Source organism: Macaca mulatta, chromosome 13, assembly GCF_049350105.2.
Source record: "Macaca mulatta isolate MMU2019108-1 chromosome 13, T2T-MMU8v2.0, whole genome shotgun sequence".
Classification (NCBI taxonomy): Eukaryota; Metazoa; Chordata; class Mammalia; order Primates; family Cercopithecidae; genus Macaca; species Macaca mulatta.
Window position 1 is genome coordinate 13,360,519 of NC_133418.1, and position 144,179 is coordinate 13,504,697.

Sequence of the window (144,179 nt, forward strand, 5' to 3'; positions counted from 1 at the left end):
AAGGGTTTTTTTTTTTCTTCTCTTCTATTTTTCACCATTTAAAAGCTGCTATAATGAGCATCCTTGACATAACTTTTTCTGCCTAGCTGCTGATTATTTTCCTAAAATAAACTTCTAAAAGTGGAAACGGTGGTTTCTGGTGCCATAATAAAATTGCTTTTCAGAACGTTAGTGTCAAGTTATTCTCTCACCAGCTGAGCTGGAGAATTCCCAGAACCGTGGGAAAGTCTGGGGGAGGTCACGAAGTTCTTCCCATCAGCCACCACCCAGCCCTCGCAGGCAGGCTGTGTCAGGCTCCTTTGGGCCACAGGTTGGATTATGAATCAGATTAAGAAGGTACTGGGGAGAGCAAACACAGCCTTTCTGACTTAGGAGGCATTATTCAAGAGCAGTTTTACAAAGGCTAAGACCAATTAATATTTATTCACTAATTATATATAGGAGAGTGTAAGAGAAACAACCATTAAAAGTCTTTTGCACCTCCCAGAAACCAATTTGGGCTGGAAGAATTGTTCCACTTCAGGCCCCTTTGAGTCACCTAGACTCAAGAAACCCTTTGAACAAGCAGAAGTAACTATGTTTTCCACCTGCCAGGCTGGCCTGGGAAGGGTTTCCAGACTCACGTCCTGTTTCTGGCCCTTTCCTACTACTATGGCATGAATTGTGTCTCCCTTGCCAAATTCATATGTTGAAATCCTCACCCACAATGTGATGGCCTTAGGAGCTGATGCCTTTGGAAGTGATTAGGCCATGAGGGTGGGGCCCCCATGACGAATTAGGAAAAGAGGTAGAGACCCCAGAGCTTCCTCTCTCTGCCATGTGAGGACGCAGCACGAAAGTGGCCATCTGAAGCCAGGAAGAGAGCCCTCTCCAGGAACTGAATCTGCCGGCACCTTGGTCTTGGACTTCCAGCCTCCAGAACTGTGAGAAGTAAGTTTCTGCTGTCTAAGTCCGCAGTCTGTGGTGTTTTGTTACAGCAGACCAAGCTGACTAAGACAGATACTTGGAGGCAAACTTTCCTGCCTTGCTGTGAGAAGTATATGAAAATGTTAATGTTCTATTCTCTGTCCTGAGAAACAGAAGAGAATATAATTTCAGCTGTCCCAGTGGCCTAATCAAAAAGATATAGTAACCATATTTTTTATTTTCTGTCACTGATGCTTTGATAACTGGGCCCTTGCTCACCCTAGAGGACAGACTGCCCCTCCCAGCGTCAGCCAATTCCTAGAGACAGTAAACAGCTAGCCCACGAGCATGCCTTCCTTCCTTCCTCCCTTCCCCGTTCCCACCTTCCTTTCAGCCTTTCTTTTTTCTTTCTTTTTCTTTCTTTCTTTTCTCTCTCTTTCCCTTTCCTTTCTCTCTTTTTCTCTTTCTTTCTTTCTCTTTTTCTCTTTCTCTCCTGTCTTTCTTTCTTTCTCTCTTTCTCTCTCCTCTCCTTCTCTTTCTCTCTTTCTCTCTTTCTTTCTTTCTTTCTTTCTTTTCTTTCTCACTCACTGCTGGGCTCAAGTGATCCTCCTGCCTCAGCCTCCTGAGTACCTGGGATTACAGGTACATGCCACCACACCTAATTTTTTATTTTTTGTAAAGACGAGGTCTCACCATGTTGTCCACGCTGGTTTCAAACTCCTGGCCTCAAGCGGTCCTCCTCCCTTGGCCTCCCAAAATGGTGAGATTACAGACATGAGCCACCCCACTGAAGAATGTTTTTCAAATGCAAAACAACCAATCCAGGGCTTACACCCCAACCACCTCCTTTATGGAGCTCTCACTCATGGGGTCACCATCCACCTGTGCCAATCACCCCAGAGCCAGGTGCCAAACAATTAGGGAAGCCCCTGCACCCCAGAGCCCACTGAAATCAAACCAGCCCATCCTAAGCCTGCTCACCCTGTCTCTCCCATCCCTTCCCGTGGAAGCCACAGCAAAGGCTCCTGTCCACATTCTCCACCTGTCCCTCTGCCTCCTGACCAACCCGGCGCGTCTCCATGTGGCCCTGCGTGGGATGCTGTGCCCCTTCTCGTGCGAGCTGTGGTAACAACCAACCTTTTCAGTGGCAGTCATCTCCTGATCTGCTGGCCTCACCATACCTCACATTTTCTATTAATACTCTCTATTTTAAGGCAAAGTATTCTACGATGAGCTGATTGGCTAAAACAGTTTGGATTCTGCACCCCCTCCCTTTCTTACGTTTTAAAAAACTTTGACTATGCAAAGCTCAAAATGAACAGGCAGAATACCGGAAGGAAATGTTGCCAGTGGCTCCCTCAGGTGGTAGAACTGCTGCTCTTTCCATAGCTCAAATACTTGTGTTACTTTGCTTAGAACCAGGATAGAGCTTCCCCTCCAGCCTTCTCTATCACCATTCCCCTGTTACTCCCTGGACTCCTGGTTACTCAAACTGCCCCCTTTCTCTCATTTCCAAGGGGCCATCACCTTGCTCACTTCTAGGGCTGGTCCTGCTGTTCCTTCTGCCTGGGGCACTTTTCCCCGACTTAAGGCTTCCCCACTGGGCTTCTGGCTTACCCGCACTGCCCACTCTAGCATTTGTCCCACTATGTTGCAATTGTCCCTGATTGTTTACAAGACAAAACAATGTACACATCTAAAGAGATTCAATTTCTTTGATTTTAGTCAGTTTACAAGAAGGTATTCCCTTTATATGAGTACACAGTCAAAAATTCAATTTTATGCCCGCCCCGCCCAAAAGACAGGTTATCATATTACTGGCCTGGCTATATTTAAGTGCATTTTCCATGTATGATAGTGTCAGAGGCGTCTGAACCAGAGCACTCCATCTTGAATAGGAGCTGGGTAAAATAAGGCTGAGACCTACTGGGCTGCATTCCCAGACGGTTAGGCATTCTAAGTCACAGGATGAGATAGGAGGTCGGCACAAGATACAGGTCATAAAGACCTTGCTGATAAAACAGGTTGCAGTAAAGAAGCAGCTAAATCTCAAGAAAACCAAGATGGTGATGAGAGTGACCTCTGGTCGTCCTCGCTGCTACACTCCCACCAGTGCCATGACAGTTTACAAATGCCACGGCAACGTCAGGAAGTTATCCTCTATGGTCTAAAAAGAGGACACATGAATAATCCACCCCTCGTTTAGCGTGTCATCAAGAAATAACCATAAAAATGGGCAACCAGCAGCCCTTGGGGCTGCTCTATGGAGTAACCATTCTTTTATTCCTTTACTTTCTTAATAAACTTGCTTTTACTTTATTCTGTGGACTCGCCCTGAATTATTTCTTGTGCGAGATCCAAGAACCATCTCTTGGGGTCTGGATCTAGACCCCTTTCTGGTAACATTAGTATTCTTGCCATTTTCAAACTGTTTTTTTTTTTTATTATGGTAAAATATACATAACATTAAGTTTATCATTCTAACAGTTTCCAAGTGTACAGTTCTGTGGCATAAACACATTTTCATTGTTATGCAATCATCACCACCATCAGAACAGAAACTCTGTCCCCATTCAACACTAATTTCCCCTTTCTCCCTTCCCAGTCCCTGGCACCCACCATTCTACTTTCCATCTCTATGAACTTGACTATTCTAGGTATCTCATAGAAGTGGAATCACACAGTATGTGTCCTTTTGTGACTTGCTTATTTCATTTGGCATAATGTCCTCAAGATTCATCCATATTGTAGTGTGTGTCAGAATTTTCTTCCTTTTTCACACTGAATAATATTCCATTTCATGGGTTTTAAATTGTATATTTAGTTACCAAAAGTGTATGTGCATAGACTCTTTGGATGCATTTTATATAAAATTAGAATTGCTATCTTATATATTCATATCAACATAAAAAATATAACCCTATATCAGACCATCTAAAAGTCATCTGTTTGTTGCCCTAATCCCTTCTATTGGGTCCAAACAGACCAACAAGCAAAGCTCCTGAATGTTCTAAGGTGGGCCCTTGAAAAAGGGTTCAAAATCAGCACAAAGTCTTTGCCAACACCTGTTGGTTTTTTCATCATTTATCCACAGAACTTTGCACAATGCCTGGCACACTGCAGTCTCCCTACACATACTTGTGGAATGAATGCATAATTGAACACATGAATGAATGAATGAACGAATGAATGAACAAGGGAAAAACTGCCCACTTTGCATGAAATACAGTTCTTGGTGAGTCCCTCTGTCCCTGAGCTGCCTCCCTCAATGGCCAGGTCATTGCTAATTCTGCAGTTGCATGAACACAATCATAAACTTGGATTAAGTCATTGCTGCTGAGGCTCTGCCCCAGGAGAAAGCAAGGCGACTCGCCAGCTCAACAGCCCTAGATGGTTCCCAGACAGAGAGATCCTCCCGTCTTCCTGACCCAGGGGATCAATTTCATGTGTCCATGTGACTGGGCCATGGGATGCCCAGATTAAACATTCTTTCTGGGTACCTCTGTGAGGGTGTTTCCAGAGGAGATTAGCTTCAGAGTTGGGGGCCTCAGGAAAGATCTACCCTTCCCAATGTGTGTGCATCATCCAATCTATTGAGGGCTTGAATAGAACAGAAGGCAGAGGAAGGAGGAATTTGTCTTTTTGTTTTTAACTTGCCTCAGTGCTTGAGTTGGACTATCTCCTCTCATCTTCTCCTGCCCTTAGACTGGTATTTAGACCATGAGCTCCCTGCTCTCAGGCCTTCAGACTTGGATTGAATTACATCACAGGCCTTCCTGGGTCTCCAAAAGCTGATGGCAGAATATAAAACTTCTCAGCCTCCAGAATGGCCTGAGTCAATTCCTCATAATAAATCAGTCTCTCAATCACACACTCTTTCTCTCCCCACCCCTACACTCACTCTCTCTCTCTCTCTCTCTCTCTCTCTCTCTCTCTCTCTCTCTCTCTCTTTCTCTCTCTCCTATTGGTTCTTTTTCTCTGGAGAACACTGACTGTTACAATGTACATCCTGGCATGGCCATGGCGGTAGGGAACAGCTGACCTTCCCTGTCGGTTGCTGCTTAAGCAGCAGCTTGTTTTCTAGTATTTGTATAAACACAAGATACCTGAAAATTACACCAGCAGGAGCAAATCGAGCACAGATAGGAAACTGGCACTGCTGCTGCGTGTTTCCATCGTTCAGTTGCATGAAATTACAGTTATGGGAGCAGAGATAATGATGGGTTTACAGGAGGCTCTCAAGTTTGATGTGATGGGACAGCCAACCTTCCTCTATAATTGCATTACCTTTGCTGTGGTCTATTCCACTAGGAATCGCCAAGGACATGGGCCTGCAATGCAGGTGTGGAAATGTGTTAGGAAATCTATAGCATCACGACACCATAGCAGTGGGAGAAGGAGCCTGACCAAGGAAATAGGCTGGTTCTAATTTGCTGAGGCACTGCGCCCCAACTGATACACAGGGAGAAGTGAATACCAGCCCTTCCCCTCCCAAGCCCAGACAAAAACACGCATGCTGTCTATACTGCCTGCAAAGTCATGTCTTGCCCTCCCAGGAAAAGTGAGGATAAATGTCCTCTTCCTGTCCTGTGACCAGCTTCAGCAGCTCTCTGCACTTCCAGATGTCATGCAGTGGTGAGCCTCTCAAAAACAGGAATTGGAGCCCTACTAGCTGGAGCAACCATCCAAGAAGGGGTGTGACTAGAGATCTGGGCACACGGCACACCTCCTTCCTTTCCCAAAAGATGTTGTAGAGGTTCATATGAAGAGGGGTTGGGAAACAAGATGGAAAATGTGCAAACCTTTGTTAGGAGACCTGCTAATGAAACACACAGGGCAGGTGGCCACTCTGTCATCTGCTCTGACCTACAGGGCAGCAGCTGCCCTGGCTCTGGCCACATTTTCCTGTAAGTTAGTCTGGATCTCGTTCTGAATCAGCTTTACACGGACCTTTGCAGATGAACAAGTGTCACATCATGGATGGGGAAACCTTTGTGCCTTTCCTTGTTGGCAAAGACTTTGTGCTGATTTTGAACCCATTTTCAAGGGCCCACCTTAGACCATTCATGAGCTCTGCTTGTTGGTCTGTTTGGACACAATAGAAGGGATTAGGACAATAAGGACTTTTAGATGGGCTGTTATAGGGTTATATTTTTCTATGTTGATATGAATATACAAAACAGCAATTCTAATTTTATGTAAAATAAATGCAAATACTGTATGCACATACACTCTTGGTAACTATATTATCTTAAAATCATGAAATGGAATATTATTCAGTGTTAAAAAGGAAGAAAATTCATGGCCGGGTGTGGTGGCTTATGCCTGTAATCCCAGTACTTTGGGAGGCTGAGGCGGGCAGATCACTTGAGGTCAGGAGTTCGAGATCAGCCTGGCCAATGTAGTGAAATCTTGTCTCTACTACAAATACAAAAAATCAGCTGGGCATGGTGGCATGCGTCTGTAATCCTAGCTACTTGGAGGCTGAGGCAGGAGGATCCCTTGAACCCGGGAGGTGGAGGCTGCAGTGAGCTGAGATCGTGCCACTGCACTCCAACCTGGGTGACAGAGTGAGATTCTCTCTCCATAAAAAACAAAGAAAATTCTGACATATTCGACAATATGGGTGAACCTTGAGGACATTATGCCAAGTGAAATAAGCCAGTCACAAAAGGACACATACTGTGTGATTCCACTTCTATGAGATACCTAGAATAGTCAAGTTCATAGAGACGGAAAGTAGAATGGTGGGTGCCAGGGACTGAGGAGGGAGAAACAGGGAATTAGTGTTTAATGGGGACAGAGTTTCTGTTTGGGATGATGCAAAAAGTTCTGGAGATGGATGGTAATGATGATTGCATAACAATGTAAATGTATTTATGCCACAGAACTATACACTTAAAAATTGTTAGAATGATAAACTTAATGCTATATTTTACCACAATAAAAAATACACTATGAAAATGGAAAGAATATTAACATACATGCAAAATGCACTTAAATATAGCCAGACCAGTAATATGATAACCTGTCTTTGTGGGGGAGGGCATAAAACTGAGTTTCTGACTATGTTTACTCATATAAAGGGAATACGTTCTTGTAAACCGACTGAAGTCAAAGAAACTGAATTTCTTTAGAGGTGTACATCATGATGGCCTATAAACAACTGGGAAATGCTCTCTTGTACTCTAATTCTTAAGAAAGTAAAAGTTTAGGATTTCAGTTATATTTATGAGCTTCAGTCAATAGCCGTCCGTAAGTCAGCAATGTATTAAAAAATAGTTTGGAAATAGTTGGTGGGGTTTTACCATAATGTGCTGGCTGCAGAGGCGGGAGTGAGGGAGGGTGGGCCGACTGACCTCCCCAGTTCTATCAAGCACATTGCTGTGGAGGTAAATCATAAACGTGTGTGGGCGACCAGACAGAGGCAGGGGCTGGGTGAGTCAGCTCAAAGCACATCGCGTCATCTTAGCTCACATTCCTGTTGAGGTCGGGTTGGGGATTGGCCTCCCCAGCTTAGTGGCACACACATGGAATCTGAAAGAGAAAAGGACTTGTGAAAGCTAGAGCACAGGAGAAAAGGCAAGGGGAGCCGGGCACAGTGGCTCAAGCCTGTAATCCCAACACTTTGGGAGACTGAGGTAGGAGGATCACTTGAGGTCAGGAGTTCGAGACCAACCTGGCCAACATAGTGAAACCCTATCTCTACTAAAAATACAAAAATTAGCTGGGCATGATGGCATGCACCTGTCGTCCCAGCTGCTCGGGAGGCTTAGGCAGGAGAATCGCTTGAACCCGGGAAGTGGAGCTTACAGGGAGCCAAGATCACACTGCTGCACTCCAGCCTGGGTGACAGAGCAAGACTCCATCTCAAAAAAGGACAGGACAGGACAGGACAGGACGAGGAAAGGAAAGGATAGGAAAGGCAAGGCAAGGCAAGGCAGAAGCTGGAGGAAAAGGGGAAACTGAAAACCACTTGAAAAAAGGTACGTGTAGACCAACTCCTCTCCTGGCTCCAGCTGGAACCAGGATTGAGGGGTGGAGTGGGCTAGTCACTTTCCGAATCGAGGAACCATGCAATGAGATTCTGGCGTGCTCATACACACCTGTGGGGGCACACCTGTGGGATACTGTGCATGAGTCCCTCTGCTTGGTGCTTTCAAGGACCACCTGAGACCCTGGGTCCTAGAGGACATCTCTTGGTAATGAAGGCTGAGACCACACTGCTACCCTGCCCTGACTTCCATTGCTTGGAATAGAAGGTTAACACGAGAAGAGAACTCAGATACTGCCCAGCTCTACCTCCTGTTTATGAACGATGCTGCTGATATGGTTTGGATGTGTGTCGCCCTCCAAATCTCATGTTGAAATTAACTTCTAGAGTTGGAGGTGGAGCCTAGTGAGAGGTATTGGAACTTGAGGGCGAATCCCTCACGAATTACCTCCCCATAGTAATAAGTGAGTTCTCACCCTGTTAGTTCATGTGAGAGCTGGCTGTTTAAAGGAGGCTGGCACCTCCTCCTTGCTCTCTCTGCCACTCTCGTCATGTGATACATCTGCTCCCCCCTTGGCTTCCCGTCATGGCTGGAAGCTTCCTGAGGCCTCCCCAGAAGCAGATGCCAGCACCACACTTCCTGTACAGCCTGTAGGACAATGAGCCGAATAAACTTCTTCTTTATGAACTATCCAGTCTCGAACATTTCTTTAGAGCAATGCAAAAATGGACTGGTGCAGGCACGGAGGTCTGGATGACCTGACTCACCGAGGCCCACAGCCAGAGGTGTCAGAGCCCCAAGAGGTCCATGCTCCCGACACCTGACTTTTGACTTCTCAAGTCATGCTCGTCCTGTTGAGTTGCGTGCATTGCTTTCCAAGCTTTTCTTGCCACGTGATCTTATTTAACTAATTTACGACTCTGGACGGCAGGCTGAATGATAGCTATTTGTTTCCCTCCCCCAGTTGCAAGCTAAGGAAAAGTAGGCTTCATTAATTCCAGTGCTTATCTCCCAACCACTGTTAACAAGCCTTGGACGGCGCTCCAGCCAGTTAGCTTTTTTGAGAAGGTGAAAGGGCCGCTAGTCCATATGGTCCAGATTCTTGTACATTTTCATTTCAAACGCTAAGGTTGACAGATCTGCTAAGAGCAAATGGGGTGTTAGTTAGTATCTAATTACTCTAACACGAGTCACAGTCCATTTAACTGAGTCAGACACCAGTTTCTGCTTTCACTGATGGACACATTTAGGACATCAATTTACACACACTCTCTCCAACCATTTAGCCTAATCTGCCGTTGTAACATTCTCACAATGCAGTTAGTGTGAATCTACATGTCTTCCTTTCCAGTCGGGTTTACACGTCTAAAGGCCCCCTCTTACTTATTCTCTAATGTGCTAATGGGCCTTCAGATACCAATGAGGTAAAAATGAGAAAAGAATATTGCACCTGCTGCTTTATGATTTTCTAAAAACCGCAATGCGATGGTTGGAATCTAAAAGCCAATGCGAATCCACCCTGGGCTGTGTTCTGGTTATCTGTTCATGGTTGGTGAAGCCCCAGGTGGGACTTCATGGTTGGTGAAGCCCCAGCCTCCCTGTGGGTGGGAACCACGGATCTAGCTTGGCACCTCCTCCAACTCCAAGAAAACTACCTTGACACTCAGCGCCTCAGCTTCTTCAATTTCAAATATGTGTGAGTTCATGACGCCTCACCTCTATTCACACGTATTTGGGATTCACCCCAATCCACTGACATGAAAAAGGGTCAGAATACTCAGGAGATCGGGCGTGGTGGCTCACGTCTGTAATCCCAGCAGTTTAGGAGGCCAAGGCAGGTGGATCACCTGAGGTCAGGAGTTCAAGACCAGCCTGGCCAACATGGTGAAACTCTGTCTCTACTAAAAATATATATATATTTTAAATTAGCTGGGTGTGGTGGATAGGCACCTGTAATCCCAGCTACTCAGGAGGCTGAGGCAGGAGAATCACTTGGACCTGGGAGGTGGAGGTTGCAGTGAGCCGAGATCACACCATTGCACTCCAGCATAGGCAACAAGAGCGTAATTCCATCGCATGAAAAAAAACCCAAAAAACTCAGAGGATTATCATGTGTGTGAACACACCCCTTTCTTCAGGGCTAGAACAGTACCTGGAATTAAAGAACATGAGAAAGTGCTCTGAAATTCACCAGGATGGCTGAAAGACCCGCCATCAGCAACAGCGTAGGGGATGAAGCCAAATTTAAAAGGTAACTTTTGTTAAGAGTTATGTTCTTTGAATATGCTCAGGGTTAGAAATCCAAGAGTAGCAGGCTTATTTAAGAGTATTTGGCTAAAAGGTGAACTAGATAAGAAGTAATCAGAAATCTTTCTGGTTGAATTCCTCAGTGCATGATTAACCTGAAGGCAACCAATGTCAAGGAGCACCCTGAAATATGCATTGGGCAAATTCAGAAGCAGACACGTTAAAATTTGGTAAAACAATAGCAGAATTGAAGGGGTTGGCGATTCAAGTCCTCTGTAGGTGCTGGGAAAAGCAAGAAGGTACAGATTCTAGAACTCTTTAGATGAGGTATGGCGCGAGTGGAAACCGTCACTCCATCAAGGCAATTTTTATTTTAAAAAATTACAGAAAGAACAAAGAACTAAAAGAATTTTAATAAAATGAGCAAGTTTACATTTGTACATTTTGTGTATTTGGGACCCAGTCAGGGGCAAAGGATAAAGTTGCAAGGACAAAGGCTTCTGCGGGAGAGCAAGCAAAAAAGCAAGGGCTGCCCCAGTTGTGTCACGGGCATCCATTCAGAGCTGGGACCCTGCAGACACCTGCCTGCGCTCCGGAGGTGAGAAGCACACGTAAGCACGCATCAGTGGGAGCACCGCAGCTGAACTCAGCCCAGTGCAACGCAGCCCACGTGACATTCCTACATTAATACTTGATAGGGAACAGCAGATAAGCACTTCCAAAAACCAAATGGTATTGCCCATAGAATATGAATGTAAACTGAGTTCAGTTCATGCTGCTTTAACTAGAATGGTTCCACTGAACCTCATGAGGGGAAAAAGGTCTGATGGATCTAATTGCTCTATTCAATGGCACAGTTACAAATCAGCAGGCCTGTGAGAAAGAACCACACATTTCTCTCAAAAATAGGACTTGAGAAAAGGACCTTGTAGGAGTGAGAGGAAGGTTAGAGAAGAGTACAGTTTTAACTTATGAGACAATTCTTCATACTGTAATAGAATGCTGCTTGTGGTTAAGGATTTGGTAGAGATGGAAAACTCCTCAACTTTAATTCCCACTATTCTAAAGGATGACAAACATTTTAGAGTATTGATCAATGTTCAGTGAAAAAATGAAAAAGACGAGTATTGGCCGGGTGCTGTGGCTCACGCCTGTAATCCCAGCACTTTGGGAGGCCGAGGCAGGCAGATCACAAGGTCAGGAGACCGAGACCATCCTGGCCAACATGGTGAAAGCCCGTCTCTACTAAAAATACAAAAATTAGCTGGGCGTGGTGGCGGATGCCTGTAGTCCCAGCTACTCGGGAGGCTGAGGCAGGAGAATCGCTTGAATCCAGGAGGTGGAGGTTGCAGTAAGCTGAGATTGCACCACTGCCCTCCAGCCTGGGTGACAGAGTAAGACTCCGTCTCCGTGTTAGAAATGAGAAATTGCTAAGCTTTTTCAAGATTTTACCCATTTTGTGTACAGAGAAATAGAGCTTTTAATAGTGCAATGTTGCATATACGGGTAACTTGTTCTTTGAGAAATATAAACTCAAACTCACAAGTCATCCCGATAACGTATGCAGTAATATGACCATTCTACAACAGAGTCACCCACAGGTAAAACACACGACTGGGCTTTGAGCTCCCACCAATTTACACAGCATACAGTTGTGCTACAAGGAGAATTTCTTCATCATTTATTCTTTAGTTAATTGAAACATAGTCAGGAAAAAATGGTGCCAATTCCCCCCAAACAACACATGGATGTTTTTGCTTCCTGGCCCACTTAAGAGTCCCAAAAGGACAAAAAATACATGGACCAATATGAGTTCAGGAAACATGTTTTAAAGAACAGAACAGAGAATGAGGCCTTCATCCCACCTCGGTAAGGCTTGGGCTAATGAAGACAGGGTGTATTCGGGGTCCTCTCTCGCCATATGTACAAGCTGACGCTTGTTTCCCAAGCATGATAGTAGTGGGCAGACTGCCTTTATTGTCAGCCCCTAATAGAATCAGTCACCACAATGAAGAAATTCCGAAGAGGGCAGTGAAGTGACAACAGCTTCAGCTCATCGTCGATGTTATACAGAAACACAAAAGGAATCTCCAGCCTGTGATGAATGAGAGGCCGTTGCTGTGTGTTCAGGACACCTCAGAGCAGGCACATAAAGTGCTGGAACGTGACACAGCCTGTCTGGATGTCCTCGGGAGGGTGGGCCATCCAGGAGGCGACACCCCCGTCCAGCACATGGGCCCTTCCACCCGCCGCCGGTCCTGCTAAAGGTGCGAGGCTAAAAACGGCCTCTCCGGAGAAGAACGCTCAGTGTCTGCCGACCACGCTTCCCTTTGAATTTCTCGAGTATTCAACAGGAGGTACATTTTAACAAGAAAAAATATCCCTAACAAACAGGACAGATGACTCTCTCAACAAGAGAGCAACTACGAACATGATACAAATTTAAATAAAAACGTTTAGTTCAACGTGTTCATCATGGAGTTTCAAATGAGCAGATGCCACAACAGGAAAGGAACACACGGCTGGGCCCTTGCCCGCCGTGGGTATCCCGTGTCTGCAGCTTCTTCAAGGTGGGGAGAGCAGCTTCTCTCTTGGAGTGTTCTCAGTTTCTCAATAGATCTTTACTTGCTAGGCAGCCAGAAGCATGAGTTCACCCAAGAGTGAGTGCTTGGGTGCACAAGGCAGAATCTTTTGGGAGCTGAGAGCCGGAGAGGAAGTAACAAGGAACAAAGGTACTTCTCCAGGGTCAGCCGTTTCTTAGGGCAAAGGCAGAGCCCACGAGGTAGCCCTGGGAAACGGGCCCACGAGTGAGTGGCGTGGATGGAAAATGTATCTCTGCAGGAGGGCAAGGCTGACCCCCATGAGGCTCTGTGCCCTCGCCACTCACCCAGGCAAGAGAGGGCTTTGTCTCCAGCCATGCCGAAGCCACGTTTCCAGTGCAAACATGAGTCTAAAGGTTGGAGTGTGGGGGTGGTGGGGGATCCCCCACCTGGGTCTGGACTGTATGAGGAAGACTCCCTTCTTTTTTCAAAGTAGACCTCTGTCTTGGATTACTATGTACCTGGACAGGTGAACTCTTGTATGTCTCTATTTTTGGGATTTGTAGGGGTTTTCCATGTGCATTCATAGAGCCCGGTCAGCAATGAGGAGTCCTTGTTGCGTGTGGACGGAAGGCTCCCTGGCACCCAGATGTCTCCCTTCGTCCTGGCTGACACAGAGCATGGTGGTCGTCTGTTCTTCACGTCCAGCAGGCTCAGAAAGAACTTGGAGTTCCCCTCGCACCCTCGGGCCAAGCTTTTCAAGTCCGAGTGCCAGGGCTGGATGAGCTGGGGTTTGTATGTCTGCTGGCAGCACAGTGGGTGTGCACAAGACCACCATTTGGGTATCTAACAAACACAGGCTCACAAAAGGGGTTTTGGCATATCTGACAAAGCTTTTTGTCTGAGAGTCGGATTGAGCTTCCTTTCAACTTCATCTGCAAAAAGAAACCAAGACTGAGAATGCTGTCATGTGTTAAGTATACTTAAAGTGGCTACGTTCTGGTTTTGCAGAGTTGACATGCATTACTCCATGGGTCATTATTATGATGAGGATTTCTTTAATAATACTATGATGATGAGGATTTCTTTAATATCAACTTCTTGAAACGAAATGCTAAAGGTGTAAATAAAATCATCCTTTGTAACTGGAGAAGTAAGAAAGCTACACAATTGCTTTTCTTATTTCACAAGAGTAATGACTGCTTGTCTGGCTGAGGCATTTCCACCCAAGATCCTCTCTCCAACATTCTCTAGGCTCTGCTCATTTCAAGCAAGGCCTGTTAGAAGGTTGTGAATGTTAATGCTGAATGGGACCATCTAATAGTGTAATTCCAGGGTTCTCTCATTTGCAAATAAGAAAAGTAAAGCACAAACAAATAAGGGATGTAGTCAAAGTCATACAGTGAAAGAGTGGCATATTCCTGGCTGATCCTGGGAGACACCCTTCCATTTCCTTAGAGGTAACTGGTGAAACGGAGTCTTAATGCCATCGGTCCCTCTCTCATGAACAGGACTTGAGTTCTGAAAGTTATAAAGTTTTGCTACATAATTCACTCGTGTCAACCGAGGCAGGCTGGTCTACTGGCAGGATCAAGCAGCAACTTAGCGATTCATCCTACACTCCTTAGTTGCATCAGTCATTCCACAAACATGGATTAGATGCCTCCAACATGCCAGGCTTAGCCCCACAGACACTGAGATAAAGAAATGAGGTTCCTTCTCCTCAAAGAACCCAAACTCTAATAGTACAGGTGACAATTGTGAATGCAAACACGAAGTAAAAGGTGGGTGAAAGAGAAGGTGATCACTCTATTTAAGAGGTATGAGATGGCTTCACCCAGGGAAAAAATTACTTAGGCTAAGTTTTGACTGGACATTTGCTGGGGACAAAGAAAAAGCTAAGAATATCTCAGGCAGTGGGTACAGCATTTGCAAAAGCAGCGAACTATGAAATACCAAGTCACATCTGGAAGGTTGTGTGCTAAAGCCAGGACATGAGCTGGGGAGCAGAGAGAAGTGAGGAGGGACGGGTCGAAGGAGATGGGACTGCATCTTCCAGGCCAGGGGGCGTCAGCAAAGGCTTCTAAGCGGGAGGGGAACACGTCGGATTCCCGCTCTGGAAAGAAGACTCTGCCAGCCGTGTGGAATTTAGGCCCACAAGAAAGAAGTCTCCAGAAGGGGAGTACAGCGTGGGGACCAAGAATGTGGGGTTCTGAACTGGCCTGGGAGGCAGCTACGGGTGCGCCCATTGCCTGAGCATGTGACTGCTCTGTGCCTCAGTTTCCTCTCCTGTGAAATGGAGGTGCTGACAGCAGATACTGCATAAAACTGTCATGATGACAAAATGCTAGCACGACATAAAATGCCTAGGTCAGTGCCTGGCACACAGCATGTGCTGGGTAAATGCCTGATATTCTGATGCTGCTCTCCTCCCCACAGCCTCTCCCACAGACTCTCTTAATCACCAGCGTCCAAAAGGGTAGAAAAATTACACTGATGTTACACCTACCAGCCCAGCCTCCGCCTCTGCTCACACAGACCTCAGTGTCTATGAGTGGGACCAGATATTGATGTGTTGTAGTCAGAGACAGAACGAAAGAAAACCCAGCAAAGACTATTTCCCATCAGTAAAATCTACCTTCAATGCAATGTTGACTGACCAGGAGGCAGCTCGTGAGGGCCGGCACTCACCTTATCGTAGGTGTAGATTAAGTTTTCGGACCTGGCCAGGCCGAGAGCCACCTGCATGGTCCTCCTGGCATGGACGCTGTCCCTCATGGCCCCCATCAGGAATGGGCACAGGAGCTGCACTGACCAGGTGTCAGGCAGCATCTGCAGCACCTGGGCGGCATCAAATTCGGTGGCGTGGTGGTTCAGCAGGTCCACAGCAGCCACGGCCAGCTCGTGGGCGGCAGGGCCAGCACGCAGGTAGATGGCCAGCAGCGTGTGGAAGAGGTGCTGGCGGTGGGGTGGGTCTCGGCCCTCGGAGCACCACAGGCAGTAGTCTTCGGCCGCTGCGAAGTCCCGCAGCTCATGCACCAGGATATGCAGCGCCTTCTCGTGCTCGCCCAGCTTCCCGTGCAGGATGGCGCTCTCCATGGGCAGCCCAGCTCCCCGCAGCCTCTCTGTGAGACAGAACCCACGGCTCAGAAAGAAAGGGGCCCGCCGGCCACCCACCCAGCGACTGGCCTCCTTGCTGCTCTGGGCTTCAAGAGGGGAAAAGTCGACCTGGCTCCCTCACAATGCCAGATGCTGCCCCCCAGATGACTGAGGGAAGCTTTTCCTGCATTTTCACACTGTGAATCCGGGTGTTAGTAAAACAGAAGGCAGACTCTACTCAAAAGTATAGCTGGACCACAGAATAATTCCTTTTTCCAGTGTTCAGAGGATGAACAGAACAAATGAACCACAACCTCAGAAAGGCCCAGTTGCTCAGTGAGTATCAGCCTTCCAGGTCTCCAGTCACTCCATCATCACTCCTATCCTCCCAGGACAGTATCTTTTGACTAAAATAGAAGGACACTATGTCCCTAAACTCCTAACAAACACTACTTCCCCCAAAAGGTGTGCTGAACCCCTTTATTCCCATTTTAAGTAGATTTCATTAAATGGAATATGAACTCATATTATTCAAAATCCATCTCTACATTATTCAACAAAAGATTGCCAATAATAGGATTTTTTGTTTTTTTTCACCTGCAATTAAGCTTCCAGGTCCTAAGGAAAATGACCTAACCCAAAGTGTCATTCCTGACCAAGGCCCTACCCTCACAGGGCTGTGTCTCACTGGCAAAGTCACCTTGCTTCCTACCCCATGAGTAACTTCCCACCCCATCCCGTCTGGAACTGCACCAGCCCTTATCTGCATTGCAATTGAACTCTGAGTCTCTAAGGACCAGAAGTGAGTCTCATCTGTTTTTACATCCTCAGGAGATTATAAGATCTCTTCCTACTGCGAAGAAATATTATGAGGACGACCCTTAGTTCAGGGTCAAGGCTAATAATCAAATTATAGGCATTTGAATCTTGGCTATCCCTCAGGCCTGAAGAACATGGCAGACATTGTTAGCCGTGTAGCAAAGGGCTGGCCCTACAAGGTACATCCCTTATAACACCAGACACAGAAGCCACAATAGGCAACGCCTTCATCCTCACAGTGGAAGGCCAACAAATAATTACTAAGTGGCAGCCATAGTTAAGGCCCCAGGAGAGGTGCAAAGACAGTTTTAAAAAGATCATTGTGGTGACTTACACTTCTACATCTATCATCTCATTTATATTTGACTCCCACAGCCACCCCGAGTGGATAGGTTGGGCTGGAATCGTTTTTACAACTTCCCTAGACTGACATCTCCCCAAGTCACCTAACTAAGAAAGGATACAAAATGACGTATCCTTGGATTCCAGTGCTCCTCCCACAGTGCTGCGGGGGATACCCCCATTGCCTGAAAGCTCCCTGTGCTACCTGCAAGCCCAGACTCACACCTAATGACTGCTCATACAGGGCGTCTTCCGCGAGGCTGCCCCGACCCCTCCACCCCAAGGCATGGCTCGCGGGTTCCTCGGCCCTTCTAGAACTGTACCTGCCCTTATCTGCATTCCCATTTAAACTGAGTCTCTGAGGACCAGGACTAAGTGTCACCCATTTTCATAGCCTCAATGCACAGTGACACAACTCTACACATGTACTCAGAAAAGCTGGCAGAACGCAAACATTGAACCACACACTTGTGGCTGGCCTGAGAGTTTCATAAGGAGATCTGTAAAGGAAAAAGGGTAAGTCAGGAGTGAGTAAAAATATTTAATAGCCGGGACACCCTGGCACTGACCAGTCAGGGACGGTGAGTGAACAGAGGTTGCACGCCGGATCGCCACGGAAGTCCTAATGTAGGTGCGGGTGCAAGCCAGGACCAGTGTGTGCTGGTCACATGAAATACCAACCCACACCTGTGTTCTGGCTCTACCGCTCGTGGGTTGTGTGACCTGTGGCAAGCAGGGTAACCTCTCTGGGCTTCAGTGCACTCTTCCATAAAAATGAAGGAAAAATGGGACTCACTTCACAGGGTTGTTGTGGAAACTGCGTGTCATAAGGCAGCCTCAGTGTTTTGACCTATGCCTGGCACAACTAGTCAATCCTCATTACTTGTGGATTCTGTATGGACAAAGTCATCTACTCGCTGAAATTTATTTGTAACCTCCCAATCAACACTCGCAGCAACTTCAAGGTCATTTGCGACAAGCACAGAGCCTGACGCAGAGCTGAGGCCAAAGAAGGAGCACCCTCCCTCCTTGCTTCAGTTCTCGTACTACCTACACGTTTCCTTTTCACAGGCTATTGATTGCCACACTTTTTTGCATTTTGGTGCTTTTTGTTGGTGATTTCAGCATAGTGCTGAGGTGCTGCCTAGCGCTCCTGAGCTCAGGGAGGTTGTGATGTGCTTTAGGGAGACAACACATGTGTTAGATACGCTTTGTTATCAAAAACGGTATTAAAGGCCATTAAAGAAAAACACATCACTAACCCCAGTGAGTATAAATCCAGAAATTCTATGTCGAATGTGGCAAGAAACTAGTTAATTCTATCAGTTGCAAGCACCATGCTGCGCTGTGGAACTTTACACGATACAGAAACTGTGGTCTCTGTACCCCTGAGGAACGGAAACCCAAATCCCCTCCAAGACACCTGCACAACCTTCTTGCTTAGAGCTCAAGGGACCTGAGCCTTAAGCAGCCTGAGAGTGGGCTGCTGGGGGCCGTGCCTGCTGTAAGCCTCGATCAGAGACTGAAGTCATCAGAGGGAACTATGACTCAGTGCTCTGACATTCAATAAGAGACACACAGACGTCTAAAAGCTACCAGGGCAGCGCCAACATCATCAGTCAAAGGACATTGTCCATCTAGAGGCACAGTCCATCTTAAAGGCACAAGAAGCCTCATTTCTCCCTGCAGGGAGGCTGACTCTGTCAAAAGAGCTGCAAGGGCTGAGTGTGGTGGCTCATGCCTGTAGTCCCAGCACCTTAGGAGACAGAAGCAGGAGGATCACTTGAGGCCACGAGTTTGAGACCAGCCTGGGTGACAAAGCGACACCCTGTCTTCATTAAAAAAAAATATTTTTAAAGAAGAGGCTCAAAGAATCACCCTGTGGAATCAACCAGGAGCTGTGCCAAAGCCCTTCTCTCTGCTTCCTCCCACCCCCTTGATACGAGTTTTTTCCAAAGGGAGACAACACTGAGATCATCCTCACCAAGGAGAAAGTGAACTCGGTATAAATCGGACTTCTGGAGCAGCCGCCGAAGCTTGGCCTGTGTCTCAGAGGCCTCTGCGCCCTTGCCGCTGGTGGAGGCCCTCTGCTGCAGCACCTCTTCCAGGTAGAGCACAGCTAAGTGAGTGTGATACTCTTCCTTCTGCAGGAAACAGGGGGAGCCAAGCAGACAGACAGTGTTTTCAAGTGGGAAAGTCAAAGGTCTCCCCCGTCAGCCAGGGCTTGGAGCCCGGGGCTGCGCTGACATGAGCTGGGCACTCACTCACTGGATCAAAACCCTCTCAGAAACCACGATACTGGGGAATAGAACAAAAAGTCACCTCTTATTTTGAGAAGTAAGGGCCACAGAATGTAGATAACCTACAAAAAGGTATAGCTCCCTTTATTTCCTTTACAGATAATAACAAATAAGGAAAAGAGAGGGAAAATGAAAGCTAAGTGGGGGTGAGATAGAAGGAGAAAAAAATAAAGCTACCTATTGGTCCAGGTCTCTTTCCCCAAGCCTCAAGGCCCCCATCAGACCATCAACAAGTACGGATGGATCACACCCGGGGAACAGACATTACACAGAAACCACACACCAAAAAGTGCTCTAGTTCAATTCCGTCTCTCCAGCCCACACTCTTTAGTCTAAGTTCTGCAGTGCTCACCTGCAGTCTCTTGTCTATCACAAGATGTTCCAGATACTTCACAAGGGCTTTAGGGTATTTTTTAAGGCAATTGATAATGTCATCGGGATTAAAACTGTTCTTCTGCTGTTCATCCAAAGGTCTCTTGGTGAAAACCTGAACTCCGACCTGAAAGAGGAGCGACAATACAGTTGCTGTGCTTCTCAAACCCACCTTTTCTTCATCTTTATTTTGGTCACTGCACATTCAAGTTTGGATAAGATCATCACTTAAAAGATGATGACATAATACATTAAATATGCACAGCTTTTTGTATGTCAATCATATCTCAATACAGTGGTTTAAAAAAGATAATTATGGAGAAAAACAGCCCAGCATGAAGCACTGTCAAAGGCCAGAGGGCAAAAAATCAAGACAGAAAAGCCAGCCTATACTCTGAAGCCCTCCTCACACACCCCGTGCAAATTGGAAACTGAAGAACAAAGCATTTGTTGGTGACAGATTTTGACAATCCATGGAGTAACAATTTTATAACATTAAGATCATCCAAGAACAGGGATAGCCAGTTGCCGAACAGTATGTGAAAAGATATCAAAAGTACTGAAATTTCTGTGCAGTAAACCCACTTCTCTGAACATGGATTATCTACCCTGGGTTATTTATGATAGATGGTTAATCTGAGATCCGAGCCTCCAGTCCCTGAGCGAGTTTCCAGGCTGCCTTCCTGTGTCTATCAAGTGGAGGCACAGGTCCAATCCCCTGGTTCGAGGAAAGGATAGTGAGGCAGGCAGGCAAGCAGCTCTCCACTGCACCCCCCGAGCACTTATATGTGCAGGTTCTATCATGTGCACGCACACACGCACCCCCCCCCAAGGCCAATACAGTCATATATCATGTATGATGGTACGAATTTTGGATTCTATAAGCCTAGATTTGTGTCCCAGCTCTACCAACTGTAGCCTCAGTTTCCTCATGTGTAGCTAATGCCCACTGAGGGGTTGCTGTGATATTTAAGTGATGACCTTTGTCAGGGGATTGTTCACCGTGCAGTATGCTGAATTCCATGTATGTTCTGCTGTTATCATCCATAAGCATTGGGAGAGGCCTAAACCTTGCAACGGCACTGAGATCCATGTTGCAGGCATGTGTGAGCCCGGTCAGGATGTGCTCTGCAGGCGTATGCATAGAGGCAAAGTAAAGATGGAGTAACAAGTATGCAAAGTGTAAGTGCCTGGCTCTGATTTTCCAGGGAAGCCAGCACCACAGAGGATATGAGAATATATTCCAACTCAGGTTTTAGAAAGGCAGATGCAGCACTCAGAAACTCTCCATTCAGGACCAAGGTCCTGTATCAGAAAGCTCATTTTGTCTCTCTGAGGGGAGCCATGGAAGCATACACGTTTTTCACGATGAGAACTGACATGCCTGCTGTCTTCTTCCCAGTCACTGTGGGGCTTTACTAAGGATACTGTCCTGAGCCTGCTACCTCCCCTCTAGCCAGCAGGTGCTTTTTCACTGTCAGCATTTCTCAGCCTCCAAGACGGGCCGAGTCTTGCTCATGGCTCCCCTCCCTCCTCCAGGCCCACCAGCTCCATGTTGGCCATGGTGGGAGCAGGGATGAGGGCAACAGGCTGCCCGGTGTGGCCCAGGTCTGGGCGCTTCCTCCTCCCAAAGATCAAGTCCTGCAGGGCAACCACCTAATCCTGCTCCAGAAAACAGCAGTGTCAGACTTCTGAGGGGTCGAGGAGCGGGGTTCACAGACACAAGTTCTTAAGAAGATGCTAAAAATGCAAGCTGGCTATGTGTCTTGCTTTTCTACACAAGTGACTTGCCCCAGCAAGGGGATTCTCAATGGAATGTCTCAGCAGCAAGATACAAAACTGCCCCAGAGCTAGAATCCAGAGAGCTCAAGGGATGGTATTAAAAGGGGCACAACATCAACAACAAAAAACAGAGGAGGCCGGGCGCGGTGGCTCAAGCCTGTAATCCCAGCACTTTGGGAGGCCGAGACGGGCGGATCACAAGGTCAGGAGATCGAGACCATCCTGGCTAACACGGAGAAACCCCGTCTCTACTAAAAAAATACAAAAAACTAGCCGGGCGAGGTGGCGGGCGCCTGTAGTCCCAGCTACTCGGGAGGCTGAGGCAGGAGAATGGCGCAAACCCGGGAGGCGGAGCTTGCAGTGAGCTGAGATCCAGCCACTGCACTCCAGCCTGGGCGACAGAGCCAGACTCCGTCTCAAAAAAAAAAAAAAAAAAAAAACAGAGGAGGAGGTTGAAATGTAGCTTCCTTTTCCCCTCTAAAATCAAAGTTTCTGGGGCCTGTTTTTACCACCTCCCCCAACCAAAGAGAACGCATTTTTATGAAGCACAAACCTCTTCACTTTTCTGCAGGACCCAATCAGCATAGGCCCACACTAGCTCCTCGTCTAAGCAGTAGGTAAGAAAATCCACGATGTATTCATACAGGTCTGAGCGTGTGGAGTCCTGGACGTCGCCATTCACAATGTTCACCCACAACTGGAAAGGAATCAAAAAGAAAAAAAGAAAAAGAAAAGAAAAAAATCGTAAAGGCACGTATCTTAGAATTAGTTGAGAAATGACATATGTTTACTTATTTGGCTTTTTAATACCTTTTAAAGTGGTTAGAAAAACTGTAAATGCCTAAATTTTAGTTTTTTTGGAGAAATAAACAAATGTAAAAAGACATAAGTCCAAGAAATAAAAAAAAATAAAGCTCCCAGTTCCTCTCTCTTTCTTTCCTTTTATCTTTTCTTTTTTTTTTCTTTTTCTTTTCTTTTCTTTTCTTTCTCAATAACAGTAAACAGAATTTATGCAGGGAGGTGACTATATTAAAAATGTTTCTTCATGAAATAAACAAAACAGTCTCTCATAACGTCTTGACACAGAGAAGATTCACCTATAAGCCAGGCTCTGTTTCCATCTTCTCCGTCACAGATATTCTTGATTTTGAAGTCTCCTTTGGACTGTGATAGGCAGATGTTGTGCTTTTAAAAATGCTTTGGTGACTCTGTCCCCTGAGTTCCCACTGTCTTTTGCACAGGGGGCTCAGGATAGACTCCAGTGATAAAAGCCTTTTGCTTTTTCAGCCAGAAACTTCTCTACCATGTTAAGTGAAGCTTACTTTCAGGACCCTGGAATGAGGCAGCATCACGTGGGCGTGGAAAGGATGATGGTTGCGTGGGTTCCTTCCGCACTACCTGCATGGCGTGCCCCACCTACCCGCACACCACACCACCTCGCCAAGCCACAGCACAAGGAAGGAGCCCAGAAACAGGCATGGCATATGAATTCTGGAATTCTGATGTCAGCATATGAACACTTTTTATGATACTCGTTTCGTCAACACAGAATTCCCCAAACCAAATAATCACACATACCTTGAAATGTGCCATTTTATATACATTTCTACCACATATGGAGATTTATCCCATTTCAAGTTTGCAAATCTATCTCTCTACAGCTCTGCTAAAGTTATTACTATACTTATATAAAGCTGTAATTCTGAGAACACCAGGCTTTTGAAAATGAAAATTTTATCACTGACACCCAAATCTACTCTTGGCCATTGGGTACATGTTAATTCACCCCACCCCATTTTTCGTTGCTGCTGTTGTTCTGCTCTGCAATCAGGTTACCACAATAGTCTCACAAAGCGATCCAACACTAAATACATGTTCAGCCTTGCCAGAGTCATGAGGTTGACTTGAGCTTCGTGAATATGGCTGATGCCCTTGTCTCCTCACAAAATAAAGCAAAAGGGCACATCAGGAAACAACATGGTGCAGTACAAATGCATAACGAATAATGAAGGGGAGAAAGTCTCCTGAGATTGTGAGATAAGGCTTTTCTCAAGATCAGTAGCAAGACGTAAGACACAAAATGTGACAATGCTAATAAATCGATGCCATTTCGATCAGGGTGCAGGACCTCTGCTGGGCCAATGGAGCACGGTTCAGATCTCAGATCTACCATAGATGCATGGCCTTGGGCAAGGGACTGGCATGCAACAGCTGTGGTTTTGTCACAGGTGACCCAAGGATAAGAACTTACCCAGCTCACTGGCAACACTGATCGTCACTAACAGTGGAAATGATAAATCCGACTGTCATTCACTGCGTACATTTTCTGGTAAGGGCAGTGATATACTGTGACTCTGTGAGAAATCATATTTTCATTTCTTAAGTTTTCAAAAACTCAGTCTTGATAATGTTCTTTAAGGAGACGGAAAGACAAAGAGAAGAAAACTCTTGGCCAGCATTCCTCCAGGAATTCACTTTCTAAAACAGAATCATTTTTGTTCTGTATAAAAGGGTGTATATCAGGCAAAAGTGGTCTCTGTCAACTTGTGAATTTTTTTTAAAGTAACACTAAGTATTACACGGTGCTGATTTTTAAATCACGTGGAAACGCGACTAAACTCACCTGAACTGCAGCTGCGTCTTGGTTATTATAATGATAGAGCAGTCCAAGTGCAAAATACCTGAAACAGGACAACGTGGTAAGTACAACCTGTGTTCATCAGCTCCTGGAGGCGACCTTCACACAGTGACACCCCCTACTCCAAGCTCCCCATATTCTATTCAACTTGAGTTCAGGCTGGGTGCAGTGGCTCATGCCTGTAATCCCAACACTTTGGAAGGCCAAGGTGGGTGGATGGCTTGAGCCCAGGAGTTCAAGACCAGCTTGGGCAACGACATAGTGAGATCTATCTTTATTAAAATATTCAAAAAAATTAGCCAGGTGTGGGGTACACATCTGTAGTCCCTGCTACTTGGGGTGCTGAGGCAGAAGAATCACTTGAGCCCAGAAAGTTGAGGCTGCAGTGAGCCCTGAATGTGCCACTGCACTCCAGCCTGGGTGATGGAGTGAGACCCTGTCTCAAAAAATACATGTGTGCGTGTGTGTGTGTGTGTGTGTGCGCGCGCATGCCCATGTAGTTCAACAACAAACAACCAAAGGATGTTCATTTCTGTATATTTACTTATGATACTAAAAATATATGCTCTATCAGCTTCCAAAAAGAATCTGATTCCAGTCTAAGATGAGCTGAAAAAGTAAACTATGGAAAAATCACATCTGGAATTGCTTTACGATTTGCTTCAAATGTTAATATAATTTCATATGTCTTTGGTCTACTACTATTAACCCATATGAGGTACTAGAATATGCAGAAGCTACGCTGCCTAAGCAGTGACTGAGAAGGAGGGCAGGGGCTTCAGACATGAGGAACAAGCAGGAAGGGCTAGTGTCCGGGCCTCGCAGACCACAGAGTCAGGGAGCGTCCTGGGAGGGAGTGCCCAGAGTTCAAGAACCTGGGTTTCAAGTCCAGCTTCTCTGACCTTGAGCAAGTAGGTTAACTTCCCCAGCCTCTAACTCCTCACCTATAAATGGAAAAGATGGGCAATAGCATTGGCATTGTCTGGGCAGCGAGCCCTCAGCACCCTCCCGAAGTCTGCAGACCTTGAGCAAGTAGGTTAACTTCCCCAGCCTCTAACTCCTCACCTATAAATGGAAAAGATGGGCAATAGCATTGGCATTGCCTGGGCAGCGAGCCCTCAGCACCCTCCCGAAGTCTGCAAGGGTGCCACACTCCTGGTCCGCCTCCCCAGCAGGAAACTGGAGAAGGCTGACCAGCGAGAGGTCAGGCTCCTTCCCTCCAAGGGCACACTCTCAAGATACTGGGGCATCCACATGAATCCTTCTCTTTTCCTTAACCTTTTGGAAAGCCATGCTGACTCTACAGATCCCACCATCCCTTGTCACTTCTGCCTCCTGAGAAAACTAACACTGATTTCCATGAGCATATCCGAGTGGCTGATGGCAACTGCTGAAAAGGCCAGTACCCGTGTGGAAGGCTCTGGCGTCTCAGGCACCAGCACAGTGACCCCAGGGTCTCTGTGGGAGTTCATCCACGCTTTTGTTGTTTCGAATCCTTAACAAAAATCATAGACCAAAAAAAATCGTGTTCTCTAAGTGGAGCTGAGGGATCACCCAACCCCTCTCATTTTTAAAGATAAGAAAACTGAGGCCTAGAATGGTTGGGCGAAGTATTAGCTGCCCAGAATGGAGAAGCTGCTGGCCCCAACCAAGCCAGGCACTATGCATTAACAGCCCATGATATATAAGGCCATCCACTAACTCATGCACATAAGGAAGGCAGTTTTTTATTTTTTTGAGACAGGGTCTAGCTCTGTCCCCAGGCTGGAATGCAATGGTGCAATCACTGCTCACTGAAGCTTCAATCTCCTGGGCTCAAGCAATCTTCCTGCTTCAGCCTTCTGAGTAGCTGGGACCACCAGTGTGCACCACCACACCCAGCTAATTTCTTTTTAATTTTTAGTAGAGACGAGATCTTACTATGTTGCCCAAGCTGGCCTCAAACTCCTAGGCTCAAGCAATCTGCCTGCCTCGGCTTCCCAAAATGCTAGGATTACAGGCATGTACCCCCATGTCCAGCCAAGGAAGGCAGAGTTTAAAACCATACCATGTATCAACAAGATCAAGAAGCCTCCCTTTGAATCTATTTATTTAGCTATCTATTCAATTCAGTAGTCAGTAACTAAAATGCACTGTAAATTTTACCAATAAACGTGGCATCTCCCACAAGTGAATACGAGGCAAACTATAAAGGAAATTAAAAATAACTTCATGGCCGGGGGTAGTGGCTCACCCCTGTAATCCCAGCACTTTGGGAGGCTGAAGCGAGCAGATCACCTGAAGTCAGGCGTTCTAGACCAGCCTGGCCAACATGGCGAAATCCCGTCTCTACTAAAAATACAAAAACGACCTGGGCGTGGTGGCACACACCTGTAATCCCAGCTACTTGGGAGGCTGAGGCAGGAGAACTGCTTGAACCCAGGAGGCGGAGGTTGCAGTGAGCTGAGATCACGCCACTGTACTCCAGCCTGGGTGACAGAACAAGACTCCGTCTCAAAAAAAAAAAGTAATTAAAAAAAAAAAAAGAAAAATAACTTCGTTTACTCACAAAGCCCGTTACTAGTTCCAAATTGTACTCCAGATCATTCAAGCATGGGTGTGAGAACAAATGCCCTCTAAGACCCCTTCAAGGGGTCTGCAGACGGTGGTGACAGAGAGGGCATCTGAGGAGCACATATATCTGCTGTCACTATGATTTCGTGGCAGTCACCTACAGGTCCTTGGGAACGCAAACATCACACTGGCTAAGGCTAAGTCACTTCACGAGGATCTCCCCAGCAAAGGGCCTCAGTAAGGGTGCAGGGCGGGAAGCCCTGGTCGTGTCAGGAGGGGAGCACTCACTTTTTGTGCTTCTCTAGCCAGGCGGCACTGTCTGTCAGGAGACAGAAGTTCTCAGTGACCAGGAGGTCCAGCAGGCTGTCGTGGTCAGCCTCTGCGTACAGTTTGAGCAAGGCTGTGTCGATGTCCTCCTTGTAGCCATTTGCTACCTCTGTGCTGCGGACCTCGTTCAGGTAGCTCATGAGGAAGCGTTTGCACTTGGCCATCTTCTCCTGGTCCCCCTGGGTCAGCTGGTTCAGGTCTGCATACTCGTGAAGAGGAGGGTGGGACCGGGTGAAGGAGGAGGAGGTGGGCAACAGGAAGGGGTAGAGAGAGATCAGCTCCCGGACATCAAGCTGGCCGCTTCTGCAATTACAGTGTCAAACTAAATGAAGCAAAAAGAGAGAAGAGTACACATAGGCACACAAAACAGCACTGGAGGGGAGTGCACGGTGGCACACGTTCACAGGGGACTGGGGAACTGGGGACAGGGTAATCACGTCAGGGTGACCGTTCTAATCTGCGAGTGCAGCAAAGCACCATCCAACTGGGTGCTGCCACCTGGCTCCAAAAAAGAACAGAAGGGACGAAGGTGAAAGACACATACGCAACTGGCGTGAGAGTGGAACACCAAAATGCCTATGATGAAGAGAATACCCAGCTGAGCCTGGAAACTAAGGCAGAAAAAGCAACACCCGGGATAACACGCCATCAGCGTCTGCGGCTGTGCAAAGGCAGCATCACAGCTCTGCTGAAACCAGCATTTTCCTGGCACTAAATTACAGACAGATTTGTTGAATGGTCCTTAAAGAAGGGACTTTATAAAAACATTAACTTACAACTTCCTCACCAACATCTCACAACAGAAGACACAGAAATATTCATGTGGCCATTTCTGTAGGGACTCTCGTAGAATTTCAGAGCCTAACATTGGGATGCAACAAACAGTTCCTTTCCTATCTCCTCTCCGGAACCTGCTCGTCCTGGCTACAATCAGAGCAGGAGCTGTGGATCTCAAACCTGGCCCAGTGTCACACCCAGCTGTGGAAACAGAAGCAGGGGCCACCCCACCCCAGACACACGGAATGGTGAGGAAGGACCCAGGATCCATGCTGCCTGCGATGTTCAGTGCATCCTCTTTCACCCAAGCTCTGATCAGCTTAAAGCCTCCTCTACTGGCTTCCGCCTCTAGCTGCCCTTCCTTCCGCTTCACTCAGCCTCTCCTGACCTCCCATGATTTGTACAACCCATAGGATAAATTTCAGACCTCTTAGTATGGCATTCAAGGCCCTTCCCAAACTGATCTCAAGCTACTCTACAACTTCAGCCTCAAGCATCCCTCCCACACCCCAACACTTCTACTAGACCTGCTTATTTTGCCAATTTGTACATTTCATGCCTCTCAGCCTTTGCTGTTGTTGTTCCCTTGCCCAAAGCAGTGGTTCTTGGTGAAAAGCAATTTTGCTCCCTGGGGAACATGTGGCAATGCCTGGAGACAATTTTATCATGACTGGGGTGGGGGTGTGCTATGGCATCTAGTAGGTAGAGGCCAGGGCTGTTGCCATTAAACACCCTGCAATGCACAAGACAGTACCCCCCTGCCCAAAGAATTATCTGGCTCAAAACGTCTACAGTGCCACAGTTGAGAATCCCTGACCTAAAGTACAATTCTTGATTTGAGAAGTTTCTGCTCATGGTTTAAGATCCAGGATGAGTCCAGTGAAGATTCCTCCACTGGCTCATGTGAGCCCATGCAACAACGCTTCCACAGCAGAACGGCACCTGTGCTGCAGGAAAGGCACACATCCAGTTTCCAAGCTAGAATGGGCATGCCAGAGAAGCAGGCACTGGGTTACCCTTCCATCCACTGCTCAGATGCTCAGGCCACGTTTGCTGAATGAAAGAAGAGCTGAACCTAGCTGATACAACGATAGGCTGCAGGTTGTCTAAAGGAAGAGACACTGAGCCCACGTGCCCAGGTTACGTATGATCAATTTTCTCTTAAGTATCAACCATAACTAGCTGGTAACTGTGGCCTCCGGCACGGCACTGAGAAGGTGTCAGAGGACGGGCCCAGTTCAATGAGGAAAAGAAAATCACAATTTATTAGCAACATTTGCTGTGAGCAAGAAAAGGAAGTGGAATCATCTTTGTCTTAGAAGTGTCTTCTTCAAATATCAATTCTCAGGCTGGGCGTAGTGGCTCATGGCTGTGATCCTAGCACTTTGGAAGGCTGAGGCAAGAGGATGACTTGAGGCCAGGAGTATGAGACCAGCCCAGGCAACACAATAAGATCCCGTCTCTATAAAAAAATAAAAAATTCGCCGGGTCTCGTGGTGGCATACACCTGAAGTCCTAGCTACTCAGGGGGCTAAGGCAGGAAGATCACTGAGCCCAGTAGGTCAAGGCTGTGGTGAGCTCTGATTGCACCACTGTACTCCAGCCTGGGACACAGAATGAGATGCTGCTTCAAAACGAGAAAAAAAAAAAAAAAATCCGTTCTCTCAGTCACACTTTGGACCAAAGCAGAGCAGCAATCTAAACTTAAGCCATTAAGAGAGTGAGGTGTGGAAGTACAGAAACGTCATCCTAATAACAGCCCCCACATCTATTCTCTTACAAAATCCGAGGACTGCTCTAGGAATCCATCTGAGGACAATCACCTAATGTTTCAGATTAACCCATGAGAGAAGGAAGACACCTTGGGATACACCCACGACCCCGGTGAGGAGGTCTCCAACACTGTAGGGCTGACACAAGATATGACAGAAAAGAGCCTAGGTCCAAAGGGGCAAAAAATTGACTTAAACCCCGAAGCCACGGGTCTTGCCAAGAACAGAGAACAGTACGTAAGAGTTGCATAAGCAAAAGTTATATGGGGCATCATTATTCAAGGAATGATTCCTTCTTTACTCAGAAATCCATTCTCTACAGCCAATTTTGTAACTGTAATCATTTTCAGTACTGCCATCCCTCAAATACCCAGCATAGAGCGAAAGATTAGAGCCACCACGGATGTAAGGATGTGGCTGGTCATGAGCACACCTCCTACAGAACAGGCAAGGGAGGCGTTCTGCTCAAGTCACTACTTAGATGAAAATATCTATTCAGGGGCTTCCTGTACATGTATTTCTTAGACAGCTGTAAACTGTGCAGAATCTGCTCTGGAGAGACATTTTGAGAAGTTACTCTAAAGGCAGTGCCTGGGTAGGATATTTCAAGACTCTCATAGCAGGTCTAACTTAATCTTCTGCAAAGAGTGCTGAGCAAGGCCTGGGACGGCTAACTCCTGCCTCACTGAGCACTCAGCTGTGGGGCAAGGGCAGCCGGAGGCGGCGTGACTGCGAGGCGTGCCTGTAAGGCAGGCGTGGCGGGCGGGGGAAAGGGGAGAACACACTCCACAGCCCACAGGCACGTCTGACAAGCACAGGAGTCATTGCAGTGCCAGAAGGGACCTCCTTAAGAGAAAGTCAACTTTCTGAGAGCTGACCAGGAACAGAACAGTTAGAAGGTCATTAGAGGATGACGGAAAGTTTCATAGGTCTTTCCAGAAGCACTGTGTTCCCTGCCACCCCACCCCAAACTCACAGCTTCTTATAAAATCACTGGAGAGAAGCAAGAGCGAACCATGGCGCCTTCCTAGGGGTCCTCAGCGTGCTATCAGACCCGCTCTTTAGAATTTTCTCCTGACAAAACAATCTTGATGCCTCCACGGGACTAGTGTCTGTGCCCTTCCTCTGCTCCCACTCTAAGACACAGGCCAGTTAATTTAAGGCTCCGGGTGCGGGGGTGACGCCGAGGAACCAGCATTGGCGGGGTCTGCTGTCACAAGCAACCTCCACCGTATCCACCTGAAGCACAATCTAACCACGCAACACATCCCACCGCGACGTCACACCGGCAACGCAGGTTCTGGCCACAGAGGGACACTGTGGTGGCAGTCTTGCTACCAGCACCTCAAATTACCTGAAGAGCTCTTTAGCTTCCAGGAACTGAAGTTGTGCAAACTGTATAAATCCCGCCTGCTGCAGAATTCTTCTGTACATTACCTGCAAGGAAAGACAGGTGTCATCTCCTAGCGAATCTTGAAACCACCACGGCAGGGTTGAATTCATCTAACCCTAAATAAATGTTTGTTATAACATAGACATGTACAATTACAAGGTGAGGAAAAACAAGGTGTATATGAAATGACATATGTCTGTCTCTTTATGGTTTTATTTTTGTAATTCTCCAATCCTTCCCAAATGCACTTCTTGATCTCCAGTTCTCCTCCTCATTAACTCACAGGGCTTCGACGAGTCCCTGCACTTGTGATTGCTGAGATGGGTATCAGCAACCCCGGTGTTTCTGGCAGTCCAGGAACTGCCTGGCCTTCTTCCACTCTTGTGGAATTGAACTCACAGTACCACCTTTCAGAGCATCCCTCAGAGCACAGGGCCAACTCATTTCATAACAAAACAGATAAACACCCAGGCTTTCTTAGTCAGAGACGCAGAAATGCTGCACGTTCCATCTCCTGCTGGTGATGTCCAACCCACACTAACACAGCAACATCCAACACTCCTGCAATAAACGGGCCAGTTTATCGTGTTTACTCCACTATGACCCACATTTCCATGACCGCTTTGTTCTTGTTACATCCAGCAATAGCAGAATGCACGTTAGGAATCTGCTGTGTGGCGTCTCTGATCCCACAACCTGCTCTGTCACCGTCCAGTATGGCTGGCGTCCGAGTCCTGCCCATCGTCTATATGAAATGGCTCCTGGACGTGTTTCTTCACTCTGTTCCTATAGACGCCACCACCATAGCCCAGGCTCTAATCGCCTCAAGAGTCAAGACTGTGTTTTAATTACTCTCCGACTTTGACACCTCCTCTTTCTAACACATCCTTCCATTTGACAGCCACACATTCCGTGAAGGCACGGCACATACATCACTCACCTAGCGTCTCCCACTACTAGCCTAGTGTCTGCCATTCAGTCGGTGCTTACTGATCAATTCTCTGATCCATTTGTATGAAACTCCACTTCCATTGTCACTCACTATCCCCATCTTACAGGTACAAAAACTCTGCTCAGAGATGTTACGTTCTTAGCCCCAACTTACTGAAGTAAGAATTGGTTGGACCGTGATTTAAAACCAGGCCTTTGTGATTCCAGAGGCCAGATCTTTCCACTCACTGATTCTTCCAGGTACACAGCAGGCAGTTGGTATGTCACCCACTGAAGGTACAAGGGAAGTGGAGCCCCAGTGCGGAAATGCTATCCATCCTGTTCTCTTAAATTACTTTTCAAAGGGCTTTCACTCAGCACCCGAAGACACGGTGGAAGGAAAAAAAAAAGCTTTCACTACACAGTAGTTTTAAAGGACTCTCAGAAGCATAGCAACCGTTCCTCACCTACTTCCAGTAGAAATCCCTTTAGAGACGTCAGAAAAAGCAGGCTGCTTAAACCTTTCAGTTTTCTTTTTACCATCTGTCTTTATTTTTCTTCCCCGAAACCAGCCATTTCTGACATAAAGACCGAACCAATTATGCCACCCAACAGTAAGCAAAAGGGAGTGAGGCAAAGTTCTGTTGCCTGGAATGCCAGTAACATTTCCGAAAGCAGAAATACTAGAGGCCAGCCACTTAGCAAAAGGGATGCAGAGGACCCATCAGCTGCTGGAGAAGAATTCTCAATCACACCCAGGCTTGTTGAGGAGAAATCAGCTGAACGGCAATTTATTCCTTATGGCGGTAGGATTCAAATGGCATCCACTCTTCCCCTATCTGCAGGGAAATGGAAATTACTTTTGTGGACATACCAAATCTCAAGAAGAAGGGGTTATTTTCTATACTCTAGTCTGGGAATGCTACACGCGCACTTCGAAGGGGAATGCCAAGAGGTTCTTCGTCCCGGATGTAAGCATCACGGATGTGGAAGCCCGGGATGATACAGAGAGCACCGTCGGATTCCACCTAAAAATGCCTGATCAGAAACTTTACCAAGCATGGCCAATTCTTGGTTCTCTGAAGTTGACGGTCTCATTCCCAAACTGTCTACTACCATCAATGCCTCCTCCTGCTCTCTGCTCAGGTGGTCCTGGGCTATAAAACCTGGAGCCAGGTAGGCTGTCACGGAAAAGACGAGACGGATGAATACATACGAAGGACAGAGAACAAGAAAGTCCATTGATCTCCAGAGCTAACTCATCAGTGGAAGCTCCAAGCTTCTTTTTTCATTACCAGCTCATCCCTCATTACAAGGCAGTGGTGCAAATTCCCAGGTGAAGAGAATAAGTCAACAAATTAGCCCTCTAAGGAGCCACCCTATGTCTACTCTGTACAGAGGCTGCAGGCCAGGCTTAAGAGGCTGCATGGATTCTGGAAGCAAGTTGAAACTGAAGTCAAAATCCTTATTATTAGTATTATCTTTCTGAACTGACATGTCTAACATTTGTGATTTGGGGAACTGGAAGAAGATTCTAATCTAAAGATTTCTAAAACTGTTTCCAAGGCTGCATTGTCTAAGTTAAATATCACACAAGCGCTTCTGGAGAGAACAGTTCCTCCAAACACTAAATTCAAAGGGCAGCTTCTCTCATGGTTCCTTACTATGCACTGCCTAACCCAATACACAACCTTTCAACTAATGGAATGTTACTCAGCCTTAAAAAGGAAGGAAATTCCAGCACATGCCACGACACAGATGAACCTTGAGGACAACGTGCTCAGTGAAGTCAGCCAGTCACAAGACAAATACTGAATGATTCCCCGGATACGAGGTCCCTAGTGCAGTCAGGTTCATAGAGACAGAAAGCAGAATGGGGGCTGCCAAGTGCTGGTAGGGGTGTAGGGCAGGGAGGTGGGGAGTTAGTGTTCAACAGTACAGCGTTTCTGCCTGGGAAGATGAAAGGTCTGGAGATAGAGGGTGGTGATGGCTGCACAGCATGGTGAATACACTCAATGCCACAGAACTACACACTTAAAAATAGTTAAAATGGTAAAATTTATGTTATGTATATTTTACCACATTTTTTTTTTTAAACTTCTCCAGGTAGACTTTTTCCCTTTACTGAATTTTGGTAGTAGCTGAAGTCTTCTCATTTCTATGGTGATCTGTGGTGGAGGCTGAGGTGAAACGCTCTAAAATCAGAATGTGTGGGTCTGAGTGCAGGCTCTGCCCGTCATTAGCTGTGTGGCCGTGGGCAGGTTATTCTGACCCTCCACATGGCATCTTCATCTTTATAAAGGGAGCAGAATCAAGCAACTTCAGAGTTGGGGTGGGGATTAAGAGAGTGCAGTTGGGTGTGGCCATCACAACAGTGCCTAGTGTGCAATAAGCACACAATAAATGTTGTCTCTGTCTTCAGGCTGAGCCTGTAATTAGCACTCCTAACTAATCCCAGGCTTTAACTTTCTCCATCACCTTCTAGGTCTGTCTGCTTGATTCTATCACATCTCTGTGAGTAACGGAGGGAGGTGGATAAATCCTTTTCTAGTGAAAGAGACTTACAGAAAATTAGATTTTAAAAGGAAACTTCCTATGAGCAGCTGGAACAACCACACGGTGGCAGCACCGACACTGTCACGTGACAAAAGCCAGTTCCTCAAACATGGCGCCTCAGGTGGCTACACCAACTCCTAGGCCAAATGTGACACAAAAACGCATCAAGTGGTGAGGTGTGGACAAGGAATATAATGGAGTCATTTACTGCAACTCAGAAAAATATTTTCTTTCAAGTCTGTAAAAACTGGATAGGTCAAATGTGGGCTCAGACTAGAATATTTTTCATAGCTATAGTAAGAGTGTTTTGAGAAAGGTGACAACCACAACCAAATGAGTCTGCAAATACCACAACAGGACACACACCATGTAAACCTTGGAGCTGAGGGGAGATGAACAGGCACACAGGGGCGACGCAGACTCCTAAGCCAGTGCTGACGACAGCACGAGCAGGCTGCCTCTCCCCTTCCTGAGCTTCCCTCTCCAGGGCTCTCGGCTATGACTGGTTCTTTAATTCAGGGATGGGATGGGGCTAAGAGGCAGTGGGTCACCCTGACTAGATTATACGATCGACTGCAGACCTGGAGAAGGGAAACTGGCAAACACAGTTATTGCCAGCCAGCTACCAATGCACAGAGGATAGTCTACTCCTGGCATGGGGCAGACCACTAAGATTCATGTTATAATGCCCCGTTACATGGAGAATATAACAGGAATATATGAGACATAAGTATCATTCTTGTAAGTGTAGCCAAATTCTAAACAAAAATTGGCATGAATGTTACCATTTTAACTATATTCATACTAACCCCTTTTTTTTAACTTATTAAAAAACCATGTAAGTTATTGTCTAAACAGAAACATCTTTCCCAAAATATATTAGGTGGAACTTGAGGACCATGGCATTCTCCTTGTTAATAAGGCAATGCGTCCTGATTGAATAAATTTGTAAACAGGTGTGTATGTATGTGTATCTATATATGTAAATGTTATATAAAATATATAAACTGAAATGCACTTACTTGTGTAGATATAAAAATACAACTGTGTCATGTATAAAATGATGCATTTCTATATATATAGAATATCTATATCTATAGAATATAGATATAGATAAATATATAGTGTGTATATATATATCCCTTCTTGAGGGTGCACAGAAAGATAAAAATATAATAATACATAAAATATACCCTCTTAGGGAATCACAATAAGTATTAGAATATTAGAGGCTCTGAAAAAACCTTCAATTAAGAAACCCAATTAACTTAACCTTCCAAAATAGAATCTTCCTCCCACCCTGCACCTGTTACTGTCCCTGCACAAGTGTTTGGTGAAACAAAGTGGGAAGCCTTGATTCAGAAGGAAGCCTGCAATGGACACATGCAAAGCACAAAAAGTGGTCAATTCCAAATATGGGAATAGGGAAAGGAGGCAGCGAGGTGGTGGCAAGAAAAGAGGGAGAGCACACATAAGCAAAATTTACAAAAAAAAAAACAGGTCCAACTTCTCTTGGGAAGGATATACACAAAAAATTGCAACACTGGTGACTTAGAGAGAAAAATGATGTGCTGAGGAGGAAAAGGACATTTGCCATTTGATTTTTCTTTTAACCACACGCATGTATTTTTTTCTTCTGTGCTTTTCAAAATTCAAAATTCCTAAGTAATATATTCAATAGGGCTCAAATTTTGAGGCATTGAAAAGGGATACAGCAAGCCCTCTCATTCCTGTCCCAGCCAGCAGATGCCCTCCAGAAGGAATCAGTGCTATTAATTTCTTGTGTAGCCTCCCAGAGACATGTTATGTATTGACGAGCAAATACTTTTACGCCATTTTAATAGCAGTAGCATGTTATGCAGGCTCGCTGGCACTTTGTGTAACTTATTCCACCTTAATGCTATGTGTTAAGCCCTAAAGGCCTTGACACTCTTCCTGGCTGCACAGCGCTGCAGCCCCTGTCTGGGCTATAATACATTTAATCATGTCCCACTGGCAGCCTCTAGGTTTTGTGGTTGTTGCTTTTTAACAAACAATAATAGAGTGAAAAGTTTTCTACATTTGTTATTTCGAATTTCAGTGATCAGATCTGTAAAATACACTTCTGGGTATGGAATTGTAAGTTTTAATGTCGACAGATATTCTTGAATTGCCCTCCCAAGAGGCTGTATCAATTTAAATTATTACAGGACACCTGAAAGCACCCGTTTCCCCACTTTCACCAGGACGGTATTATCAAACTCTCTGATCTCTGATAATCTAATGAATGAAAAATGTACTGGTGTATTCTTATTGTGCATACCTCTATATGAGAGACAAAGCATCTTTTCATACATCTATTAGATAGGCAAATCTTTTTTTTTTTTTTTTTTGAGACAGTCTTGCTCTGTCGCCCAGGCTGGAGTGCAGTGGTGCAGTGGCACAATCTCGGCTCACTACAACCTCTGCCTCGTGGGTTCAGGTGACTCCTGTGCCACAGCCTCCTGCGTAGCTGGAATTACAGGTGCATGCCATCATGCTCGACTAATTTTTGTATTTTTAATAGAGACAGGGGTTCACCATGCTGGTCAGGCTGGTCTCGAACTCGTGACCTCAAGTGATCCTCTCACCTCAGCCTCCCAAAATGCTGGGATTACAGGTGTGAGTCGCTGCACCTGGCCAGCAATTTCATTTTCTATAAAATGTGTTCACATTCATTTTTCTATTGGGCTATTCATATTTCTTTCATATATCCCAAGGAATTCTTCAGATATTAGACAAATTAGCTCTCTTTCTGTGCTGCAAACTACAAATATTTTTCCTAATTTGCTATTTCTCTTGAATTTGTTCATAGGTTTTGCCATGCAGGATGTGTATATGAGAGAGAGAGAGAGAGAGAAAGAGAGAGTGAGTGAGAGAGAGAGAGAGAGAGAGAGAGAGAGAGTGTATGTGTGTGTGTGTGTGAATTTAATTTTTTCTTTATGGATTCTGGGTTTTCAAATAAATTATTTAAAAATATTCCAAAACCATCTGGGCACGGTGGCTCATGCCTATAGTCCCAGCACTTTAGGAGGCCGGGGTGAGCAGATGACCTGAGGTCAGGAGTTTGAGACCAGCCTGGCCAACATGGTGAAACTTCGTCTCTATTGAAAATACAAAAAATTAGCTGGGTGTGATGGCACGTGCCTTTAATCCCAGCTACTCGGGAGGTTGAGGCAGAGAATCCCTTGAACGCGGAAGGCGGAGGTTGCAGTGATTGTGAGATTGCGCCACTGCACTCCAGCCTGGGTGACAGAGCGAGACTCCATCTCAAAAAAATAAATAAATAAAATGTTCTAAAACCAAGGTATCTGGGAAGGTGGTGGCTGTTACGGACGGAATGCTTGTGTCTCCCTAAAATTCCTATGTTGAAATCATTCCCCCTAGGGTATTAGGAGGTGTAGTCTTGGGGAGGTAATTAGGATTACATGAGGTCATGAGGGTGCAGCCCTTATGAATGGGATCTGAGTAGTACCCTATTAAGAATACTGAGAGAGCTTCCTTCTGGCTCTGCCATGTGAAGACTGAGAAGACGGCCATCTACGAATCAGGAAGCTGGCCATCCCCAGACACCAAACCTGCAGACACCTGGATCTTGGGCTCCAGACTGAGAAATAAATGTTCGTTGTTGAGGTCATCCAGTTTATAGTATTCTGTTCTAGCAATCTGAGATAACTAAGAATGTAGAGGCACAGTTTTTTAATCTCTCAGTCTCCTCTGAAAAGAGACAGAATGATTGATTCATAACAGCACTATTCACCACAGCCTAAGGTGGTAGCAACTTATTCATCGACAGATAAATAAGTAAACAAAATGTGGTAGGTACATACAACGGAATATTATTCTGCCTTAAAAAGGAAGAAGATTCTTCCGTGCTGCAACATGGATGAACCCTGAGGACATGCTGCTAAGAGAAATAAGCCAGTCACAGAAGGACAAATATTGTATGACTATACTTCTGTGAGGTTCCTAGAGTAGTCAAATTCATAGAGACAGAAGTAGAAGTGGGGACTGCCTGGGCCGGGTGCAGAGGGAATGGGTGGGCATATAGTGGGAAGGGGGAGGTGACTTTGCAGGCTCCAATTTGCCATGTGTGCCAACATGGAGAAATCTGACATAAAAGAAATCTGTATGCTTTGAGCCTCTAAGCAAACAGATCAAGTCACTACAAGGGAAAGAAACCCAGATTGTCATCAGATTTTACACTGCAACTCTATCATGGTAGAACATATTTAGGTTCCTCATTGAAAGATAAGACGAGTGGAGGACTTTGTATCCAGCCAAACTGGCCCTCAAGGATAAAGTCTGCAATGAACTGTCACTGTCATCAAGAAGCACAAACTCAAGAGACAGTGTCCCCATATTCCTACTGTGAAATATCTCCCAGAGGACTGCTTTAGAAAACCAAAATGACTGGAAAGACATCAACAGAAAATTTGATGGTGAGCATTCAACACATATTTGTCCACAGAACTAAGAGACCAAATAGCATACGGAAGGCTCGATGCTCTCAAGAAGTACAGACAATACAACCATCAACAAATAGGGAAGAATGAGAGGTTATACAAAAAAGATGAGACGCTTGCTGACTGCCTTCCGGGTACCGGCTGGGAATTGAGGGCTATTCCTCCAGAGCAGATGCTGAGGAACACAGGGGAAGAGTGATGAGGACGTTACTGGCTAATTTCAAACACAGCTCCAAGTGGGGAGGCAACAGACAATAGAAACCCTCCCAAAAAAGAGAACGTAAAGGAATTTTCTAAGGTGGATAATATTAAGGTAACCATTAGAACAAAAAAATACAACACAAATACACCAAAAGACAGAAAAGAAGGGAGGAAGACAGAGAGACACAGAGGGACAGTGGGAAGAAGGAAGGGAAAGAAAATGAGGGGGGTAGAAAGGGAGGTGGGGGGGGGAGCGGGGGAGAGAGAGAGACAGAGAAAGAACATGCAAATAAAACAGACCACACAGTAAAAGGAGGGAGGCAGTGAATAGAGTGAAGGAGAGAAACTGAGTTTAGACTTCTTTGAATATACTTTGTTTTACTGATTTGACTTTTGAGCTCTGTAAATATTTTAGATAATTATAAAACAAATTACATTTTAAAAAGCAATCCCCAAAAAAATCAAGTCAAATGAAACAAATGAACCTAACTACATATATAAGAGCTGGTGGCAGAACCACACAGAGGAGAACTACCCCACGTGACATTAAAACAGTAATTTGAGTGTACAGCCTAGCGAGATTTTCCCTAAGGATTAAAAAAAAAAAAAAAAAGCAGAGCAAAAACATTCATTGGACGAGTGTGGAAACATGAGCACTGACCAGACACCCAGCACACAAAGGAATCAGTGATGATTTGGGGGAGTGACGACAATGGTACTGTGGTTACATTTCAAAGAGCATCAGTGCCTTTAGAGACATGTATTAAAATGTTTTTAGATGAAATGGAAAAAAAAAATCTATCAGAGCTCAAGCTTAAATATAAACACTATCCATATTGTGTGATAGAAATGAAGTAATATTTTGTGTGTGACACAAACCTTTGTCTATAGAGCAGGATGTCCCTTCACTGTCCCTTATTTTAAATGCAGCATTCTCAACTGTAATATAATTTAAGGCCTGTTTTCTAAAGTTCTGAACAACCCTTTTGGCTCGAAGAAATGATCCTTAATCCCAGCCCCACAGTCAAACTTCTTGACAAACCCCTTGCTAATTCAGAACTCAGAGAAGCGAAACCAGCCCTTGCTTTAAATGAAGGGAAAGGAGTGCAACGGTGAAGAAGTCTACTGAGCTCAAGCTTCTCGTCCTTCCCCTTCCTGATTTCTTTAAGCTTGGGGTCTAGCACGTGGTCACAAGCACTCTAAGACTAAAAGAAGCAATGTACTTAACCAGATGAGCTGAATCTAATCCTTTAAAACATACACATTTATGAAAAGTCATTTCTAAACCTTTTTTTTTTGCATCAATATTGTTTTATTGTTTAAGGTTTCCATTTCAAACGAAAACCCAGTGCTGTCAATCCATTATACCACAGCTCTGCTGAAGTCCAGTTGGAAGCTCTGAATTACTCATTCATTCTTTCCTTGGTATTAGAAGGAAAGAACCTACCCAGGACCTAGGGGAGGGAGAAGCGTGGAGCTGAGGGGTGAACTGATAAATGGTATGGGCCGTAAATCGCAGGTGCATGGGGTAATAAGTCCTTAGCTCTGCCCAGAGGAAAGGGAAGGCTTAGTGAAGAGGAGATATTTAAGCGATGTATCAAAACCATTTTATCAAGTAGAGACGTACACTCCAGTAATTGCAGGGTAAAGGGCCCCACGGGGAGTGCCAGCCTGACTTAGCCAGCCTGATGTCCAGAGGCATGGCTGATCTGCGCTGCCATGTCTTGTCTGTGAAATGAGGACAATGGTACCAGCCATGACCGAATGCTTTTGAGGGTTAAAACAACAAATGTTTTTAGATGCCTTGCAGGGTTCCTGACATATCATCGGGCTCACTGCCCGTTTGTTCTCTTTGTCTTCCACCCTTTGAGGCAGAAATGTAGAATGTAGGAATGTGCTTCACAGGAGTGTGTGTAAGTGTGTGTAAAAGACAAGGAGGCCACAGAAGAGGGTGGGGTCAGCCAAGCTTCAAGGCTGTGGACTTGACCTGGGCAACGAGATGCCCACTAAAGTATTCTAAGCAAAGGACTTGGTCCGTAATTGAGAAAGATCATTTCCATAGTTGCATGGAAGATGGACTGCAATCACACATGGAGGCTGTTAAAAACGCGGGCAAAAGTGAGCATGGTCTGAATACCAGCAGTAACAATGGGAACTGAGAATAATGGGTGAACTCGAGATAATTCTGAGGGTGTATTTCCAGGGCAGGAGATAGGAGCTTGCAGTAATACAGGGAGAAGCGGGAAGCAGGTTAGAAAAGAAACAAAACAAAACAAAAAACCCTGAGATATCAGACAGGAGAACAAGATGACTACTATCACCTAATACTGACTGTGTAGCTCTACTCTGGCAAAAAGCATAGGGAAAAAAAGAGCAAAAATCAGATAAAGGGCATTGAAAGCCTCTGTAAGAAAATGTTAACACGCTTAAAATGTGCACATGGTGTGTGTGCAAGGAGGGAATACTCCACAGTGGCAGCTGTGGAAACCTTGGAACGTGGCCCCCCTGGACTTCCACACATCCACCGAGGGCAGCTCGCAGGAGAGGAGCAGGGGCTGAGAGTGCGCGCGGCAGTGGCAGGCCTGCGACTGGCGATCTGCCTCTGGTCTGCACCTTCCCCTCCAGGGCACCAGAAGCTCAGCAGCTTTCTTCTTTTTGCCTTTGCTGCCCCCTGCTGAACGCTAGTAGATCAGTCTCACTCAAAAGAGGAACAAAGATGAAAAGTTTATCAACGTTTAAACGTAGAAAAGAGGTCCTGTCCGCCTTCACAGCCCACAACCATAAATCACACATCCCGTCTTTCACTTTCAGAACCTACCCTTTGCTGCATAAAGCACCTGAGGCCAAAGAGCATTTCATTCCACAACAATCACACTGTCGTCTCTAAAATCTGACCAACATTATTAAGAACTTTTTATTATTAATTTAGATATTCATACGAAGCACACAAACATATCAACATTATGTTTTGTTCCCCTCAAATACACGGTAACCTGAACAACCTAACAACTCATCAAGTAATAGTTTTTAGGAGACCCGATTTATATCAATTGCATTTGCTCTACCAACTATATTTAAAATGAGTGTTTCTCAAGTGCGTTAAAAATGTTCTCCTAAGGAAATCAACTAGATGGGGTTCCTACAATATCAACTTAGTTGGTAAAATGGTTATCGATATGGTTACAGTAAATCTATAGTAAATAGATTTACAGTATTACTAATCTATAGTAACGCTTTTCCTATAGATGATAGAAATCTAAACTTTAATTCAACAACTTCCTGACAAATACAAATTCTAAATTCGGAGACAAATTAATCTGACTTCACTCTTTTGCTTTATAAGAACTGTGTTCTTGATCCTTCTCTGAAGGTCCACGGAAGAGGAAAGTTGATTAGAAATACAAGCCCATACCTAAAGTAGCAGAATTAAGTCAGAAGTTGGAAGCCTGACTTCTCCACTCTTGGCAGTGCCTTCTTAGTCACAAGCTGTTCGACCGCCCGAAAGCCTGTTTCCTTATCTATACAATGTGGATTTGTGGAGAAAATTAAACAACAGATATAAAAGCGGTGTGTACGGCCCGGTACACAGGAAGGGCCGATGCACGTTAGTTACATCTGAATGTCCTCTAACTGGTGACTTAGAGGCATCTTTCTGTGACCAGTTAATTACAAACCTGAAATTTGTCCTTCGGAATGTTCCTCCGGGCTCCTTTTGCTAAAACCAAAGCCTCTTCCACTCTGCGGCTTGCTAGGAGATCCTGTATTTGTTTTTCCAAAGGTAATGGAACCAAGATGTAAACTCCTTTACTTGTGGCAACGATCACTCTTCCTGGGAAGAAATTGAGCATTGTCGGAAAGAGAGAAAACCTACTGCCTGCAAAAACCCACAACTGCTCCCCCAAACTGGATCATTACCTGATTTGTTGAACAATTTCCCCCGAGTTTTCTCAAAGGAATTCCTACAACAATTATAAATTATAATGCTTTTCTTTTTCCCGCACTGTCAACTGTCAGAAAAGGGCAAACTCTTACTATGACATTTCCAAAGAATAACATCTTGGTTTTTTTTGCCTTTTTTTTTTTTTAATTGAGAAATGCTGGTAAATGTAAAATCAGTGTCGTAAACACATGATACATAGCCCATTGAAGATGGAGAGTGCAATCAGGGAACACTATCAATAAGAATACACACCATTTTTAAAACATTCTTTTCCCTCCAAGTTAGTTTACATAAAATTAAAATGTTAATGTGATATTTCGAAGCATGAGATAATATTTCATCCTCATTTGCCAACCAGAAATACCTCCAAAGTCTTGCCATTAATATTTTCATCTCCCCACAGTCCTGCACGTTAACCTGGCCCACTGCCATTGTCATTTTACCTGTGAGCCCCTCCACAGGTAGTCTGTGGAAGAGTCAGAACTGCGGTCCTAGACGAGCTCCTACTACTAAGCTTCCAAATTAAATTTGGTTCCCTTCTGCAGACACTTTCAGCTAAGCACCACCTGTTTACAGGAAACAATCTAACTCTTTCTGTCTTCTGTAGCACAACTAAGGCAGTTTTTCTCATTCCCAAATGACATTCTGTCCCTCCTCTGCCTGGAGTCATTTTTCCCAGGAAGCCTCCCTGTGTTCCCATCCTGGGCGGGTTACATCCTCCTCCTCTGTGTGTCCACCACACCCTGAGCCCGCCTCTACCACTCAACAGGCACCGCACCACAATATTGCTCTGTGTGTGACCCCAGCGCAGGCACCGGAGCCCCACTGGAATTAACCCACTCAATGGCAGGAACTCGGAGCCTTCTTATCTCCTGTAAGCATCTGTAAGACAGCACTTGGCACAGCGAGGGTACTAAAATCCTTCGTTTGGTGAACTAAAATCCTTAAGTGGCAAATGCAACGCATACATCTAGATTCGTTCCCGGTTGGAAGAAACTATGATAAAAGCCATTCTTAGGTCAATTGGGGAAATCTGAATATTGGCAGGACAGGAGATGGTATCATAAATTAATGTGAATTTTTTTCAGGAGTGAAAATGGCATTGTGATTTTGTAGGAAAATGCCCTTATTCTTGGGAGATGTGTGTGAAAGAATTTTGGGATTAAATATCATGATATCTTCCTCTTACTTTCAAATGGCTCAGCAAAATGGTAACAAGTATTAAATCTAGGTGAAAGGTTCCTGGTGGTTTACTTTGTCTCTCTTACCACTTTTCGGAATGCTTCCAAGTGTTCAAAATAAAACTGAGGAAAAGTAGAGTAAATTCTTCAAGTGGCTCACCATACACACGAAATGAAATCCCTCCTGCCTCCGCCTCCCCGATTACCCTGGTCTGCTGCAGCCTCAGGTCACGCTGCCCCTTCACACACACCATGCACTACGGTCACAGTAAACTGCTCGTGTGGCCTGAAGCCCACAGTACCCTCTTTAACGGATTCGCATACACCTTTCTCTGTACCAGAAGGTGCTTTCACACAATATCTGCTTGGCTGACTCCTACGCATCCTCAAAGGTTTGGCTAAAACAGCACCTCCTTCAGGAAGTCCTCCCTGCTATCTCTAGGAAATACTTTCTCCTCTGCTCTCACAATGGGCCTTATTCCATCGTGATCACGCTTTTATGCTGCCATAACTATTTGTTTAAATGTCTGTCTCCCCACTAACTGTGCAGCCCCTGAAGCACAGAGGCTGTACTGGAGTCATCTGTGTATCTTCTATGCCTAGCGCAAGGCCCAATTCCTAAATGATATTCACTGAAGAAATATCACAAAAGAGTTAAGGAAATTTCACTAAGACTTCTATGTGAACGAGTACCTTCAAAGTCCTGTAGGATGTGGCCCTCCTTAAAGGGCAGGGTCTGCTTCTGTTGCTGATCCAACATGCTGTGGACTGTGATGAATTCGTCATCGAGCGCTATGACGTATGGGAAGGACACAGCCGCCCCAATCACGTTCTCCGACCAGTGCACGGGGGCGCGCTGGGATATCCCTGCGACTGTGGCAAACATGCCTAGAAGTCAAAAGAAAGAGTTAGGTGGGCTTCCGAATAAGCGTGGTGTCTTTTTCCTGTAGCTACGTCTAGATGCAGAACGTCCCCTGCCCACCAGCAATTTTCTTGTACGGTCTGGTATTTCAAGAAAGGAAAAATAATATAATATGTTGTATGTGTGAAGAGCCCTACAGGAATTGATTTCTGTGAAGAGAACTACCTTACCCAGAATGTACATCTGATATTTACTTCCGATTCAAAATGAGGTTGTAATAATATTACCACAAACTTAGTAAAATAAAAAATAAAAAATAAAATAGGCCGGATGTGGTGGCTCAGGCCTGTTATCCCAACATGTTGGGAGACCAAGGAGGGCAGATGGTGCTTGAGCTCAGGAGTTGGAGACTAGCCTGGGCAACACAGCAAAACCTCAGCCCTACAAAAAATATAAAAATTAGCCAGTTGTGGTGGTGCACGCCTGTAGTCTCAGCTACTCGGGAGGCTAAGGTGAGAAGAACACTTGAGCCCTGAAGGTCAAGGCTGCAGTGAGCCATGATCATGCCACTGTACTCCAGCCTGGGCGACAGAGTGAGAGCCTGTCTAAAAATAAATAAATAAAATAAAATAAAATAAAATAAAATAAAAATGAGGTTAAAAATACATTTCCATATAAGCCACATGACGATTTATAAAGCATGTGTCCTCACGTGAGGACAAAGTGACTTTCAAATAGGGTGCGATCCTGAGGATTCTGCTCAATTTCTGCTCAAAGAACATGCTCTAGACAGCACAACTCTCATGGTCACATGGACACCACCACCATCGCCCAGCCTCACCATGGAGGTCTAACAGGGTCCCTGCATTTACCTGCTCACGGCTGAACATTGCCCAACCAGAGAACTATGCAGTACAGAGGCCCTGATGATTGTTTTTAAAATAAAAGGGGCAAGGGCCTGGGGCAGTGGTGCATGTCTATAATCCAAGCTACTTGGGAGGCTGACACAGGAAGATTGTTTGAGCCCAGAAGTTCAAAACCAGCCTGGGCAACATAGTGAGACCCCATCTCAAAAAGCACTGTCATAGGACAGTGCTTTAAACCACAGGTTTAAAGTCTGGTGTTTACTATGCCATAGACAGAATCTGTATATAGGTATGGTGTGAGAGGTGTTACAAGTGATCTTCCAATTTGCTTATAATTGTGCCAGTTACAAGCAGAACAAAACTTAAGAAGGTTGGTTCATTTAGCCTGATGCCCATGTAGCTGAGACACAGCGCATCATAAAGATTATCGACTATTATTTCCCATCAGTCCTAACACTACAACCAACAAAGGATGATAATGGAGTACAATCTTTTTTTTTGAGACAGAGTCTCAGTCTGTTGCCCAGGCTGGAGTGCAGTGGCACTATTTTGGCTCACTGCAACCTCTGCCTCCTGGGTTCAAACGATTCTCCTGCCTCAGCCTCCCGAGTAGCTGGGATTACAGGCATGCACCACCACGCCTGGCTAATTTTTATATTTTTAGTAGAGACAGGGTTTCGCCATGTTGGCCAGGCTGGTCTCCAACTCCTGGACTAAGGTGACCTGCCTGCCTCGGCCTCCCAAAGTGTTGGGATTACTGGCGTGAGCCACTTTGCCCAGCCTATAATCTTTATAACTAAAACAGTTAGGTATTGGTACATGAATAGGCAAATGAACTGAGAGAATAAAACAGAAAGTCCAGAGACAGACCCAATATATTAGGAAATTTAGTACACATTAAAGGCCATCATCGGTAAGGAAAATATAGACTGTTTAATCAGTTTGTTGGGAAACTGGACAACTATATAAAAAAGATAAAATTGAGGTTGGCCACAGTGGCTCACGCCTGTAACCTCAACACTTTGGGAGGCCATGGCAGGCAGATCACTCCAGTCCAGGAGTTCAAGACCAGCCTGGGCCATGTGGTGAAACCCAGTCACTACAAAAAATACAAAAATTAGCCAGCCGTGGTGGCAGGTACCTGTGGTCTCAGGCACCACAAGGGGAATGAGGTGGGAGGATCGCTTGAACCAGGGAGGCGGAGGTTGCAGTGAGTTGAGATTGTACCACTGCACTCTGGCCTGGGTGACAGAAAAATACCCTGTCTCAAAAATAAATAAATAAATAAAAATTTTAAAAAGATAAAATTCAATGTATTCCTTACACTCTTTACTAATAAGAAATGAAACTGGCCAGGTGCGGTGGCTCAGGCCTGTAAACCCAGCACTTTGGGTGGCCAAGGCCGGTGGATCACTTGAGGTCAGGAGTTCGAGATCAGCCTGGCCAACATGCTGAAACCCTGTCTCTACTGAAAATACAAAAAATTAGCCAGGAATGGTGGCACCTACCTGTAATCCCAGTTACTAAGGAGGGTAAGGCAGCAGAATCATTTGAACCCGGGAGGTGGAGGTTGCAGTGAGCTGAGATGGTGCCACTGCACTCCAATTTGGGCAATAGAGCTAGACTCTCTCAAAAAAAAGAAATAAAACCACACAAGTACTAGAAGAAAACACAGGTGAATTTGTCTTTAATCTGGAAGACAGAGAAATCTTCCTAATTATAACTCAAATTCAAGAAGCAATATCAGAAAATATTGATACATTTGATTACACAGAATTTTCTTTTTCTTTTTGAGATGCGGTCTTGCTGTGTTGCACAGGCTGGAGTGCAGTGCCTAGTCACAGGCAGAATTACAGAGCACCACAGCCTCGAGCTCCTGGGCTCAAGTGGTCCTCCTGCCTCAGCTTCCTGTAGCTGGGACCACAGGCACATGCCACTACACCTGGTGAGATTACATCAAATGTTTTTAAAAAGCTTTTGCACAGTAAAACATGGAAACAAATACTTGAAACTTATATAACAGAGAAGTTGGCATCTCACATATATAAAGAATACTAAAAAAAAAAGGACTAGAGATAAGAAGAGATCATTCCCATTAGAAGAAATGTAAATGGTTTTTAAACATGTGAAAAATGTTCAACCATGCACATAAACAAGGGAAATGGAAATTAAAACTACACTGTGAAACCATTTCTCATATACTAGACAGGCAAAAACACACAAGTTTGGACAACATCCTCTGTTGGCAAAGCTGGAGGGAAACAGGTACTTTCATAGGTTGCTGGGGAGAAATAACATGGTGCAACCTTTATCAAGGGAGACTATGGCAACACCTCGCATTTATACTCTGACTCTGCTATCTCCTTTCTAGAAAGCTTTCCAATAGATACACTGAAAACACACACGCATACATGCAAATATAAGTTCCTAGGAATCGCTAAAGACTGAAAAAGACCCCAAATGTCCATCAATAGATGGAACGCATTATGGTACCTCCACACAGCAGAATAGTGCACAGCTATAAAAATCAAGGAGGAATACCTCTATATTATACTCTGAAGTGACCACTTTAATATACTAAGTAAAAAAAAAAAAAAAGCAAGGTGAGGAAAAGTATGCTACCATTTGGCCAAGAAGGAGGAGATACAAATATTTACATATTTACGTTGTATTTTAAAATGCAAGAATAAACCCTAAAAATAAGGGTTACCTATGGGAGAGGGAGACTTGGCAAAAAACTGGCTGTAAGCTTAGACCTCTTTGATGATATCTTGCTGTATCCATCTGTCCTGGAACTTTGTAAACATTTATATAATAAAAAATAAACCAAAGTAATTTCTAAAAATCAAAAGTAAAATGAAACAAACAAATCTAAGTATAAATCTGGTTGATGGCATAACCACACAGAGAAGAAATACTCCAAGTGACTTTGAAACACAGTAATTTGACTATATTTCTAATATCCTAAGGACAGAAAGAACCACAAACCATCAAAGTTTCCAATAATTATACTGTGGGAGCGGTAGTGTTGGTCCTGTTACTCTGTTGTATGTACTGCGGGATAAATCAAAGGAGTAATTATGTTGAGGTAGTAGAGAAGTAAGATCTTTGGTGTGGTTGAAAGGAAATACAGGTACAATGATGGATTGGTTCTATCAACATGATTTCACAATGAAATTATCTTTACAAAATATATACTTGCCCAGGTGCAGTAGTGCACACCTAGAGTCCCAGCTACCTGGGAAGCTGAGGCAGGAGGCCTGCTTGAGCCCAGGAGTTCAAGGCCAGTCTGGGCAACATAGCAAGACCTTGTTTCTAAAAGAATAAAATAAAACAAAAAAAGACATATTTCCCAGCACTGTCTACTGAAAGAAGGGTCTAGAAACATGAGCAACAAGCACCCCTAGCTCCCAGACTGTGGTCTGTAAACATCGGGGCTTTTTGGAGAAATGGCTGAAACCAGACCCAGGACAAGAAATGTACGAGGTGAGTTGGGAGCATCCTGAAAGTCAAGGAAGCAATCAGATTTCCAGTGGCATGAAAAAGGGACTGAAGAGTCCGCCTGAATAAACTCCCAGCAGGCATGGATGAAACCAAGCACATCACACACATTTACGTCCATGAGTTTATAATGATACTTTTCAGAAAGCCATTTCTGTAAGACAGAAGAGAACCCCATATTGAAAACTGAATAACCGAATTGATCTGGGCAGTAACTGTCCATAGCTGTTAACATTACAGAGCGATGAAGGCATTCACATCAAATATATCACATCTAGATATATTTGATATTAAGGAATTACTGTCAGGTTTTTTAGGAATTGGGGTTTTCTTAGGTAACTTAGAAATATGTACTAAAATGTTTACAGATGAAACGCTATGATGTCTGGGATTTGCCTCAAAATAAACATGTATAAACTGAGAATGCCTGATGTTGGGTGATGTCTCTACCTGGTTCATTATGCTATTCTCTTTATTATATAAGTTTATATATGTTTTCTACAACAAAAAAAATTTCACTGTATGGAATTCCTCAATTTTTCGAAAAACAAATGTGGCTGGGCTAAAGATTTTTTCTTCAAAACGTAAGACTCTATAGCGTCAAACCATAAAAAGACATGGAGGAAACTTAAATGCATATTACCGGCTGGGCGCAGTGGCTCACACCTGTAATCCCAGCACTTTGGGAGGCCGAGGTCAGTGGATCCCTTGAGGTCAGGAGTTTGAGACCAGCCTGGTCAACATGGTGAAACCCCATCTCTACTAAAAACACAAAAATTAGATGGGCATGGTGGCACATGCCTGTAATCCCAGCTACTTGGGAGGTTAAGGCAGGAGAATCACTTGAACCCGGGAGGCAGAGGTTGTAGTGAGCCGAGATTGCACCACTGTACTACTCCAGCCTGGGCGAGGGTGGGGGGAAAGAGAAAATCCTATGACCAAGCGAAAGAAGTCAATCTGAAAAGGCTACATACTGTATGGTCCCAACTAGATGACACTCTGGAAAAGAAAAAACCCATGGAAACAGCAAAAAGATCAGCGGCTGCTGGGGCTTAGGGGAAGGGAGAGATGAACAGATGGAGCACAAAGGACTTTCAAGGTGGTGAACGGATTGTGAATGACACTATAATGGTGGATTCATGTCATGACATATTTGTCGAGCACAGTCCCTAATATGAACTACGGGCTTCGGGTGCTAACAACGTGTCCCCGTACCACTGTCATGTGGATAACGGGAGGGCAGGAGGTCCATGGGAATTCTGTGTACTTTCCCCTCAGTTTTGCTGTGAACCTAAAACTGCTCTAAAAAATAAAGTATGTATATATATATTTTTTTAAAGTGAAAATCAAGACATATACATGAAATAGTTCGTGACAGGAATTCTTGTTTGTCACAAGAAAATGTGTTTGCACTCAGCACTTTGAAATGAGGTGTCTATACAAAAACTCTCCAAGGATAAAAAATACCAGTGTTAAACGGAACGCACTCTCGCCAGCATCCCTGTACCATGAACATATACACGAATTCTAATATGAGCCACCCCTGGCTGGAAGACAGGAGACATCACTAAGGTTAAAGCACTGATTCTTAATTTTGATAAGGCTGTCTGGAGAATTAGGTAAGGCCACAGAAGAACCACTAAAGCCCCTTTTGAGGAGCTAGCTATGAAAAACTTTTTGGTGGGATGAAATGACAGGACATAAAAGAGAAAATGTTATGTACCTGACATTGAAAATACTTAGTGAGCTACTTCAACTCCTTTTCATTATTATTTATTTATTTTATTTCTTTTAGACAGAGTCTCACTCCGTCACCCAGGCTGGAGTGCAGTGGCACGATCTCAGCTCACCGTAACCTCTGCGCCCCCCCAGGGTTCAAGTGATTCTCCTGCCTCAGCCTCCTGAGTAGCTGGGATTACAGGTGCTCGCCACCGCACCAGGCTAATTTTTGTATTTTTAGTAGAGATAGTGTTTCATCTTTCGGCCAGGCTGGTCTCGAACTCCTGACCTCAGGTGATCTGCCTGCCTCAGCCTCCCAAAGGGCTGGCATTACAGGCGTGGGCCACCGTGCCCGGCCTGAAGTTATTTTTGTAGTTATTTACTTAAAAGAATTTTCCCGCTGTTGGAGTGGGTAGATAGGTAGACATAAGCAGGAGCGAAGAAGCCCTGAGAAAGGGAGGTCTGGAAAATCCCACATCCCAGAGACCATCAAAAAGATGCAAGCTGGCCAGGCGCGGTGGCTCATCCTTGTAATCCCAACACTTTGGGAGGCCGAGGTGGACAGATCACTTGAGGTCAGGAGTTCAAGACCAACCTGGCCAACATGGTGAAACCCCATCTCTACTAAAAATACAAAAATTAGCCAGGCGTGGTGGTGCATGCCTGAAATCTCAGCTACTTGGGAGGCTGAGGCAGGGAGAATTGCTTGAACCTGGGAGGCGGAGGCTGCAGTGAGCCAATACTGTGCCACTGCACTCCAGTCTGGGCAATAGAGCGAGACTCTGTCACAAAACAAAACAAAACAAACAAACAAACAAACAAAATGCATGCTAGATATGAGGAGAGAGGAGAGAAAGAGAGTAAAGGAGAAATTCCAAAGAGACATGCAGGTGCAGTAAGTATGGACCTAACCGCTGTACAACCTTCCTGGGATGGAGGTAATGAGCAATGCAGCCATTCGGTGGGATTCACATCCAACACCGGCTGTACATGCGCACCAACTAATAGTAAGAGAGGGCCCCACAAGCTTAGGGTAGAAATTAGGTGGGAGAAAAAGGCGGGGACTTAAGGCAGAAGCGGGAAAAGCAGACAAAGGAAAAAGGCAGAAACTTAAGAGAGAGGTGGGAACTTAAAGAAAAAAATCCAGCATCATAAAAACCTGAGGCAGAACTCTCAGGGCTGCTGGCTTACTCTCTCAGTATCCCACTCTGCCTCATCTTTCAGAACGTACTGTCTCTCTCCATATAAACTCTCTGTTCTCTATTTCCCTTCCTAAAGCTCTCTGCTATCTCTGAATTGTCTCTTGGCCAAAATCTTTCTCCCAAGATAACTAAGGGCTGAGAATATCCGCCCTTCCTGGTAACACCACCAGAGCTGTCTTCAAGCTCCACTTCAGTGTGAAAGAAACTGGTTTTATGACTGCAACCCCATGTTCACAGAACAATCGAACTGGATTTCATTCAGCACTGGTCAAGCACTGCTGCCTCTGTCTTGCCACACATGCCCAATGTCACTGAGGATTTATTCTGCACAGCGCCAATCTCACTCTCCAGTTTCAACATGCAGTCACGGAGGCCACCCAAAAAGACCAGGTGCACAAACGCATCCTCCTCACCCAGCCCTCCGGGGCCCGCCAGCAGGAACTCCTGTCTCCCTATCCTCTTGACGATCGGCGGCCTCTCCTCGCTGCAGTAGGGAAACAGGTCCTGGGAGACGCCCGTGCTGTAGTTGTGGATGATGTACTGAGTGGTCAGAGCCAGACACAGGAAGTGGCCGTCCACAGCCACAGCGAGGGGCTGCTCGGAGGTCGACACCTCCTTGACGATCTGCACCCGGTCCTCATACACCAGAAACATCTGGATGGTTCTGCGTTTGACAGAGATGATGCAAACTTCTACACAGAATGGGTCCCCGCTCACAGGGTTCTCATTCAGTGCAAACGTGGCTGCCCCCTTGATGCGGGCCCCCGAGGGCACGGGCTCGAGGTTCAGCATGTTGACCAGGCTGATGGAGTTGTCACACAGCACCAGCAGCCTGTTGAGCGCTGAGGCTGCGCGCAGCTCGTTCACGGGCTTCTTGAAGCCCAGGTGTCTGTGCAGCTGTTTGGTGGCAGTGAACGTGGCCGGCCCGGCAGGCACTGGCCTCTCCTCCAACAGGAAGTGGTAGACGAAGCAGTCGTTGGTACCCACGTAGAGGTCCCTGCCGCAGCACTCCACACACTCTATGTTGATGCGCTCCTTGTCGCCCATCAGCAGCTCCCGCTCCACGGCAGAGACAAGCGTAAAGGCTTTGATGTTCATCATGTCTACTGGCTGATCTGCTGGAAGAGAAAGAGGAAAACTGATTTTAGAGGAACAAGGAAGAAGCAGAAACAGCGGTTGCAATAATGATACGTGGATTCCCTAGTTAGCATGTTCATTAAAGGAAAACATTCTATGCTGTCAAAAAATGGAAAGAAACCATTTCCCCACTGACCTCCCCCATCGGACAGCAAGAGACCCCAGCAGAAAACCACACACACACCCCTCCACACACACCCACACACACACATGCACGTGCTTGTGATCACATGCCATCCTGCTCAGTCCCCACACAGAGTCACCTGGAGCCTCCTCGCATTGCTCCTGGGAGACACGCTTGCAGGCAGAAGACAAATGCACGCATTCACCCACAGGCAACATAACAGAAGGATTTCTGTGAGGCAGGAGGATGACTTGACCCCAGGAGCTGGAGGCCAGCCTGGGCAATATAATGAGACCCCATTAAAACAAAGAAACAAAAAAAAAGGATTTCTGAAAAAGGCAGATGTGATCTTCATTGATCTTCCCTGAGTTTCGACAGCTACTTGAATATGTACTTTAGTCAGTGAACACAACCACAGTCGCAGGATCCTGCCAGGGACACTGAGGCAGGTGCCAGGCCTTGCATTCCTTTGTGTTCTTCCCAAAAAGGCAGGCGCATCAGCCCCAGCTCCGGAGGAAATGTATTCATTTGGAGAGTAAAGGTGTGCCTCGGAGCTCGAAAGGCTTTCAGGTGGCGAGTGGAGCTATTCAGTGGATGTGTGGACTGGTCCCTGGTTCCCACTGAAAGTGAGAGCCTGTGGCCTCCTACTTCATCGTCTGTGGAGAACTGTGGCTTCACACTCCACAAAGTCAGAGGGAGAAGACCAGGCAAGGTGGCCTTTCTGACTTCTCAGGCGGCCAGAAGCAAACTCAAAGGCACAGTCCCTGTGATCAGGAGCAGGGCAGGGGATCAGAGAGCTGGAAAGAGGACTGCAGAGAATGACGGGAGCTGCAGGGCAGCTGGGAAGTGAAAGGTTCCCTATCACTATCACTTCCTCACCTCAAGCTCTCTGAACATGGAACAGTGCTGCTTCATGAGAGCTTAAGTTCCTAATACTCAGAGGCATTCCAGCAAAGTGGGGAAGACCTCTCAGAAATATTCAAGAAAGGTTCACGCATCAGGGAAGGGAAGGAATCAGAAAACTTCTTTGGTGCCTTTCAACTAGAAAATTTCGGAACTCCACAATTTCTTGTCTGCCCCCATCCATGGGGGTAATGACAACTACACATGAGAGAGACTCCAGCCCCCTTCCCTAGCTCAACAAAACCCCCAGGAGGGGGGTACCCCAGGGCTGAGGAGGCTTGTCTGTGGACATGTCAGTCCTTCCTGTTTTTTCCCATCGCTTGAGCAAATTACTTGTTGCTATGGTCAGAATGTTTGTGTCCCCCTAAAATTCATATGTTGAAACTTATCCCCAGAGTGGTAGTGTTGGGAGGTGGGGCAACTGGGAGGTGATTACGTCATGAGGGTGGAACCCTTACGAACGGCATTAGTGCCCTTATCAAAGAGGCCCCAGAGTGCTTATTTTTTCCTTCCATCCACTGTGTGAGGAGGCAGCTGGAAGGCACCACCCTTGAGGGACGGACCCTCACCAAACACTGAACCTACCATGCCTCGATCTTGGACTTCCCGGCCTCCAGAACTGCGAGCAATACATTTCTATTGTCTATTAATTACCTAGTGTATGGTAGTTTGTTAACAGCAGCCTGAACGGACACTTGGCTATTCCAGTCTCAATTGCCTCATCTGTGAAATGAGCATAATAACGGTACCTACTTCATAGGATTGTTGCATGAAGTAAGTCAGCTCATATGAAATACTGACAGCCGGCACACGGCACTCAAACTTTTGGATCTCATCATAAGTACTATGATTCCCTCCCAGTCTGGATCAGCTCCTATTCCTCTCTCAAACTACCAGCTTGCTTCTGGTGTTTATTTCCCAAGCTGAGCACCAAGAGATTAAACTATGCTGTCCTCTGTCCTCAGATATGGGTAACCTGTTCACCTCCACCAAAAGATAGCCTGCATCATAAGCCAGAACACACACTCACACACCTGCCCCACCCCACGACATCTTCACACTCATTTATGGGAGCTCATCTTCACAGAAACTATGGAAAAGAGATGGGGGAAGTGTAGAGGGAGGCTCAAAAGGCACCCCAGAGAAGGAGTCATGTCCATCTACCTCGGGGCTGTGGGAGCATCCCCAGAATCCCAGGTGAGGCCGGGTGCAGAGCTCCTGCAGGCTTCTACAAATAGTCTCTGGCACAAACAGCTCTTAAACAACGTCACGTATTTGTCCCAACCAAACACAACCACCGAAACCCACCTAGACAATGTTTTTTTCTCCATGTAAATGCTAATGAGTAAAACCCAGATACTGAAATGTCGGCTTCCAGACATCTAAGTTAGTGAAAGTGAAGTAATACAAAATACTTCTTCCTTCATGGATTAATCAATCAAGGTTGTCTTTTTTCAATGGCAGGAGTAAGCAGTTCTGCTATTTAAAATATAAATTGTGTCTTACTTTGCGGAAGGAATAGAGAAACAAACTCTGGGCACCTATAATCAAACTCCTTTTATTTAGCTTCTTAAAAGTATATTATCCATAATTCCAGCCCCTGTCTTCAGTTAGCACAAGGGATAAACTAAACACATTTGCAGTAAAGAATATTAGAGAAAGAATCAAACTCCTCATATTTAGTCTAAATCCTGGGGTAGATAGAGAAGGGGAGAGGGAGAGAGAGCTGTAAAAAAATATATGGTTTACTAAAAAGTCATAACTCTATATTTAAAAAGAAATGCAATATTGTTTCACTATCTAGTAAACTAGCTACTCAAGCCTTGCTAAAGATAAGCTTCCTATTACAGGCCTTTAAATTAAGGACTTGCTTTGGTAATTAAATGGTAATAATGCAGAATTATATGGAGGTAAATGAAAGCTGAAGAAGTAACAGGCTAGCACTTAAAAATGACTTATTCTTAACCCTGTCTCTACAAAAAAATATAAAAAATTAGCCAGGCATGGTGGGGCACACCTGTATTCCCTCCTCCTCAGGAGGCTGAGGCCGAAGAGTTGCTTGAGCCCAGCGGTTTGTGGCTTCAGTGAGCTATGATGGCACCACTACACTCCAGCCTGGGAAACAGTGTGAGATGCTTTCACACAGAAAAAATAAAAAATAAAAAAAAAAAGAAAAAGAAAAAAGAAATAAATAATTAGCTAGGAGTGGTGGCTCATGCCTGTAATCCCAGCACTTTGGGAGGCTGAGGCAGGTGGATCACCTGAGGTCAGGAGTTCAAGACCAGCCTGCCCAATGTGGCGAAACCCCGTCTCTACTAAAAATACACACACACACAAAAGTTAGCCAGGCATGGTGGTGGGCGCCTGTAATCCCAGCTACTCAGGAGGCTGAGGCAGGAGAATAGCTTGAACCCGGGAAGCAGAGGTTGCAGTGTACCGAGATCACACCACTGCACTCCAGCCTGGGTGACAAGAGCAAAACTCCATCTCACAAAAACAATAATAATAATAATAATTTTAAAAACTATTTTTTAAGCAGTAGGAAAATTCTCTCCATGACCTAATTCACATGACATATTTACTTAGATAAAATATGAATCATAAAAAGATAGATAAACTTTAGGCCACACCTCTGTATTTTCATTAAATATAGCCTGCTGGGGTTCTGAAACAGAGAATTTTCAACATGGTAATAAAAGGAAACGTTTCTCTAAGGTGTACAATTCATATTTTACTGTGTGATCTCAAAATGATCTAAAATTTAAACTTTTTGTTAGAACTTCACTTTAAGGCTTACCTATAATCCTAACACTTTGGGAGGCCAAGGCAGGAAGATCACTTGTGCCCAAGAGTTCAAGACCAGCCTGGGCAACATACTGAGACTTGGTCTCTATTTTAAAATAAAAATAAGAATATTAAATAAAAAAAATTCACTTAAAAAGCATGATTATAATAATTTAAAAGATCAACATTTTAATGTTTTCTTAGAATTTCAAAATACATACCCAGGTAGGGAAGAGATTGGAAAATGCTAGCATGCTCAAGGACCATAATTTAATTAAAGCTAACATTGCATACGTAGCAAGAACCTCTAAGTATGCAAAAAACTAAAATAAACAATTATAAGACACAATCCCACTTCCTAAGAGTCTCCCTGTCCTCTTAAGGAAATAGGACTAGAAAAATAAATCAGTAATAGTATAAAGCAATATGTGCTAAGGGTCAAAATAAAAATATTAGTAATTATTTCCTACCAGGTTAAGAATATGCACATTGTCATTTTAAAGATTTTGCCACTGGTGATAATCAGAATCTTAGTCAGCATCTTTAAAAATGCTAATGTAAAAATGCGACTCTTTTTCTACAAATGTACACGGAAACATTATCTTTTATTCAGTATCTGGCATCATTTTAAAAGAACTGATGACTTTTGGCCGGGCATGGTGGCTTACGCCTGTAATCCCAGCACTTTGGGAGGTCCAGGCGGGTGGACCACCTGAGGTCAGGAGTTCGAGACCAGCCTGGCCAACATGGTGAAACCCCATCTCTATTAAAAATGCAAAACTTAGCCAGATGTGATGGCACATGCCTGTAATTCCAGCTACTTGAGAGGCTGAGGCAGGAGGATCACTTGAATCTGGGAGGCAGAGGTGGCTGTGAGCAGAGATTGTGCCACTGCACTCCAGCCTGGGTGACAAGAGTGAAACTCCGTCTCAAAAAAAAAAAAAAAAAAAAAAAAGAACTGATGACTTTTGGCGTCTTCCCTTACTCCTCAGGAAGTTTACTAAACCTCAGTTCAAAAATGACAATTCTATTCTTTCTGGCTACACATGGGGCTGGGAGCCACAGGTTTTATATTACCTGTAAGTTTCAAAGAAAGTTTCTGTGTTCTTTACTTGGAGACCGGTTACAAAAGCTATATAGGCTTCTAGAGGCCCCACTTCTTTTCACAGCACAGAGCACTGGTTACATCCTGATTTAATAGACACTGTCTATCCTACAAAGCAAGTACCGGGTCCAGATGGATCTCCAAGCGAGTTCCACTAAGCACCCAGGAACCAACTAATTCCAATTTCACATAATAAATGTTCCTAAGGATAAAAAGATAAATGAAAGAGGGAACATATCCTTACTTTATTTTATGAAAGTAGTAGAAAGTAAAACTTTGATATTCAAACCAGATAAGGATATAGGAAGAAGGAAAATCACAGATCATTCTTACTCACAAACAAACCTGAAAAAACACTAAATGTTAGCACATGAAATCAACAAATATATATTAAAAATATAATATGGCTAAGTTGGGATGCAATATTGGTTTAAAGTAATAAAATCTGTTCCTTTAGCTCACATTTATAAATGAAAAGAAAACAACTAATTATTTCAATAGATGCAGAAAAAGCATTAAATTAACTCATAAGATAAACAAAATAAATTAAATTAAATTAAATTTTAAAATCTTTCATTTTGAAACAAGGAACAAGACAAGAATGTTTACTATTGCCATCTGTTATGGGTTGAAATGAATCTTCCCCAGCCATGCTGAAGTCCTAATCCCCAGTACCCGTGAATGGGACCTTATGTGGAAATAAGACGATCAGAGTCATTTAGGGTGAGCTCTAATCCAATATGACTGTGTCCTTATAAAAAGGGGACATTTGTACACAGAGACAGACACATACAGAGAAAAGACAAGTGAAGACACAGGAAGAGGAAGGAGATCTATAAGCTAAGGAATGTCTGAAGTTCCAGACCTTGCTCTCAGATTTCCACCCTCCAGAAATCTGAAGTAATAAGTTTCTGTTGTTTAAGGCACCCAGCCTGTAGTACTTTCTTACAGCAGCCCTAGAAACTAATACACGATCTCAGTTCAACACTGTATTAGGAGTCTTTGCCCGTACCACAAAACAAGAATAGTTATAAAGAATTGAAAACAGGCTGGGCTTGGTGACTCATGCCTGTAATCCCAGCATGTTGGGAGGCCAAGGCAGATGGATCACCTAAGGTCAGGAGTTCAAGACCAGTCTAGCCAACATGGTGAAAACCTGTCTCTTCCAAAACTACAAAAATTAGCTGGGCATGGTGGCAGGCGCCTGTAATCCCAGCTACTTGAGAGGCTGAGGCAGGAGAATTGCTTGAACCTGGGAGGCAGAGCTTGCAGTGAGCCAAGATCGCACCACTGCACTCTAATCTGGGTGACAGAGCAAGACTCTGTCTCAAAAAAAAAAAAAAAAAAAGAATCGAAAACAAAAACATAAAATTATAATTATTCACAAATGACATTACTGTTTACACAGAAACCCACAAAAAAGCTATTAGAATTAATGACTTTGTAGTTTAATTTTTTTAAAAACCAAAGTAGTTTGAATTTCTAGCCCCAAAATTACAAACTTGAAAAAAAAAAAACTTACAATAGTAGAAAATATAAGGTATGAAAGAATTATCTAACAAAGATATTTAAGATCTTTATGGATAAAGTAATAAAATTTTATTGTTTGACATTAAGGAAGACCTAAATTATCATCTTGGAAGGCTTTCCTGCAGAAATTGAAAAGCTGGTTTTAAATTTTAAATGGAAAGCACAGAACATAGCATAGTCAAAAGTCTTGAAAATGAAGAACAAAACTGAAGGACCTACACTAACTGATTTCAGAAATTGCTCTAATACTACAGTAATGAAGACATGAGGATAGACAAACAGGTCAAGCCCCAGACTGAGAGAAAAATGTGTAATGCATATATCTGGCAAACGACTCATATCCAGAATATAGAAAAACTCCTACAAACCAATAACAAGAAGACAAACATTTTAAAAATGGGCAAATGACTCAGACACTTTCACAAAAGGCATATGAATGGACCAATAAGAACATGAAAAGATGCTCACCATCTTTAACCAAGATATTTATTTTAAGCCACAATGAGCTATCACTTCACACCTACTAGAAGAGCTACCATTAAAAAGATCGCCAACACGAAATGTTAATAAGGACGTAGAACAACTGGAAATCTCATACGTTGCTGGAAGGAGTTTAAAAGGGTAAACTTTGGAGATCTGTTTCGCAGTTTTTTATAAACTTAAACATGCATTTGTCCAGATACGTCACGTTTAATATTTCCACTTCTCTTGTGTATATATCTGTATCTACAAAAAGACATGTATAAGATATAAGATATGCACAGCAAGCTTATTCATATTACCCAAAAAAAGGGAAAGGCTCAGTTTTCCCCACTTACCCCCATTTAATTGTGGCGTATTTATACAGTGGAATACTACTTAGAAATAAAAAGAAAGAAACTACTGACAAAGGCAACAAATAGATGACCTCAAAAACACTGAGTGGAAGAAATCATGCCTATATTATATATTTCCAATTACCTGAAGTTCAAAAGTTGGCCACGCTAATCTATAGTGACAGAAATCAGAACAGTGTTTACTTTGGAAGGAACAGGGTGACTAAGTGGAAAGGGACACAGCAAACTTTCTGGGTAACAGACATAGTCTGTATCTTATTTAAGGTATTACCTATGCAAGTGTAAGGAGTTATCAAAATTCATTGACTTTTGTGTTCTGTGTATTTTACTGTATGCAAATTATGTTTTTACAAAAAAAAAAAAAAAAAAAAAAAATTCCCTACCTGATCCAGAGGAAAAAAAGTGCCATTCCAATACAAACTCTTACAGGTACACGGACCGTGTGTGTGTGTGCGCGCGCGCGTGTGCGTGTAACTCAAAAAGCAGATTCTAAAATTCACATGGCAGACTGGTAGCAGTGGCTCATCCCTATAATCCTGTAATCCCAGCACTTTGGGAGGCCGAGGCGGATGGATCGCCTGAGGTCAGGAGTTTGAGACCAGCCTGGACAACCTGGTAAAACCCAGTCTCTACTAAAAATACAAAAATTAGCTGGGCGTGGCTGTGCACACCTGTAGTCCCAGCTAGTCAGAAGACCGAGGCAGGAGAATCGTTTGAACCTGGGAGGCGGAGGTTGCAGTGAGCCAAGATTATGCCGCTGCACTCCAGCCTGGGTGACAGAATGAGACTGTGTCTCCAAAAAAAAAAAAAAAAAAAAAAAATTCACATGGCAGAGAGGGCCAGAAAAAGTTAGACACGTCTGAAAAATGGCCAGGAGACTTGACTCAACAGATAAAATATAATCAGAAACCATGGTAATTAAGATAATGTTGGACTAGCACAAGGCCAGACCTAGAGAACACATCTGGGTGCCCGGAAACAGGACACGCATATGTGGAAACTTGAAACGTGACTAGGGTGGCACTGTACATGTGGGGCATATACCATGTATACACATGTACAGTAAACAGTGCTTGGTGTACTGGATGTCCATAGAGAATATAAGAAAGCTAGATTCTGCCAGGCGTGGTGGCTCACACCTGTAATCCCAGCACTTCGGGAGGCCGAGGTGGGAGGATCACAAGGTCAAGAGATGGATACTATCCTGGCCAACATGGTGAAACCCCATCTCTACTAAAAATACAAAAATTATCAGGGCATGGTGGCAGGTGCCTGTAGTCCCAGCTACTCGGGAAGCTGAGGCAGGAGAATTGCTTGAACATGGGAGGCAGAGGTTACAGTGAGTTGAGATAGCACCACTGCACTCCAGCCTGGAGACAGAGCAAGACTCCATCTCAAAAAAAGAAAAAGAAAAAAAAAAGAAAAAAAGAAAGCTAGATTCCTACCTCACACCACACATCAAAATTATTCCAGGTGATTAATATTCTTAAGTATAAAAGACATAACTTTGAAACATTGGGAAAAAAAACAAGAAAAAATATTCTCATGACCTTCTTAGGGTAAGGAAGAATTTCTAAAATAAGATATAAAAAAGCACAAACCCTAAGGAAAAATGATAAATTCTCCCATGTGAAAATGTACTGTTTCTGTTCTTCAAGAGACATCATGAAGAAAGTGAAAAGATAAGGGAAAAAGGGGGCTGGAGAGAAGACACTGACATCATGTATCTGACCAGAAACATCTGGATGATGTGGGAACTCCTGCAGCAAGAAAGTCAAGGATCTAACAGAAGGATGGGCAAAATACACAAACAGGCCTTTCATTGGAGAGGAAACATGAATATCCAATAAACACGAAAGAACACAACCTGATTAGCACCTGCAAATTACTACTACAGTGATATTTCATTTTCTACCCATTAAATTGACAAATATTTGAAGTCTGACAACACGAGGTGTTCCTAAGAACACGGCACAATGAGGAGGCTCCACCGTGCTGGGGGAAGGTTTGGAGCTGGTAAGGACAGGTTTTCATTATCTAGGAAGCCCCTGCCATGACTCTACTTCTAAGCATTTGTCTTACTGAGTCTGTTTTGTGCTTACCAGGGCAAAGAAAGTTCACAGCAATCCTGTTTGAGACAGGGGAAAACTAGAAACGACTCATGTTTCCTCAGAGGCTGAAATACTGTGCAGCTGCAAGAGAATGAACTAGAGCCGCCCACAAGGATGAATCGTAAGGGAATTTTAAGGGAATGAGGAACACAAATCTGGGAAGGATGGAACTGGGTGTGGGTGTGCATGAGATTCCCAAGGGTCAGCAATGTTTTATTTCTGAAGCTGGGGGTTGCTTTTATTATGACTCTCTATATCTTTTTTTTTTTTTTTTTTTTTGAGACGGAGTCTTGCTCTGTGCCCCAGGCTGGAGTGCAGTAGCGCGATCTCGGCTCACTGCAAGCTCCGCCTCCCGGGTTCACGCCATTCTCCTGCCTCAGCCTCCCGAGTAGCTGGGACTACAGGCGCCTGCCACCTCGCCCGGCTAATTTTCTTGTATTTTTAGTAGAGACGGGGTTTCACCGTGTTAGCCAGGATGGTCTCGATCTCCTGACCTCGTGATCCGCCCGTCTCGGCCTCCCAAAGTGCTGGGATTACAGGCTTGAGCCACCGCGCCCGGCCAACTCTCTATATCTTATACAGATTACAAATATGTTTCTATAGGCATTAAATATTAATTAAAAATACATATGTACATATAGAATGTATAAAATTCTACTCATTTCCCCAAACCAGCTTACCCTGGAAATAGAGAAAGAATCTGTTTAATAAACCTGGTGGAATTCACCAACTGTATGTTCCTTGTTAAAAATTTGATTGCATGGAAGCACATTTATCAAACAAATAAGTGATTTATAATTTCTTAGTTTATCTAAATGCAGTGCTTAGTTTATTTTGTATCCATATTTAATAGCCATTTCTCAGGATATCAAAGTCCAATTTGGGGCATTCCATCCATCGTTTTCTATAAATATCCCCTAGAAGGTGAAGGGAAAGACCAGCATGTGGTAGATGGCTCAGGGGGTGAACACCCTGCCCCGTGGGTGTGTATACCGTCTGAGGCAGCAGCTTCTGTGAGGCCAGCCTCTTACCTCATGGGCCTCTGTCCCTCTCCCTTCTACTTTCAGGGCCACGTAAGTATCTCCACTTTCAGTTTCAACCAGTTCAAAACTGGTTTTACTATCTTACTCTTCTTTCCATTTCCTCTGTACTAAAACTCACCAAGGACAGACCTCATTAAAAAAAAAGTCACAGCAGAAAGAATAAATGTGGAATGAGACCATTTTCTTTTCTTTTCTTTTTTTTTTTTTTTTGTGAGACAGAGTCTCACTCCATCACCCAGGCTGGAGTGCAGTGGCACGATCTTGGCTCACTGCAACATCTGCCTCCTAGGTTCAAGCGATTCTCGTGCCTCAGCCTCCTGAGTACCTGGGATTACAGGCGTGCGTCATTTTGCCCAGCTAATTTTTGCATTTTTAGTGGAGATGGGATCTCACCATGTTGGCCAGGCTGGTCTCGAACTCCTGATCTCAAGTGATCCACCTGCTTCAGCCTCCCAAAGTGCTGCAATTACAGGCGTGAGCCACTGCACCCGGCCAAGAGCAAGTTTTTAAGTAGATAATCTAGACATAAAAAGAGGCTTGTAGGCTGGGCGCAGTGGCCCATGCCTGTAATCCCAGCACTTCGGGAGGCCAAGGTGGGTGGATCACCGGAGGTCAGGAGTTTGAGACCAGCCTGGCCAATATGGTGAAATCCCATTTCTACTAAAAATACAAAAATTAGCTGGGCGTGGTGGCAGGTGCCTGTAATCCCAGCTACTTAGGAGGCTGAGAAAGGAGAATCACTTGGACCCAGGAGGCGGAGGTCACAGTGAGCCAAGATCACACCATTGCACTCCAGCCTGGGCAACAAGAGTAAAACTCTGTCTCAAAAAACAAACAAACAAACAAACAAAAAACAAAAGAGGCTGCTTGTAGCTCCAACATTAACCACGTAAATATTAGCACACATATATAAGATTTTAATATATATGTTTAACACATATAGGTATGCATATGTTTAACACATTTATACATACATGTATGTGTGTATATATTTGTTATATATTAAAATATGTATTTGTTATGTATTGAAATATACATATTTGTTATATATAAACATATATCTGTTATATACACACACACACACATAATATATACACACATATATACACACACACACACAAGGAAACTCCTAATCTGGTACAGAGATAAATATATTCTCCCAAAAGAATGCTATGACGAACTGGCATTTATTAAGATGGGCTCTTTACCAATAATTATTCTTGAACCAAAGAATGACACTTTGTTATCTGCTCTACCAAATAATGTCCACCTGCGAGCCAGCTTTAAGATTGGCCTGGTGTCCTCTGTGTCTGCAAAAAGCCCTCACATTTTCTAATTACTTCACAGCTTATAAACGAAACAGACTCTTCCGAAACCTATGCAGCTATACGTGTACCAGAACTTCATCACCCTGGGGGACGAACCACAAAAGTCAGCCCTATAATAGAATGCACCGTCCTGTGAATAAGCTCAAGACTAATTCTGTATCTGCATTTTAAAAAGGACACACTACCTCAAGTAAGATTTGTTCTTTTCTCATTTTACAGCAAGAAGTTTTTTTTTTTTCTTTATGACAGTCCATCAAAAATGAATAGACATCAAGTGGTCATTCTAACATTTGGACCAAAGCCAGGTCAGATCTGAAGGCAATGCAGAAAGGAGGCAGGAATGTGGGCCACACACCTGAAACACTAGGTCATTATCCTCCTTATCACACACCAGAAGGTAGTTCCCTGCCCAAAAGATAAACTCCAGACTCAGCTTAAGATGTACAGCCCTTAAAATTTTAACCTCAGCCAACCTCTCCTCCTTTATTTAGTAAGAAAAATTATAGCTATTAACCTATTCTTATGGTTCCATAATATCAGTCTCTTGTTTTATAAGCTACAATCAGTTCGGAATTGCTGCTGAGTTCCAAACAGCCTGTAAGTGTCCAAGGCACTCCACAAACCAAGCAGTTGTCAAAAGGGATTTGAGCAAACACTACTCTCTAGACACGTTTCCAAAGGATTAACACAATGAGTCAGAAATAGTTACCATTAACCACAGCGGTGGGATCGAATTTACCAATGTAATAATCCCTAAAGGAAAACACACTGCCTCCTTTTCATCGCCAAATGTCACTTGTCTATATGGAAAGTAGCAATGTCTGGGAGACAAGGGCAGCCTCAGAATGGGCCTTCAGAGGGCGGCACAGATTCCCACACACTGGACCTCCTCTGACTGGCTGATGGCAGGGATCCTGGCTTTAGGCATGAGTATCTTTCCTTCTTTGCCTCTTCCTGCAATTTACAGTTTTTGCATAAATACAAGTCCTTATTTATTTATTTATTTATTTAAGATGGAGTCTCTCACTTTGTTGCCAAGGCTAGAGTGCAGTGGCACGGTCGTGGCTCACTGTAACCTCTGCCTCCCAGGTTCAAGTGATTCTCCTGTCTCAGCCTCCTGAGTAGCTGGGCGTACAGGCACCTGCCACCATGCCTGGCTAATTTTTTTGTATTTTTAGTAGAGATAAGGTTTCACCGTGTTGGCCAGGCCGGTCTCGAACTCCTGACCTCAGGTGATCTGCCCGCCTCGGCCTTCCAAAGTGCTGGGATTACAGGCATGAGCCACCATGCCCAGCCTACAATGACTTTTTTAAAGTTTCTATTTTGCCATTTTAATATAGAACCTTTATAGGAAAAAAAAATGTTTCTCTGAGAAGCAGTTTCTCAGTTAACTTGGATAAACATATCTACTAAGCCCATGAAGCCGCAGACAGATAGCAATGTCTGTCACAGGGGAAAATTGAGCAGTGTCGTGCTGCATAATGACATTTCCATTAACAACAGACAGCATCTACAACAGTGGTCCCATAAGGTTATAATGGAGCTGAACAATTCCTGTCACCTAGTGACAGTCTAACTGTTGGAACATTGTGGCGCAATGCATCACTCGCATGTGTGGTGTTGCTGGTGTACACAAACCTACTGCAGTGCCAGTCGTAGAAAAGTCTAGCACGTTCAATTACACACAGTATGTAGGACTTGCTATAATGATAATAAATGACTATGTTACTGGTTTATGTATTTACTCCACTATCCTTTTTATCATTATTTTAGAGTGTACTCCTACTTATGCAGAACAAAATTAAGTTAATTGTAAAACAGAGTCCTTCAGGAGGACTCCAGAAGAAGGAATTGTTATCATAGACGACAGCTTCATGTGTGTTACTGCTCCTGACGACCTTCCAGTGGGACAAGATGTGGAGGTGGGTGACAGGGATATGGATGATCCTGACCCTGGGCAGGCCAAGGCTAATGTGTGTGTGTGTGTCTTCATTTTTAACCAAAAAGTTTAAAGTAAAAAAAAAAAAAAAAAAAAAAAAAAACTTATAGAATAAGGATATAAAGAAAATATTTTTGTACAGCTATACAACATGTTTTCAGCTACATGTTATTACAAAGAGTCAAAAACTTTAAAAAAAGTTTATAAAGTAAAAAAGTTACAGTAAGCTAAGGTTAATTTATGACTGAAGAGAAGTATTTTTAGAATAAATTTAGTGTAGCCTAAGTGTACAATATTTACAAAGCCTATAGTACTGTACAGTAACGTTATAGGCCTTCACTTTCACTTGCCATTTGCTCACTGACTCATCCAGAGAAACTTCCAGTCCTGCAAGCTCCATTCGTGGTAAGTGCCCCATACAAGTGGACCCTTTTTTTAGTCTTTTATATAGTATTTCTACTATCCCTTTTCTATGTTTAGATGTGTTCAGATACACACATACTTTCGTGTTACAAGATTCTCTTGTGCCTAGAGATCCAGTACAGTAGCATGCTGTAAAGGTTTGTAGCCTAGGAACAACAGGCCATACCCATATAGCTTAGGTGTATAATATACTGTACTATCCAGGTTTGTGTAAGTTCACTCTACGATGTTCACACGATGACAAAATTGCCCAGTGGGAGATTTCTCAGAACATATCCTAGTCGTTCACTGACGCATGACTGTATATCACATATTAGCTCTAGAAAGCAAAGCTATAAGTGAATTGACAAAAGTTGCCATAGATCCTAACAGCTTTTGAGACGGATGAGGGGCAGACAGAATTTGGCACACTTCGTACACACTTGGCACACACACACTCGTTCACAGCTCCCAGTCAACTAGTTAGGGTGCTGGTGCCATATGATTAGGAGAGAAAGCTAAATCACCAAGGACTTGGCCAAAAGCAAACTATGGTGGTGAGGGGGAAGGTGAAGAAAAGGGGTGGTGTGCAACACAGTGGGACACCTTGCCTTATTCCCCATGTTTGTTGAGGCCGGTCCTGAGAAGCTTAAGAGAGAAAGACTCAGAAGCATGCATTGGAGACTAGTTTTCTTGTGGTCCCAGTGATGGTGGCTCTTGTGATGCCTGGATGGGGAAGGAGAGCCTGGAAAAGTCAGGTGGTGACTTCAGTCAAGGGGGCGGGGGGATGTGCTGACACCCACCTCTGGCTTTGTCAGCTTCCTAAAACAAAAACAGCGTGGGCAGCTGCCAAGGGGCCTGCTGCTCAGCCTCTATCTCTGCGACCCCTTGGGACTCGGTGCACACTCAGACCTTCCTGTTCCCCTTTGGCACAGGCACCAACCCCACGCCCATGCTTCCTCTCCTGGCCACCACATCGTGGGTATTGAGCAGGACAGGCAAGTATGACTGGACACCTTTTTTGCAGGCAGCAGGGAGAGAAAGCTTGAAAACCTTTACTTCCCGTGCTGCGTTCCTGACTCAATGAAGAGCCAAATCACAGCCTCAAAATTCTATATTGGGTGAGGAAAGGCAAACCTTGCCAGCAATATTCTCCCGCTGCAAGCTACCTTCAGATGCAGTGTTTGTGCTAAATGAATGAAATGAGATGTCAACAAGAGTCCCTACTAAAAAACAAACCACGAAACACCTCCAATTCCCATGGTGGGGTTTGATAGGCTCTCTGACAATCACTGAAGTCCCATCTGAAAAATGCATTTTGGTAGCTTTATGGGTTGACTTAAAGTCTTGAGATACTTATGTGGTTTTCTTAAACGTGTTGTTTCTAAAGATTGTGAAGGTGATTGTCAGAGAGCATCTCAAATCCCCCATGGGAACTGGAGGGGTTTAGATAAATCCAAACAGAGGGACGGTCTACAAAATCTCTGACACCCTTTCAAGAGTGTTAAGGTCATGAAAAAAGAGGAAAGGCTGAGGTACTGTCACAGATTAGAAGCCAAGAATAAGTGACAATTAAATGCAAAGTGGGGAAACTGGATCAGAAAAAGGATCCTGGAAGAGAAAAAAAGACATTAAGCGGAAAAACAGGTGAAATTCAAATCGCGTGTGCACTTTATAGTGTTTACTGGCACTACTTGATTCATTTTGATCATTATACTACAGCCATCCAAGATGTTAACAAAAGAGGAAGCTGGGTAAAGGGTATTCGTGAATTCTGTACTACTTTGCAACTCTTAGGTAAGCCCAAAATTACTTCAAAAGTTAAAATGAAAATGTAATTGGGGAGATAACTGGATAATTATCTCACCTTAGAGTGATCAAGAAAGAGAAAAGAGGCCTGGGAATCTCCTTTTCTAGCAGGAAAGGAAATAGTCATAAGACTGTGAGTGTCAGTGACTAAAAAGGACAAACATGAACCCATGTTTCACATTTGTCCATCAGTCCAGCCCAGGACCCCCCTAGCATACTCTGGGCTACTGAAGCCTTTTTTATTGAGCCACTTTTGGAGGTGATTCTTCACCAGCCTAGTGTCCTAGCTTAAAATTACAAGAGGAATAATATCCATAAATTAAAAGGTTTTTTTTTTTTCTTTCTTTCTGAAAATGCATTTCAAAGAGGAGAGTTTGGGAGTTTTGCTCATGTGGAGTATTTCCCCCGACAGAGGGGCTGAGATTGGTTGGGTTGGGGTGAATGTGAGCTGACTCCTGCTGTGTTCAGAACTGGATATACCATGAGCTTTGGGAGAAGCAGTCCGATGCGGGGCTCTGAGGGTGGACACTCAGGCCGGGAAGGAGCACAGCCTCTCAGTAAGGATCAAGGCCCCAGAGCAAAACTGGACCACCCCAGCAGTGAACTGTGGTAAGTGTGGGCATGCTGCATAGCAGACATTCCCGACATTAATCTGGGAAGCCTGAGCTCTGCTTATTGTTTGGTCACTTCCTGATGATCTTAGGCCACTCACTAAGAGGCTCTGTCTGGGCCTGTGTTCTCCTCTATAAAACAGGAACCTGGACTGGGCTGTGTGCTTCCCCTATACTGTTCTTCAGCTACTTCTGGATGAAAAGGGAGGGACTGGACGTCTTGAAAGGTGGAAGAGCCACGCTGGTAAGTACAGGGCTGGGATTCCAACCCAGGTAGTCAGCTCCAAAGCACACATCCTTAATCAGACGCCACACTGGCTCCCAAGGCCAATACTGCCCCAAGCCTGGATGATGGGTGGCACCCATATGCTGCAGCCCTGGCTGACGCCCTGATGCCCCCTCACGAGAGCCCAAAAACTGGCTTTGGTGGGATATTGCACACCTGATATAGCATTATCCTTTCATTCTTATCTTGACACTGAGAGGTGGACATTGTTATGGAGATAGAGATCTTAGATGGCTTGCTCAAGGTTACCTAGCTACAAGGTGATGAAACAGGGCTTTGACCCTAGTTTTCGTTCATGACTCCAAGGCCATATTCTTACTGATTGAGGGGAACAAGTATGATTTCAGATCCTCTCCTAGAATTCAGTTCTGAACGAAGCGATAACTCTCAGCAGGAGGCCACTCTGGAACTTAGACTGGCACGCTGCCGCAGCTCCTCCTCAGGAGTCTTTGCTATTGCTCCCCCACCATGGATCCAGAAGAGGACTCCTGTGGCTTTATCTGCTTGCTGAAATTCAGACACAGAATAGTACGTTGACACACTTCTCTACTAACATAGTAATCTACCAAAACAGGATACACGTTTATGTGACAGCAATTGCCTTTCCTGAGCTGAACCCCATGCTGGTCTCACGTTCTTCCCTAAGTCCCACAGCCATCTGTTGAATGACTCAATCTTGAAATCTGTCAGGCATCAACAATAAATGTACTGGCTTGTACAAAAGTCAACTTTTCCCCCCTTTGAAAATGAAGACACTACTCGACAACCACTTTATGTTACCTTCTGCACTCATGCAACAGGGACAGCAAGACTAGTTATAGTGCAGTGGACCTGTTCTGATAATCTGCAAGAGTATCTAAAAAAAGACGATTAAAGAAAAAGACAGCTAAGCTTTAATATCTAACTTGTCATCTTAATATTATCATGGCGTATATTTAATATATGTAACTATTCATAGTTGGTATCCTTTTTACTGGTCAATACTAATCAAAATTATTTAAATACATACAAAGATATATTTATATACACACACATATATACACACTATATATATGGTATGTGTATACATACATATGCATAAGGGTATATGTGTGTGTATGTACATATTATGTAAAATATACATCCTATAAGAGTACCATCAGCAGTTAGAATTAAAAGGGTTTAGGAAGAGAAGTGGGAGGTAGAAAAAGAGCAGAAGAGAAATATGGCATTTACTTCATAATACCTTCCTCAATTCTGAACCTTCAAACAGCCACAAAGAATTATCGAGTACCGGACAGGAGCAGTGGCTCACGCCTATAATCCCAGCACTTCGGTAGGCCGAGGAAGACGGATTGTTTGAGCTTAGGAGTTCAAAACCAGCCTGGGCAACATGCTGAAACTCTGTCTCTATAGAAGAATACAAAAATTAGCCGGGCATGGTGGCATGCATCTGTAGCCCCAACTACTTGGGAGGCTAAGGTGGAAGGATCACTCAAGCCTGGAAGGTGGAGGTTGCAGTGAGCCGAGAACACGCAACTGCACTCTAGCATGGGTGACAGGATGAGACTCTGTCTCAAAAAAAAAAAAAAAAAAAAGGAATTATTAAGTATCTACAGGACTTGGTAGTCCATAATATCTAGTCAGTTGTCATCTTTAAATACAGGATTTTTTTCTTAAATCTTTAACTTTCTCAACAGCAGCTACTTGACTGTCAAGAAAAGATATTGATTTCAAATCATCTACAAGATTTTATAATTCACTTTTCATGAGGCGCTTAAAGTCATTTGGGGTGGCACCAAATTAAGTTGTTATTCTACATTCATTTAGTAGGTATGTACTTTTTTAAATAAAGAAAAACGAGTCAGGTTTGCTACAGAGATGAGTTGTAAAGTCTGAGCCAAATTACTGGGCAGTATCCAAACACCTGGCTGCCACAAATGACTACTTTAATGTATTTCTAATGAGGGCTGGATTCAGACCAAGATGAAGACACTTAACCCATTAAGTAAAATTTCTTCATTCTTAAAAGATCACAAATTTGTAATATTAGCATGAAGGAATAAGCCAAATAACTTCATTTTTTTTTTCCTAACAGAGATGTTAGCTGCAGACCCAGAAAATACAGCAAGTATTTTGGCTGGTCATAGTGGCTCAGGTCTGTAATCCCAGCACTTTGGGAGACCGAGACAGGAGGATTGCTTGAGGCCAGGAGTTTGAGAACAGCCTGGGCAACATAGGGAGACCTCTATCTCTACAAAAAAATTTACAAATTATCTGGGTGTGGTAGTGCGAGCCTGTGATCCCAGCTACTTGAGAGGCTGGGGTGGGAGGATCTCTTGAGTCTGGGAGAGCAAGACCAGTGAGCCATGGTCACACCACTGCACTCCAGCCTGGGTGACAGAGCAAGACCCTGTCCCAAAAACAACAGCAAAAAAACCACCCATAAGACAACAACAAAAAGAAAATATAGCATTTTTAAAATAGTGAGCTCTGTGCTTTTAAAACTCCTCAACCGGAGCTGCCTAAATGAAGAATGGGCCCTTTACAAATCCCCGTCTCTGGAGGGTTTAGGCTGAGGTTAGATTGGTCCTGGGATTCCTGCAGTGGTGAAAAAGCTCTGCCTCCAATGCTACGACAAGATGACTGCCATGCACAATCATGAGTGGAGAAGAAAAGACAGAGTGAATGAAGGCTAAGAGTGGCATCTCACCTCTCACCAATTCAATTGTATAATGCAAACCTTGATGTACACAGCAAATTGGAATTGAGAACCCACAAGTCTAACTCCAGAGTAAACCATTTGTTAGGTTAACAATTGCTCAAAACATAAAACTACATATTTTCAGAGCTGAGGGAGACCTGGCTCTATACCTTCATTTGTATTTGTCAACAATAATTTATTGGGCACCTACTAAGTGCCAGACCCTGTGCCAGATCCTTTCCAGGCACAATTTCTTATTAGAATCTATGTGCCTTTTCTAATATTATCCCTATTTTGATGGAGGAACTTGAGACTCAGAATGTCCAGCAAATTGCCCAAGGGTCACAGGAAATGGCAGAGGCAGGATTTGAACCCACACTCCACATTCATTACCACCACAGAGCACCGCTCCCATTTCATAGATGACTTTGGGCAGGCTAGTTATGGACAGGTTCCAGCAGATTCCAGCCAGTAGACTTTCTAGTACCCCAGGCGGCCTTTTGCTACACATCACAAAAGCAGCTGCAATGACTGTTGAGGCTGCTTGGCTGGCAGAAATGGAAGGAAAAAGAAAAGGAAGCAGCTGACCAAATGTTCCTTCCGACTGACCATGGAGCTGCGAGCTCTCAGTTGTCTGCCAGCTTCCGGCTGACCAACAGAGAGAAGCATGTCCACCATGAGAGAGCAGCAGCCACCACACAGCCCCTCTACACTCGTTCATCCTGACTCCAAGCAAGCCAACATACACAATGCAGTAGGATCTTCCCTGCACACCTTCTCAGTGCTTTAACTTGCCACCACAATCACACACGCAGCTGCCTTTCTTCCTGATAGACAAGGTGCTTGCCCACGAGCACTTCATCAGTGATTAAACTCTGCTCAGACATGTTTTGACCACAGCTGCCCATGCAGCCCACGTGCAGTAAGACCTGCTGTGTGATCTGTGAGCCCCGACTTTTAGCAGCCAGGTAGGAGGCTTCCTGAGGGTCACTCAACAGTCCTTGGGTAGAAGCCACGGCAGGTGCAGACAACTGGACAGCTTCCGTGTTTAAGGATATCAGCACTTACCACAGGGAGGCAGGCGGACTAACTTGCACCTGCACCTCCAGAAGGCAATGGAAAGAAAATAATTTCACGGGGATGACAGCTTCCAGCCCTTGACCTGGTGCTAAAAACAGGGGCCAGGAAGTCCAGCACAGCCCTTTTCCCTGCTCCCCAACACAGCCCTGCCTACTCTCCAGTTCAGGACAATTCAGGCCAGAGTGTGACCCGAATTTGAGCTCTCAAATCCAAAGAGCTCCGAGAAACCTCAATCACAGCGCCAAAACCCTTCCATACCTGGGATGGAGGTGCAAGTCCTTCCCGGCCCTTCTTCCTGGAAAACCCAAATCACGGACGAGGTCTCTCAGGTCTTCCCTTGCCCTAAACACACACGCACTCCTCACACACAACATACACACTTGCTGACCCCACACCCGTGCACACCTCATACCACACACACATGAACACTCACTTGCTCACCCCAGCGGGCTAGCTGGCCCCCACAAGGGACACCTACCAAGTCGCACACCTGCACACCTGCCCCCAAGTGTATAGCCACTTGCTCCCCCATCCCCGCCTTCCAGCCCCCACTACACCTGCCCCAGCGCACACGCACGGGCTCGCCCTCCACCCCGCCCCGCCGCCTGCCCCCCACCCTCCTGCTCCCCGCTCTCCTGCCCCACGCGCCCCGCGCCCTGAGCCCCGCACCCCACGCCCCACCGCCCTCCGCACTCACCGGCGCCGGCGCCCGCCGTCCCGCGCCGCCCCGCGGCCTGGGGCCCCGCCGCCCCGCTCCGGCCCGCGGCTCCTGGGCTGGCCCGACCCCGCAGCCGCCGCTTCCCGTCACGTGGGGCGGCCGCCAGGCGCTGGCGGAGGGCGGGAGCGCAGCCGTCCCCGCGCCGCCCGCCGGCCCGCGGTCCCTGCCGCCTGGCTCCGAGCACAGGCCGAGAAGCGCCCTGCTCCGGGCCTCTTCGTCCCCCTCCGTGTACCGGGGCCACGACACGGCCCGCCTCGCGGGGCGGCCGGCGGGCGGAAGGTGTTCATTCGGGGGGCGCTGAGGCCGCCGGCCCCGGGCGAGAGCGCGGTCCGCGCCAGCTGTGCGAGCCGTGGGGCTGAGGTCTCTTCTCCGCCCCCGCCGCCGCGGGGAGCGTCAGGGAAGCCGGGCTTTGCCTGGCTGGCTCGCCACCCAGTTTCTGTCACCTACACAGGAGGAGGGCGCTCGGGAAATACCTGCTGAATGAACGAATGAACGAATGAATGAATCCTAGGAAATGCCTGGGCCCGCGGCCACCTGACCAGGCGGGCTGGAGGTTCCGACGTACCGCCGGTGCCCCACCAAGAGCCGAAGGCACTGTTGGGATGCGCAGTCCTCGCAGGAGGCCCGCAGCGCCCCAGGGCCCCAGGGACTGACTGGGACCCCTGACTGGCAGAGTCCACCTGCTTGATAACTTATTTGAGAAGGGAGGCCTGGGACTATCTTACGCTTTTTAGGAAAACCCAACTGCAGCTATTCCTTTGGTTCAGGCCGCAGTGAAGAACTGTAGGTTACTATGAATCCATGAACCTCTCTTCAATATACAAAGTCCAATTTCATGATGAAAGAACTGGAAAGCTTCCTCCAGAGTTGTCAGTACTCAATTATTAGCACATAAAAAGTCAAATTTTCCCAGTGATTTTCAGACTTTAGGAGCTGCTAGTGACCTGTGGCCTCAGCTTTCTTACAGCCACTCTGAGTATTGTAAAACAAAGGTATTATCCCAAGTCTGAAGGCAGATACCAGATTGTACTCCATGGTCTTCTGTTTCAAAGGGATAAAAAAAGGAAAAAAAAGAAAAAGAAAGTGGCCAAAAAAAACCCAACAATCTTCTGTGACTTGTCCTCCATCCCTACCTTAGTGTGACTCATGGCAACATAAATGCCCCATGCCCAGTGGGGCCAGTGTCACCGGCTCAGCCTCCAAGTAGGGGACTAGCTTCCCAGGAGTGTAAAGCTGTGGCCAGCAATTGAGCTTCAAGGGCAGGCAGCAGTGAATGGACCTTCAAGTCTAAGGTGGCCAACAGCTAGTGGAGCCAGGGATTGGGAAGGTACAAGAGCAAATCCAGTCTCCTCATTTTACCCAGGCTCAAAGAGACTATGTGACTTGTCATCAACTAATCACTGGCTCAGGTGGGCCTAGAATTCACCCTTGTGCTTTAGCATTTTAGTCCTCTACCAGATCACATTACACAGAGCTGCACAAGACTGGTTACAGAGGTGATATCTACTGACTGCCAGACAGTGACTTCAGAAACTGCTAGTGACTGAGCAATGAAGTAGATGCTACTAATTTACCATTTTACAAATGCGTTGATTGAGGCAAAGAAAGGTGAATGACTTCCTGTGTTAATTCACTTAGGAAAATATAAATTTAAAAAATTTTAAAAGGTGACTTGTCCCAAACCTCATGCTAGTAAGAAAAACCAACAGTAAGAATCCAGAATTTAGCAACAGTGATTCTTTTTATATAGTTTTGAATGAACAGTTTATGAACAATCTTTGTGTTCTACTTTAGATGATCCAGGAGTGAAAATGTATAACAAGAAATAATTCAGACATATTTATTTTATGAAAGGATTTATCACAGGATTCTTATAATGGCAAGCTCCATATTATTCCATCTAGAAACATCAGTTCCTTCTGAAACTTGAAAAGTCTGTGTCACAAATGACAGGCACCTTCATGTAAATGCCTGTACCATAAATGTGCAAATATGTGCATAGGCCAAATTCCTTGTTTCTATTGGTTACATTTAAGAATATCAATCATACGGCTTTCAAAACAATTATTAACTTCACTTTTAATATTTATTAGATATTCCTTGGGCCCATACCAAGCATTATTTTACAAAATGTGAAAAAGATGGGCTCTGATGAGAACGATTATTGAAGACTGAGTTGCATCGATATAACGGAATATTTTCATAGTTGCTGTCTACTCTCAAAACTTAGGATCCTTATACTTACACATACTTTGTGCTCCTCACTTTCTCACTGGGTATACACTTGGGAGGGCAAGGATTGTGTCTATGCTCTCTGCTGTATCTTTCTGCATGTAGAAAACACTCAACCAATTTTTAAAAAATTCTTGAAGCTCAATATTGAAATATTGACTAACCAGATGACTTTTTTTTTTTTTTTTTGCTCAGGCTGGAGTGCAGTGGTACAATCTTCTCAGCTCACTGCAACCTCTACCTCCCAGGTTCAAGCAATTCTCCTGCCTCAGCCTCCAAAGTATCTGCAACTACAGGCATGCACCATCACGCAGGGCTAATTTTTGTATTTTTAGTAGAAACAGGGTTTTACCATATTGAACAGGCTGGTCTTGAACTCCTGACCTCAAGTGATCCACCCACCTCGGCTTCCCCAGGTGCTGGGATTACAGGCATGAGCAACCACATCCGGCCTAGATTAACTTTAAAAGAGGCTTTTAATACTAAGATTCCATTATTCTAATATATAAGCTTTTTTAAAAAATTTTTTTTGAGACAGAGTCTCGCTCTTTAAGAGCACACGTGTAGGATAGTTGGTGTCATTTTAGAAGATAAGCAAAGAAAGGTTACATTTTCGATTTTTTTTAAAGCAACAGCTTACTATGTGCCATGTTTTTTTGTTTTTTGTTTTTTTTTTTTTTTTGAGACGGAGTCTCGCTCTGTCGCCCAGCCCAGGCTGGAGTGCAGTGGCGCGATCTCGGCTCACTGCAAGCTCCGCCTCCCGGGTTCATGCCATTCTCCTGCCTCAGCCTCCCAAGTAGCTGGGACTACAGGCGCCCACAACCGCGCCCAGCTAATTTTTTGTATTTTTAGTAGAGACGGGGTTTCACCGTGGTCTCGATCTCCTGACCTTATGATCCGCCCGCCTCGGCCTCCCAAAGTGCTGGGATTACAGGCGTGAGCCACCGCGCCCGGCCCTATGTGCCTGCCATGTTTTAAGAGCTTTTACATGTAATAGCTCATTTAATCATATACACACACACATCCATGTACTTGTAATCTAGCTTCACTAAAATAAACTTTTTTGAACTATTATTCACTCAACTATTTCTTGAGCAGCTCCTGTGTGCCAGGTACTATGCCAGAGGCTTCAGCAGATACTGAAATGAGGAAGACAGTCTCTACCCTCAAAGTTTAATGTGCAGTGGTTTATAAGGTAGAGTTGCTAGCCAGCAGGATCAACATCACCTCTGAACTTGTTAGAAATGCAAATTCTGGTGTCCCCATCCCAAACCTCCTAAATCAGAAACTTGGGTTAGGACCCAGCAAACTATTTTTACAACCCTTCCAGAGGATTCTAACGGACACACAATTTTGAGGACCACTGGATTAGTGTGATATGTGGAAGAAAAACCCACCTAACCAGATCATAAGGGAAAAAATAATGTGCTCTAGAAGTTTGATAGTGGAGCTCAGTTAGGAAGTATCTGAGGATGGGGAAAGGTTCATTCATCTGTATTCATTCAGCGTACACTTACTGTTCTTGTGCTGTGTGGCAGGCACTAAGAAGCCAAAGATGAAAGGTAACATGAGATGAGTGCTGTCGTCATCTGAATGTGTACCTCCAAAATTTCTATGTTGAAACCTAATGCTCAAGGTGATGGTATTTGGAAGTGGGGTCTTTAGGAGATAATTCTGTCACAAGTGTGGAAACTTCCTGAATTATTGCCCTTATAAAAGAAGCCTGAGAGCCTGTTGCCCCATCCACCATGTGAGGACACAGCGAGAAAGTGCCATTTATGAATGGGTCTTCACTACACCCAATCTGCCAGCACCTTGATCTTGGACTTCCCAGCCTCCAGAATTGAGAAATGCATTCTGTTGTTTATAAACTACTCAGTATATGGTACTTTGTTGTAACAACTTGAAATGACTCAATGAATTTAAAAGCAAGCCAGTAGTTTAACTGCTCTAAATAGCTAACAACATAGGTCCAAAATGTGAAATATTGCTTAAACTGTTACCTTCACATTGAAGCTCCTTTATGCTCGTGTATATATACTTTATATATACACATATATATATATATATTTTGTTTTTTAGGAGTCGTGCTCTGTCCCCTAGACTGGAGTGCAGTGGTGCAATCTCAGTTCACTGCAACCCCTACCTGCTGGGTTCAAGCGATTCTCCTGCCTTAGCCTCCCGAGTAGCTGGATTACAGGCACTCAAAACCATGCCCAGCTAACTTTTGTTTTTTTTAGTGGAGATGGGGTTTTACCATGTTGGTCGGTCTGTTCTTAAACTCCTAACCTCAAGTGATCCACCCGCCTCAGCCTCCCAAAGGGCTGGGATTACAAGCGTGACCCACTGCGCCCAGCCTGCTCAAGTGTATTTTTGACACAATATTTTGATGAAATATTTATAACATATCTTAACTATTACATTATCAACAAGAATCAACACCAGAGTCCTCAGTATATATTTTGTTCATCATGCATTCATTCCACAAACATTTATTGAGCACCTACTAAGTACAAGCACTGTGCAGGCTAATGACTAAGTGAGGGATTCGAAGGCAATGTATGGACCCTGTCCCAGAGGAATGCACAATCTAGTGAGGTGACAATGCCAGGCATGGCAGTGTTTGTTGATTCCCCACAGCTTTGTTCTTGTCAACTATAGTCACCAAATAAAAATGTGAATAAAACCTCAGGATCTTTGAGTGAAGCAAAAATCCTTATAGTTACCTTAAAATGTTGAGTGTCTTATGGTTACAGATGACAATGTAGCAGGAGTAACCTTAGGCCTGTAAACTCAAATGTGTAACAAAGATAATTTTTTTTTTCTGTAACTGAAACCTATTTCTATTTGAAGCCTCCATTTACCTGCAGTGACAATAATCTTATCAAACGGGAGGCCCTCCTCCTTTCTTTCAGTTTGAAACCTCCATTTATCTGCAGTGACAATCTTATCAATGGGAGGCCCGCCCCTTTCTCCAGGGCTTTGTCAAGACTGGGGAGACTACCCGAAGTGCCAAGATGAGAAGAGATAGACCTTAGGTCCTTGTGTCACTGGTCCCCACAGAAGTTCTGAGATGTTCTTTGTCCACCATAGTGTTTGGTTTTCAGTCTTTTGGTTTCAGGCTTGAGGGCTGGAGATGTCTGTGGCTTCAATTCTCATGTGGTATGGCAGAAATCTCTGTGTGGCAGCCCTTCTGCCTGGACATATTTGAAGCATCACCTCAGAACTTGTTAGAAATGCAAATTATAAGGCCTCCCCATCAACCTCCTAAATCAGAAAGTCAGCAGACTGCAAATTCTCCAATGTTCCATGCTACAAAGGTTCCGCCCAGGAAGGATTGGGCAGGCATCACCATTCTCTCCTTCCCTTGGAGGAGAGAGGGTAAGTGAATCTCATTCTAGTCCCTCCTCTCTTAATCTCGATTTTTTTTCCTCAGATGACAACCCTTCCATCTCAAGAGTTCTGCTTCAGAGGCACCTAGAACAGTATTAATATAGTTAGTTTTAAGCAAGGAAGTACTCTTAGTTTTAAACTGGGAAGTACTGGAATAAAAAAAAGACATCTTACCTGCCACAAAACATTTTTGCAGATGAATTAAGGCTTCAGGTTAGGCGATGGGTTCAGAAAACCGCAGAGAGAAAAAGCACAGCAAGAACCTGTAACCACTTTTTCAGACTATTAAACTCAAGGTTCTTCCTTCTCACACCATCATCCTGCCACTTCTTTCCTTCGATGACAATCAATAGGATACAAGACGTCTCCAAGGAGAGCCCCCAGAGGAGGCATTTTACACCCTTGAGCTCCAATCCTCACAACATTGCGAGATGGCTTGTAATTTCCATCTCAGAGGGGAGGACGCTACAGCTAGAGTGTATGTCCTAGGTAAGCAAAGAAGCCAAGGTTATAACACAACTCTGAGCCACTCCAAAGCCTGCCCTTTCCTCTAAACTGCCTTCTATGACCAATACCTTTGTAAAAACCAGCTGCCAGTTCTTAAACACTTACTCTGTGTCAAGTGTGTTTACAATCTCTACAATAATCTCCACTCCTTTGATCATCCTTCACAGAAAGTGCTAAGACAGCATTTTCCTGATGAGGGGACTGAAGCTGAGAAACTGAGTAACTCACCCAAGGTTTTGGTGCAACAGAGTAAAACCTGAAATGAGGTCAGGTTTCTAGCCCCAGATTCTCCCAAGGTAGCTGCTTTTGATACTAAAACAATGTGCCTCCTGGTGAAGGAAATGGGGATAATACTAATCACACTCATTTCACTATTGTAATGAAAATCAAATAAGATTTGAGATGTGGAATATGATGATGTTAATACCATGACGCTAATACATTTAACTCCAATTTAAGACAGATGCCTGCCTCAGCTCAGATTTAAGACTGTTCAATTTTGGGCAAGTCTGATCAGCTTTCTTGGCACCAACCTGAAAGAACTAGACTGAGCAACTTTTAAGTTTCCTCCCAGCTCTGAAATTCAGTTTTTAGACATAAAGTATTACATACATAAATAAGAAAAATTGGGAAACACTTCTCAGCTTTCTCTTTTTGAGGATCTCACTTCTAGTACTCTTTTGAGGTTTATCTTTTGGCATCCTCAGAGTTCTTCATATTTTTGTAGACAATGCAATAATTTCCAATAAAATGACACATCACAGAGGATGCATACAATAAATATTCAAAACATATCTGTAAGTTTTATTTTTTCAGACATGGTACCATTCTGTCGCCCAGGCTGAAGTACAGTGTGGTGATCCTATCTAACTGCAGGCTGGAATTGCTGGGCGCCTGTGATCCTACCACCTCAACCTCCCAAGTAGCTAGTATCGCAGAGACACCACCATGCCTGGCTAATTTTTTTTTTTTTTTTTTTTTTTTTTTTTTGTAGATACAGGGTCTTACTATGTGGCCCAGGCTGGTCTAGAACTCCTGGCCTCAAGCAATCCTCCCATCTGAGCCTCCCAAAACGCTGGGATTACAGGCATAAGCCACCACACCCGACAAGTTTAAGTTTTAAATGTGCAAAATATTTAGGGATATGTATCGCTCCCATGAATGATAAAAGAGAAGCAGAAAATATTTCTTAGTAAGTGAATTACTGGGAATTAGACTATAATTGATACCTACAGCAATTTAAAAACTTCACTGTAGCTATTAATACATGCAGAAAAAATGTAGTTGGATTTTATGCTTGCTACTTCCTCACTCTTGAGTAAATTATCCTTTCTATGCATCAGTTTCCTCATCTGAAAAATAGGCATTCTGGTAATACACACCTCATTAGGCTGTTCTGAGGAATGTGATAATACACGTAAAACGCAGTCCCTGGCACACTGTAAATGTCTAACAAACGTTTGGCGGTTATTACTGGCGTTTCCCAGCCGGTTATTATTTTTTACATGTGAGCAGGTTAATTCAGAGCATTACTTCAAAACAAATACTTGAATACCTATTTGTCCAAGGAGCCTGGGTTACAGGGAATTCACTAAATAAAGCTTCTAGTCTTACGTTATATAGAAGGGCGATGAAGAGACAAGAAACAGATTAAACAAAGAAAAGCACGATAATTTCAGACACAACCACTGCCATATTTAGAGTACTGTATACCGGCCCCCCGCGCCAGAATTCTTTCCCTTGAGGCTGCCCCAGGAATCCCTTTGACCTCTGCCGTTGGACGTCACAGAAAGCGCGACCAATCGTCGCCGGCTCCCGGAGCTTCACTCTTCTCTCCCTTCCTGCAAAATTTGACACGCCATTTGTTTCTACGTCTGACATCGTTCTCTTTTCTCTGGTCCCTGCGAGCTTTTGCAAGCTGGACCAGGCCCCAACACTCGCACCAGCTGCGAGAGAAAGAGCCCGGCATTCGGCGCACTCAGAGTGACGACACACTCGAGTCTCCGCCCGGGTACGTCACTTCCGGAACGCTTCCTTCGCGGGGCTTTGTGGGTAGCCGACTGGGGTCTCCTGGCGACGACGATGGCGGGGGATGTGGGCGGTCGCAGCTGCACGGACTCGGAACTGCTGCTGCACCCGGAGCTGCTGTCCCAAGAGTTCCTTCTCCTCACTCTAGAGCAGGTTGGGCGCGCCGGATCGGAGGGAGGGAGGGAAGGAGGGCGGGCGAGTGGGCCTTCCCAGGTGAGGCGCTTGCACCTGAGCTTGCCTTAAGTAGCCCTCGGCAACCACTGACACTCCCGCCGGGTTTGTGCCACTCTCCACCCACGCAAACCAGCCAGCTGTCCCCTCGCTCCCGCTCCTCGCCTCCTCTCCGAAAAAGAGACGTCCGTAGAATATCAGGAATGCTTGGGAAATAGGGCTTATCTATCTGAGTCCCGATGGCTTGTAAAGAGGAATCCCAGGCGATACCCCCTGCCTGTGTGCAAGCACCGACCTGAGGAAGAAAGGAAGTGGGGAAGAAGCGTAGAATAGACATGGAAGGTAGAAATCATGGACTGTCAGGACTGGAAAGCATCTGAGAAGCCGTCCATTGCACACCCTCTCTAATCGTTTAAAGATGATTAAACAGTTCTAGAGAGATGAAGTGACTTGTTTAAGGTCATAGCATCTGTAAATGGTACTGCCAGGGGGAGAATTCAGGGCTCCTGGCTCTCCATGTAGTGCGTGCTCTTTTCCAGCTGGTGTGGCCTGTAGTAATAGGAGAAAAATGAGAGAGGAAAAAAGTGATGTTTTAAGTGATAGAGAATTACTGAAAGTTTCCTTGGGGTTTATGTATCGTATTTTGTTGTTTTCCATATGGTTTTCCCCTGGTACCCTATCTTTCTTGAATTTCAAGTCCTCTTGCCAAGTAGAGCTTATTTTAATTATGGTAGTAAGTTTTTACCTGTGGTTATCAAACTTTTTAGGTACTTAAGAATCAGTCGAGGGCTTGCTAAAACACAGATTGATGGGCTCCGTCCCCTGTTTCTCGTTCAGTAGTTCCGGAATGTGGCCTGAAATTTTGCATTTTTAACCAGCTGGTTGCTGGCCTAGACAGCACGCTTTGAGAACAGCTGTCCTAAGGCAATACTTTCCAAAGTAACGGGCCTGTGAATTCTCTGGGAATGTTGTCCAAGAGAATCCTGGGAGTTTCCCCTACCTCTGAGTGAGTACAGGGTAAAAATAGGTGAGTCCAATATACGAAAGAGAAGTAAAATGTGCTTTTATTAGTTTTTGTTAGAGGATATAGGCTTGTCAGTTGTACTGTTTAATGTTTTCAATGTAATGTTTTCAAGCCTTTCTGAGTTGAAATTGAAGAGCCTGTGATCTCATTTCCATTCTCATTTTTCCTTCTTAAATCCAAACTCTGTTTTCATGACTACTACTGTGCTTATGCTGTGGTTTTCATGATGTCAAGAACAAATTGGAAAATGAGGAGGAATTTGGTGATTTAGATAGAGATGGTTGGACAGTGACTGGAGGCTTACTTGAAAGGACCAGTGAAAATGGGGTGCAGGCTTTCTAATGATGTACTGCTACTGTCATCAGTACGGGGATAACAGTTTCTATCTGTGGTATTATTTGAAATCTTAGTAGTTAACTTCAATTTAGGAAGCACCAGATTAGAGAAGCACGAGAAATATAAGACAGACTGAGACCTTCATCCCACTAATCTGATCATGATAGTAACACTCAAAGTAGCTTATTGACAGAATGTGGTGATTGTTAATCATTGTTAGCTTTCTTTTGTCTGTTTTTCCCGGGCAGTCTCCCGTTTTCAATCCCCTTTGTATATTAAGATAATATTACTGGAAATGATCTTTCATGCTTGGTGTGTTGGCTGAGCAGTTGTGGACAGCAATCCTTGTCACACTGAGAAAATAGGACCATTGTCTTTAAGATGAGGCTGAACCTCATATTTACAGAATTCAACCTATAACACTGCCTCTGAGTGCACGTGTTTTGTGAAAATGGTTTTTTATAATTTGTTATTTAAGCAGTCATGTTTTACCCTGTTAGGTAAGGTGGTTACTTACTAAAATAAAAAATGTTGTTTTGAAATTGCTTTTGTTTCCTTTCCCACAGAAGAACATAGCTGTTGAAACTGATGTAAGAGTAAACAAAGACAGTCTTACTGACCTTTATGTCCAGCACGCAATACCATTGCCTCAGAGGGATTTGCCGAAGAATAGATGGGGGAAAATGATGGAAAAGAAAAGAGAACAACATGAGATTAAAAATGAGACTAAAAGGTACTTTTTGGTGGTTCTAGTTTTCAATGTATCTTATATAACTAAACAGTTACTGATTTTTCCTGAAGTAAACTTAAGTAAAAAAGTTATTTACTCAATAACTATCTATTGAGCACCAGGCACTGTCCATATAGCAGTGAATAAAACTGACAAAATTCCCTGCTCATATTTTTGTTGGGAGAAACATAATAACACAGTTAAGATATGGTATTGTTGTATAGTAATAAAGACCAGGGAGAAAGATTACAATTTTTGGTAAATTGTCCAGGAACGATCTTAGTGAGAAATGACATTTTAGTAGAGAGACCTGTAAGAAGAAGAGAACAAGCTAGCATTCCAGGCAGAATACAAGAGGCTGGATCTTGAATGTGCCCATCATATACCAGAAACATCAAAGCAGCCATCAGGGCTGGATGGCGAAGTAGGAGGAACGAGTTGTGTTGGGGGTGAACGGGAGAGGTTGTCAGATCATGTAAAGCTTTGTAAGTCATTGTAAGGACTTTGGCTTTACTCTGAGATGAGAAGCCACTAGAAGGTTTTAAGCAGAGTGGTGACATCATTAGATGTACATTTTGACAGGATGACTCTGGCTGCTGTCCTAAGAAGTGATTTAAGGTGTGTGGGGAGGGAATGGGCGTGTATAAGAGTGAAAGCAGGGAAACAAATTAGAAGGCTGTACTGTAATCCATGCAATAGATGGCGGCAGCTTTGACTACAGTAGTAAATTTGGTAGGTTGGAGCATGCATGTTTGACGATAGAGCCAATAGGATTTCCTGAATTTTGAGAAAAAAGTCAAGTCAGGTAAAACTCTAAGGTCTTTGAATAATACACAAATGGAAGGGCCTGTTAACTAGCTTAAGTTATGCTATTTAAAATTATTTAATTTCAAAAAAATTTTTATAAAACCACAAGCAAGTGATTTTTCTTTTTTAAAGAAAACTACATGTGATTAATCAGTGTTGTTGATTGGTTAATAAGTACAAAGTGTCCTAAGATCCTTAAGTGAACTCTTCTGTGTCTATTATATCTCAAGTGGATACTATCGATCAATTAATTTTTTTAGCACCTTCTATTTGTAAGACACCATCATAGGCAATCCACTAGAAGCAGTGAGAGAATACAGAGTAGGAAGGTGGGGGTAAAGGGGAGTATGTTCCTCTGAGTGTTAGTCTCTGTTTTACAGAGAAAAACTTAAGGATTGAGATTATTCTCCAAGTACGAAGAATACATGTCTCCTCATTGTCTTTTGGAAAATACACACATAGTATGACTTTTGATCAAGAATGCATTTCAGATTGACCATCATTTTAGCTTGGTGGTTACTTTTACTTGTACAGACTATGTAGTGGTGTTAACTTTCATAAATATGGCTTACACTGCATATGACTTTTAATTTACTTTTGCTGTTATTCAGCCAGTATTTTCCTCTTGATCAGCACATTCAGGCATATTGTTCTAGTAAGCAAAACTTTATGTGCTGGTCATAGTTTCCTTTGAAGCAATCTTCGTACAGCTGTCTTGATTAGTCCCCCAAAATCATTTCGGAAAGGATCTTTGACTGTTTTTTAAATTCACAATTGGATCAGAGCATTAGAACTGGAAGGATCTAAGAGATCATCTTGTATTGTTGAACTGCTTATTATTTTATCTGTGGAGGAACTGAGATCCTGAGAAGAGCTATAACATGCCCACGGTCACACAGAGCTAGGACCAGGTCCATAGCAACATAGCCCGGTGCTTGTCAAACTTTAATGTGCCTCTTGAATCTTAGATTAAACAAATTGTCAAACCCTGCTCTCAGTCCCTGTTTCCCTTCTACAAAGGCAGTGGGTATACAGTGAGCTTATTTCTCATTTTCTACCAAATGATGTTCAGTGATGACCCAAGAATTGTTGAGTTTGGCCAACTGCCTAGGAGTCTGGTTCAAAGGTGGGTTTGATGTATTAGTTCAGGTTGATGCCCCAGATTCTCCATTTCTTACAAGCTCCCAAGCTAATGACATTGCTGTGCTGGTGCTGCTGGTCCCTGGATCACACTTTGAGTGGCAGGGCTAAAATGTTCTTCCTGATAACTGGCTATGTCAAGTTCTTTTAACATGTTTAATTAAAAGGATTTTTTTTTTTTTGAGGCCAGGCGCAGTGGCTCACGCCTGTAATCCCAGCATGTTGGGAGGCTGAGGCGGGTGGATCACCCTGAGGTCAGGAGTTCAAGACCAGCCTGGCCAACTTGGTGAAACCCTGTCTCTACTAAAAATACAAAAATTAGCTGGGCATGGTGGCATGCACCTGTAATCCCAGCTACTCAGGAGGCTGAGGCAGGAGACTCGCTTGAACCTGGGAGGTGGAGGTTGCAGTGAGCCGAGATCGTGCCATTGCATGCCACCCTGGGCAACGAGAGTGCAACTCCCTCTCAAAAAAAAAAAAAAAAAAAAATTTTTTTTTTTCAATTGATCTGTGATATAGCTTGAGGTATAATAAGTAGTAAGCAAATGAATGCTTTCATTATTAACCTTTACTATTAAGAGTGGAAATTAGGTTTCCAGGAGGTAAATATGAGACACTTGCCAAATTTTACAATTGAACTTGTACAAATGTCATAGTTACAATTAGTTTAGAAAATGCCTTGGCTTTAGAGACCTTTATTGAATGGAGTAGAATGCTGTGCCTCATTTGTAGACTGCTACTGTGGTAGTCTTGGTATAGTTTTATAGTTTATTATCCTTTTTAAATAATAACAGATTACATGGTTAAGATAACCTCATCAATAAGCTGGTGTTTGTTTTTTAACTAGGAAATCTCATTTTAAGTTCCAGGGCTAGATGGTTAATTGATGTTTTAAAAATAGCTGCATCTTGTGTATACATTAAAGCTAACTTTGAATTTCTTGTACATAACTATTTTAAACTTTGAAATAAAACACTAGGAAATTCTTTCATTTAGAGTGAACATAGAAAATTCATTTTTAATAGTCTCACTTAGAATAGATTAGTCTTATCAATAAATCTTTTTGTTTACTGTTTATTTTAACTTGAATTCCAGTGAACTTGAATTCCAGATGGTATTTTTCAAGAGTGCATCTCTTTGATTTCAGGAGTAGTACTGTAGATGGGTTAAGGAAAAGACCCCTCATCGTATTTGATGGAAGTTCAACAAGTACAAGCATAAAAGTGAAAAAGACAGAGAATGGAGATAATGATCGACTCAAGCCTCCCCCTCAGGCAAGCTTTACCAGTAATGCCTTTAGAAAATTATCAAATTCCTCTTCGAGTGTTTCACCCCTAATTTTGTCTTCCAATTTGCCTATGAACAATAAAACGGAACACAATAATAATGACACTAAACAGAACCATGACTTAACGCATAGGAAAAGTCCTTCAGGCCCTGTGAAGTCGCCACCATTGTCCCCTGTTGGAACTACTCCAGTGAAGTTAAAGCGAGCTGCTCCTAAAGAAGAAGCAGAGGCCATGGTAAGTATGGGGGTGGTTTCCATGCTGGTAAGTGGTCTGAATGAAACCTGAGCAGTCTGCCTGATGACGGGAGGTGGGTCGACTGTGCTACATTCTGTTCTTGAACCCTTTTGATGGTCTGTCCAATTTGTATAATACATCTCATTACTCCAGTACTTGAATCCTGGAATTTTAAAATCCATGGTGATTAATGTTTTTAAAAGTTCACTCAAGTTATTTCTGCTTAAATACGTAGAGAGAGGAGCTGTTAGGCAGTTTTCCTAGATTTTTCTCATTTAATTCCTTTAACTGTCTTGGAACTAAAACAGATAAATATTCCTTTATTAGCAGGGTTTAGAACATTAAGTAATTTGTCCAGGGTCACACATTTATTAAGTAGCATTTGGGGCCTGACCTTAAGTCTATCTTAAACCCACACCTTAAACCCACACCAGAATCTTTTTAAGATTTACCACTTGCCTCGCCTGCTGCTCAAGTTACCTCGCTTTGTGGGGATAGCCGAAGTTGGGGAAATCTATTATGTTGCGCTCTACTATGTTGAGTCATTTGGATGCTTGTTGGCAAATTTGGTGCAGTTAACACAATGTATTAGAGTTTAATTTGTGAGATGAGTTTTTATATATACATATATATATGTAATATATATAGGCTCTTCAGAAAAGTACTTTTACTTTTAAATACCTAGTAGTTTAATAGCCGTTATTCCTGTAGTATACTTTGGCTTTGGTATTATTATCATCTAATCATGTATCCAAGGGATCAAAACTCGGAAAATTCAAACATTCTAAAATAGTAGACCCTGGGAAAAGAAAACCAGCTGACTTGGTCATGAGTTTTTTACTTTCATGAGTTCATTGACTCCTGTCAGTAACCCTATGAAGTAGGCATCTTCGTTATTCCTATTTCACAGATAAGGAAACAGAAACTTAGTAAATTTAAATAAGTTTGTCCAGAGTTCCAGAGTTATTAGTAAGCAACCGGACTGCAATTTGAATTTAGGTTTCTTCGATCCCAGGGCACACACTCCGGAGGCCATGCTTCCTCCATACACCCTTCAGCTACCTTTGTAGGAGAGAGGAGGAAGGTGTGGGATAAGAGTTATAAGAATAAAGCTACATCTCAAATATTGCCATAAGCCTCAGAATTTTTTTTTTCCAGGCTGTTAAACAGCATTTCTCTACCCTAGAAAATTTTACTCTTTTATAGATACGAGATACACATTTTTGTAGAGACAGGGTTTCACCAAACCTCTTGGCCAGGCTGGTCTCAAACTCCTGACCTCAAGTGATCCGCCTGACTCGGCCTCACAGAGTGCTGGGATTACAGACGTGAGCTGCCTGCCTGGCCTGTTTCCCACTGACTTTGGATTGCCAAGTTGATGGGGGAGATGGGCTGGACAGGGAGAAGGCAGATCTGGAGCAGTCAGTGGTTTTCAACTCTGATTGTATGTTAAGATCACTTGAAGAGCTTCCAAAAAAAAGCAAAAAGAAGTCAGAGCCTTATCCCCCTACCTTTTATGGATTCTGGTTTACTTGGTTCTAGGATAAGACCAGGCCTGGGGCATGTTTTTAAATGCTCTGAGTTATTCTAAACTACACAGGTTTGAGAACCACAGCGCTAGAAAACTCACCCCCTTCTCTTTGAATATATTCCCACCAGATGGCAGCAGTGATCTTCCATTAATATATTAATAGTAAACCTTGGTTGTTTAAAATGTTCATTTTAGTTGTTTTCTGATATTCCTACAAGTATAAACTAATTTCTGTTCATGTCTTTCAGAATAACCTGAAGCCCCCACAAGCAAAAAGGAAGATACAACATGTTACTTGGCCCTGAAGAAAAGTTTCCAAAAATGTAAATATACTGTAACTGTAGTTTTTCAAACATGTTCATATATATTGACAATATTTACAGAAATCCTGATTATTGTGGAATTTTCTTAAGAGGTTCCAAATAGGTTTAAAAAAATAAAGGATTTATTTTCCTTCCCTTCTTCCCTCCCTCCCTTCCTTTTTTAAAATTCTTGCCTGTCTTGCCCTGATTAGGAAAGAATATCTTTTAAAACCGATGGCTTAGTATATGTCATTTATATTGACCCTACTGAAATCATTAGCTGCAAGTCTGCTATAAAGCATCCATTGAATTGGCCAGGCACAGTGGCTCACGCCTGTAATCCCAGCTCTTTGAGAGGCTGAGGCGGGCAGATCACCTGAGGTCAGGAGTTCGAGACCAGCCTGACCAACATGGAGAAACCCCGTCTCTACTAAAAAATACAAAATTAGCCGGGCATAGTGGTGCTGTAATCCCAGCTACTCGGGAGGCTGAGGCAGGAGAATCGCTTGAACCCAGGAGGTGGAGGTTGCGATGAGCTAAGATCATGCCGTTGCACTCCAGCCTAGGCAACAAGAGCGAAACTCCATCTCAAAAAAAAAGAAAGCATTCAGTGAATTTTAGGAGTTACTCTCATTAGCCTTGTTCAGAGTCTTTGGGGAAATTTGAGATTTTTTTTAAAACTCAAATATTTTACTAGTTTGCCTGCCATTTTAATTTCTTTTACAAAGCAGAAGCATATAAGAATTTATCATAGTATTTTAGTAAATATTGCAACATTCATCCTTAAAGGTTCACCAAGAAAAGCATCTTTGTAGTACTGCTGGAAAACTATTGAGAATATACAGATAAAAATGTTGTTCTTTAATTGCTTACATTGCTTCTTCCCATAAAAAGCAAAAAGGAATCAGTGCTTGCTATTGTTCCTTTCCTTGAAGTTGTAACAATTGATATATATATTATGAGTTGACTGGTCGATTCTGCACCTGGCCCATCCTTTAGAATGTTCTTGTCATGCAGCAGTCCTACCTACTGTTTTCATGAGCAGTCTGTGATCTCACTCTGTGAGTTCAGCTATTACTCGCTCCGGGGAGCTTAATCTTTTCAAAATGACGTTGATTTAAAAAATCTTAGGCAGAGTAATCATGTTAGAGGTGGTATTCGATGGAAGAAAGTTTAGAGAATTGGGAGTGGGGGTAGAATTCTAGAATTTATAAGAGTCCAGGAAGCATAGCAGTCAGGGGCAAAAATTAGTGTAATATGGAGTAGGCAATAGAGGAGCCACTGGAGTCGGAAGTCACTGCAGAGTGCAACATAGGAAGATGGACTCCTAGCTTACATGCGATTCCCTGCAGCTGTAATATAGACTCTTCCCACAGGGCTGTTCCACACAGAATTACCTGCTAAGGTTTTTTGTTTATTTTTGTTCGAGTGGTATTTTTCACTCCAGTTGTATAATGGAAATCAGTGGGAAGATAGGGTTTACCTTATATTCATGAGTTCTAGTTTCTACTGTTCTGCTGTGTGTTTCTAAGCAAAAGCAAAGGATACTTCATACTTTTTTGTTATATGATTGATCTTCAAATTGGGATTTACCTTTTTAAATATGTTTTAAAGTAGTCTTATTTCTCTTTTGATTTGTTAAAACAAGCATTTTAGTTCAGCTATTGAATAGCCTTCCAAAAAATTTATTCAGCCTTGCAGGTAAGTATCATAGTAAGACTTTAACCCAATAGTTTTTAATCATTTTGCCTTTATTCCAGACTGTAAATCTGTACACATAAGATAAAACATACTAAGTACTGCATAAATTAACGTTACAGTAAATTGTTATCTGCAGGGCTGATAGACATAATAATGTTGGTGGGCAACTGTGATCCTATACATAAATATATGCAAAAGGAGATTTTAAAAGTGCAGATTTTAGAGTAGATGGACAAATTTTATTTTATATTCAGTTGTCCTTTCCGCTTCCTTCTGTGTTTCTCTCTTAGTTGAGAGAGAGTTAGCCATTTGACGATTTTAAGTCAGTGGGAACTTATTTTTAGTTACTCAATAAAATTAATATTTTATTTGTATTTTAACTTACAGAGTAGGTTGGTAATAACAGCTGAACTGTGTAACATTGTTGCTTCAAATTGAAGTTTATATTATGAACATTCAGAATCAGTGCTCATGTAGCAGCATATTATTGAGCTATTTTGAGTTTGAAATGATGTGGAGAAACGCTAAACCATTTACTATGTGTTAACATGATCCCACCTTCTTAGAGCTTTGTTCCTTCTGAAGGTGTATGGATACAGCTTGAAATGTCTTTCTCCACATAGTGAAGCATGCAGAATGCTGGGAATCTGGAGCAGCAGCCCTGGGAGCCCTATGTTTTGAAGTATTTTGGTTTGCTTCAAAGGTTAGAAGAACTTGATATGTATGGCAAACAACTTTAGAATACTAGTTACTCACTAACATGAGGCGGATAATGTTGCTCTTGATTCTATATTCCAGTAAAGCCAGCTTTTCTTATTGGAGTAGGCAAATGAATGGCATTAGAGTTAGTGGGTGGCTTGTAAGTTGTAGTTATAGTCACTTTATCACTTCCTGCCATTAGCAGGCATCCTTGTTTTTTCTTCCTTTCCCTCATTGTTCCTTCTTTACCCTTTCTCCTTACACATTTTCTTTCTCTATTTTAATTCTCCTGCCTCCTTACTGTAGAACCCAAGCTTCTGGCTTAGGTTTGCAAGTCTTATTGCTTGGCCCTCCTCATTCAATGAGAGGTGAAGATAGGCTGACCCCCTGTCCTCTTACATTTGAAGGATCATAGACTGCTGTGTGAATTCTGGAAAGTCTCAGGACCCTACAGCACCAGGGCACTGAATGACTTCTCAATGGCTGTAAAGACAGTACAGTTTTCCAAAGTAGCCTAATTCATCTGGACAGCTAGCAGGCACTTTGGAAGGTTGGTTCAGTTACTACTATGAGGCCATAATATATTTGCTAGTATTAAAATTCTTCAGAATTGGAATTATTATTTGAAATAATATTTTGGTTGACTTAAGTTTTGAGAGACGATTCTAAAACTGATCTAGAGACTCATTCAATAGCAATGTGACCTTTTAAAAACTTACATTAAGTAAAACTGCCAGTAGATTAAATCATATATATATATATATGTGTGTGTAAGAGCTTCCTCTATTTACTACTGTTGAACTTCAGTAATTTTTAGAGGCTAAATGATGGTCAAATGTTTTTAAGTGTGCTCTTTTATTAAATGCTTGTGCAGGTTTTGTAATTCAGTACAGAAAAGTTTAACCTTGTACATTTTGTATGTAAAAAGTCTTTTAAGTAGCCTTATCCTTATTTAAATAAACAGAATAAAATTACCTTGAGTAGGTCTGTTGTTCTTATTAAAATGGAAAAATGCTCTGTAATGACTTGATCTGTTTTTATTCGAGTAAACAATTTTGGAAAGTATTCTTTATAGTACAACTTTCTGTACCTGGATTAAGATCAGATGTGATTTGAGTAGTCCAACCACGTCTTGCAGCCCTTCTTTGAATGAGAGGATGGCTGGAGTAGTCTGGTGCTGGGATATCATGGTGCTACAGAGCCTGATACGTTGACTGTCACTACATGTTGAAGGATGGAAATAGAAGTCTCTGAACCTTCCCATGTAATGTTAAAGCTCTTAACAAAATGAGACAAACTAGAGATTCAGTTGAGAGATTTTATGTTAGAGTGATCTGAAAAAAAGTTAATTTCTAAACTGCTATCTTAATATTACTGTATTTAGAGACTGTTGCTCTAAATTAAATAACTTGGAAAAGACTCAGGTAACTTTCTACTTTGTCTTTTGTTTTATTTTAGAGATGAGGTCTTGCTCTGTCACCCAGAGCTGGAGTGCAGTGGCATCATCATAGCTCACTGCAGCCTTGAACTCCTTGGCTCAAGCGGTCCTCATGCTTCAGCCTCCTATAGCTGGAACTACAGGCATGCACCACCACACCCAGCTTCTACTTTGTACTTCACACGTAGATTCTTCATTTTTTTTTTGGTCTGGACAGAAGAGACAAAAGTCTTATTTCCACTTAGATTGTTTTTACTGAAGTACATTTTACTCACTAAAGTGCATTACTTTTTCAGTTTTTTAATAACTTGATCATCTTATTGTGGAATAAAAAATAGAGATTTGAATTGCCTGTATATTTGTTGAGTACCTACTATGCTAGCTCTTGGGAATGAACAAGGCAGATTAAGTACTTGCTCTCATAGAGAAAACAGACAAGTGAACCAGGATATAATGGACAGTTGGTAGAAAATAAAACAGGGTCATGAAATGGTGAAGGACAAAGAAAGTAGGATGAGGAGCTATTTTAAACACAGTGGTTAGGAAAGGCCTCTGAAGATACTATATTTTGAAGAGAGCATGACTAAGGCATAGCTATGGAAAGCTTTCAGGAGAAGGATTCTACATGTGTCTGATTTTAGATGGCTGCATAGTCCTCCCATCAAGGCTGGAGTCAGCTTCCCACCACTTGTATATGGACTGGCCTTGTAACTTGCTTTGATCAAGTGAATGCTTCTACTCTTACACTTGGACCTCTGCTTGCAGCCCTGTGAAAAAGCCCAGGCTACCCAATGGAAATGCATGGTTCTCCCAACACCCAACAGCTAGCACTAACTGCCAGACATGTGGCCAGTAGTCACCTATCCCCGGTCTAGCTGCCAGCTAACTAAAGCTGCATGATGAGCTTCCTGGTGGAATCAGTCCAAATTGATGACACTCAGAATCATGAGTGACTAAAGTAGGAGTTGCAGAAAGCCGCTAAGTGTTGGGGGTAGTTTGCTACCCAGCAGTAGGTAACAGGTACCAGACAAGGACAAAACATGAAAGCCCTAAGGCTTACTAGGTTCTTAGAACAGAAAGACTGGTGTGGCTCAAGTGAATGAAAATGGGCAATGGTAGTATAAAATGACGTCAAAAAATAGGCAGGACCAGATGATGTATGACCCTACGTAGGACTTTGGATTTGATTCCAATACCAATTGGAAGCTGTTTGTTAACTGTTGAGACTTAACCAAGCATTCAGTTTAGTCAAAAATAGACTAGTTGAGTAAGTCGATAATAGCCCTATCTTTTATCCTCAAGTAGAATTAGCCAAATTGTGTTTTGTTTTTTTAATCTTCAGGTAAATAGTTTAAACTAAAACTTATTTGACGAACAGTTAAACCTTTAGGAGACTTTAAAATGCTTTACCAGTTATGGTGAAAGACAAATACTTTTCATAAATACAAAACCATCCTATCTTTCGAAGCCTTCTGTTATGTCTGTTCTGCCTTGCTATGTAATTTTTGAAAATAAACTTTTAAAAAATAAACTAGGACAGTTTTAGAGTTTTGGAGACATTGCCACAGTAGTACAGATTTTTAACATAGCCCACACTGTTTCCCTGCTAACATACATTCGCATGCTACCTTTGTTGAAATGACTCATTGTTAACTAAAGTTCATAATTTTTTTCGATTTTCTGAGTTTTTCCCTAGTACTGTTTTACAGTGCCAGGATCCTACCCAGGATACCATGTTATGTAGTTGTCATGTCATGTTAGGCTTCTCTTGGATATGACAGTTTCTCAGACTTTCCTTGTTTTTGATGACTTGACAGTTTTGAAGAGTAATGGTCAGGTAAATACCTGGGGAATGTTCCTCAGTTGAGATTTTTCTGATGTTTTCTCATGACTAGACTGGGGCTGTGTGTTTTGGGGGGAAGACCACAGAGGTAAATTGCTATTTTCATCACATTATTTTGAGAACACATACTGTAAACATGATATTACTTTTGAGGTTAACTTTAATCTCATTTGGCTGACATAGTGTTTGTCATTTTTTTTCCACTATAAAGTTACTGCTTTTCCCTTCTGAATGTCACTTTTGCCCCCCGCCCCCTCTTCCCCCGTGGAAAAAAAAAAATGGTTATTTCTGTTTCCCCTTTTCATACATACTGTGCTCTTTGGAACAAAGTCACTTAAGGAATGCGGAGTTACTTTGCTGGCGAAGTACCTAAATTATTTGTAATTCTGCACAGGAGACTTATCTGTTCTCTACCATTAATTTTATTCAATGATGTATGTCAGTATGACTCATGGATACTTAGTTTGTATTTTGGGTTAAAGTCTAATGTGTGTTTTTGTTTTTTGTTTTGTTTTTTAACTCAAATTCTTTCTTGCATCAGCCATTGAAAGCTCTTTCAGTTAGCTCCCATTTCCTTGTGACTTTCCCCATCATTGTGTTTTCTTTGAGCACTTCCTTTCTGGTACTATAGGATGCTCTAGTGTCATTTTGTATATTTCTTGGCCAAGCCCTAGAATGAATCATTTCTCTAAGAAGCCTTGGCTCCTTTTATTAAAAACTGAGATCTGGGTACTAAGTATGCTGATTGCTACTGGGGTGTCATTGTTTTTAGGCCTCCTCAACTGACAGAGGAAGGAAATATATGTACGTATATGAAGCCCTATAGGTGTACATTTCTATAGATTTATCTATATGTAACCATCTGTATCTGTAGTAGTAAAACATGAGTTCATACTATGTCTCTAACTCGATTACCATGTTGATCATTCCAGACTTCCCTTGCATGTCTGTAACCTCCCACTCCAACAGTGAGAAACATGGCTTCTAGCAACCGCCATCCATTTACCCAGCAGTAGTTGCAGGAGTTGTTAGCCTGTACCCATGTGGGAAACGACTTTATCAGCTAGATGAGAGTGATTATTATTATTTTTTTTTTGAGACGGAGTCTTGCTCTGTCGCCCAGGCTGGAGTGCAGTGGCCGGATCTCAGCTCACTGCAAGCTCTGCCTCCCGGGTTCAAGCCATTCTCCTGCCTCAGCTTCCCGAGTAGCTGGGACTACAGGCGCCCACCACCTCGCCCGGCTAGTTTTTTGTATTTTTTAGTAGAGACGGGGTTTCACCGTGTTAGGCAGGATGGTCTCGATCTCCTGACGTTGTGATCCACCCGTCTCGGCCTCCCAAAGTGCTGGGATTACAGGCTTGAGCCACCGCGCCCGGCGAGAGTGATTATTAATTGTTAATTATGAGAGTGACTATGTTCATTCCTTCTGCCTTTAATCTTAGAGACTCCAACTCATTTCTAATGTTGCTCAAGTCGTATCATTTAAGATAGTTTTGCAGTTTTGTTTTAATGAAAAAGAATGTGAAATTGACTTTTCTCCATTAACAACAAAATAAATCCCTAGACAACAGCGATTCACCAGTTTTAAGGTGTCTGCTCTATACTTAGGCTCTAAATAAGGAACTGAAGTAAATAAAACATGGTCCCTGTCCTCAAGGGCCTTTTCTTCTTCTTTTGTTTGGGTTGTTTGTTTGTTTGTTTGTGTTTGTTTTTTCAGATGGAGTTTCGCTCTGTTGCCCAGGCTGGAGTGCAGTGGCAGGATCTCGGCCCACTGAAACCTCTGCCTCCCGGGTTCAAGCAATTCTCCAGCCTCAGCCTCTTAAGTAGCTGGGACTATGGGTGCGTGCCACCACACCCAGCTAATTTTTTGTATTTTCAGTAGAGAGGGTTTCACCATGTTAGCCAGGATGGTTTTGATCTCCTTACCCTGTGGTCTGCCTGCCCGCCTCGGCCTCCCAAAGTGCTGAGACTACAGGCGTGAGCCACCATTCCTGGTGGGCCTTTTCTTCTTCTTAATCCCAGTTGTTCAATCTAAATAAAAATTTGAGAAGGAATCTGAAGAACATTTAATAATTAAAGTCACAGTATTCTGTGCATTAGGCAGTTTACTAGTTATATCTTTTAATTCCTTGAAGCCTAGAGAAACCAATCAAAAACAAATGACTGGATTACTCTTGTAGAAGATCCTCTCTGTCTTAGTCCCTTTTCTCCAGCTATAACAGAATACCACAGATTAGGTAATTTATAAAGACCAGTTTATTTGGCTCCCAGTTCTGGAGGCTGGGAGGTCCAAGAGCACGGCACTGGCAGCTGGTGAGGGTTATCCCATGGTGGAAGGCGGAAAGACAGCAGTGAGTATGCAAAGCACAGAAGAACTTGGGCTGAACTCATCTTTCTTTTTTTTTAGTCAAGAAATCACTTCCATAATAACTGCCCCTGTGATAATGGCATTAATCCATTCATGAGGACAGAGCCCTCATGGCCTAATCTCTTCTTTAAGGCCCCATCTCTTAATACTGTGTCTAAGGCAATTAAGTTTTCAACACATGAACTTTTAGGGGAGACATTCAAACCATAGCATCCTCAGAACATAATAAGTGAGTAAAATGCATAAATGCTAATAGATGCCAGGAATGAAGTCAGTCTGCTCTTACTGTTATAATGGAGTTCTAGTCTCAATTTTTTTTTTTTTTTCACTGAAAGGTCACTACATACATTTTGGCATGTATGTCACGTGGACATTTCCTTCTCAGTGTTTAAAAACTCGTGTATTTAGAGATGGCACTTGCCCCATCTTCATCTCTATGTGTAAGAAAAAAATCTCATGTTTTAGGGGACAGTAGGCTAGGAGTCAGGATTTCTGATTTCTAGTGTGTTGGCCTCTTTGCAGTCTTGAGTAAGCTTTATTCTTCCTGGGCTTCCACTTCCTCCTTTGCAAAGCAGATGGATTTCACTCTTATCCTTAAGACTCTTGCAGATCTTATTTCTTGATATTTCTAGAATTAACCTTATGCTTATCCCTGAGCCTCTGTAATCTGTCCTTTAATAACCAGGCAGAAAATGAGAGGTGCCCTCAAGTCTGAATGGGCATCACTAAAGATGATGAGAATTGAGTATATCCTTTAAGTTTCTAAAGTAATATGATTAAGTGATATGCAAGTTAATATAACTTTTATTTTGCTTTAATATAACTAGTTTTACAAAGTTTTGTCCAAAGGAGTTAGGGTTTATTTATTGTGCTGACTCAAAGACTTGAGGGCAGCCGTCTGCTTACAAATTAGATAGTGTCTAGTTGTAGCAAGTCCACAATGTGTAGTACATATACCTCGGGCTTCATTTTTGTGATCACAAGGATTTCTCTGCTAGTTTCTAAAGTTCTGCTCTACTGACAGCACTGAGTTCTTTTGCAGGTATTCCTCTAAAGTTTTTCCAGAGATAAAGGGCTAAGGGCAATATTGAGGGAGTAGTAACCATTGTAGTTCCAGGGTACATTGCACCACAGCAGATAGATTTACTGAGTTTCTTGCCTTGTTCGTGGTTCATGTAGAATGATTGCCTCATCAGTGAAACTGTGTCTTTCACTTACTTCAGTGACTACATTTTCATGGTTTTGGTTGAGGGTAGACTAGTTCTGTTAAAAATTTTATGAATATCTTGGCCGGGTGTGGTGACTCACGCCTGTAATCCCAGCACAGTGGACCCAGTGTGGGCTGCAACAGAAACATCAGGCAATAGAGACTGACCCCCAAAGGTTTCACACATTGCAATAATCAAAGATCAAACAAGTTGTCTTGCTGTTTAATGAAAAAAAAGACAAGCTTTAAAGTAACTCAGAGTGTACTCAAGTGAACTCAAGTTCAAAGTGTAACATATTTTAAATTTTTAAAATTTTTATTGAGTTATAATAAAAAGCTGTGAAGTTAGAAAAGTTCTAAGTTATATAGCTCAGGAGAAAAAAATGTGTGTGTGTATCACTACCCAGAACAAGATACACAGTACAGCACAGGTGGCAGGTTTTTCTGTAAAGATTCAGATAGTAAAAAATTGCCAGCAAACCAATGCATAAATGAACATACATGGCTGTGTTTGAATAAAACTTTTTTTTTTTTTTTAAGAAAACAGACCAGGTGTGATGGCTCATGCTGGTAATCCCAGCACTTTGGAAGGTCAAGATGGGGGGATCACTTGAGCCCAGGAGTTTGAGACCAGCCTAGGCAACATAGTGAGACCTCATCTCTACAAAAAAATTTTTAAAATAGCCATGCATCAGCCAGGTGTGGTGGCTCACACCTGTAATCCCAGCACTTTGGGAGGTCGAGGCAGGTGAATCACCTGAGATCAGGAGTTCAAGACGAGCCTGGCCAGTGTGGTGAAACCCTGTCTCTACTAAAAATACAAAACTTAGCTGGGTGTGGTGGCGGGTGCCTGTAATCCCAGCTACTCGAGAGGCTGAGGCAGGAGAATCGCTTGAACCTAGGAGGTGGAGGTTACAGTGAGCCAGGATCATGCACTGCACTACAGCCTGGGTGACAGAGCGAAACTCCATCTCAAAATGACAACCCCCCCCCCACACACACACACACAGCCGGGCATGGTGGTGCATGCCTGTAGTCCCAGCTACTTGAGAGGCTGAGGTGGGAAGATCACTTGAGCCCAGAAGTTCAAGGTTACAGTGAGCTGTGATCATGGCACTGCACTTCAGCCTAGGCAAGAGAGCGAGATCCTATCCCTAAAAAATAAACTAGGAAAGAAAACAGGTAGTGGGCAGAATTTAGCCCAGGGACCATAGTTTACAACCCATAATACAGAATATTTCCAACATCTCATTGGTTTAGTTTTGCCTGTCAGCATTTGTTTTGTGTACTTTTGTATGTGTATGTTTAATTTCCCAATTTAATAAAAAGTCTTAATCATATAGCTATATTATTTTACATCTAGCCAGAGTTTTCTCATTATCTTTGGCGTTCAGCATTTTGAATGTGATGTGTCTGGGTATGGTCTCTGCATTTATCCTACTTTGAGTTTATTGAGCTTCTTAAATATGTAGATTCATATTTTTCATCAAATCAAATTTGGAGGCTTTTTCAACCACTAACTCTTTTTCTTCTTTTTCTGTTTTAAGAGGGTCTCGCTATGTTGTGCAGGCTGGAGTGCAGTGGCTGTTCACAGGTGCTGTTTTCTCACACTGCAGCCTCAAACTCCTGGACTCAGGCAATTCTCCCACCTCAGCCTCCTGAGTAGCTGGGACAACAGGCACATGCCACTGTGCCTGGCTAGTCATTAACTCTGAAAAATATTTTCTCCTGTTCTTTTTTTCTCTCTCCTAGCCTTCTAGTCCTTCTAGTCCTTCCATTACACATATTTTGGTATGCTTAATGGTTTCTCACCTTTCTCTGAAGCTCTTTTCATTTCACTCTTTTTGCTGTTTTTCAGATTGTATAATTTCTGTTGTTCCATCTTCAAGTTCACTGATTTTCTTCTCCCAACTCAGATCTACTATTAAGCCCCTCTAATGAGTTTTTCATTTCATTTAGTATATTTTTCAACTTCAGAATTCCATTTGATTTATTAAAAATAATTTTTATCTCTTCATTGGTTTGTTTGGTGAGTAAAGTCATCTCTTGGTATCTGTGGGGGATTAATTCCAGGACCCCCTATAAATACCAAACTCCATGGATGCTCAAGTATCTTATAGAAAATTGCATAGAATTGCATATAACCTATTCACATCATTCTGTATACTTTAAATAATCTCTAGATTACTTATAATAATACCTAATACAATGCCTACACATCACTTCATCTGCATGGATTCAACATAGTACTCAGCATGTGGAAAATCCAAGTTTTACTTTTTTGGAACTGTATCAACATTTTTTTTTTTCCTGAATACTTTTGATCCACAGTTGGTTGAATCCACAGATGAGGAATCTGTGGATATGGAGGACCAACTATAATTGTTCTCTTACCTTCCTTTTTTAGATATGATTTCCTTTAGTTCTTTGAACAGACATGTTTTTATGTTCAGCCAGTGTTTGGTCAGAGGTTCTGCTTATGCACTTTGAGCTAATAAGATTTCTGCTCTTTGCTGATGGACCTGTGTATGCCTTGGAGAATGCTTTCACGTTTGTTGGACATCTGATTGCTCCTGAGTGGATACGGCCCAGTCCATACATACTTCCCGAACCTCAAGGATAAACAAGATTCCAGGAGGGCTCCTCTTGGCTATCTCTTTCTCTGCTTTTCCATGTTAAGCTTCTGGCTGGTCTGTCATTCTGCTTTTTGCTACTAATAGCATGGAGTTACCAGCCCCTTCCTTAATGGTTCTCTGGAAAGATGTCTTACTGTTTTTGACAATCCCCTTAGGCAAAGATTTCTCAATTCTCGGTACCAAATACGAGCCCCCTTGGGCGGAACTGCTGAGTTGCCAGTCTCAGAGCCTGGCTCTCCCCTGGGGGCTGGACAGTGGCCTGCTTCTCCGGGAGTGACACACCTTCTCTGTGAGTGGGTTGGTAGCCACCGGTCTTCTGAGATTGCCCCTCCCAGTGTGGAGCCTCCGCACTGGCAGGCTAGGGTAGGGGCAATTGGAGCTCTAGGATTCTCAGCCTGTGGCACCTGGGGCAGAGCCCTAGACCAGTATCTGGGGGAAGAAAGACCCCTTAATTTTTGGCTGCATTGGCCCAAAGTAGAGTTTGTCACATGAAGCTGGGGAGTGGGGATGAGATGGGATGAGGCTGTGGCTCAAATGCCATAGACTCACTGTTCTTCCTAAGACTTAGTAGTGGATTTTCCTGAATGAATGTTTATTTTGTTACATGCCTTTGGGGAAATTTTCAGAGACTTTGCATTGTGTGGTTTATATACAAGTAATTTCCTTCAGTAGGAAGAGGGTTGGTCAGCTAAGCCCTGCACACCACTATCCGTAAAGTCCCGTCAGTCAATGCTTTAAGCCTTGGCTGGGCTGCTTGGAGTCTGGCCTAAGTATACACAGTTCAGTTGTCAGCCAGAAATTTCTAAGTTCATGCAACACACTTGGGGCTCTCCTTTTCAGGATTTTCTTCCTCACTTTCCAGAGGCTGTTTATCCCAAACTCTGGCCTCTGGTTCCTCAGGCTAGTAAGACTGCAGGTTTCCTAACAGAGTTTTAGATCCCTGGCGGGGGGCTGCCGTTGGATAAAAGGCCGAAACAGGAAAACCAACCAGTGTCATTCTCTTCTTCCAAGTGTCTACCCGCCTCCAATATCTGCCTGCTTTGGATCGTGCTCCAACGTTCTCAACAATTAAATAAATATTTTGTCCAGAATGACTGTTAATTTGGAGGAGAATTAGTCCAATTGGAGCTATTTACTAGAAGTGGAATTCCCCCTAACCATTAATTTTAGAATGGGTAATTTAAGGTTGGGAGAGTCTGTGGTTTTAATAAGAACAAGTAAGATGTTCCAAAATGAAATTTGGAGTGCTTTTACTTTTATGAAATAGAAAACAGCAAAACAACTAACAAGGGATGAAATTATTCTTTTTAAGCAAAACCTCAAGTCAACTATAAATCCAAAAGACTCATTCCAGATATTATCAAACATTCTAACAGTGACTACCACTCAGATTAAGAAACTGATGCCACATATGCTCAGCATATATCAGACTTGATTTCCACCAAATTTTTCTGTTGCTTAGCGTATCATTTTATTATATTGCGTTGTCTCAGAAAACTAAGGACAAAAACGTCACTGATGCTAAAGAGAACTGTGCAGTGCTCTATCCCATACCTTGGCTCTGTGCTTCCCAACTGTGTACTGCTGTCTGAGATTATTTCACAGACTACTGCCACACTAGCTCCGAATGTGATTTTTATTGTAATGACTGTGTGTCCCTCCTGCTTTACTGCCCTTTTCAGAAGCACGGAAGGCTCCCAGTGTGCCCTCAGTTGCGAGGGTGTCGAGAACATAAAGATGAATAGGATGTTGTCTCTGGCCTCAAGTTGCTTATGTCCTTGTGCAGTCTTTCACTTTATGGAAGTCAGTGTAAGATGTGGGTCCGTAACACTGGGACAGAGCCAAGAAGCCCTGCCAAGAAAAATGACCTGAACATTGGCTTCACTGTCAGGAGTTGATGTTACTGCATCAAATGCAGAGGATTACAATCCAAGAGAAAGAGTATGGGAAAGAGAGAGGAGGTGGCTGGGTGCAGTGGCTCACACCTGTAATCCCAGCACTTTGGGGAACCAAGGCAGGTAGATCATCTGAGGTCAGGAGTTCGAGACCAGCCTAACATGGTGAAACCCCATCTCTACCAAAAATACAAAAATTAGCCCGGCATAGTGGTGGGCACCTGTAATCCCAGCTACTCAGGAGGCTGAGGCAGGAGAATCGCTTGAACCCGGGAGGCGGAGGTTGCAGTGAGCCGAGATTGTGCCATCGCACTTTAGCCTGGGTAACAGAGTGAGACTCTGTCTCAAAAAAAAAAAAATTGGGAGAGAAGGTAGCAAGGAAGAGGTGCCTGGTGTTGACTGAAGGCTTCCTTTAAATAAAGGGTGTGATGTGATGCTATTCCAGTTGGCAATGCCCCAGGCCATTGGAACTGCACTTCATACAGTGACCATCGGACCATGCAATGACGTGTTACTTAGACTCAGTGCCTCAACCTTTAATCATGATTTCACACACTGTGCCTGGCAAAAGATTTTGTTCTGAATAACTTTATTGCAAGTCACATAATCTTGGTTTAGACTTGACACAACAGGAAGTTACAGAGCTGTAAATACCAATTGGTCATTACCTTACTGAGTTTAGAAAACTTTCAAGTTCGTGGCATACATTAATTGCACTTAAATAGGCAGTGAGAGAAAGATTTATAAAGACATCATTCAAAAGGATTTTTACATTTGGGTGTGCCTTACTCGATTACAAAAATTTCAAACCATCTTCCCACCTAGGGCCTAGGGCGAGTTTTCTCTTTCCCTGGGACTGAACTAGCACAAAGCACTAAAGGGTTGAAGCAAACGTGAGTATCACTGAAAAGCACTAGAAGAAAGTCTCGATGTGGCTGGAAGAAACCAGAAGGCAAGATTGCCTGGGTGAGAAAGAAAACATAAAAATCTGTGTGTGAGATCACAAGCAGCAACTTCTCCATGTTGACTTCAGATGTCTTTCCCACAGTCGGGGCACAGGATATCGTCCCTCTCTGTGAGGAAGCCACGCCCCACCAGTGAGAGGGAGCACTTCTTACAGTTAAAGCAGTCGTTATGCCACTGCCGTTCCTCAAAGGAGATGTATTTTGTGCCGCCAAGTCCTGTTAACAGAGAGAAAATAATACCGGATGAAGAAAATTAGAATCAGGCAACTGGGACTGAAGAAGGAATTGTGGTTTGATCCATTTCAAAGTTTGGATTGTGTAATATGGATAGTGTGAACTTCTAGTGAATGGGTGCTGGGAATCCATGTATAAATCAGATTCTATGCACAGCCTGGAGGATCTCGTGAATATCAGAAGAGAGATAGAAACTGGTTCCAAAATGATGTGATAAGTGCGTCAAAGAATGCTGACTGTATTTGTTATGTGTTTTCCCACAAAATGAAACTCTGTGAGAACAGGAAGCAGATTTCTCTTATGCCTTCACTAGGTGCCTCATGTTGCCTGGTGCTCAAATTTGTGTGATTTAATGATTGAAGCACCGAAGGGAGTGTAGAAGAGGAAAAGTTAATCCTCCCTGGGGTGGCCAGGAAAAGCCTCACAGATAAAGCACGATGTGGGTAGGAATGAGGGCAGAGGAATATTGTTGCAGCGGGAAGATCCTGAGAAAGCTGCAGACAGACAGAATGGAATCAAATATTTAAGGTACATTGGTCCCTGATTATAATACAGTTGGTTTTACCTAGTGTTTTTTCTCAGTGCTACAATAACCGCAATTCACATTCATATCTAACGTTTTACATTTAGAAGTGCTTTTATATAGATTGTATCACTTTATAAAGCTTAATGTTATAAACATTTACCTCAACAGAAGTTACTGCTGAAAACAGCATTAAAGATGAATATGTTTGGCAAAAGATTGCATTTTCCCCCTAAATGATTCCAAGGGAAATGTGGTGCATAAAGGACCAGAAACAGATATTTTAACATAGGTAAACTGTAAATACTATGCTTTTCTTCATATTTTAATTTCACATGGAAATGTAATGAGCTCTGCATTATACGTGAGAGAACTGTTTTAGTGACCTGGGAAGGTGATTTAGCTCAGTTAGGTGAACTTCGTTCTAGGCCTGAGGGAAAAGAAAGTCAAGGACAAGAACACAGGGGGTGTATAGATGTGTTTCTGTAATGATACTGAAAAGCCACATAGGAAAGCCAGACCACCGGGTACTCCATGTGTCTGCCACCTTCCTCTGATAGGGAAGAACCACTCCACTGAATGCAGTGGGATTGAAAATCCCACATCATAAAACTTCTCCTGTGTTATTATAGAAGACACACTTTTCTCTCCCCACCCAGTCACTAATTTGTGTAGTGATATGTGGTGACCATCTAAAGGACTTTAGTGTGAAGTCATCTGTTCTCCACACTGAATTTCTCCAGCCTGCTTAATAGTCTAGTCCAGAAGCCTGGTCTGCCGGCCAGCCAGATTTTGGGCTCTCACTTTGCCAGATCATTTGGGGGAATACAATATGAAAAACTCCTTAGAATGTACCCTCTGCCCTCATATAGCTGTGGCCTTGTGGCAGAAATTTCCCACTAAGATGCTTTGGAGTACAACCGTCCCCCTAAGATGCTAGGGGACACTTCTAAGAAAACAGTACAGCTGCTAAGCCTGAAAAGGCCAGTTTTTATTGTGCTTATGTGGTGTTACAGGCTCACAGGCTGCAGTTTTAGAGATAATCCAACCCAAAGCAGAAACTAAACCAGAGCACAGGCCATATGGTTGTGATCCGGTGGGCTGCAGAGGAAGTAATCATTACTTGCTGAAGCATAGCCAGTGCACCAAGGAGAGGAAAGCAGATAGGCAGAAAAGTCTGTGTTCAGAGCCTTAGGGAGGTCTGGGAAGTTTAGGGATATAGACAGGGTCACATGCTAAAATGCTAGGCCTTGTTCAAGCTTCCAATCCCTCTTCGAAGTGGGGACCCCGGGACACTCACCGCTGATGGGGTTGGTACACCCAGCACACTTCTTGGCATACAAGTCACAGAAGCAGTTCAGGCAGTAGGCAAAGTCATCGCGAGCCGTGAAGCGCTGCCCAGACAGCTGCTTCCTGCAGGCGGTGCACACAAAGCACTCCTTGTGCCAGGGCTGCTCCCGGTAAGTGACCCCTCCCGTGGTGATGGGCTGCAGGGACGAGTGGGAGAGTTAGTGTGGTCTCTCTGCTTGCAAGACATCTTCAGTCTCACTACTGCCACTGGACGATGCAAGATCCTCATTCAGAAAACGTCCAGTTTGTTAAACATCACCATGAAGCTGCTTTACAAACCTCACAGTCACTCGTTACCCTCGCCACACGCTTTCATTCCAGTGTCTTAGGCCCTGGCTTTCCCATTAGTGAAACTGGAGCTTGGGGGTTGCCCTCAGCCCTTCCCAGGGATGCTGGAGATCTAAGGCACAGGGCACCTCAGTGGCGTTGCCACCTTCGCGAGCAGGGAAGCAGCACAGTGGAGGGGTCGGGATTGAAGACAGCATCAAGGAGACGTGGGCTTGAATCCTAATCCTACTCCTTACCAGACCTGTGGCTGGGAGCAGGTCATAATAAAGATCTCTGCACCTCAGTTTTCTCATCCAGGAAGTGAGGGTGATGATGTTAAATAGGCAAGTTGATGGGGAGTCCTTACTTAGAAGCCTGGCAGGGCCGGTGGCTCATGCCTGTAATCTCAGGACTTTGGGAGGCCGAGGCAGGTGGATCACTTGAGGTCAGGAGTTCAAGACCAGCCTGGCCAACATGGCGAAACCCCATCTCTACTAAAAATACAAAACATTAGCTGGGTGTGGTGGTGCACCTGTAATCCCAGCTACTCAGGAGGCTGAGGCAGGAGAATCGCTTGAACCCTGGAGACGAAGGTTGCGGTGAGCCAAGATCGTGCCACTGCACTCCAGCCTGGGTGACAGAGTAAGACTCGGTCTCAAAAACAAAACAAAAACCCTGGCAAGTGGTAACCTCTCCAATGCCACTCATGAGCCTGTCTCTCCAGCCACTTACGGTGAAAGAAGGAAAAGGCTTAAAGGACAGCTGGGACTGGCACCTGCGGATGCCACAAGAAGATATGGGCATATGGGCATCTTGGAAGTTTTGGGAAAAATCAGCCAGATGCCTTCATTCTCACCCGTCTTGTGGTCTCAGAACATCTGTGAGGTGAAGCTGCAAAGCCACACAAGGTGGAACGGCCATCAGTACCTCAATTTTACCTGGTATTTTTCTCCAAATGTTGCATCTCACATTCTGTTTACAAATGCGTGCTTGGTGGAGCTGAGTAAGCTATCAAAGGAGTGTAGGTGGCCTCAGCTTGGCAAACGAAGGCCATGGAAGATGGAGTGCAAGCACCTCACAGTCACGCTTTTTTGCTTTTTATTTTTTGAACATTTCAGTATCATCCCGTAATTCCTTTGGTCTTTACATAAAGCTTGTGAAGTAAGAAAGATACTAATTTTATGGGTGAGTAAACTGAGACTCAGAGAAATTAAAAAGTGACTTGCTGAAGAATTCATAGCTGGTTAATGACAAAGCAGGAGCTAGAATTCCAGACTCCCTTCTATCTTGTATTCTTTTCATTAAACCATGAATCATAAAGCATCTTCCTATAACCCACCCCACCGCACAACAGAATGAACACAAAACACGCTTGGTTGCAACGCATCCGTATGCATCAGTAGCCTGTGTGTGTAAGACGTCTCCTCTGCCTGCAACATATGTCCTCAGTCCTCCCTCACTCCGGATTCCATGCTTCCCACCCACATCAGCTAACTCGATGCCTCTCAGCATAGCATGATTTTCTCAGAGACTCCCTCCCTAAACGCCACCCTGGCCCCCGACTCCTCAGATGAGTTGAGGTCCCTCCATTCCACACTCTGCCTTTCTCCTCCACAGCACACTGCTTAGTAACGACTGACGGGTTTGACACTGGAGTGTACTTCCAGCTAGACTGCAGTTAAGTGTCTGCATCTTGTCCAGCATCGGATCCCCAGTGCCTGAGAGGGCCAAGTTCATGTCGAGGAATGGATGCTTCTGGCGTGAAGGTTTTTGTGTGTATTTAACGAACATGTGCACAAAAGGCATGCATCCCAGAAGGATGTGTTGCTTTCATTTCCGCAAATGAATAAAGCACACACTGGAAAGATGACAGAGGAAGAGCAATTCAGATGAACTTCTGTTAGGTCTTGATGAGAAAAACAAACCAAAATGAAAATAAAATGGGGAGAGAACAGGGAAGAGAGTTCCTAAAATAAAAGCAAGAATGAGACCTCAATCTAAGAATAAAGAAAAAAACAGGAGTTCGTGACCAGTCTGGCCAACAAGGTGAGACACCATCTCTACTAAAAAACACACACACACACACACACAAAAATTAGGTGGGTGTGGTGGTGGCGCCTGCCTGTAATCCCAGCTACTCAGGAGCCTGAGTAGCTACTCAAGAGCCTGAGGCAGGAGAATCGCTTGAACCCGGAAGGCAAAGGTTGCAGTGAGTTGAGATCATGCCACTGTACTACAGCGCAGGTGACAGAGTGAAACTGTCTCAAAAAAAAAAAAAAAAAAAAAAAAAAAAAAAAAAAACAAGCATAAATGGAGAGGAAATTAAGAGAAATAAAATCTAAAATAACAGTAAAGAACAAAAGGGGCTGGGTGCAGTGGAGGCGGAGGCAGATCGATCACCTGAGGTCAGGAGTTCCGAGATCAGCCTGGCCCACATGTTGAAACCCCGTGTTTTCTAAAAATACAAAAAAGTCGGCCAGGCATGGTGACGTTTGCCTGTAATCCCATCTACTTGGAAGGCTGAGGCAAAAGAAATCGCTTGAACTGGAGAGGCAGAAGCTGCAATGAGCCAAGATCGTGCCACCGTACTCCAGCCTGGGTGACAGTGTGAGATTCTGTCTCAAAAAAAAAAAAAAAAAAAAAAAATGGAAACGAGAGAAAGGCTGAATGGAAATTGGTAAGAATACTCAGCACTTAGAAAAGGTGCAGGCAAGGGGGACATTCTTGCCCAGGCCAGCCAGGTACAGGTAGAGGCACTGGGATGTTTCTCCATGGCCAAGAGGCAAGGGTAGAGGCCCCAAGGGCAACACAGCAGAAGCTGGGTAAGCAGGGTCAATGAGAGGATGAGAGCAAACAGAACCTGCAATGAGTTCCACAGCTGGCATTGCCCAGGGCGAGTGAGCCGTGGGAGGGTGCCACTCAACAGGCTGATGCAAAGCCTAACAGCACAGAGACGCTGGAAGCTACAGCATAATCAGAGTTGCGTGTGTGTGAGAGTCAGAGGGCACAGCAGAAAACCAAGCTCCACCCTGACGGGCACAGGTCGGGGGGCAACTGGGCAGAGAGTTGGCTTCCTACAGATAGGCAGTTCCCTTTCTTTCTTTAACCCTAACAGAGCCATGACTGGAACAGATCGAGTAGTTAAGTTTATTTATTTTTATTTTTTTAATTTTTTGAGATGGAGTCTTGCTCTGTCACCCAGGCTGGAGTGCAGTGGTGTGATCTTGGCTCTCTACAACCTCCACCTCCCAGGTTCAAGCAATTCTCCTGCCTCAGCCTCCCGAGTAGCTGGGATTACAGGGGTGCACCACCATGCCCAGCTAAGCTGTGTATTTTTAGTAGAGATGGAGTTTCACCATGTTGCCCAGGCTGGTCTTGAACTCCTGACCTAAGGTAATCCACCAGCCTTGGCCTCCCACAGGTGATCCACTAGCCTTGGCCTCCCACAGTGCTGGGATTACAGGCGTGAGCCTCCTTGCCTGGCCAGAGTAGATACATTTGATAAATGATCTGTCCCATATCCACGGGGGCAGACTTTTCTCCTTTACTTTTCTTCTCACATCCCGTCTCTCTCTCCTCCCTGCTCCCTCCCTTCCTCTCCCCCTCTTCCTTCCATCTTTCTCTCCCTCTCAAGTTTGCAGTTGTTTTCTTGGTTTATTCATGGAGAGAAGCTGAACAAGACAGCTTTGGGATAGTGGCTCCCCTTCCCTCTAACATCAGGTCATCGACATAAGAATATATTTAGAATGGTCTAGAAGAAGGCAGGGTTAAGCGATTTGATCACAGGAGCTCAACAGCGTTGATGTTTTTGAAAGAAGGATGGGCGCCCAGACCCAATGGATAAAGCTCGGCATGTAAGGCAGGACAGGCACAGCTCCCACGCCATTCCAGTATCACAGGTATCCTTGTTTTTGGAAAGAGAACTGACAGACATGGACCATGGAGGCAAACCGGCCAGGATGTGCAAGGGCCAAGGGGGAATCTGAAATACCTTTTTGCACTGAACGCACTGCATGGCATGTTGTTTCTCATAGCAGGGCACACAGAAATTCTGATTGTCTTTGGGGATGAAACTCTTGGTTCCAATTGGCTGCTGGCAGCGGTGGCAGATGAAGCAGGTCTCATGCCAGCTGCTGCCCTTGTACTCCATCTTGCGGGTACCTGTCATCAGGGTCAAGAGGAACACAGCAGAGTTATGCTTAGAGGGGCGTGGAGTCCCAGCAATTGCCTTCAGAGCTTGCCACCCTCTAGTTTTATGACCAGAGCAAGTCACTTCAGCTCTTGAAGGCTCACCTCTAAATGGAGGTAATTCCTATTTTGTGCAGGGCATGGACTTTGTCTTTTGGTTCACTACTGTACACCCAGCTCCTAGAACAACACGTGTACATTTTAGGTACTTAACATTTATTTATTGAAAACCGTGGTTAAGAATGTTAAATCTAAAAAAAGTTAAGTCTGCCTCAGCAATGCAAAGTATAAAGGGAAGTGTGGCATAGCTCCGATTAATTTCTATGGAGCATGACTTTTGGAGTCTAGGGACTGTATTCACCTACTGCACACCTAATAAAGAACGCCCTGTCTGGTTCGCAGCAGGATGGAAATGGCTGGAGTGTAAATGAACCTGGAACCTCTAACCTGATTCAGTGAGCAGCCTCTACAACACTCACTTTACATACTGGCTGTTGAACCAAGTTGTGATGTATGTTGGTAATTTTATGCACTGTGCTAAGTGCTATAATTAAAACCTACATGTAGTTTTTTTTATTTTCGAGACAGGGTCTCGCTCTGTCACCCAGGCTGGAGTGCAGTGGTATGATCCTGGCTCACTGCAGCCTTGAACATCTGGGCTCCAGGGAAATTCCTGCCTCAACCTGAGGAGCTGGAACTACAGATGCACACCACCATGCCTGGCTGAAATCTTCATGTGTTACTTGTACCTCCCATTTAGCAATTGCCTAAACCCATGCCATCCATTGTCTTTTGAGTAACTATTAGCATTTGATACATTTCTACCATTTCTCCAAGTGAACTGAGGAGCTCTAGAGAACTGAAACACTTACGGGTCACCCCTGCCACCACCAAGCTGGACTCACTGCAAATGCTCGGTGTTTGTTGACTGACCTTTTTTTCATTTTTGTTTACCAGAAAGAAGTGTATCTATTTATAGTAAGAGATGATTCCAGATAGGCATGTAAACAAGTACCCTTCGTGTAAAGCAAATGTAAAGAAAGATCTGGGGAAATGAGTATCAGGGACAAAGAAACAAGAAAGTGTTGTAAGTGCCCGGACTAGCTGAGGGGCCTGGCCCCTGTGTGAGGACCAAATCCAGACTGCTGCCTGCTTTTCAAATGAAGTTTTATTGGAATGCAGCCACACCCATTCATTTACTTCCATGGTTTCCATCCGCTTTCATGCTAGATGGCAGAGTAGTGTGCAACTGTGTGCAGTTGTGCAGAGTTGTTGTGTAGTTGTGGTAGTTGAGTAGTTGTGACAGAGACTGTATGGTTCACAAAGCCCCAAATATTTATCTGGTTTTTGAAGGAAAAATGTTGCCAATCCCTGGGGACTGCGGCATGAGGGTCACATACATGTGACTTCTACTAGCGGTCAGGGAATGATGGGGAATCAAGCCGACGGGGGGACTGCCCGCGCCAGACCAGGTGTAAGCAGCTGCAGTAACACAGGTGGCTTATAGGAGTCTATAGACTAGTTCGTAGCTCTCAGCCCCAAAATCTCATGGTCCCAAGGACAAAGCTAGGGGTTTTATTTTAGCTGGCTAGAAAGCTGGTCAGGAAATGTCTGTCCTCCAGTAATTAGGAATGTGCTGAGAATTATCACATGATTGTTATTTAGGATCATTTTCTCAGCTTCCTGTCCTTCCAAGACCAGACATTTGAGATTATATAAAATAAGCAGGGTGTGTGGTGGGGGGCAATGTGTGAGAGGGAATTTGGGTTGATGACACGCAGTGATCTTAAAATTGAAAACTAAACTGTACAATCTATGGAATTTGATTGTGGGGTGATGAATCCTAAAACGAACATTACGTGAAGCAATGGAAATTCAAGTAAAAATAGTGGAAGGACTTTAATACACACTTCACAAAGATATTCTTCCACCTCCATGCATACTTTTGTCACTTGCTCTTTGGATCTCTGACCTTCATTCTGATCAAGCAGCCCAGAAGCCAAAGGATTTTGCCAATGAATATGGGGCAATTATGACTCTCGTGACATTCTTGGCGAGTTCTGAAATAAGTCTTATCAGATAACACCAGTTCGAGGGCAACTCTACGTGCAGGGAATGCACGGGGCACCTGGAGCCTCAGGGAGGTGGCGCGTGCACATCTCAGGCAAGGTGGCAGCCTTGGCCGCAGGCCTGCGTGGTCATATGCAGCAACGCCGGCAGGTGGCAGGGGCGTTCCTTCTCCGCACTGAATCGCACACTCTGAACCGAGTCTCCCGCAGACCGAAGCGCAGTCTTAAGGAAGGGATGTCTTAATCGGATTCAAATAGTCAAATTAGGCTGGCTGCGGTGCCTCAGCCCTGTAATCCGAGCACTTTGGGAGGCTAAGGCGGGAGATCTCTTGGGCCCAGGAGTTGGCGACCAGCCTGGGCAACATAGGGAGTCCCTATCTCTACCAAAAAACGTTAAAAAACAACAAATTAAGCTGGGTGTGGTGGTGTGTGCCTGAGGTCCCAGGTACGTAGGAGGCTGAGGTGGGAGGATCATTCGAGCCCGAGAGGTCAGGGCCACAGTGAGCAGTGATCGTACCACCGCTCTCCCACCTGAGCGAAAGAGCGAGATCTTGTCTCAAAAAAAAAAAAAAAAAAAAAAAAAAAAAAAAAAGGCAAATGAGGAGCCAGAAATTTGGTTGCAGGGTTGGAGACACTATCGCTACTGGAGTCTGCGCATGCGCAGAGGCTGTGGTGCCTCTGTAAGCAACGTCTGCTAATAGGGGCGCGAGAGCTGGTAAACCCCAGCACTGGGGTTTCTGATGGTACTCCAGTTTCCTGATTAGTCATCAGGACACTGACTTGTGTAGGGGTGTGGCGCTGGCGGGTTGAGTTTTTTCACTCGTCCTCTAAATGTAAATTCACTGCAAAAGCTGTGTGCACTGACGCTGTAACCCATATTCATCTTAAATGGGTTCGAACACTTTTAAAAATCAAACCCAGGCAGGCAAGTGCTTTGATTCAGCGTTTTGTTGGTGGTGGTTTGTTTGTTTTGCATACACCAGGATTCTTCTAGACACCCTGCTTTTGGTGCTCAGTCCATTTCTTCTGGCGGAGGCAACTGTAAAATGGGGATGAAGCCATCCAACCCAGGGGACACTGAAGATTAAATGGGATTCGGTAAAGCAGCAGTGTCCGACCCCTCTGTGTGTGCTTAGGGGCCAGTAGCTGTGGCTGTGTTGCTATTATTACTACACAGCATTTCTTACCACAGAGCCTGAATTCCAGCTTCCCTCATTCCTTAGTAGAAGAGACTGCTGGCCAGTTAATTCTCAGATATTCAGTATGGGTTACCCCTCACTGAACATTGGGCTTTTACTTCTTATCTGATCATGTTTTTCCTTTCTTTCCCTCCCCAGTAAACACCACAAGAAAGAGAAGGTGTGATGGTTAATTTTATGTGTCAGTGTGGCTGGGCTCTGGTACCCAGTTGTTTGGTCAAAAAAACAGGTTTATTTGTTGCCGTGAAGGCGTTTTTTAGATGTGATTAACGTCTAAGTCAGTAAGCTTTGAGTGCAGCACATTACCCACGTATCAGGGCCAGGCTTCATCTAATCAGTGGTAGGCCTTAGAAGCAAAGACTAAGGTTTCCCTAAGGGCAACTCATTCTTCTCAAGACTGCAATAGACACACCCTGGCTGAGTTTCCAGCCTGCTGCCCTATGGAATTCAAACGCTCCCATTTGGAACTGCAGTATCATCTCTTCCCTGAGCCTCCAGCCTGCTGGGCTGTTCTACAGATTCCAGACTTACCGCCTCCACAATCTCATGAGCCAATCCCTTGAAATAAATCCTTCTCTCTCTCTCATTTTTTTCTCTCTCTCATCTTTCTCTCTCTCTCTCTCATCTTTCTCTCTCTCTCTCTCTCATCTTTCTCTCTCTCATCTTTCTCTCTCTCATCTTTCTCTCTCTCATCTCTGTCTCTCTCTCATCTCTCTCTCATCTTTCTCTCTCTGTCTCTCATCTTTCTCTCTCTCTCTCCCCCCCCATATATACGTATCTATGTGTATATATTTCTGCAATTGATTCTGTTTCTCTGGAGAACCTAACAAACACAGAAAGTCAAGACAGGTGAAAAATTCAAAATCCGGGAAATATGCATATTTTTTATGTCATGGTTGGTGCTAACAGTTAAAGTCTTAAATAGCCCCTAGACTCCCCAGTGGAAGCTTCCTTGGGCCCTTGTTCAGGAAACTAGTAAGGGTTTAATTTGTTTTTCAATTCATGTTGTGGTTCTTGTTGTTACTGAGAGTGCTGTGTCTCTGCAGTGACTCCCTGTGGGGCAGGACACAGGTCAGCCTGGCTTTCTACGGGCTTCGGTTCTCATTCGCAGTGTCGCACAGCACTGGGGCCCGAGTTTCCAGCCTCTGCAGGACCCATGTGATCTTGGACAAGGCCTTCCTGCCTGGAGCTGCCTCATCTAAAGTCACCATGTAGCCCCGCCACCTGTCTTCCCTTACAGCTGCCAACAGGGCTGGGGTTGTGTCAGCCTGGGCATTTTTCTTCCCTGTCATAGTGTGTCACAGTTGTTTTTAAGTTGTATTAACCAGAGAAATGTAGTAGCAGTAAGAAACCATCTTACTGAAGGTCAAATAACCTCCTTGCCTTTTTAAAAATGATGATTCCTTATCCTACATGTCTTTTTTTTTTTTTTTCCTCCAAGATGGAGTCTCACTCTGTCACCCAGGTTGGAATGCAGTGGCACAATCTCAGCTCCCTGCAACCTCATCCACCTCCCGGGTTCATGCAATTTTCCTGCCTCAGCCCCCCGAGTAGCTGGGACTACAGGTGCACATTGCCATGTCCAGCTAATTTTTGTATTTTTAGTAGAGATGGGATTTCACCATGCTGGCCTGGCTGGTCTCAAACTCCTGACCTCATGATCCGCCCTCCTTAGCCTTGCAAAGTGCTGGAATTACAGGGGTGAGCCACCACACCTGGCATCCTACATATCTTTTAAAACTATTTCCTATATGTCAGTCTCTTCAGTATTTCTTTATTATCAAAAACAAAGCAAACCAACACGATGAAACCTTGTCTCTACTAAAAGTACAAAAATTAGCCGGGCGTGGTGGTGCATACCTGTAGTCTCAGCCACTTAGGAGGCTATGGCAGAAGAATCTCTTGAACCTGGGAGGCAGACGTTGCAGTGAGTCAAGATTGCACCACTGAACCATGTTGGCCAGGCTGATCTCAAACTCCTGACCTCAAGTGATCCACCCACCTCAGCCTCCCAAAGTACTGGGATTACAGGCATGAGCCACGATGCCCAACTTCTTTCTGTATTTTGAAATTCCATATTTTTTTGTCCCCTTTGCTTTTCAAAATAAAAGATTCTGCCCTCCCACATAAAAGACAAAACAAAAAAACAAATAACTCCCCCCCCGCCACACACACACACACACACACACACACACACCCCATGAGGGACACAGTCCTATCAACACACAAGGCACCTTTATTGCCGTCCTCAGCACCTGGCCCAGTTGCAGCTGTGCCCTTTTTGACTGTCCATCTAGAACACCAACCCTACAAGGGCAGAGGACCAGGTGCACCTCGGCTCACACCCCATGGATGCTCGGCTTGAGCCCAGTGCCTGGCACGCAAGAGCACCATGCACACTTGGTGAAATAACTGAATGAGTACACATTCAGCAGGTAGAAGCAAAGAAAAGAGAGACCATCTATGGTGGTGGGAAAGTGGGGGCTGATGCAGGAGATGTATTTTTAAGGGGAATGCCCACCATTCACTTACTCTTAACAATTCGAATGCATAACACTGCCCCATGTGCATAGGAAAAAGATCCCGTTACTGCCCATGATAGAACCCGTTATGTGCCTGCTTTGTAAGGACTCTAAATACTCCTCTGTAATTCAAGGTAAAAATGGAAAGTCAACACGAGTGTCTGGAACCAAGTCAATGTGAACAGGGGGTCAGAGGAACGTGCACAAGGCCTGAAGCTAGGCTGGCTCACGCATGAGAAAGGTGTGTCTCCTGACCTGGCATGATGGTCTTCTTGCATTCCTGGCACTTGGATGAGTACTCATTGGAATAGCAGTCTGTACAGAGCAGCTGGTCCTCCTTGGCAGCAAAGGGCTTGTCCACCAGTGAGTTTCTGCACTGCGAGCAGTGGAAACAGGCTTCATGCCAGTGCCGGTCCTTGTAGGACAAGTCCTGTGGAGCCAGACCACACGAGACAGTCAGAGGCAGGATAGGAGGGCTTGGACCCCACAGCATTGGGGCCCCTTGCAAATCTGCAGGGCAAACAAGGAATGAAGGTGGGCGGAGGCACCCTGGTGCACCCACATTCATGCCCCAGGACCACCTAACTGCTGAAATCAATGAGGACTAGGCTGCTTTTCTCTTGCTGCATTTTGGAGCAACAGGTTAGACAGATGTGCATGTATGCACGTGTCTGTGTGTGAGAGACGCTTCTCGAAAACAAAGGGATTTCCCTTAGGTATTGCCTGCAAGAAAGAGAAACAGAAAACATGAACACCTATCAATTCGTCTCACACCACATCCGGTGACAGAGAAACAGACTGCAGGAGGTCCTTGCCCGAGGGAGCCCTGCCCAACTCCGATGACCGTGATCACCGGTGTGGCAGAGAGGCTCTGGGTGTCGGGATGTTCACCAGAAGGAGGCCCAAGGACTGACGGGTGGGAAAGAGTCAGGACAGAGTGCTTGTGTGGGTGCTCCCTGTGTGGGTGGCAGTGAGCTGGGGGAGGAGGGGAATTTCAGGCAGAGAAAGGGCACAGACACAGAAGATCTGGGGACGGGGAGCACGTCAGATTGCAGGGACCACAGGCCGGGGGCGAGGTGGGAGGGCCCCCCGGCCTGGCTGGACCGGAACATATGGCTGCCTTTTTGCCTTTTATGTCTGCGTAGAGATTCCGTTGATCCTGAAGGCAGTGGCGAGCTGCTTTTCAACAGGAGAGTGAAGTGCTCAGACTGGGGGACAGGTAAGGGTGTGGGAGTGGAAGGGGGTGAGGGTGAGAGAAGTGAGACAAAAACTGGGCACACATGGGAGAGGCCCTGAGAAGACAGATGTATGCTTTTGAGTAAAAGATGAGAGACAGAAAGGAGCCCTGCAGAAAACTCGACTCCACACTTGGCTTCATCTTGCCTGAGAAATAAGAGAACCTTCCACATTTGCCTTTTAAAAATGACATACGGCATTTTTAAAGTGCCAATAAAACATTAAAATAACAATCTATTTATGCCCAGCTTCATCTTAGAAAGAATATGTTTCTATCGCTGTCTTTGTGTTTCCAGCTCTGACCCCAAATCATCATCCATTTATTCATGAGGCAGAAACAGAATATTAGTCTCTGCACGGTTTCCTGGGCCAGCTTCCGGTTGGTAAGTATCCTGAACAGGGCGCAGGAGGGCTGTTCTCGCGATGGCCCCGAAGAAGAGCCTGCCCACGGTGTCTCTGTTACTGAAACCGAAGTCGAAGCTGGAGTTATGCTGAGTGTAGGATGTGAAAACATGGATCTTAGCCTTGATTAGAAAGTCCTAAAACACCAACTAACTCGGAACCAAAACCAGAACAAACAGTTCTCTTTTGCTGAAGTATCTGTGTGTGTGTGTGTGTTTTCCTGGAACCTGGAACCAAACTAAAGTTATTTGATTTGGTGATCTCTTTGCGCATTTTGTTTTAGTTCAAGGAATTTTAAAAATGTGAACACTGAGACACTTGGAAGACAGTCATGACTATGGCCTTTGTGAGGGGCGACCTCGTGTGCTGTCCCTGTTGGAAGTTTACTTCCTAGAACATCTGGGAATAGGATTATTGCTGATGCAAGATAATAACGTGTGAAGGAGAGGTAGGGCACAGTGGCTCACGCCTACAATCCCAGCTCTCTGGGAGGCAGAGGTGGGTGGATCACCTGAGGTCAGGAGTTCAAGACCAACCTGGCCAACATGGTGAAACCCTATCTCCACTAAAAATACAAAAATTAGCCGGGTGTGGTGGTGCGTGCCTGTAGTCCCAGCTACTTGGGAAGCTGAGACAGGAGAGTCGCTTGAACCTGGGAGTCGGAGATTGCACAGCCTGGGTGATAGAGGGAGACTCTGTCTCAAAAAAAAAAAAGGAATGAAGGTGAGACGAGCATAGAGTGCTCTCAAAGCGGGACTAAATGCCCTGGTTTCTGTGGGATTAGTTCTCAGCTGAGCCCACCACCCCTGAGTATCGTGGGTCCCCTGGGGTAGGCACTGCCTCTCACGGGGACTCCAGGGCAGCTTGCTCAAATGTCCAAGTCCTCTCCATCCTTGAGAACCCAAACTGGGTATACACTGGGAGTTGAGGGCAGAGGGCTGCCCTGTCTTTTGTATTTTTAGCTTAAAGTATTTTCAGAAATCTGAGGGGAAAATCACCTGTGTTTTATGGGTTATTTTGACAAATGAAATAGAGGACAAACTGCTTTGATTTGAGTTAATGTCTACACATGTGAACTCATGATAAACAGCAAAGCCCACAATCCACATGGACATCATCATCATTCAGGAAGAGGCATGTTCTCCATTCTTTCCACGCACACGCCCCAGCTTCAAAAAGACATCTGAAACACTAGTGATGACCGTCATTACCCCATCTGCGGGCTCCAGGCACGGCACAGCCCTGCAAGGTAAATGTTATTACTGAAGGTCAGAGAAGTTCCGTAACTTGCCCAGTCACATACCTGGCACGGAGCTAAGCCAAGCTTTGAGCTCAAGTCCTCCTGATGCAAAAGTTATTTCCACTGAACCAGCCCAGGCAAAATCCTGGTCAGGTCTGTGTTACTCTTTGCTTTCAAAGCAGATAGCCTTGAGGAGATGTGTGTGTGTGTCCATTAAAAAAAATCCAGAAACGACCAAATTCTCGCAACTTTCTAGAACGTATTTTGTACCTAAATGAATGTGGCTCAGCATTGCCTTTGTTTAGACTTTGAATAAAATTGAACAAACCATTAGAAGCCCTATCCACCCAAAACAGTAATCAGCCTAATTTAAGAAGAGATGGAGATTTTATTCATGTTATCACTGTTAGAATGCTGATTGTGGAAGAAATGCATTACGAATAAATTTTGTATGGAAAACAGCATGGCACCTCCTCAAAATATTAAAAGTAGAATTACCATATGATTCAGCAGTTGTACTTTTGGATATATACCCAAAAGAATTGAAAGTAAGGTCTCAAAGACACATTTGTACATCCACCCTCATTGAAGAATTATTCACCATAACCAAAAGGTGGGAGCAAGCCAGGCATCTATCAACATGTGCAGGGGTGAACAAAATGTGGTCTGTGCATACAATGGAATTTTATTCCTTTATTAGAAAGGAAAGGAATTCTGACTCATGCTACAACATGGATGAATCTTGAGGACATGATGCTAAGTGAAATGACAAATCGGTCACAAAAGGACAAATACTGCGTGATCTCACACATGTGGGATACTTAGGGAAGTCACATTCATGGAGACAGAAAGTAGAAGACTGGTTGCCAGGGGCTGGGATGAGAGGGGAATGGGAGTGAGAATGGGTCCTATAACCCATTCATTCCTGAGGTTGCAATTTTTTGAATTTTTACAATCAGACCTTGGCGATGATCTTGAGCAGTAGGATGTTTGTAACTCCCACATGCTTAGCGTTCCACTAATGGAATACTAGGCATAAATGGGTTTGATGGGGGCAGTATTTCAGATTCTCAAGAAGCAAAAGCTCTGGGGATTGGTTGCACAGCAATCTGAATGCACTTACTACTGAACAGTACACTTAACAGTGGTTAAGGTAAGTGTGATGTTCTGTGTATTTTGCCACAATTAAAAGAATAAAAAAGTAAGTTTTGGCTGGGCGAGGTGGCTCATGCCTGTAATCCCAGCACTTGGAGGCTGAGGTGGGTGGATCACCTGAGATCATGAGTTAGAGACCAGCCTGGCCACCATGGTGAAACCCCATCTCTACTAAACATACAAAAATTAGCCAGGCGTGGTGGTGCCTGTCTGTAATCCCAGATAGGAGGCTGAGACAGGAGAACCTTGAACCTGGGAGGTGGAGGGTGGAGGTTGCAGTGAGCCAAGATTGTGCCATTGCACTCCAGCCTCGGCAACAAGAGTGAAACTGTCCCAAAAAGAAAGAAAGTAAGTTTTGATTGTTATGTAGTAGGTGAAAAACACCTTTTCAGAAGTGACGTCTGTCCCCCTGTGCAGGCGAGCCACCTCTGAGAGGACTGCTTGTTTGGGGACAAGCTGCAGAATGTCTTCCGTGACCCAGGACTCACTGTCTGGATGGGGCAGGCACCGGGGAGACGGGAGGAGATCCCTGGCCTCCCTCTGGGAAGATGGTAACTACCACAGCCCTGCCCAGGGAGGAGGCATTGCGCACAGAGGGGTGGCAAGTTATCAGTGACAAGAGAAGGAAAAGAAATACAATTTCTAGGAAATTTGCCTTTTGGGGCTGACCTTTAAGAAAAACTGAGGGAGAAATCTCCAAAGTCAACATGAGAGCGAAGCCACTAGATGTCACCACAGCCTGCACTCTGGTCATTGAGTCCCCAGATGGAGGAAAGAGCACATCAGCGTCCCTGGACAGACATGGAAAAGCTGGCTAAGACATGCACATGGACCCAAGGCACCGCAGAATTCCACTTTTCCTACAGTTAATATTTATGGCACTTTTAAAAATGCAATAGCTACGGTTTAAGACTGATCCGTTGACAGAGACATGTGACACCTGAAACTGTCCCTCTTAATGTGGATACTATCCTCATGTTACTGGGCTAAGCATCCATGCAAGACTTGAGGACCTTCTGCAGGCGCAGCCTGTCCCCTGCGCCCTGCTCTATCAGATCCCACCTCGCAAGGTGCAGGCTGCATTCTCTCAGGACAACCTGGTCTGCTATATCCCCTAAGAACCATCTCGCCTTGGCTCCTGCCAGAAGCTGCCCTTTCCCTTCAGGCTGGTGTAGAGTGGTTGAGGCATGCAGAGATCCAGGTTTTGTCCTAAGAAACAGAAGACAGAGTGCCTTCCAGAAAGTGCCTCTTCCTGCCCAGGGCCGCATTATCTCGACATCATTCCCTGGGGCCGTCTGCACTCAGCTCCCAGTGTTTCTCTCAGCCTACCTCTATGAATTGCACACATATGCATTCCTGAGTGAATCTGCATGCAGCAGTTCCTAATTCTAAAACCTTCTACAGGAAACTCTTTTCCCTTAAGATAAATATTAACCTGTGCTCTTAAGTTTTGTGATGTACAATAACTAAAAATACTCCATCAACAAGCTTGCATCACTGTCGTTGCTGGGTCCTCAGTGGGAACAGAACTGGCCCACCTCCCTGCTGCAGTACACGGCGATGGTCTTCCTGGGCCAGCAATACCTGAACGCCGGCTGCATGCAAGCAGGATGGGAGAGCATGGGGTCCCACAGTCCACATCTCTTGTACCACTGTGGGCCAAGCGTCCGCCCCTCTGGGATCCCAGGAGCCCGTGATTAAAGTGCTCGGTTATTTCACCCTAGGGGTTCAATTCAAGGGCCCAAATGCCAGACTGACTAAACTTAAATCCGGGCTCTGCCCTATGTCAGGTACATCACCATGGCCAAGTAACTGAACCTCTCTCACCAGATTTCTGACCTGTACAGCAGGAATAATAGACCCACTACTGGTTGTGACAAGCATGTATAACAGTTGCTGGTGTGTATTGCAGTTGCTCAATGGATGTTAGTATAAGTCATTATTTAGATCACAGCTAATAATGAGAAGAGTTGCCTCAATGTGTCACTTGCTGAACCTACATTTCCTTATGAAGACAGTCCTGTCAATGAGAATATCTGCCATCTTAAAGTTCCATGTTGGTAACTCTGCCACTCTCCTTTGGCAGGTGCTTTTTCATTTCTCAGCCCTTTTAAATCTAAAATTCTTTTTCTCAATTCTTCATACCTATTTTGAGCCATACAATAACTTTATGAAATAAAGTTTTATTCTTATAGATGAACAGATTCAATGTAACGACACCAGTAAGTGTTTTCTCCAACATTCCCACTGCCCTTCCACCTGAAATGATCCAACAGAACTAAACCGTGCTCCTGGTTTTTTACCTGGCATATCAGCCCCTTTGCAAGTTGACCCCAATTCGCTTTCCAACCTGACCCTCTGGTCTGGTCCCCTCCTCCTCATCTCCATACCTTTGACCATGCTCTGTCCCTGGCCTTGGAATATCCTTTCCCTTCTCCCCAAAAGGCCACATCCCACTTGGCTGCAAGTCCCAGCTGAAATCGCATCTGTTCTGCAAAGCTTCCTTGGCCAGGGCAATGCTGGCTTCAGGGAAACCATGTGCCATGCCGGCTACCTAGCTTGTATGTCTCTTTCCAAATCCTATTTGGAAACTCGTAGGTAACTAATTATGCCACGGGGTTTCCCTGTCACTCTCTGAATGGGGCGCTTAGTTTGTGTTCTCTTTAGAAGTCTGAGTCAAGTTAATAAATTCATGTCACTGCTTCCTCCTGGACTCGCTTCTTAAGAAAGTTCACAGTAAGGAGGAAGTGAGGAAATACTTTATGGTAAGAGGAAGGTAACTCAATATTGCCAGGTTTGATTTTTTTTAGAGATCTTGGCCAACATGGTATTCTCTGAGTCTCAGCAGGAGGGAAGATTTTAGCCACATGGTTCCCTAGAGCTTAGAGGTAGACTGGAAATTGCCATCAAAAGGCCTAGAAGTGAGACTGTCATTGATTAGACCCAGGTCCCTGAGCCTGTGCTTCCTACCACACTCTGAATCTTTACCTGTGAAGACCTAGTGCCAAGTGACCCTTTTCTTTTCTTCTATCTGTTCTATCTATCATATATCTGTTTAGAGACAGGGGTCTTGCTATATTGCCCAGGCTGGTCTCAAACTCTTGGCCTTAAGTGATCCTCCTGCCTCAGCCTCCCAAAGTGCTGGGATTACAGGCGTGAGCCACCATGCCCGGCTCAAGTGACTCTTTCCAAACAGAAGCTCCAAAACTGATTTTTAGTTTCAGTTATTAGCACCATGCCAGTAGCTTAATTTTGCTATTTCCTTAGTACTCCACTGTGAACAGCAAACATGAGTGTAACAGAGATTGCATTTAGATGCTGAGAGGCAACAGGGTAAGAAATACGGACACCTTGACAGACTTGCTGAAGAACTTTAAGATGGAAATATCCGGTTTTAAATTCCCCTAGAGAGAAATTGAAAACAAAAAGAAAGAAAAAAAGAGTCTTTTATACTTCCCAGAAAAAAATACCAAGGCTAATCTTGTGCTCACAGAAATGTCATACATTGCAGTAAAATGTTGATAAACATGTAAGATTAGGCCCACATACTTCCTTTCTGGTTTTGTATTTTTCCATTTCAGAAACATTCCTAACATGGGCTGTGCCTGTTGCTTGGCTCCAAATGTGTCCTTTTTAAGACTTTAGCTGAGCTTGAGTGGCAAGTGGCCTGGAGGGAGCCCTGGACCCCGCAGCTCATGGACGGTCTGGGTGGCAGGGTCACCAGACTGAAACGGCTGGCTCTCATCCTCCCTCCTTCGCACCCCGTTCCACCAGGGCTGGGACCAGCCATTCTTCAGATCCATACGATTTCACTTCAGAAATGGATTCTCACGTCATTCATGCTCAGCATTATGAAAAGATATTCTATGCTTGAGATCATCAGGTTTCCAACGGTACATTCTTTCAAATCCTTACAAATAAAGATGCGGAAAAATGGACAACAGCAGAAATGACAGCTCTGTGTTGGCAGGTCACAGGTCTCCCTAGACGTTAACTCATTCAATTACCCCGACAGTCCCATGAGCTTGGAACCCCAGTTTATAGACATGGAAATGGAGGCTTATAGGTGGCAGGACTTGTCCCCTTCGTGCAGCTCGTCAAAGGTGGAGCCAGGGAGATTCGGCTCCGGGGTCCAGCCTCGGTGCATGCGATGTCGCTGTTGAGCTCTGTGCACCTCTGCTGCTATGTCTTGCGGCTGAACTTTTGGTTTCACACACTGACAGGTCCTTCTCATGGAATCCATCCAAACAGCTTTGCTCCTGATCCTAGGACCCTCCTTGATTAAATTACCTTCACAAACAGACTTTTCTCTTGTAGGAGGAAATCCAAATAAATACACGTTTTCATTGCTCGTTACAAACTCTTTGGACAAATTCTACATGGAAGAAGATCCAAAAAGGTAATTTTCTCATTGAGAACTTAAAAACCACCCCAACAAATAAAAAAGCACCAGGTTAGCAGGCTGGACCCTGAGAATGTGACTGGAGTAGCTGCTCTTCCCAGAAAAGAGTCCAGAAAGACCAGCGGGGGAGTCCTGTGTCACACCAAGGACAGAAGGATGGGTTTTTCAAACCTGACCTTACACCTTTCTCTAGGCTTGGTCAGAAACCTTCCAAAATATACTAGAGGCATCTAGATTTAACCTGCATGTGTGAAAACCTTTGTCTCCTATTTCAGAGACAGGTGGCTTTCTGCCAAAATACCACTGAACTTTTCTGTCCATTACCAAACATTAACTGAGACTTTTACAGCATGATGGGTAAACCTCTGCCAATTTGATCATCACTTCAATGTTTCCTATTTAATTAACTACAAAAGCTGGAAAGAGAGTTTGTGAAACAACTTGAACCTCACTTCTGCAATCATGACCATCTAAAGGGGGCCACGAGAAGAGTAGGGGCCTTTGACTGAAGGTCACTTGATAGAGGCCAGGTGGTCACCACCTCTTACTCACAAGGACTGACTACATCTGGCCCGAGAGTCGCGTAGACAGGGTCCTGTCCAAGGTTGCAGGTGGCAGGTGGCATCGCATGATAGGTGAGGACCCTCTGGGTCTGGGCTCAAATTGTACCTCAGATTCTTCCTAATCCCGTTAACCCTGGGCAGGATCCTCATCCTCTCTAGGCCTCAGCGACTACTCCATAAAATGGAATGAAAAAAGTTCTTACTATAGGGTGTTAGGAGGAATTTAGATCATGCAGTTTAGGCATTTACAAGTGCCTGGAACAAGTCATCAGGCGACACACGGTGGTTTCAATGACTACCACTAAAAGCTAAACCCAGAATGCTAGTTTCTGATCTGCAGATCTTTTGTTCTTGTTTATTATTATTTTTTTCTCTTCAGAGCACCCTCTATGCACATGGGTGGGTGTGGTAGCCCGTCCGATTTCATGGCATTGCTTGCAAACCCATGGAATATTCAAAATCTAGGTTAGGTGTGTCACGCAGGACTTAAAATCACCAATTTGTTAAATGCACAGTATTAGCAGCCATCTGTGGAACTCCAGCCTATTTTTTATTTTTATTTTTTTAAGATGGAGTCTCACCCTGTCACCCAGGCTGGAGTGCAGTGGCGTGATCTTGGCTTAAGGCAACCTCTGCCTCCCAAGTTCAAAATATTCTCCTGCCTCAGCCTCCCAAGTAGCTGGGATTACAGGTGCACACCAACACACCCAGCTTACTTTTGTATTTTTAGTAGAGACGGGGTTTTGCCATGTTGGCCAAGCTGGTCTCCAGCTCCTGGCCTCAAGTGATCCACCTGCCTCGGCCTCCCAAAGTGCTGGAATTACAGGCATGGGCCACTGTGCTCAGCCCTATTTTTTCTTTAGTTTGTTGAATTTTTGAAGCCCAGAACATAGGTAGATCTCCCAAAAACTCTGTAATCAGTCTACAAAAATATTTTGTTAATAATAACAGGTATCCAAGAAAACATTCAGGAAGGGTGTAATGTCAGAGGATCATAACACTGCCTAGTCTCCACTATTACACTGGCCATACAAATCAATAATCTTTACCCTTTGAGATCACAGCATTTTCCCAGAGTAACTTAATAGAAAAAAAGGTTACAATTCAGTGGCTACATAGAGAGGATGTTCAAACTATAGAACAGGCTCTGAAGTCTTGCCTGTCTCATTGAAGTAGGTCAGGACTCTCAAAATTAGCCTAATTCCTATAGGCATGCCAACATTTAAAATGTACACACATGAACATATCCTTTAGAGAGAAGTAGCTGAGGCCCGTGGTGGCTGTGCTATTTTAAAAGAAGACATTGGCCACCAGACCTAAGAGCGCAGTTCCTCTATCAGGTATCCCCCCGCCTGCCAGGACTGTGGGCTTTACTTCCAGAAAAAAACAGGAACATTTCTTTTCTATCATTGCTTCCACTACAAACCCAACTACCTGCTTATTTTTGAAAGTCAAGAAAATCACGCCTAAAGCATCAGAAGCCCCAAATGCCAAGGTCTCGCTTCAACTCGATGTCTCTTTTTGTTCCAAAATGTAGAAAATCATACAGTGTAACCCCACGTATCTCAAAACATGAATCCGAGTTGAAAAGTTCAGCACAATTCACTCCTGGCTTGACAGCAGCCTGGATGATTTTGGCTGCATTTGGGAGACTCTTGTTTATTTGCTCATAAAACATGCGTGGAAGTGGCCGGGCGCGGTGGCTCAAGCCTGTAATCCCAGCACTTTGGGAGGCCGAGACGGGCGGATCACGAGGTCAGGAGATCGAGACCAGCCTGGCTAACACGGTGAAACCCCGTCTCTACTAAAAAATACAAAAAAACTAGCCGGGCGAAGTGGCGGGCGCCTGTAGTCCCAGCTACTCGGGAGGCTGAGGCAGGAGAATGGCGTGAACCCGGGAGGCGGAGCTTGCAGTGAGCTGAGATCCGGCCACTGCACTCCAGCCTGGGTGACAGAGCATGACTCCGTCTCAAAAAAAAAAAAAAAAAAAAAAAAAAAAAAAAAAAAAAAAAAAAACATGCGTGGAAGGATGACTGGTTTTAAGGATCTTTCCACTAACTCACCAGAGAAACGGCAAGTGATTTTTGTTTTGTTTTTATTTCAGCCACTGGTCAGGGATGATTAGCCCCAAATATCCAAAATCTGTCCTTGAAAGTGAGAGTTACCCTTTGCCAGATGATATCTGAACCACTCACCTACTTAAGTATTTCTTTTCCAGGTGAAGTTTTATCATTGTATTTTTCTCGGGCCGTCTAGTTCTTCCTCAAACTGGACATTTTTATTGATGTTTCCAAAATGAAAAGCGACAAAGAGAGAGGGTGAAGTGTCTGAAAGGTGTGTGGAAGGGACATGTCACAAAAAGAATAAGGAAGCAGTCAGCAGAAAGGTGGCAGTCTGGAGCTTACCCTGTCCGCTGCTAGAAGAGTGTGAGGGCTTCTATCTACATATTAGAACCATCCTATGAAGCAGACCCCTGGTTCTCCCCAGTTTTGTTTGTTTATTGAGACAGAGTCTTACTCTGTCTCCCAGGTTGGAGTGCAGTGGCATGATTCTCAGCTCATTGCAATCTCCACCTCCCAGGTTCAAGTGATTCTCATGCCTCAGCCTCTCAAGTAGCTGGGATTACAGATATGCACCATCACACTCAGCTAGATTTTTGTATTTTCAGTAGAGACAGGGTTTCGCCATGTTGGTCAGGCTGGTCTCCAACTCCAGCATCAAGTGATTCGCCTGCCTTGGCCTCCCAAAGTGCTGGGATTATAGGCGTCAAGCCTATGTGCCTGGCCTGGTTCTCCCCATTTTATAGATGTGGAGATGTGCACGGAAGGGTCAAGTAACTGACCCAAGGCCATACAGCAAGTGAGACACGGAGCCCGGGCTGGAACTGGGCAGTCTGGTGGCTGAACTCTCATGCTTGGCCTGTTAAATACTGGTAGAAGTGACCAGTGGTCTCTGCTGAACCACGCTGTGCCATCCCAGGAGAGCCGTGAACGCATTTCCCCATTGAAAGGAAACAATACAAATCCTGTCCTTCTCTCATTAAAGGAAAAGAGCCCACAATCTTCCAAGGACTTTGTGCTTTTATGTGCCCATTTATCCAGGAACCCACTCTGGTTCTCTCATGCACACATTCATTCATCAAATATTGACTGAGCACAGCACCTGCTCCGCGTTACTCACCATGGGGCAAACAGACAAGAGGAAGAGAGCACCGCCCTTAAGAAAGTTACAGTGTTGGTAGGCAGCTGGGTGGTTAGATAAGGGCACTAATAACTAGAACACAGAGAATGTACTCAGAGACACTAAGCACGAAAGTCCTGGCAAGGCCTTCACCCAGTGCTTGTGGGCAGAGATCACATTAGCTAGAGGGAAGAAGCTTCCGAAAGGCTACATGCAGGGTCCGCACCTCTCGGAGGGGGCTCAAGAGACAGACTTTAGTGGTGGATCAGGGCTTCAGCACAAATCACAGAGAAGCCCGTGTTTCTTGGGGGAGCAGCCGGGGACCCGCAGAGTCCCGTGGCAGGTACCTTGCAGTCACAGCCGATGGGCTTCCCACACTCCTCGCAGGTGTTGGCGAAGAGGGTCTCGAAGCACGCCACGCAGTAGGGGCTCTCCTCCCGCAGGATGTACTTCTTGCCAAAGAGAGATTCGTTGCAATGGTGGCAGTCAAAGCGCTCCGTCATTTTGACACCTGCCTTTTCAGCAACCTATCAAAAAGAAGGGAAAATCCAGGTCCCATTGAGCACTCTCTGAAAGAGATGCACGCAAAGACATTAACTGTCCCACTGTCTGCCATCTTTAGCTGAAAGGTGGTTAATTCCTCTGGATGAATAATTAAAACTCACCCTTTAATAGGTCATAATTTTCAATGATAACACCTTTTTTGTTTTCTTTTTCATTAGCTAAGGCAGTTTTGTGTTTGAATGCATTCACTTCGTGTTTTGTTTGTTTGTTTGTTTGTTTTGAGACAGAGTTTTGTTCTTTCATCCAGGCTGGAGTGCAGTGGTGCAATCTCAGCTCACTGCAACCTCTGCCTCCCAGGTTCAAGCGATTCTCCTGCCTCAGCCTCCCGAGTAGCTGAGATTACAGGTGCCTGCCACCATGCCCAGCTAATTTTTATAGTTTTAGTAGAGACAGGCTTTTACCATGTTGGCCAGGCTGGTCTCAAACTCCTGACCTCAGGTGATCTGCCCGCCTCGCCTAGCAAAGTGCTGAGATTACAGGCGTGAGCCACCACACCTGGTCACATTCCACTTCTTGAAAAGCACGAATTATTTTTTACTGTGTCAGAAAAAGCTATCTCAGTTTTAAATACAGGTAAGGGCTGGCACCAGAGCCCCCATCCTGTCCGGCTGTGACCCAGCCTTGCATCTTCCCCTTCTCCCTGCCCCCAAAATAGAAAGGCAGGCATAGAAATAATATGTCCATTTCTATAAAAAGATTTTCCATGAGCTCCTCTTTATGATTCATGATTTGAATAGGAAGAAATCACAGCGGCAAAAGGGAGGGAGATCTGACCTGGGAAACCTGAGAGTAGATGCAATGAGGCCACTATTACCCTTGACCTCCGTGCTGCATTGGGAGTGCAAGCTGACCTTGCACAAGAGAAACTGCCAAAGTCCCTGAGGATGAATCATTGCTCCCTATGGGAAAGATCATCCTGCAGCTGCCCAGGTATCCTGAGAGCAGGATAAAGGGAAAGATTCACTTCCCAAAACAATGATATGGAATAGTCAGAAATGCAGTGGCTGCAGTCAATGGCTCTCTGGGCAACACTTCAAGCCCTTTCAACAGGAACAAGACACTGGCGAGGTTGCGGAGAAAAGGGAACATTTATACACTGTGCATGGGAGTGTAAATTAGTTCAACCATTGTGGAAAGCAGTATGGAGATTCCTCCAAGAGCTAAAAACAGAACTACCATTTGACCCAGCAATCCCATTACTGGGTATACACCTAGAGAAATACGAATCATTCTACCATAAAGACACATGTACAGGAATGTTCATTGCATCACTTTTCACAATACCGATGACATGGAATCGACCTAAATGCCCAGCAATGACAGATTGGATAAAGAAAATGTGGTACATATACATCATGAAATACTATGCAGCCATAAAAAAGAATGAGATCATGTCTTTTGTGGGAACGCGGATGCAGCTGGAGGCCATTTTCCTTGGCAAACTAATGCACGAACAGAAAGCCAAATACTGCATGTTCTCACTTATGAGCGGGGCCAAATGAGGGAACACATGAACACAAAGAGGTGAACAACAGACACTGGGGTCTACCTGAGCAGGGAGGGAGGGTGGGAGGAGAGAGAGGAGCAGAAAAGGTAACACTTGGGTACTAGGATTAATACCTGGGTGATGAAATAATATGTACAACAAACCCCTGTGACAACAGTTTACCTATATAACAAACCTGCACATGTAACCTGAACCGAAAATAAAAGTTAAAAAAAAGGCGTCTCCACGCCCGGCACACTGCACTTTTCCTAGGATGAATACACGGTGTGCATAAGTAGCAAGGGACGGGCCCTTCTCTTATGACCATTCCTATAATCATGTCAGAATGATCCTGGAGAGAAAACGCCTACCACAGGAATAGCTGGTGTGGAGAAACGTCCGTAGGGCATTAAAAACAGACAAGTTTCTTCAGGAATAAATGGCAATATTCCATTTCCTAAAAGTGGAAAGTTTTCTCTGTTGTTAAATAGGTACACCGGGCTGGGTGCGGTCACTCACGCCTGTATTTCCAGCACTTTGGGAGGCTGAGACTGGTGGATCACCTGAGGTCGGGAGCTCGAGACCAGTCTGGCTAACATGGTGAAACCCTGTCTCTACTAAAAATACAAAAAACAAAACAAAAACCAAATTAGCCGGGCACGGTGGTGCATGCCTGTAATGCCAGCTACTCACGAGGCTAAGGCAGGACAATCGTTTGAAACCAGGAAGTGGAGATTGCAGTGAGCTGATAATGGCACCTCTGCACTCCAGCCTGGGTGACAGAGTGAGACTCCGTCTCAAAAAAAAAAAAAAAAAAAAAATAGGTAGACTGGTTGGCTATGTAACTGTGAGCAAGAGTTCACAGGCTCTAAGAACACTTGGTTCAATTTGCAGTCTTCAAACGATAGGAGAGTGAAATCCCAGAATCAGACCTTCTGATGCAAATAAAATATTATCGCCTGGTTTATGATTACAGGAAATTTGATAGAGTTTATTAATTTTGTACTATTGCATATACACGGTCCTGACAACTGTAAGCAAGGAAAAGATCATCTTTCAAGCATCCATTCTTGGATATTTCTGTGTTTACAGAATAATTCTCTTCCAAGAGCAATAAATACGCAGCTGGACACATGTGGCAAGATCCGTCCTTCTAAATCACTCTTCCTGGAGTTAAAGAAAACATTGCCTGGACATTCTTGTGATAACATCACAAGATGAGGCTCTTGAGCACTTGAATTATTGTTCTGAAACCCAACGTATAAATATCCTTTGTACCGCGGCCATCTCGGGTTGGAGCAGCCATGCTGGCACAAGATTCAATGCTTTCCTGTAATTGTTCAGTTATTGGCCTTGAAAGTGGCTGTCATTTATTTCATCGCAATTGAGAGCTGCTTTTCCAACATATATATTTTTCCGATAATAGGTGTGATTTAGCTGTGGGACAAGAGGCTCATGGGCCATTCTGTGCCCACAAACATAAGAATAATAACTTGGGAATTTGAAATAAGAACCATGAAAGGACAGAGAACTATAAATTGTGGAATTGTAAAAGCTGGAAACAAATCCCCAGATTCTCTATGACAACTTCCTCATTCTATGGATGGAAAAACTGAAGCCCAGGCATATTTATGAAAAGGAGGGCCCACTGAGCTTTCTCAAATGGCCATCTGACTTAGAGAAAATGAACTCCCAATCTAACTTGAAAGGCCGTCTGTGTGGGTCAGGACAAGCACCAGCCCTGCCAGGGAAGGGAGACAGTCTACACCCTCTGTCAATCTCTGCAGACCTCCAATTCTGTTGGCAGCTGGTGAAAGGGGTGCATCTGTTTTCCTCTGAGATAATAATCATGATCATGATGCTCATAACCTGATGTGTGTTTTTCACCTCCTCCGAATCTACAGTACCAGGACAGAAAAAAAAAAAAAAAATCTGGCCAGGCGCGGTGGCTCACGCCTATAATCCCAGCACTTTGGGAGGCCACGGCGGGCGGATCACAAGGTCAGGAGATCGAGACCATCCTGGCTAACACGGTGAAACCCCGTCTCTACTAAAAATACAAAAAAACTAGCCGGGCGTGGTGGCGGGCACCTGTAGTCCCAGCTACTTGGGAGGCTGAGGCAGGAGAATGGCGTGAACCCAGAGGCAGAGCTTGCAGTGAGCTGAGATCATGCCACTACACTCCAGCCTGGGCAACACAGCGAGACTCCATCTCAAAAAAAAAAAAAATCTAAGGGAATAAACTCTGAAAATAAGTAGGGTTCTACATTTGCTCGAAGTATGACTCAGGTTATGAATGTCATCATGATGAATGTCATCATCAGTGATACCAGCTCCCAGCAGGAACAGTGGCAGCTGCTATCTGCTCAGTGGGTCCACCTGGGAGGAGGCACCTGGCCCTGTGGTTCAGCTCCTAATTCTACAGAATTCTTTCTGAGAGTGGGTGGATCCCTCTTCCAACTTGTTCCTCATCTTCTAAGAGGTCAGTAGAGTTCTACAATGAGCAGAGAGCATTTCTACTCCAACCAACAGGACAGAGCATAAAATGGGCACCTGCAGCAACCTAGGAGCACAGCAGGATGCACTGTGTGAAAGCAGGCCCCTGAAGGAGGTCCACACAGTTACATACTGCACAAACCCTGAGCGTCAGAATAAACAGTCCGTGAGCTAATAAGCAAGCTCCAAGCTTCCCTTCTGTTACAACGTGTTTAAAAGTGTAACTATAGTCCTATATTAGAAATCTCCTATAACTTGCATTTTTTTTTTTTTTAATTGAAACAGAGTCTTGCTCTGTCACCCAGGCTGGAGTGCAGTGGCATGATCTCGGCTCACTGCAGCCTCCACTTCCCGGGTTTCAGTAATTCTCCTGCCTCAGCCTCCCGGGTTGCTGAGATTATGGGCACGCGCCACCACGCCCAGCTAATTTTTTTTTTTTTTAGTAGAAACGGAGTTTCGCCATGTTGGCCAGGCTGGTCTCAAACTCCTGACCTCAGGTGATCCACCCGCCTTGGCCTCCCAAAGTGCTAGGATTACAGGCGTCAGTCACTTGCATTTTTTAAAATCCCATAAATACCTGATTGCTCATTCATTCATTGAATAAACATTGGTTGAGCTGGAACTATGTGTCTAATGTCACGAAAAGTGCTGAAGATACAAAGATGACTAAGATGCAGGCCCCTCCCCTCAAGGAAGTTGTCATCTGGTGAGGAAAAGAGATATATACCAAACAGACTACCAAGCCCCGTACTCAGTGCGTGCTGGAGGTGCACAGGTATGATGGGCATGCAGAGGAGGAGCCGCTGAGAGAGCAGGCAGGCATCCCAGGGGAGATGCTATCTGTGCTGGGAACAGGTCAGCCAGGTGATACGGAAGGTCAGGTCTCGGGGTGGAGTAGGCAAAGCCAGAGAAATGAGAGACAGAGTAGGGTAGGCAAGAGAGCTCAGGAAGATGGAAGACCCAGTCAACAGCCAAGGCAATGAGGGCCTGGGCGCCTTGTTCGTGGACTTGGGTGTGCCAAGCAGGCAGTGGGGTGATGGACAGCCCAGTGAAAGTTTACTGCATGGAAGCCTGCCTTTACTATGCAAGACGGGGGGCAATGACTTCTAAAAAATGTATCAGGGTATCAGGGTCCATTTCTGAATCATTTCTTCAAACAAAAGTAGGACATCTTGGTTCTATAAGGACTTATTAACCTAATTGTGTACAATCCATTTACTCTCTCTGAACTCCTCATCCCTCCTGACAGGTTATCAATAATTCTTACCCCTTAGCTGGTACACAGGAATGCTAAAAGCATCCGGCAACAGCTTGCAGGGAGATACCCAAACATAAGGTGCCACCCCTTCTTGTTATTTCATTGAATCAAATTCCAAATCACAGTTTCCTGGAGTTCTTATTCCTCACCAAGCTAAATCATTCCATGATGTCATTACCCCTTCGGCCCTGAACAGGGTATTTGAAAAAGGTGGATCTTAGGGTACAGGCTTGACTCCAGGTCAAGGGAACTGCCATGGTTGAGGCAGGTGCCAGGTGCAGCTCGGAGGTCTGGGGATGGCCCAGGGAAGGCCTTGATCTCTGAGTCTCTCGCCAGCCCAGCTTTGACTCAGATATAAGAATAGGTTGCATACAGGGGCTCATGCCTGTAGTTCCAGTACTTTGGGAGACTGAGGCAGACATATCATTTGAGCCCAGGAGTTCAAGACCAGCCTGGGCAACATGGAGAAATCCTATCTCTACAAAAAACACCAAATATTTGCCGGGTGTGGTGGCATGCACTTGTAGTCCCCACTACTCAGGAGGCATGAGCCCAGGAGGTCGAGGCTGCAGTGAGCCACGATAGCACCCCTGCTCTCCCACCTTAAGGAAACAGCCTCATGGTGACACAGACCATGTCTCAAAAAATAAATAAATAAAAAGCATGTAAGAATAAAGGTTCAGAGGGCCAGGAAGCGACAATGCACAGCTCCTACTAACAATTCATACTAATTTTAAAAGTTCACAAGCTTATCAATGTGATCTATTTTTTAAATTTTCAGATTCAAAAACTGTAAAACAAAGTATGAGTGGGGAAAGTGTCAAAGCTAGAGGAACATAATGGGAAAAAGAAAACAGAAAGAGTAAAGGGAAGGGGAGAGGAGTAGTGACAGGACAAAGAAAGGAAGGAGCGGGGGTAAATGAAATGAGGCAGAAGAGAGGCAAGGACCCCACATGCCAGAAAGCTCTTTGTTTTTTTGAGACAGTGTCACTCTGTCACCCAGGCTGGAGTGCAGTGGCCCGATCTCAGCTCACTTCAACCTCCACCTGCCAGGTTCAAGCGATTCTCCTTTCTCAGCCTCCCAAGTAGCTGCGATTACAGGTGTGTCCCACCACACCCAGCTAATTTTTTTTTTTTTTAACCAGAAAGATTTCAATCAAAGGAAGGGCTGCCATGATAGACAGCCTCGCTTGGCTTGCTGGCTCAGGCCTTGGAGTTCCAGGAGCCTAGCAGATCCCTACAGGTTAAGCCTGAAGAGGTCAGATTAGCAAAAGAAGTCTATTTAAGCATCCTTTTCAATGCACCTTTTATTGGCTACCTACTTTCATCTGACCCCAGTGGGCCCATTTTCTCCTTCCCCTTTGAAACCCGAAGTGCTTCTCCCTATCAACCCTGCTGCAGGAGGTTCCTCTAACATAGTCATTTCCTAAGGAGAAATCTATGAATGTTCCCAAGTTCTTCCTGCATGCAGCCCTTCAACACATGCAAAAGCAGCTTCGGTAAGTCAGTCCCTGGATCTTTAGATGCCACCGGGGATCCGCATGGGACATTCAATTGCCTATCAATAATCAACCAGAGCTTTCCAGAGCCAATTAGGAAAACTGGTCTATGTGGGCTCTTTTAAAAAATATATTATAAAAGTGTCATGTTTTCACGCAATTGCCCTGTCCTCTGCCAACCGTAAGCATTGGGAAGGGTGCCACTACCTGTCGCTGAGACCTCACCAGCAGGGAACACACACAGGACCAGGGGCTTTGTGAATACTTGTGGAATGCATGAACAAATGAATGGACGGGTGAGTGAATGCAAACATGTCAGAGTACAAACATATAGGCAAAAATCAAACATGAAAAATTAGGAACCTATTATGTGAACAATCCACCCTGCATAGCAAACCCAACATGTAATGTGGTTTGGCATATGACATCATGAGCTTCCATCGCTGCCCTTGTCCCTCCTTCCAGATAAGCTGCTGCTTCCGCAGCGGATAGAACTCTTCTTGTTGTGTTTGGACCCCAATCCCATGTGAACGCACAGCTGCACAGTCCAGGATGCAGCCTGGCCAGGTCAAGAAGCAAAAAGCCAGCTGGGAGTCTTGCCCGCTTTGGGAAGAAGGCACAGATCCCCAACAGGGGCTCCAGGTGTCAGCACAAGGCCCTGATGTTCTACAGACACGTGTTGCCTATAATCAAAGATCCTCCATTCAAAGGCACGGGACTCTCACACCTGGAAATGTGCTCAAAGAATACCCTGCACCATTTTGTTTTCCTATGGATGGGAGTGTCTACACACAAAAACTGCTCACCCCCAACACTCGTCATTTGTCTAGCTAAACGATTTGTTTTAAACAGAAATTCTGATGAAATGGAGAGGGCCATCATGTCAAGGAAAGTTGCTGTTTTATAAACTAGAATAACGGATCAAGCCTTGGAGTTCCTAAAGAAAGAGGATCTCTTGAGCCCAAGAGTTCGAGGCTGCAGTGAGCTGTAGTGCTGCCACTATACTCCAGCCTGGGCCATAGTGTAAGACCCGGTCTCCACAAACAAACAAACAAAAAAATTATATCAGTTGGATACGGTGGTATGTGCCTGCAGTCTTAGCTACCTGGGAGGCTGAGGCAGGAGGACTGCTTGAGCCCAGGGGTTTGAGGCTATAGTGAGCTATGATAGCATCTGTGAAAAGCTACTGCACTCCAGCCTGAGCAACACAGTGAAACCCTGGAAAAAAAAAAAAAACAAAAAAAAAGAAGGAAAGGAAGAAAAAAAGTCATCTAGCATCCACTGGAAATCTATTTTTAAATTGTTGGAATTTAAACAATCTTAGTTTGTAAGGTATAAAATTGACTAGCTTACCACTGTATAATATATTTACGGATTAATTTAATGAGCCTTTACTACATGCATGTACAGGCAGGTATCAGAGGTGTATTATAGTTTACATAAACTGGTAACTTCCAACTTAAAAATAAATAAATAAACATCTCCATTCATCTCTGGTGGTTCTGTGTGAGGCAATGTTTGAATAAGGTAAACTGCTGTCTTCTGAATTATCTTTTGAATATTGAATACTAAAAAGAAATGGGAAAACAATAAATATCAAATTTCTGATCTGAAGTCCATGACTACAAGAGGAGTTACACTTGTTCTGATGTCATTCAGGCTTTTGAATCCAGCCGACAAGAATGTGTTGAGTAACCACTGTTTTCCATGTGCTACGTGAGGCACCGGGAAGCTGAGATAAAACACACAGTCTATGAATGAGTTCCAGTCTAGTTCTAGCTCCAAATAATTTAAACACGTTTAAGATCCCATCTTGTCGTTTAATCTCAAAACACGTCAATTGCAGCCATGCAGGTCAACCATAGCTGCACAGGCTAGAATGGCGGGTGGCCTCGGGTCCGTCAATCACACCAGTGTGGGGACCGAGGGCGACTCCATCCTGCATGCTATGGCTCTACCATGCCTTCCCTGAGTGAGTTACGAACACTTCTACACCTACAAAACGAAAACCACCCACTCTTTTTCATGGCAGGAGTCTCCTCTCACCTCCCAAGAGGTGGCTCACTCTTCATTCTCCCAGCCATCTGAGGTGCCTATGACCCCTACTCCCATGCTGGCCTTTCCCTTGGTGTCCAGCAGCTTCTGTGAATGACTGGCCACCTCCTTCTCACTGCAGTCCTGTGGCTCTGTGGGGTTTCTCTGGCACACTGCAACAGGGCTGTGTCCCGAGAGGCTTGCACACTTCCTTCTGCTTCATTCGTTGACTGCCTGCTTTTCACTGCCTCCGAAAGTTGTATTAACCTAAACAGACAGGTCTATTTCCTTGTTGACTGACAAGCTCCCTATTTATATACTGCAAGGACATTCTGGCATTAATTCTGTTCACCCATGAAAACAGGGCAGCTGCTTCTGCCACAGACATCCCTCATCTCACTCAGGACTGTACGCCTGGAGGATCTTGAAGCCGCAGACAGAATCAGGGCAGTAAAGGCATGGGTCACCAAGGCTGAGGATGTGTGTGAAGTCTGAGTTCACACCAGGCAAGACGCCACCCACAAGCACTGGGATGGACCCGGGAGACCAGATGCTGCTCCAGACCCCTTGTGACATTCCCATGCAGAGAGCGTGTTTTACAGCAAGAGAAAAGCCAAGACTCCCAGGAGCAAAGTAGTGATCAAATCTTTAAGAAAGGGAGAATGACAGCTGGTGGGGAGAATATTTAAGTAGATGCTACCAGAGAGCTGTAGTAGTCAGGGTTTTTCTAGAGAAATAGAACCAACAAGAGATGTACATAGAGAGATTTGTTGCAATGATTTATCTTACGCAAGTACGAAGGTGAAAAAGTCCCAAGACCCGCAGTCAGCAGGCTGGAGACCCAGGAGAGCCGATGGTGCAAGTTGCAGTCTGAAAACAGCAGCCTCTATAGACCCAAGAAGAGCTGATGTTTCAGTGTGAGTCCAAAGGTGGAAAGGACCAATGTCCCAGCTGAAGCAGTCCGGCAGGGGGGCTTCCCTCTTACTCAGTCTTTTTGTTCTATTCAGGCCTTCAACTGTTTGGAGGAGGCCCACTCACATTATGGAGAGCAGCCAGCTTGACTCGGTCTACCCATTCATATGCAATCCTATCCAAAAACACCCTCGCAGACACACCCAGAACATATGACCGAATGTTTGGGCACCACATGGCCCAGTCAAGTTGACACATGAAAGTAATCATCACGGGAGCTAAAACTGAAATCCACAATTTAGGATGACAGAGGAAATTCATTTGACTCACCCCAAAGTCAAAATGCCAGCCTAGTCTCCAGGAAGACACAGTTCTCAGCCCCTAGAGAAAGCACATGCATTTTGTTTCAGATGGTCATCTTGAGGAAGCGACTTCAGTATGACGCAACCTGAGATGGACACTTAATAAATGTGGCTTTGATCAAATTCTCATAATAAAACCGCACAGAAGAACCCAACGTCTGACATTTCCATTCACCCAGGCTCAAGGAACTTTTTACCTCGGGGCATCTGAGTCAGAGAGCCGCTTACCAACTTTACCAACTCAGGCCCCGGTGCTGACAAAGGAAGCTGCCTGAGTCACAGAGGCTGAATAACTGGCCCTCAGCACAGGACGGGAGTAAACTGATATCTAGTCTGATTTGTGTGTGTGTGTGTGCAATATTCTACTGGGTGTTTTTGACTGCAATTTAAATATCTTTCAGTACTGGAAGTGGCTTAACACGCAATCTTGGGTCAAAGAATGCAGCATAAGGCCTCATAGAAATATTCAAATGTTAAAAAATAAATAAATATTCAAATGTTCCTCCCGTGGTGTGTTTAGGGTTAGAACTCAGGTTCTCAAGTTAAGCTGCCTGGGGTCAGATCTCAGGGCTACCATTTACAGCCTGGGAAACCCTGAGTTAAAGTTACTTTGATCTCTGTTTTCAGTGTCTTTACCTGTAAAAATGAGGCTGTCAAATAGGTACACACTGTCTATGATGTCCAGACTTTTTAACAACCCTGCCAAAGAGACAACATCATTGTCACTGTTTCCCAGTGAAGGAAACCGAGACACCACGACATGAAGTGATTTGGCCCAGGCTGCACAGGTTGAGGGACCCGGATGTAAATTCAGGCAGCCTAGATGCAGTCCCCCGCATCCTCTAGCCTACCGCATCTGCCTGTGGTTATTTGTGAGACCGTGAGCTAAAATGAGACAGAATCTATGTGCCCAGAACAGTTTCTGGTCTTTAGTAAGCCCATCATTAGCCTTCATCGACATATGATGGTGTAAACGCATTTTAAACCATGGCAGGCTAATAAACACCATGAAAACACAATTCTATGTATCAATTGATGATCTTCTAAATTGGAGGGTGATCTAAATCCAGTAACACTTGAAAAAATTTTATATAAATGCACAATGAAATGTTCTTTGAGTTTGATTTTATTAAAATTAAATTGATAGACTAGGAATTCCTGTACTTCTAAGACTTGCTGCAAATTTTTTTTTTTTTTTTTTTGGTCTAAAACATCTTCAGGATAGTGCAAAACCTCTTTTCTTTAATATATTATTATAAAACATTCGTTAGTAGAGTCAGCACCAAAAATGTGAGATGTATTTGGAGTTGTGTTTTGAAGACAGTTCTCCTGATTCTAAGCCCAAATTGTGATTTATTACCTTCCAAAATATGTGGAAGGGAGTGCGGGCCTTAAGTTCAGTGCTGTCTAAGTTCACTGCTGCTTGGAGGCCAGCTACACATTTCAGCTAACGGGGTTAGCCTACTTCCAATTAAAACCTGACTGGGGATATGAAAGTAAATATGATTGATTCATTTAAAATCTGAAAAACAGTATTTTCTTCCCTCAATTTCTAGTATGCTAAGATATCACACGAGTGCAACTTAAGAAAAACTTAGAATCTTTTTCATTTAAAATACGCCTTTTTTTTTTAACCGAATGGTTCAGTTATTAAATGTCTACACGAGTCAAGGAGTGAGGTCACACTGCAAGCTCCACTTATTTCTACTGAAGGGAAATAGCCCGGACACCCCCGCGCAGACCACCGTGCCAGGACAACCGGCTCCGGAGTCGGGCCTTGAAGCAAGGGGACAGCGTCACCTCCCCGCAGCCGCCGGCTGGGACCCGCGGCCAGCCTTTACCCAGGCTAGCCAAGCCCCTGCCCGCATGGCGGTGCCCCACCTGGTGAGGACTTGGGCTGTAATCCCCCCTCTGGGGATGGGTCCGTGGGCTCCTCTGAGCTCCAGCGCCCCCAGGGTCTAGCCCCCTCTCATTGCTCCGCTCCCCTCTTCCCGTGGTCTCCCCACTCCCAGCCCCCAGGGATCTGCTCCCCTCTCCCGGGTCTACCCTACAGCTCATTTCCTTTCTCCCGGCTTCTCTCCGCACGGTTCGGCTCCCCTCTCCCAGGGTTCTTCTCCGACCCACAGCTCTCCTCTCCACTCACCGGTCTCCCCAACTCCGGATCTGCTCCCCTCTCCCCGGGTCTCGCACCGGATTCGGCCCCCTCTTCCGAGTCCTGGTGGCTAAGCCCCTCGGCCTCCCTCCGGGGCGCAGGGAGCTGGAGGTACTCACGGCGCCGCAGCGGCCCGGGGACTCCCGGACGGCGCGGGCGGGCGCGGGCGGCTGGTGGCTGCTGCTCCGCTGCCGGCCGAGTGGAGCGCTGCGCGGCTCCCGCCCTCGAGAACCCCCTCCGTGTCATTTGACCATATAAGGAGATGCACGCCTCGGCTCGCTGGCACCGGGCGTGGGGCGCTGGGGGCGGGCGCCCCCTGGCCTAGCGGTCGCCGTGCCCCCGCCCCGGGCTGCGGCGCTCCCGGCCCATGCCCTTTGTTTGCCAGGGCTCTTTCTTCTTGCCCTCCGGGTCTTGGGAGCACCTTGGTTATCCCGAGAGTCTCCTCCGACGTGGGCGTGAGTTTCGGACGGGGCCTGGACGCCAGTGGCAGGGGTCTGCCCACGCCGGGATCTCTGCCTGCTCCCAGGAGCAGGAAGCTGGCGAAGCCCGAGGAGGTGCCGGGGACGGCGGAGGGAGGAGGGGGCCACTTCTCAGGAGGCATGTGCCTGGGATGTATTTGCACGGTGGATTTTTTTCCTTCTTACCCTGCAGATGCTTCTTTACGAAAAGAACCCCACAGATGACCGTAAAGAATCGTTCGTTCCACTAGGGAGGGGACTAAAGGAAGGTCCTATCCCTACCTCTCCCTCTCGGGGCCAGAAGACTAGTTAGACATCCTGGATTCCCCTCCAGGGCGGGAAAAGCAAAGTGAGCTGGGAGCGTGCCTCCCACACTCCAAGCCTGTGCCCTCTGAGTGAGACTGACGCTGGGTAGGGACAGATGGCACTGTTCAACATTGTCGCAGGGAGAGCACAGGCTGAGCCCATCCCTGGGAGAGGGTGCATCGTGATAGAAACGTTTGCTCCTGAGCAGGTAACTGGTCCACTTGCAGAAACCGATGGACGATGAGCAGGTGGACAACAAAGGCGTCCTAGGCACTTTGGGGGCAGGTGTATTATTTTTAACATTCAGGGCAGCTCATAGGAATACATCCTCCAGAGAAGGCAGGAAGAACTCCGTGATTGCTTTCTTTTAGTTGATACTCCCCATCTGGTAGCCCTCATGGATCTCCATCATGGAATCACAGAACTTGAGAATCAAGGGTTTCATCACCTTAGCTTCCACTCTATGAGCACTAGCTCCACCTGGTATCTCATTTGATCCACACTTCCTTAAGGTAAAGATTTTTACCAGATTTATGGTGAGGAAAGTTCAGCTCAGAGAGATTTGCTCAAGGCCACGTGAAAGGTAACTGTGCCAGCTGAGATTTGAACTGGAGTCCGGTAGATGGCAAAACCATGTAAGTATATTACGGGATCAGAAATGCCTCTCATCCCTCAGTCACTCAGGTGACTCCAGAGGACTGAGACTTGCCATAAGCCCAGCCAGAACTAGATGTGCGGAATACAGCCGTCCCCTAACCCCACCCCACGGTGTCCCTGAAACGGGACACTTCCCTGAAGAACCTGAGTTAAGGCCACCCTCCCTGAATTTCCACTAAGTGTCAAGGCAGGCTAGTATTTTGAAATTCAGAGCAAAGTTTGTGTAGAAAAGGCTCCCAGCCCCTGACAGCTACCT

The 144,179-nt window shown here is 44.5% G+C and overlaps 3 protein-coding genes and 2 long non-coding RNA genes across 16 annotated transcripts in view; 2 read left to right on the forward strand and 3 right to left on the reverse strand.

Annotated features, from left to right (window-relative positions):
* Nucleotides 1-10,500: 10,500 nt before the first annotated feature.
* TGFBRAP1 (transforming growth factor beta receptor associated protein 1) lies at nt 10,501-82,862 on the reverse strand. 4 transcript variants are annotated; one of them, XM_077958954.1, is made up of 14 exons: nt 82,634-82,862; nt 80,533-80,843; nt 74,713-80,442; nt 52,718-53,419; nt 44,848-45,042; nt 42,708-42,862; nt 30,824-30,906; nt 26,882-27,223; nt 24,026-24,083; nt 21,956-22,099; nt 19,601-19,747; nt 18,933-19,092; nt 15,380-15,813; nt 10,501-13,623 (listed from the first exon to the last, which is right to left on the reverse strand). In XM_077958954.1, exons 4-14 carry the CDS (start codon nt 53,403-53,405, stop codon nt 13,447-13,449), a joined length of 2,583 nt encoding a protein of 860 aa, XP_077815080.1. In that variant the 5' UTR covers nt 53,406-53,419; nt 74,713-80,442; nt 80,533-80,843; nt 82,634-82,862; the 3' UTR covers nt 10,501-13,446. The 4 variants fall into 4 exon arrangements, with proteins under 4 accessions (XP_077815080.1, XP_014968529.3, XP_077815082.1 ...); XM_015113043.3 differs by having other exon boundaries at nt 52,718-53,422; XM_077958956.1 differs by having other exon boundaries at nt 82,421-82,862.
* Nucleotides 82,863-82,905: 43 nt separating this feature from the next.
* Nucleotides 82,906-95,826, forward strand: C13H2orf49 (chromosome 13 C2orf49 homolog). 6 transcript variants are annotated; one of them, XR_013402430.1, is made up of 6 exons: nt 82,914-83,046; nt 84,991-85,157; nt 88,249-88,375; nt 88,522-88,624; nt 90,404-90,478; nt 94,316-95,826. XR_013402430.1 is itself a non-coding variant. In XM_077958583.1 (6 exons), the coding sequence occupies exons 1-5, from the start codon at nt 82,948-82,950 to the stop codon at nt 90,458-90,460; spliced, it is 573 nt and encodes a 190-aa protein (XP_077814709.1). In that variant the 5' UTR covers nt 82,914-82,947; the 3' UTR covers nt 90,461-90,478; nt 94,316-95,826.
* An 8,990-nt stretch (nt 95,827-104,816) lies between these two features.
* The window catches only part of FHL2 (four and a half LIM domains 2), a 77,448-nt gene continuing 38,085 nt past the window's right edge, over nt 104,817-144,179 (reverse strand). Inside the window, exons 1-7 of one of the 4 annotated variants that reach the window (XM_001109208.5) lie at nt 142,494-143,045; nt 140,319-140,369; nt 130,087-130,266; nt 117,817-117,991; nt 111,575-111,744; nt 107,267-107,453; nt 104,817-105,425 (exon numbers count right to left, since the gene is read on the reverse strand). In XM_001109208.5, coding sequence (XP_001109208.2) covers nt 105,274-105,425; nt 107,267-107,453; nt 111,575-111,744; nt 117,817-117,991; nt 130,087-130,266; nt 140,319-140,369; nt 142,494-142,748 — 1,170 coding nt within the window. In that variant the 5' untranslated portion in view covers nt 142,749-143,045 and the 3' untranslated portion in view covers nt 104,817-105,273. Of the gene's footprint in view, nt 105,426-107,266; nt 107,454-111,574; nt 111,745-117,816; nt 117,992-130,086; nt 130,267-140,318; nt 140,370-142,493; nt 143,046-144,179 lie in introns of those variants that run through there. The other 3 variants (XM_015113044.3, XM_001109260.5, XM_001109039.5) reach the window with 3 other exon arrangements.
* LOC114671894 (uncharacterized) lies at nt 117,998-123,078 on the forward strand. Its single transcript, XR_013402614.1, has 2 exons — nt 117,998-118,780; nt 119,094-123,078. It is a non-coding gene; the product is annotated as an uncharacterized LOC114671894 (long non-coding RNA).
* Nucleotides 123,875-130,072, reverse strand: LOC144333685 (uncharacterized). The gene is made up of 2 exons (XR_013402616.1): nt 128,755-130,072; nt 123,875-125,969 (listed from the first exon to the last, which is right to left on the reverse strand). It is a non-coding gene; the product is annotated as an uncharacterized LOC144333685 (long non-coding RNA).

Coding starts and splice junctions, on each gene's coding strand:
- TGFBRAP1 (XM_077958954.1), bottom strand. CDS start 53,405: ATGATGAACATCAAAGCCTTTACGCTTGTCTCTGCCGTGGAGCGGGAG. Junction 30,907..42,707: donor TTCCGAAGGACAAATTTCAG/GTTTGTAATTAA, acceptor CTTTCCTTGCAG/GTAATGTACAGAAGAATTCT. Junction 19,093..19,600: donor TGATAGACAAGAGACTGCAG/GTGAGCACTGCA, acceptor TGTTTCCTGCAG/AAGGAAGAGTATCACACTCA.
- C13H2orf49 (XM_015113038.3), top strand. CDS start 82,948: ATGGCGGGGGATGTGGGCGGTCGCAGCTGCACGGACTCGGAACTGCTG. Junction 83,047..84,990: donor TTCTCCTCACTCTAGAGCAG/GTTGGGCGCGCC, acceptor CCTTTCCCACAG/AAGAACATAGCTGTTGAAAC. Junction 88,625..90,403: donor AAGAAGAAGCAGAGGCCATG/GTAAGTATGGGG, acceptor CATGTCTTTCAG/AATAACCTGAAGCCCCCACA.